The 144,179-nt window shown below is 42.9% G+C and overlaps 1 protein-coding gene across 3 annotated transcripts; it reads right to left on the bottom strand.

Annotated features, from left to right (window-relative positions):
* Positions 1-54,890: 54,890 nt before the first annotated feature.
* LOC121453675 (centrosomal protein of 120 kDa) lies at positions 54,891-113,464 on the bottom strand. 3 transcript variants are annotated; one of them, XM_041660598.1, is made up of 21 exons: positions 113,443-113,464; positions 113,223-113,288; positions 109,056-109,212; positions 107,490-107,604; positions 106,217-106,358; positions 101,231-101,379; positions 96,797-96,994; positions 94,527-94,754; positions 93,340-93,556; positions 91,945-92,122; positions 89,439-89,588; positions 88,661-88,843; positions 85,363-85,459; positions 85,124-85,276; positions 84,296-84,385; positions 79,639-79,731; positions 77,877-78,038; positions 74,809-74,931; positions 68,026-68,124; positions 57,839-57,984; positions 54,891-56,609 (listed from the first exon to the last, which is right to left on the bottom strand). In XM_041660598.1, the coding sequence occupies exons 2-21, from the start codon at positions 113,269-113,271 to the stop codon at positions 56,372-56,374; spliced, it is 2,967 nt and encodes a 988-aa protein (XP_041516532.1). In that variant the 5' UTR covers positions 113,272-113,288; positions 113,443-113,464; the 3' UTR covers positions 54,891-56,371. The 3 variants fall into 3 exon arrangements, with proteins under 3 accessions (XP_041516532.1, XP_041516531.1, XP_041516535.1); XM_041660597.1 differs by lacking the exon at positions 113,443-113,464 and having other exon boundaries at positions 113,223-113,435; XM_041660601.1 differs by lacking the exons at positions 68,026-68,124; positions 113,443-113,464 and having other exon boundaries at positions 113,223-113,436.
* Positions 113,465-144,179: the final 30,715 nt, after the last annotated feature.

The following is a 144,179-nucleotide window of genomic DNA, read 5'->3' as shown; positions in this document are numbered from 1 at the left end:
ATAAACCCTTCATGGTCAGGTGCTGTAGTTCATTTCACTCTCTCCTCCTAATATCTGGCAGAGGTGATGCTAATAGAACACACAAACACAACATATTCAACTAGGCTACGATGCAAATAAGCAATTTCACATGAAAGCCTGTTGCATTGGGGGCTGAGAAGGAGAAAGGGATGCTTGATTCACATGGGCAGCCATTCACCATAAGAGGCATCATTGCATATCACTGTGGCTGTGTAAGCTTACAGATGCCACTTTGTGACTTTTTCTACGAGGGGCCACGTTATGTTTGAGGATCTCAGTTAGGTAATGTTTTATCAAGAAGCTTCCAGTATGTATTGCTGTAACAATGTCGTCCTGTTTCTGGCCTATTTGAATTTGTGCAAGGAGCCAATTAGAGCGGCCAACCATTTGTCCTGCTCTAAGATGGACATCTATACAATAATTGGGGCATGTCTGGGGCTTTTTCTTAAAATATGGGTTTATCAACACCAGCCTAGGCTTATGCCCAAGTGTACTGGGCCGCCATTTTCAGAACAGATGACCATTTATGTCTTTCTTTGACCGATGGTATTTCCCTTTCAATTTTCCAGTTTTGTTCCTGTATCTGATGCTCATTTGAGAAGCTTTCCCAGGGCCCACAGGATCTGTGAAAGTAAATAAGCAGTAAATTTCCTCCACCGATGGCCTCTGAACACCCTTCATTTACATCAAGAATTGAGAACAGAAATGGAGGCGAGAGCAATTGGGCTGCTCTAGTCCGGCAACTTCAGAAGGTGTGTGTCAGGCAACTCTGCTCCCCCTGCAACGTTAAAAAAATGATAATAATAACAGCAAAAATTCACTTGGTGGACACAGTGCTCCTAAAGAGAGGGGACCAGATTCAAATACAATGTCTTTTCAGTGGCCATAACTAACTTATTTTTTAAAAAATGTATGTTAGATGCCAAGGCTTATTGTACCTACAAAAAGTCTCCAGATGAAATATCGTTTCTTATTTTCCAACTTTTTTTCCTATGACTATTTATAGCAGAGTTTGCTGGACCATCACTTGGGATCTTATTAAACACCTGCATTCCAGAGACTCACCCCAGACCTAATTAGGATTTCCAAAGGACTCCTGGAGAAGTCATTCAAATCTACTTTCCAAATGATGCCTGATTGAAGTACTTTCTACTAAGTGTTTATTTCAGAAATATTTTTACGAAGTAAATTAGAAAAAAAAACCCACTCTGTTCTTGTTCATCTATCCCTTCACGATTGTTTTGAGTAGCTCCTGGATCTTGTGCGAACCCTGACAATGAAACCAGGAAGTCTGGGTCTGCAGGGAGACAATGCATAATAAAATGCATGCCTACATCAGCCATGTAGGAACTAGACACAAGTCAAAGGTAGCGTTCATTTGTTTGAAAGAAGTAATAGTCTCGTTCAGGTAACCAAAACAAAATCTTCAGGAATTAGCATGAGTACTATACCACATGAAAGGAAGATTCTGTTTTGTTTTAAGATTATGCCAGAGAGGCTGTAGAAATGGCCCATCAGTTCAGGGCACTTACTGATTTTGCAGAGGACATGAGTTTAGTTCCCAACACCCACACCAAGGAACTACTCGGAACTCAACTCCAGGGGCTCCAGTGCCCCCTTCTGGCCTCCACAGACAACCTACAACTGTGTATGCACATGCATATGCACACGCGCACACACACACACAAAGATAAAAATGAGGGTTGGAGAGATGGCTCAGTGGTTAAGAGCACTAACTGCTCTTTCAGAGGACCCAGGTTCATTTCTCAGCCCCCAGATGGAGGTTCACAACCGTTTGTAACCCCAATTCTAGGAGATCTAATTCCCTCTTCTGATCGCTGAGGGCACAGGCATGTATAAGGTACACAAACATAGTACTCATACACATTAAATAAAGTAAATAAACTTACACACAAAAAATTTAGTAATAATAATTTTTTAAGTGCCAGGAAGAGTTGAGCTGACAAGATGGCTCAACAGATAAAGGCTTCTGTTGCATTAGCTTGGTAACCTGAGTTTGTTCCTAGGGTGAAAGGGGAGTTCACGTTTGTCAGGACTGTCCTCTGACCTCCACTGCCCTACAAGTGCCCGTCCCCCTACAAACACAATAATAATGAATAAAATCAAATAAAAAGTTTGAAAAAAGATAAAAAGACAGGACTAGAACAAGCTGGAAATCTGCACAGCATCCTTTGCGAGGCTAGTGCTGAACGAACGAAAGACTAGGAATGCCCAGAATTAGTTAACAAAAGCAAACATCATGATGCTTCCAGCAGCACCATAAGTGAACAGGGCTGCCGGGCTTCAGAGTGGTCGGTCCGAGGGCTCACAGGAGGGGTCTAACTCCTCCTTCTCGCTCTTGTCCATTTGACACCTTGGTCATCACGGAGTGAAATATCACGCCTTTCCCATGAGTTGCTTTCTTCACCGCCACGAGCACAGTGCTAAGGAGTGCTAAGGAGTTTCTCTCGCCCGCACTTCTGCTTGTCCTGTTTGCTTCCCGCTATCTTTGTTTTCTTCCAAAAACAAACTATTGAATGTGAATGTTATTTTTTCCAAGCAAAGACAAATATCTAACATTGGGTTCCTACCACGGGAATTTACCTTACTAAATACAGTTTAAGGCAATATTGTTTTTAGGCCCAAATTTAATTTTCCTGGAAAGACTTGAAGTCTGCTCTGGAGGGATGGTAGGTTGGAGCCTTCTTGACAAAAATAAACGCATAAATAATAAAATAAATAAATCTAGCACTAGTTTCTCTGCTATGTAATTCCCATATGAAGAACCCCAATTGAGTGGGCATGGGAGCCCAGCACTTGGGAGACAGAGATTAGCTCCCTGTGGCAAGCTGACTAGATAGACTAGCCACTTCTACAAAAATAAGAGGCCCTATTGTATGGGAGAGTGAAGAAGACACCCATTGTCAACCTGTCCCCTCCACATGCACACACACATGTGAACATGCATACATGCAAGCACAATATATGTATACATGTGCAAAAAAAGAGAACCCCAGATGAACCAAAACTGAACATGAACAATATTGTGAACAGACGTCACAGTCTGCCTGTTTTTCTGAATGACTGCATTCTGCATGCTGTCAGTACGAGCAGGGGAGGCATAAAAGGGAACACAGCTGTCTAACATGTTGACATATAAGGGGGGCTGTACACTCATCAATGCCCCCCTGAAACTATGAAGGAATCTTGTTTTGTGACTCAATGAGATTCCTGAAGAAGTATGTAGGAAGCATATAATAGTTATGATCCAGCTGCCAAGGAAACCATGATAAAATTGCTATCCCCAAGTCTCAGCGCTCTGGCAATTGGGGTCCATGCAGCAGCCATTTTGAAATCAAGCTCTTTGCTATTCTTGTGTCTGATAGCTCTGGGACCTGTGAAACCGCTGAGACTTTTGACCTTTTAATTAGTCGTGAAGAAGGATTTTCTTTTCCAGACTATATGGCTATCATACTTGTTTCCATTACTTTTTAACTATCAAAAAAAAAAATAAACAGCATTATAAAAAAGCCTTTGGGGGATACAGTAATGATAGCAACACTGTTTGCAACAGGCATTAGTTCTCTGTGACGTAACACTGAGCCAACTGGAGCGTTTCCGTTGATGTCATAACACTCGTAGATCTGACATCATGAAAAAGAATCAAGACAATCCAGGTGTTGAACTGTGTGTATAAAGTTCTAGAACAGCCAAAGCCAACCTATAGCCCTGAAGTCTTATCTGTCATTGCCTGTGCAGGTGTGAGGCAGGACTGCTGTGTTGGAAGGCAGGGTTTGACCTCAGAACCCATGGAGGTGCCCAGAGGTCTCTGGCCTTTTTCCTCTGAAGTAACTGCTGCTGCTTTCTTTCTCATTAGTCCTCTTCTCGGCCTCGGGGATGATTTTCATTTTTATTTTTTTTAACCTGGGGCAACTGGTTTTTAATTGATTTTTTAATAAAGGTATTTCTTGCTTTCTTTCACTCTGATTAAGAGCTACTGCATGACCTCATCAGGCCGAGAAGAGTATTGATGGCCCGGGGTACCATGGGGCTAATAAAGATTGCTATCCAGTATTTTTTAGTGTCACGTAAAAAACTCCCACATGTAAGATACAGGGGGAAGAGCATAATATAAATGTCATTTTAGGAGCAGCAGTGTTAGGGTGAATATAGGTAGACATTAGTGATTTCATTAACGCTCGAAAACAGGTCTCTCCGAGGGATAAGAGGAGAAGGGTAGGTGCTGGAGGGTCAGAAGGCTAGGAGGGATCTTTTTTGAAACAAAGAGCCCAGCTGGTCTCTGAGTTTCCTTGATTTGAAGCAGAAATCTAATAGAATGCTTCAGATGAGGAGTGGAGGATACTCTCAACTCCCTTGTCCATCTGCTCATTGGTACTTTGTCATCTGAAGTATTTCAGAAGCCAAGCACATTGGAAGAAGCCGGTCACAGAGTGTTTTCTGTTATTCGGAAGATTTTTAAATTCAACATGGCCTATTTGTTCTCAGGGATGGAGGACCCATGTGAGAACAGTTTGGGGCATGCCTGTGAGATTTCTAGAAGATTCCATGCTATTTAATAAGTATTTGGTGAAGAGAAAACAAAACTGGATCAGAGGAACCACAAAGGCCCGATCCATGTCCTGAAATGAGTGGAGAGTCAGGGAGAGTCCAAAAACCCTCACTAGGCCAAAGGAAAGGGAATTTTGAAGATTTTTTTTTCCTTTTTTGTTTTCAATCAAAAGTGTGATTGTTCCTGGAACATGTGCCATGTGCCCAGTGCTATCCTGGCATCTAGAGACTGAGATCGATCACATGTTCTTCCAAAGAGCCTGGCTAAGAACACACGCTAAATGCACATATACCATGGCTCTTTGAGTACCGAGAAGCTAAGCGTACATTCTGACAGGCATATAAGAAGATCGCCATGCTATAAATTAACTGAGGCAAAAATAGTTTAGAAGCAAGAAAATATAATTTCTCTTTTATGTACATCTCTGCTTTCTCCTGAGTCATTGTTTCCCAACATTCAGGAAATTCTCTGTGGAGACTGCAAGGACAAGTGTGTGGGAGCCCACGTGTGACTCGGTTTCCATCTGGAGTCATTTCTCTTTTTTGCTTTTTTTTTTTGAGACAGGGTTTCTCTGTAGCTTTGGGGCCTGCCCTGGAACTAACTCTGGTAGACTAGGCTGGTCTCAAACTCACAGGGATCCACCTGCTTCTGCCTCCCAGGTGCTGGGATTAAAGGCGTGTGCCACCACTGCCCAGCTCTCAAGTCATTTCTGACTTGAGAAGTCATTTGAGTTCAAGCTTGCCTGCTCTGCAGTTGTTTTAGACTGTGAGGCCTATGAGAGACTTCTGATTTAGCCCATGAGAAAAGAGCACTCTATCTAGTGGACAGTAAACTGCTGACGACAACGTCCAAGAACATCAAGATAGAAAGTAAGGCTGCTTCCGAGCAGCAAGCCCCTGCTGGAGAGGAGGCTGCTCACTCAAGGACAGGAATGGTCTTGTGGTTAGACACTGACTGTCTGTGCTGTGCTTTGTTCTGCTTTTGCATATAAGCAAGTTCTGAAATAAATTCTGGGCTGTTTGACTGCTTCAGCATGACCAGAGAGACCTCCTGATTCTGTCCTGTCTTCTGTTTCTTCTGACTTTACTTTGGCCTCAAGGATCCTCTATCCAGGAACCCTAGCTGACCTTGTAGGCCTCCTACAAGGTGGCGCCAATGTGGGGCCTTCTGGGAGGGGTGTCTTTGTAGGGACACAGCAGATTCCAAGGGTGCTCAGAGGTGCGGTAAGTATATCCTGGGAGCATCAGCAGTTGTGCAGTGTAAATACAAAAAAGAGGGTTAGCTGCACAGCGTGAAAAACAAGTAAGAAGTAACTCGAGTATAATTGTAAAACAAGAAGTAACTTGTACATAAGTGTAAAAAAAGTAAATATGGGCCAAGAAAGCAGCAAACAGCTGTTTGTATATTTACTTATAGACATTTTAAAGGTTAGGGGTACTAAGGAAGAACAACAACAATTGCTTCAGTTTTTGAAATGTGTAAAGAAAATATGCCCCTGGTTCCCTGCAGAAGGGAGTATGAACCTAGAGATTTAAAAAGGTGTGGGTGAATGAATGAGCGAGCTTTGTCTTGGTCTGTGTTTTGACTGTTACTATGTTGCTGTTTTATGTGATCATGTCTTTGACAAGTTTAAGTGGTACTGGTACCTGTTTGTCTGTCATTACTGTCCGTTTTCGTCTATTGACCTTCTTTGTTGTCCTGGAAGAGATGAGGCAGGCCAGCTTGAACTCAAATGACTTCTTTAAGTCAGAAATGACTCCAGATGCAAACTGAGTCACACGTGGGCTCCCACACAAGTGCCAGTGAGATTTGAATTATTGTCATGAATGTAACCCCATTTATATCTACAGGGTTGTTAAAACTCAGAGAGAGCGAGAGAGAGAATGGATGGCGCATATGTATGTGTGTGTGTATGTATATGTATGGTGTGTATATGTGTATGGTGTGTGTGGCATGTATGCATGTATATGTGTGTATGACACATATGTATGTGTGTGTATGGTAAATGTGTATGTGTGTGTGGTGTGTGTGTATGTGTGTGTATGATGTGTATGGCATGCGTGTGTGTGTGTGTGTGGTATATGTGTATCTATGTGTCTGTATGGTGTGTGTATGTGTATGGGGTGTGTGTATACATGTTCATGCACATGTGTGCAGGTGCATGTGGTCATAAGTTGATGCCAGGTGTCTTCCATTTCTCTTTACTTACTGAGGCAGGGTCTCTTGGTGAACGCAGAGCTCTCTGACTTGGTTAGTCTAGCCAGCTTTCCCCAGCCCCACCTCCTCTTGAGGCTGGCACCACACTTTCCTGTGTCTGCTGGAAATTGTAACTGTAGTCCTCATGCTTGTGCTGTGAGTGATTTATCCCCATCTGCTCAGCTTCGGACATCTTCTCTTGTAGAGACATGTTCTCCACAGTGCAGTCCTGTGTGGCTCATTTCACAGAGGGGAAAACCAAGAGCGAGAGCATACAACCAAGACCCAGGGAAGTCAAGACTCGGAATCTTGGGACCATAAACATCACCCTCACTGTCCAGATGAGTTCAGATCTGTCAAAGCTGCCAACTGACCACAAGACTCTACCTTCTCAGGCCGTTGGTAGGCAGCTGGACATCACCTGGCATGACCTACTCAGCTTCAGTTACCACACGTGTCTCCCTGGTCCAGCCCGTGCTGTTCCTTCTACTCTACCACATCGCCTCCTGCCATCTCACTTTGTTTTCCCTTTTCAAATCTGTGTGACTTGAGTGTTTGGGGATGTGAAAGATTAATAACCTTAGTCTGGACTAGGCTGACTGTGGGCAGGCCCTGGGAGAACTTTTCCCACACTTTGGTGCCAGCAGGTCTCAAGCCTGAACTGCTTATCCCTGTTATTCTTTCTAGTTCTGGGCCTCCCTGGAGCCACAGACCCCACTGTGAAAAACTGAACCGAAGGTCTGAGAGAAAGGCCCACGGGACTGCTACCCGACATGTCAAGAGAGCCGGCTCTGGATGTCTTTGCCTGTACTCTAAAACTACTGTCAAGCCGGAGCCGCGCTGGACCCATACCAAACTGACACTTTAATCTCTGTAACTAAATCCGTCGGTGAAATACGAATGCTGCCCACGTTATTTTTTCTTTCCTAGTCAGTGATTAGCAGCCAGAAAAAGTTTCTCTCAAGGAATTCCTTTCCCTCAGGACCCTGTTCAAGTCTTAGAGTTCAAATAGAAAGAAGCATGGGTCCATCTCCAGGTCCAGAGCAGGTCCTTTGGGTGTAGTGCCGTGAAGCAGGACATGTGACGTCTGCCCTGGTGCCATCCCTCATCTGTAAATCAAGTGGCTTGGCTTACATGGATGCTGTCTCTTTCAACCTTAAAGTTGCTATGGCCTTTGTCAACTTTTATCACGGAAACGCTAAGCTTGTTTCATTTTAATTTTTACACTTATTCTTTAACTTAAGTATACTTTGAAAATATCTAGTAGTTGCAAACATGCTATCAACTTATGTCTGCCACGGTAAGTGCCACCAAGGAAAAGTAGAAGGAGGTCTAAGAGTATTTGATAGGACGTGACCCTGGCTACAGTTAAGCACGGCCACTGTCATTTCAAGTGGCATTTCAGCTGAGAAATGAAGGATGCATTGGCACCAGCCAGGTGATAGGAGAAAAAACTGAGTTTTCTAAGCAGAGCAAACAGTTTGGGTGACCATGGGCAAGGAAAGTGTCAAACCCTTCAGAGGAGAAGTGAAAGACCTCCATCAAGCCTGGAGTATTTAAAAAAATCAGTAAAGGGAGCATTGTTCCACTGTCCTGAGAGCAAAATCCCCACTCCTTTCTTGCCGGAGGCTGTGGGTCTCTAGCCCTGCCCCCGTTTTCCCCATGCCCTTCTGACTCACTCTCTACCAGGCCTTTTATCTCAACCTCAAGAATTTCCAGGTGCTAAGACAGCTCCCCCCTTTTCTCTTTCAAGGGAGAGTAGATGGTTAAAGCAGAACACCTTCAAATAGCACATGTCAAGACCTGACGTGGTCCTGGCAGGTCAAGGGGTAAGGCCTTCTGGGAATCCCCTGAAAAATCAAGTGCATCAGAGAATTTAGCTAAGGAGAAACTGGGTGGTTTTTCAGACTTGTCATAGGAAAAAGCTGACTCTCGGGGTGCCCTGTTGGGATGGTTCTGAGCTGCCCCATCAGGATATCAGCCTTTGAAAATTTCCTCTGGCTTTGAGATCATCATAGATCCAGGGCAGAGGGCTTTGGGTTAGTTCTGAAATTCATCTCAATCCAATTTTCTCAGTGACCTATTGCAAGATTGAACAGTTGGATTTTTTAAAATTTTTGGTAAAATCAGCTAAGAAGGTTTATATGACCCTTTCATTTTGCTTTGAATTTGGTTTTTCTTTCTTTTTTTTTTTTTTAAAGATTTATTTATTATGTATACAGTGTTCTGGCAGATCAGAAGAGGGCACCAGATTTCATTACAGATGGTTGTGAGCCACCGTGTAGTTGCTGGGAATTGAACTTAGGACCTCTGGAAGAGCAGCCAGTGCTCATAACCTCTGAGCCATCTCTCAGGCCCCTTGTTTTCATATAATAGGCTCTTGCTGTATAGTCAGGTTGCCTGGGAACTTGTGACTGCCCCTTCTGCTTCAGCCAGCTAAGTGCAAGGATTATAATCAGATACCACTGTGTCCAACTCTAACTGTATTAAAACGGTAAGACACCATGTAAGCATGTTGCAGAAACTTTACATGATAGAAAGAGAGAGAAAAATTCCTGGGAGAGCATCACCATGTCACAAGCTGTCATAATCTGGGCGCTCTCTTCTTTGTTGTATGAATTTTGAGTACTTGCCAAATTCAATTTTGTCTCCTATTAGCACTTCGAACATTTCCCATGATCTTACAAAATTTTCACACTGCTCCCTTTGAGATTTTAGACTGCAAAAGTCGTGTGTGCTTGTCTGCATGTATCAGGGTATAGAGTAACACAGAGCCAACACTTGTGCCCGTCTGACTCTCCCCCGCCAGTCTCATCTCTAGACACCCAGTGCCAGCAGCCTGGCCCACATCCTTCCCCATGGGATTGACAAACACAAACGCTTTTCTGCACATGGGGGTTTTCGTGACACAAGAAATCTTAACTTTCCCCCTTACTTACCATACCACTTACACCTGAGAACACAAAGGTGTTTCATTTTTATTAAAGACTCAGTAGTAGGGCTGGTGAGGTGGCTCAGAGGCTAAGAGCACTGACTGCTTTTCCAGAAGTCCTGAGTTAAAAAACCACAACCATCTACAATGAAATCTGGTGTCCTCTTTGGCAATCCAAGCATATATGCAGGCAGAACACTGTATACATAATAAATATTTATTTTTTAAAAAGCTCAATAGTATTTTATTATACAGAGATGGCATGATTTATCTCCAACCAAATTCTAACAAAACCGTTTGCATAACGTTTCTGCAACATGCTTACATAAGTTGGCCCAGGCATTCATTCTTTTGCACACCTACAGGTTTCGCTCTAGAGTGAAGGAAACGGAATATGCACTATTGACTTTCATGGTTACTGTCCTGTTGTGCTCTGTAGGGGCATACCCGCTTAAACCGTCACCAACAGCTCTTCCAGTTTTGTTGCTGTTGTTTTGTGTTCAGACAGCGTTATCACTGTATGTGTAGGCTGAGATAGAACTTAAGACAGTCTCCTATCTTCTCCTGAGTGCTGGGACTGCAGAATGGGTCCCCACACCCACAGACAGCTCCTCTGTCTTCAAAACCGTCCTCATTTTTTGCTGGATAGTGAGAGGCAGCTGCTCATTGCAACTGTGGCAAGCCCTGCTCTCGCTCAGAGCTGCGAGCTCTCGGCGTTGTTCACGTGGGCAGGTAGCATTTCACTGCCTGTCGATCACCTGCGCTCACTCTTCCTTTATCGGCGATGAGATTAATACTATTGTTGTGGGTTCATAATCGTTTGCTGTGTGTTAAGGAAATTAACTCTGTATTGTATATGTGTCGTAAAAACTTTGAATATTTCTACATTCTGATTTTATGTTTCTCAACTCTGACATTTATGTAAGAAGACATTTCATGGTTTTCTCTCATGGGAGGACTGAATCATACCTTTGTTTGTTTGTTTGGTTGGTTGGTTGGTGTGACTTGAGCCAGGTTCTTACTACATAGTCTTACGAACCTAGTGTTCATAGAGCTCTGCCTCCCAGCTGCTGGACTGATTTATTTATTTATTTATTTATTTATTGGTTTTTCAAGACAGGGTTTCTCTGTAGCTTTGGAGCCTGTCCTGGAACTAGCTCTTATTGATCAGGCTGGCCTTGAACTCACAGAGATTCACCCGCCTCTGCTTCCCAAGTGCTGGGATTAAAGGTGTGCACTACCACTGCCTGGCCTGGATATTGGCTCTTAATAAACTATTGGTAAAATAATTTTCCCCAAACAAATGCCAGGAAATTATGGGAATCCCCCAAAAAACTGTGTTTCTATACCTCCTAAACGCCGGCTCCTGGGAACTAGCATCTTTTTTTTTTTAAATATAAAATTCATATGGATGGTGGATGGAGGAGAGCAGGTGGGAAAAGTCAAGATCAGGTGGGGCGGCTAAAGAAATGTATTCACGTTTAGGGGAAACAGGAGCTAAACTGCCCGCTCCTATCTACTGTAATCAGGAGCCCATCCCCCTGCGCACGCCTTTCCCAGGGAGCAGCTTAACTCTCTCCGTTCCTGGAATGTAAACACTTTCCAAGGTTGGAGTGATCTTTTCACATCATAAAATGTATAATCCTTCTGAAGTGGGTCCTTAGAGTTTCAGGTTGTCGGACTTATCAAATAACTGAAAAGAATAAATCAACCTTTTCCGGTTGGGGTCAGTGGCTTGCAGAATCTACGGTGGGTAGGCGTTCCGGCCCACCTGACATTGCTTGCTGAGTTATTAGATGAGCTGACCATATGCCACTTGCCTCTGCAAGCTAACCTCTATTAGTAGTGACTGTTTCACTATGGAAACATTCACGGGTACTCTCATGGCTGAACTGTGCCCCTCCCTGCAAAAATCATGTTGAAGTCTTGGTTCTCCAAGCCTCAGAAGGTGAGTGTATTTAGACATGGGGTTTAAGAAGGCAATTAAGGGTAAATGAAGTTGTTGGGGTGGCTTCTAATCCATGTGACTGGTCTGTTTATAAAAGGAGATTAGGGTCCAGGCGTTCTCAGAGGAAGATGTGGAGAGAGAGGATTGGACATCCTGAAACCAGAGGAGCTCAGCGAGAAACCTGCCACGCCGGCATGGTGCTCTTGGACTTCCAGGACAAGGATGCCGAGGTTAGTGTCTTTTGTTTAATATACACAGCCTACACTCCTTTGCAAGAACCGCCCTAGAGAATTAACACAAGACCCCACGAGGAAAAGAACAGTGTACTGAACCCTATGTCCCCGCCACCTAGCTTCAATAATTTTCTAGGCATGGTCTTTTCTTTTTAGAATATTCTAAATCCCAAACATAAATCATATCATTCACTGATAAACACTGCATCTCTAAGGCTTAAACACAAACCATATCCACCAGATCAATTATTTTACTTGACAAAACCAATTGGTCACTCTCTGGCCATATTTGAATTCTCCGTGTGTTTCAGAGAGGCGGTATTTGTTTACGGAAATCAAAACTCAGTTCGTGTCGGGCGGTTACTGCTTGTAAGGCTCTCTTATCGTAGCAGGGACTGCAGCCTTGGTGTGCAAGTGTGATTTGTTGGGAAATGCCAGCAGCTTCTCTTGGAGAGCGCCCATCCTCTGATTTGGCTGACTCTTCATGGCGTAGCTTAATTTATTCCCCTCTGCCTTATATTTTCTGTATTTAGGAATCCAAGATTTAGAGGCTTGTCCAGATTCTGTTTCAGTGTTTTAAGAAAGGATATTTCATTGAGATTTGAATTTTTAAAATGATAGAATAACCCACTATTTTTTTCCCCGATTGGAAATATGCCTAATAGCACATAAAAAAAAAAATGGCCCTGGGTAACTGGTAAAGACATTCCGATTTCTGTGTGATGCTCAGAGAAAAGAAAATGAGAGAAATGTGGAATATGACAAGGTTCCCCTTTCCAGTAAAAATCTATCTGCAAATGGACCCTCCTTACTGTGAGAATGATTACGTGCTTCTGGGATTAAAGAGGAACGGTGAATTATATTGTTTTAAAATCATGTTGGTTTAGTAGCCACTTAGACTTCAAACAAAAGTGTGGCCAAGCCACCATGCTCAGCCCTCCAGAGGCTCCCTTTGGCTGTGGTAGAAGCAGATTCTTTTTTCCTCAACCGGTGCTCCCCAAGTCCTCCCTGGGAGTAGAGGCTTCATTGAAGCATTGTTTATGCACCAGAAAGCTGAAACAACCTGTGCACTCAAACAGGGGTTTGCCAAGTCTGTTACGGAATCCTAAGCAGTCTCGAAAGCTCCCATAGAACTGTGGACGTGAGCATGAGCCATCGCTGTGATACTGTGTGCAGTGAGAAAGTGTGTGGAGTCGGCTACCAATCATGCAATGCTCATGCTCGTTACAGGCCTGAGATATTATTGCAAGAATACAGCCATAGCAAGGAAGGGGAATTGGAGGAATAGGTAGTCAGCTGGTATAGAAGAATAGACTGGCTTTTATTTGTAGACCCTTTTGTGGTGTTTGAAGTTTTAGCTATGGGTAGAAGTCACACCTTCAACATCGCAATGGAGTTAACTAATGCGTTGGAAATTAGGATGTCCTGCACAGACTGTCAGTGATGTTGAGAGCTGCCCCAGGTGTTGTGGGTCCCTGCCTGTGCTCATCAAACCTGGGATGACAGACAGCTGTGGGGTTCCCTTCGAAACACTTTTCAGCTTGCATCTGACCGCTTTGACACAGCGAAGCAAACAGACTTTTGGAGCCGTTTTCCGAGATCGAATGTGTTCTGTGTTTCAAAAGGATTTTGACTCACAAACAGACCTTTCTCTAGACTGACATCGGCCACTTTGAGAAACTAAAACAAGTAGCTTGTACACCGCTCCCCCCCCATGCATAAATTATTATTACCTCTGAGCTAACATGCAATGTCAGGTCTGGAAGAAAAGAAAAATTTCCAAAATAGAGTCTGTTCGTGTTTTCATTAAAACATGGCATGGTGTGCTATACATTACAGTGACTGGGGAGGAAGTCTATTAATAGACCTGGGCAAACAATAACAAGCCCACAGGGCCTGGACATTTGTAAAGATATGAGAATGAGCTCTAGGCTCTATAACTGTGGAGCCAAGGCAACACCTGCCTGCAGGACTTCTTATTTGTGTAGGTCCCCTCACCCATTATATTGTGTGTGGAAGGACATTTTCAAACAAAGTAAAAATCAGTCAGGAAAACTCAAAGCCCCAGCTCTGAAGTTGGTTGAAGGCAACTTTCAGGAGGCATGAGTCGTGGACAGCAGAGGGAAATGCAACAGTAAGTTTTTGCAGATTTAACCCGTCAGAGTCCTGAGCCTTATGCAGATAATGTGGACAGACACCTACTGATGGGGCGCTGTCCAGACCCTAGGCTTCTGAGATCCATGCTGCTAAGCCCATGTTACCAGAGCTACCAGCTCCTCCTGGTTTGAACCTTTATTCTAACAGCTGAACCTGTTCAAGTTCAGCCTAAGTGTCTGATTACTGGGCTAGCGAGTTCAGAAGATTTCCTGTAATTCTTCGCCCTATTAACTGATCAAATTCCTCATTTATTCTTTTGGGCAAAAGGGTGGATAGTAGATGTGCTAAAACGTCATAAATATTATCATTGTCATCAAAGGTGTGGTTAAGATTAGATCTGAAATAATCCCCAAAGCTCGGGCGTTAAGGATATAGACTCCAGTGGGGCATCGTGCCGAGGTGTGCAGCCCTTGGAAGACGATTCGATCATGTAATTCTGATTGCATTAAGGGGTATTATTAGAAAGTGGTAGAATCCTTAAGAGGTGAGCCTTTTTGGAGGAAGTGGGTCCCTGGTGGAGGAGGGGGCAGGCTCTGGAAGGGTATAGTTAGTTTCTGGCTCCCCTTCCTCCCTCCTTTTCTTCCCTCTCTCTCCCTTCCTCTGTCCTTCCATTCCTACATCTATCCACCCCTCCCTCCCTTTCTCTCTCCCTCTCTCCATGCTGGTGTGAGGGCAGCAGCTTGGTTCTACATTTCTACTGTGGCAATTCTACTCGACCAAAGGCCCAGAAACACCACCACCAAGAGACCATGGGCTGAACCTCTGAAACCCTAACAATAAGTTAATTGGGAGGGAGGCATCAGTGACAGTGTCGGAAGGCTAAAGGATCTCAGCTCTACCTACCATCTGATCACAAGACCTGCCACAGAGTCTGGGGCTTGAGTTAAAAACTATAAACAATACCAAAGGCACTCCCTTCAGGAAAACCTTCTCTCAGGAGCTCCCCAACCCCAAGTCCAGCTGGGAGGACAGCTTATGTACTAGATATTCCATCAGCGTCAGGACCCAAGGGAACTGTGGTCTCAGGGTCTTCTGGGTGGGAAGGTGAATGGACTCTCAGCTAAGGTAGGGAAGGCCTCAATGGAGGAACTATTCTGAGCAAAGTCTTGAAACTAAGTAGCTAATAAGGGACAGCAATCGTGGACAAAGAAGGACTGGGCAGCTGGGAAGTCACAGAATGCACCTAGGCTCTGGCCCACAGTGAGACAGTGACTTATCCATCTTCTGCAAGGCCTTTCTTTTTGAGAGAGTGTCTCTGCTGGGAAACTCAAACCCGACTTGAATTTGCCACATTCCTGCCTTACCCTCGTTCCTGCATGCCAGGGTCACAGGCATGCGTCATACCTTTGCAATGTTGGGGGGACTCAAGTAACTCCATGAGGGTAATGGTGTGTACTATTCATTTCTCCTAGCCAGGGATTACCAACAACATGGACCGGTAGCAGGGCAGAAGGTCTTCAGTGCCCTTCCTCCCTTTTGGGAAACCTCTCTTCTCTGTCTATTGTAGGCCCATATTTCTATATGATATGGCAGCCAGGTTCTAAAGCCATAGTACCTGAAGTAGTCACGGAACCTTCCAGACAGTCTGTCGCTAACCTAACAAAAGGTCAGGATGTTGCTCCGCTCCTTGTCTGTAATTTGGGGGATGCCGGAATAGAGATGGTAATTCAGCCTACGTGACTGAGCTAGCATATGGAGCAGGAAGACGGGGGACGTGACAGAATGGGCATAGAGAGGTGTGGTCAAAGAGGTAGACATGACCAGAGACATTCACCTGGTTACCTAGGAAACAGAATGCTAATGTATTTCTTTCTTGGTTTATGTTTTGATATATAAGGCTGTCTGGAGAATAGATGAGAGAAATTCTTCAGGATGTGAACTCAGGATTTCATGAGGGATCACTGTGAATCTCCCTCCCAATCAAGCCATATGAGTTGTGTCTTTATTCCTGCGCCTCCTTGCCAGTCCAGAGAGAGATAGTTTATGTTGGGGTCTGGTCCAGAAAAATAATTTAGCACTGGACCCCAACAGTCTATCTCTGCTTCATTTCCTCAGAATGGAGAAATAGGAACTTCTGACGCAGGCAGTTTACAGGGTGGAAAGAGCAGAGGGCAGAGAGCCACTGTGTACAAAGATTATATGCCCCTTCTCCTTTTCTAGGTATCCCTGCCCCATTACTATCCTTGCGGGCCCACAGATGTGAGCCTGTTACACCCTGACTGGAGGTCAGAGAGTTTGAGCTTATTCTTGCTCTCTCAAAGTTGCTGACACCAGGTGTGGCCACAAACAAGAGATCCTGGCCTAAGGTGTGGTTAATTAGTATTTTGAGTATAGAGGTGGATCTGATCCCCCTTTTGTTCCTGCTCCTTCAAATGAGATGGGCAGGAGGTTCCAGGGACTAGCTGCCTGCAGGACACTTGATCCATTCTTTATATTATGTTAATGAAGTCTGATAGCCCCAACCGTGTGGAGTCTATGACACCATCCCCAGTTGTCCCAAGTGTTACCCACTTTCCACTGGTTAGGCTGTATGACTAGAACGTTCCTCCTACTTGAGTTATTTCTAAGCTGAGGTATATAACGAGCTCTGGCTCACTGGTGGGATCCTGTGGATGATAACAGGAGGGAACAATTTGCAGGCTAAGAAAAACTCCAGCTTCATAAGGACCGATTGCTTGCATTTGGCGTAATGCCTAATGCAGATACTAATTTTAACACATTTATAATTCCGACAACTGAGTGTTTTCCTGGAAGCCACTCTGAGCATCACAGATTACTAAGAAGGCTACTATCATAGATTTTGCCATGTGGAATAGTTGGATGTTTTGATTTCTATCAAGGAGTCGGTTCTTTCTAGCAATAAAACTACTTGAACACAAACTTGTTCCGAGGTACTTTATAACTCAGAGCATCTGCTCTTCTACAGCCTGGCTGGACATAAATGGACCCAGGGTTTTCCTGGTCCGGGAACAAGGTCTATCATCTACATAGAGGCCCGTGGCCAATGGCAGCTGAGCAACAGTCTGGTTCACAGAGGTGATTGTGGGGACTCTAGTTGCCGAAGCCTTGCGGGTCCCTGTAACCTTCTCTTCCTCCTAGCACACGGACCAATGCTGCGGAGTAGTTGGTGTTCATTCCTGGAAGCTCATGCAAGAAAGAGTCTACCTCTTCAGCCCTCCCAACTACTCCAAGTAAGCACACAGAAGTGTGTGCATTTTATACTATTGTTGGGGGAATTGAGGGGCAGGGAAGAAGCCAGACATGTAAAAGATTCAAATACAAGCTTGGCAGACAGAGCGGAAGTTTAGGGCTTAGACTTGGTCCCTCTGAGCACTGAAATGTCAATTGTTGCTGGATCAGTGCTCTGGGGACATTTGCTGAGCAGGGAGTGACCTCTGCCTCTCTTTCCCTCTGTGCCCTCCTACTCCCCCTCCACCTGGGATTTTCCCAGGCCTTGACTTACCTGCATGTGGGGCTTCCTCCTCAGCTGCTGTAGGTTTCCAAATGACATCTCTAGCTCCTCCCGAGGAACGTCTTTGCAAGAGCAAGGGCTTTTATTCCCCACTACTTTCTCAATGCGTAAAGTAACTATCTCATACCCACTGAGGGCTTTAGAGGCCTTCATCAGTGCTCAGTTTTTGATATGGACTCAGTCTCCAAATCTCCATGCCAATCTCATGCAACAGGTACAATTATTCCTATTTCACAAATGAAAGAGGGGCGGCCGCCAAAAGTTAAAGTCTCTGCAAGAAATCCTATAGGCTAGTCCATGAGAAAATTAATATTTTTTCAGCAAAAATAGAATAAAATAAACAGTGTAGTCCATAATGCTCGAAGAAGGGAAGGAAAGAAAAGTGAAAATAACTATAAAGGAATATAGCCAGAGCCTCTTTCAAAGAAGTGTGTTCTCATTTTATTATTCTAGTAACCTTTTAAAATACATGATTTTTGGGAAATAATTTGAGGTGATCAACTTAGTAGACCCATTGAAAAATAATTTATATTCATTCCATGAAATGTCAATTGTTGCTGGATCAGTGCTCTGGGGACATTTGCTTGGTGTAGTGATAGCTGGGGAAGGCCCTTGCTCTGTGTGTCAAAATGGCTTCCGGCAGCCACACCCTTGGCTGTGACTTGGGTCCTGCTAAAATACATATCTCCTGAAAAACAACCTAGTCTTCTCAAATCTTTTGTGTGATGATTCCAGTGATTCATGAAACATTCCCCCAAGGGAGAAAAAGGGTAGACAGTCCAGGAGGACTCTCCCCCAGAGAATGTGGGGATGGCCCCGGGGGAGAGAAGGAAGATGGATGGACAGGTGTCCCTACTAAACACATCTAAACGAGTCTAGTGAAAAAAAGCTTACATGTTTATCATAAGTTTTTCTTTATTGGTTCTAAAGGGGCAAGAACTCTGCCTACCTTCTCTGCCCTACCCCTGCCTCCTAAATAAGCACAGAACCTGGCATGTGGTATGTTTAGGGTGCTCGGTGCAGCCTTTGTAGTTAACCTCAAGCTCCTGCCCGCTTTCTCTCTGCTTTCCCATCCAGCAAATCCTGTCTTCTATATCCTACCGATTTTCTCCCCTGGAAGTGAACTTCCCTTTTGGGTTTTTCCAGTAACTGTTCCCACAAGGGCTTATATGAACTTGATCATATCCAGATAAAAGTTTTAGGAGTTTTGAAAAGCTTATTATTGTCTTTTATGGTAATAGGCCCCATTTATTTTTAATCCTAACTCACTTGCTAGATTAAAGGTTTCAAAGGCAGAGACTGCTGGCTCTGTCGTCCTTTTTTAAAATAACTCTGTGCATGTGTGTGTGCACATTGCAACATTACACAGGGGCTGAAATAGGAACTCAGGTTCTCATCACTGAGCAGTAAGTACTCTGAACAGATACTGAAAGTGCTGGATTAAACCCAAGTTATCATTAATGATAACTGATCTCAACTGAAGAGGATCATTGGTTTCTTATTATAACTTTAACTTTCAAATAAGATGCACAACACACATACACCATAGACACACACACACACACACACACACACACGCACACGCACACACACACACCACACGATTTTCCCTAAGAGAAAATGAAGGGAAAATGTACCACCATAAGTGCCGGTGGATAGACCTAAAATGCCCTTCCTTCTTTGATTTGGACGGATTATCTGACAGCAGGCCAGCTCACTGAGCACAGTACCATTGATATGTTGACCTGTTTATTAGCCAAGTGTAAGACTTTATATTGAGGTTGTATTATGTGTTTCTCCTATTTTCTTCCCAAGCATTGCTCTCCTCACCACAAAGGAACATTGTTCATTTTTTACAGCTGTTTCCTTTTTCCTCCTTGGGAAGGTGTGAGGACATAGAAGCAATATTGTATGGAATCTTCATGGCAAAATTAACTTTCTGTCACGTATTTAAACAAGAATTTATTCTTATTTTATTTGCATTGATGTTTTGCCTGCATGTAGGTCTGTGTGAGGATGTCAGATCTTGGAGTTACAAACAGTTATTAGCTGCCACATGGGAATTGAACCCAGGTCTTCTAGAAGCGCAGTCAGTGCTCTTAACCACTGAGCCATCTCCCCAGCCTCTCTGTCACTTGCTGTATTGGGTTAAGATGGGGTGGAAATTCCATAAGGTTTTCCTCCCCCTTCTTCCAATCAGACACATAAGCAAAGGCCAACAACCAGCCAGCATGTCAGTAGGCAGCAAGATGCTATGAACGGGTTAACACAGTTTGTGAGCTCTAACTGCAGGCCAGCCTCTGCAGCTCCTGGGTCTAGCTGCTGCTAGCAATGCTGTCTCATTGGCAGTTGGGTTTAATGTGTGGTCTGGTAGGCTGCATTCATGATGGCAGGTGCATAGGAAGAAAGCAAAAAGTGGCAGCTCCAGTTCCATGGTATTCTGATCAAAAGAGAGGATGACAAGTCCCTTCAAAGACAATGCAGCTTCCTAGAATAAGGATCCCCCCCCCCCCGGCTTTATCTTCATTTTGAGGCAATGCAGGAAGAGAATTTCATACATCTTTCCCACCAAAACCTCCTGGGAGGATAATTGGACGCATTCTTTCCAGGAAACCTCATCTCCGGAGTTAAGATCAGGGTGGATGACACTCTTGTTCATCCCAGTCATCAGTGCCTTCTAGGGAAATCATTACTGAGGTTTTTGTCATGTCTCATAAGAGACTTCTTCCTTCAGAAGGCCCACTCTTGCTCAGCAAGTGCCAGGAACTGTTAAGGATGCCACATAGCTCCAATGCTGGCACTTTTGTTATCGCCCTATTAACAGATGAGGAACTGGGGGGACAACGAGTCTTACCCCAGTTAATAGGATACTCACCAGCACCCTAAAGCCGGGGTTTGCCCAACTCTAAATCCTTACAGGTCACCTATCACGCAACCAAACCCCTCCCCACCTCATGCTACTTCTTCCTCCCTCTCTCCTGCTATCCCTCCCTTCCTCTCTTCTTCCTTTCCTTCTTTCTAGTCTCGAATATCTCACGTTGGCTTCAAAGTCACTGTGTAGACAAACAAGGGTATCCTTGAACTTCCCATCCTCCTGACTCCACAAGTGCTGGGATTCCAGGCATAGGCCACCAATTCTGATTTCTTATGTGGTGCTGGGACCCAACCCATGACTTTATGTATACTAGACAAACCCTTTACCAAATGACCTACATTCCTAGTACCTTTGTTTTGTTTTGATTAGAAGCAAACTGAAAATAATATGGACTTAGCTTTCTTTTATTCCAACTCTCTAAAGACAATCTAAGAAACATAATTTTTTAACTCTCTTTAAAACCACTCTGGACTGGGACGATGGCTTAGTGTTTGTAAAGCTCAGATCCCCAGAATCCACACAAGGGCAGATTCAGTGTGGATCTGTAATTCCAGCTTTCTTGCAACAAGATGGAAGGCAACAGAAACCCCAGAAAGCTAGTAGCTCAGGTAGCCTGATGAACCTAACTGTAGACAAGAGAGCCTGTCTCAGGTTGGATGGCAAGGACCAACAACCAAGGTGGTTTTAGGGCTACATTCACGGCCTTGTACATCGATAGCCTCATTCAGGTATGTGCAAACTCACCACATACTCTCCCACTGTGCACAGAGACTCTCTCTCTCTCTCTCTCTCTCTCTCTCTCACACACACACACACACACACACACACACTCACACTTTTTAAATTCAATGGTAATGCCGTATATCTCAGAGGTTTGTGCTGCTGTTTCATTCCCTGTTTGCCTGCTTTTGGTATCCTTGGAACCTTATACCTTTCTCCCCATGAGCTGCGGAGGAGGAGGCAGCATTATGTCATGTCAGCCTACAGTGCTGCTCACCTCCACGCCTCATTATGGCAAGTCACTTTCTGAAGCTGGCCTGTTGCGCTTAGACAAATGATTGTATGAAGTTTTAAATAAACATACAATATTTACATTATGCTGTTTCTTGAAGTGATTTATCATCATCTTCTTTCAGTCCTGTTCTCTGGACATAAAAGACACGAGCTTTTTGCAGTTTATACAAACCAAATCCTCTGTTTGCTCTGATTAAGCATTCATGGGTCTTTAATACTGCACAGGCTTTCGAGTGGGGATTATTCCCTTTGGGGGCGGTGGAATTAAATACATTAGGCAGCAGAGATAAGGGAGGGCAGGGGAGTTTAATTGCCATTAAAATAGATATGGCAGGTAACAAAAATAGAAGGCACAAAACAACAGTCTGGATTCTCATTTTCTACGCTGATGGACGAATCCTGTGATCATGTGACCTTGGAAAGCTTCCAAAGTTGACGGTCTGGAAGATGTAGGAAACAGGCCAATGGTGTGCCAGGGAGCAAGTCAGTAACTGGGTTCCTCAGCTGCCTTGTGCCTCGGGGGCCTTACCCTGAAGAGTGGGAATCAGTCTTCCCCACGAAGAACATTTGGCTCTATTGAACGGACATGATCCTGAATCCATGCCTCACCGCCATGTCACCCAAACCCCCACCCCTCTCTAAAGGCAGTTCAGGAGCATGGTGAGGGGCAGCTGCCTCACTTTGGAGCCCCAGCCGAATACCTGGACTAGAGGAGACTGCCACAGGAGATTCCTGCCAACAGGGTCTCACGTTTTGTTCTCTCATGACTGCCTGATCTGTCAGAGCTTTCTTTCCCGTTCCACTCATGAATGTTATAAATGAACCTTGTCGCCCTCCCCCGGGAGCTGACACTTGCAGTTCACAAGTGAACTTGTCCAGTTAGCGTGTGTGGCGCTGACGCTGGAAATGGCTTTTTGACCATCCTGTGTGAGTCCAACAAGGTAGCAGGCTTTTCCTTTTCTGCCTTTACTTCCAAGCCAGATTAAGAAAGGGGGAACAAAACAAAGTAAATTCTCCACCAATGGGAATAAAGAGCTAAATGAAAGTTAACCAGGATGGGGGAAATCCTGAATTAAAAACTCAGGGCCTGGACAGATGGCTCAGTGGTTAGGATCACACACTGCTCTTTACCCCAGTTCAGGGCCCAACACCCACACTGGGTGACTCACAAGGCCTCCAGAAGGTCCCACCCCCTCTTCTGGCTCTGCAAGTACCTGCACACACACAGGTACAAACACACCCATACATGCATAATTAAAAACAAAATCTGTAAAAATATAGATATTTTATGTATGTATATTAGCAAACTCTGTTTAGACTAAAAAACGAAACCAACCAATGACAGAAATCCGATTGGAGACTGTCTGGGCTGAGGGTGACAAAGAGGAAGTGTGTCAGCAGAGGGGGAAGAGAACAGGGACACAACAGGTACAAAGATTCAAGTTCAACTCAGATACTAACAGTAAGTGGGCTTTACTATTACATTTTGATAAATTTGACTTTTAACTTTTATCAGTTTTTAATCCCAAGGAGCTGCAGGAACCCTTTCTAAATCTTTTACTATAATAATTATTAAATAATTAGAATAATTAAGCTAATACTCCCTGAGTCATTAGTAACGTGGGATATTTTCCCCTCCAAACAAACGCAATAAATATCCATCAGCTTTAAGTGCTGCGGCTGACAGTCTGGGTCGTTAGTGCCAACTTCTATCTGAGGAGTTACAGGATCGGGCGGGCAGAGGAGCTGCAGGCCGCCAAGTCTCCCCTAGGCTGCTCAGTCCTCCAGTATCCCGAGGCTGTTCATTCTCAGCGGAGGAAAGCAAGGTTGTTTAATTGCACAATGTGCCTTATCCTCCCACGTGAACGCGGGAATACATATCCATCAACCTCATTCCCGGCACCGTTTTAATTTCTGTTCTCCAAGTGCCAGCTCGGGCATATTACTCGTGTCGGTTCCGGAGGCTGGGTAGGCGCAGGCACAGGGAAAAAGTGTTTCAACAGTCCCAGCTCCTAAAAGTGAAGATGGAGAACCCGCGGTGCCGGAGTAACCAACTGCAACATATCCCCAGCCCCTGGTAGCGACGGATCCCGACTTCAGGAGACTTGGCGGCTGCAATGCATCCTCTCTTCTAGTGCCAGACATACCCGGCTCTTGTTCTTTGCAGATGCCCAGAGTCGGAGTTCTGTGATTCAACAGTTGATACTGAACATCGCCCACCCCACCCCCAGAGGAAAGGCAGCCAGAACCAAGCCGTTTCTTTCTCTCTCTGTGGTCCTGCAGTCTCTTGGAGTGTTTACACTAAACTCCAGGCCTTGGAAGAGAATTTACAGCCTTATCACTGGAATTAAAGGCGATGTCAGCCAGGGGGTTGTGCGCCTCCTTTTGCGCCTTTTCCAAGCTAGTGAGAGTTGGCTTCGTTTAAGGCGGGTGGTTATTTTATTCTCTCCCCGCCTCTTCCTGAAGTTCCTCTTTGAAGATTTCCTGTCGTGTTAGTCTGGAAAATGAGAATTTATTTGTTGTGTCTATTCCAATATTAATGTCTGGAAACGATTTCTATAGGAAAATATTCTCATAAAAATCAGATTGGGTGAAACCAATGAAAAAAATTGCTTCAGGTCGTGTTTCCTTTAAAAAAAAATTAAATGGCTGCAAAAGAATATTGAAAATAGTTGTAACGTTTGAGAAATAATAGCAGTGAACATGTAGTGTAAGACGCTGTAGCCATCGAAATTCCATAATCCAGTCTGGAGCTTGAGTCTACTTTTAGAATCCCTTGCCTTAGTAGTAGGCAATCATGCATGTGTTTGCATTTGTGAATTCATATTTATTTATTTATTTACTTATTTATTGGATTTTCGAGACAGGGTTTCTCCGTAGCTTTTGGTTCCTGTCCTGGAACTAGCTCTTGTAGACCAGGCTGGCCTCGAACTCACAGAGATCTGCCTGCCTCTGCCTCCCGAGTGCTGGGATTAAAGGCGTGCTCCACCACCGCCCGGCTTGTGAACTCATATTTAAATGTTAAAAATAGATGTGAATATTCATGGCTTATATACAAGGAATCATATGCATATATCTGTCGCTTGCCCCAGTACGGTGTTTCTGAGAGGTCTCTGTTCTGTTAATGTAGCTATGATTCATTCATGTTTGCTGCTTTAATTCTATCCTTTCCTGGTCCACTGTAGCGCCTGCACTACCAGACAGTGCGCAAGCCGGGAACTAAGCAGAAGACTTAAAAACACATGCACACAGACAGACGGGAACACGGGTCCTCCTTGATACAAGAATGCCAAGTTTATTGCGCACCAGGGAGGCTTATAGAGGGAGCCTTAACGGATAGCCACGCCCAGCTCTGGGGATCTTTCAGCTGCAGGCCTCACCAGAACCCACTCCCTTGCCATCAGGGTCTCGTGCTCAGAGCAGCTGCAGGCACAGGTAAACGAGGTGTTTTGCTCAGTTCACTCCAGCAGGCAAAGGGTCCGAGGCAGGCAAAGAAAGCCAAGGGGCCAGGGGTCTGGAGCCCTCAATAGTCCACCATTAGATTCTTTCCCATTTTATGTATGTGGAGTGCTGCAAATGGTTTTATATATGCCTCTTGGCACACACAACGTGTTTCTAGGTCCAGCAAAGAGTGGATTTACTAGGTCTTGAGTGTGCACACTCCCTGTTTTCTACACATGTCCAGGGTAACTCTCTCTCTAGCCGTACTTAAATAAAGAAACTGCCCACACCTTCACCAGTGTTTCCTATTGTCAGATGCTTCTTTTTTTCAAATCTAGTGTCGATAAGACAGACCCTTCTGGGCTGGAGAGATGGCTCAGCAGTTGAGGGCATTGACTGCTCTTCTAGAGGACCCGGGTTCAATTCCCAGCAACCACATGGCAGCTCAAACTGTAACTCCAGCTCCAGGGATCCAATACCTTCACACAGACACACATGCAGGCAAAACACATAATGCCCATAAAATAAAAATAATTAAAAAATGTTTAAAAAAAAACAAACCCTTCTGATTTTAGCTTGCAATGCTAAGTTACAGTACTAGACATATGCCTCAGTTGCTCATTTCTACATATATTACAAATACTTACTCATCTTTCACTATCTGTATAATAAATTTTGAGGAACAGGGTGCTTAGTTTTAACAGTTTAATTTTTCAGTCTTTGTCTATATGGTTTGTTTATTGTCTTATTTAAGAAACATTTTCCTAAGCCCAGTCTGACAATAGGAAACACTGGTGAAGGTGTGGGCAGTTTCTTTATTTAAGTATGGCTAGTGAGTTATTCTGGACGTGTATAGAAAACAGGGAATATGCACACTCAAGATCTAGTAAATCCACTCCCTGGTGGACCTAGAAAACTTGTCTTGAATACTGTCAGAGTTTTATTATTTTCCTTGCACATTTGTTTTTAATCCACTGGAATTCAATTTTATGTGTTGTGGAAGATGCAGACTCAATTTTGTGGGCTATGTAAATATTCTATTTTCTCCCTATCATTTTTTGTTTTTGTTTTTGTTTTATATTTTGAGACAGGGTTTCTCTGTAGCTTTGGTGCCTGTCCTGGAACTAGCACTTGTAGACCAGGATGGCCTCAAACTCACAAAGATCCTCCTGCCTCTGCCTCCCAAGTGCTGGGATTAAAGGCGTGCGCCACCACCGCCCGGCTTCCCTACCGTTTTTTGAGAGTCCTTGAAATGTAGTAGCTTCCATCATGAGCTAAGCAAATGCAGTTTACTGAGTTGTAACTCTCCCCAGTTCTCAGTTGAAGCCATAACCTCCTGGGAAGTAATTAGGATTACATGAGGTCATCAGGGTGGGGCTTTATAGAAAGAAGAAGGGAAAATCTGTCTGTTACAAGAAGACTCAATGGGGAGGCAGTCACCCCTAAACCAGGAAGGGATTCTCCCTCATCACCAAGTTAGTTGCCATCCTGCTGCTGGATTTCCCAGCCTGCTATGAGAATGACTGCTGGTTATCTTCACAACCTGTAACATTTTGTTATAGCAGTTGAAGCAGACAAGCATTGATGTGTCTTTTCTGGGCGCTCTATTCCTTTGTTCGATTTGCCTATCCTTAACCTTGATTGTTATACATTATAAATAGCCATACATGTTAAATCGATTCTCCTTTGGTCCTGTGATTCTCTATGTACGGGTTAGACTCACCCCACCGCTTTGCACAAAATAAAATTGGGGGATTTTTGTAAGAGTCATGCTATCTCTCAATACTGACTTGGACAACTCCACCCTTCGTGACATTGAACTTTCTAATCCAAGAGCATAGTATATGATTTAAGACTTTGCTAATGTACTTAAGTAAATTTTCATAGTTTTGTACATGTCTCTGGAATTTATTCATAGAGCCTTCACATTTTATGATGTATTGATGTTTTCTTTATCCGTTCCTCCACTTCTGCATTGCTGGGGACCAAATCTAGTACCTCCTCTATATTAAGCAAGTATTCTACCAGTCAGCCCACACTCCCCAGCGTCAGTGAAGAAGTGCTATTGAGTTTTAGACATTGATTTTGACATTCGGCAACTTTTCATTTATTATCTACTGGTTATTTTCTTCTAGTCTTGATTTTTCTCTGGGAATAAAGACAGTTTTGTTATTCGACAAATCTTAAACATTCAGAAATTTTAATTATTTCTACCTTGACTATATCGGAGAAGGGTGCCCCATGAGGCTAGGTAGAATTAGTGTCGTGTTTTTTACAAGGAAAGCTCTCAATGTTTAAGTGTGAGGTTTATAGTGGACACCCTTTGTGCAGGAAGTTCTGTTCTTGTTTTAGTAAGAACCTTCCATGACTATATGCTCAGCTTTGGGAGCAAGTTTGCATTATTGATATAATCCTGTGGGGTTTTTTTTTTATTACTATGACGTGTTTAGGCAATCGATTTTCAAATATAAAACTTCACCTCATCATCTAGGCAAAACTCAATTTTGATGTATAACTTTATTTTATATATTTTGCTTGTTTGCTCTTGAACCTGGGTGTCACACTGTAACCCAGGCTTGTTCAATTGCTTGCTATGTGATCCAGGCTGGCCTTGAACTCACAGTGATTCTGTTGATTCAGCTCACAAGTGCTGGGCTTATGGGCAAACAGCACTCTGCTTGGCTCTCCACATCATTATTTCTTTGAAGGAAATAATTTCCCTAGACTTTGCCCAATGATACTGAACCTTAGAAATCTATTAAAACTACATTCCTCTCTGTGACCTTAAAGTACCTGTGACATAAGTCCCCTGGGAGTACCATGGACGTGAGCATTTAACCTCTAACTATCTGCTACAGTCTTTGGATTTTAAACCTTGACCTCATTATTGCATGAACAATACCTACATTTCTTGACAGCATGAATGTGATTTTTATCCTTAAGAGTTACAGCCATCTTCTTTCTGTGCTATGAGGAACCATGTGCTTTGAATCACCATACTTGCTTGGATTTTCCCCAAAAGTGAGCCTTCTCCTTTAAGGACGGGCACTGCAAGCTCCTGCCCTCCATCCTTGCATGTGTCCCTTCTCAACTTTCTGCTTCTCCACAGTCTCTTAATAGATGAAAACTAGAACCTGGATAGATGGCTCAGAGGTTAAGAGCACTCACCGCTCTTGCGGAGGACCTAGCTTCAGTTCCCAGCACTTGCCTGCAACTCCAGTTCCAGGGGATCCAACACCCCATTTTGGCTTCCACAGGCACCAGACAGACATGTGCCACACATGCATACATGCAAGCAAATATTCATAAACATAAAAAAACCCAAATACGTCAAAATATGGCTCAGTCGGTAGAACAGTCACCTTCAAGCACCAAACCCTGAGTTTGAATCCTTATACTGAATGGAACTGGGTTTTGGCACACATCTATAATCCATCACCTGAGAGGCAGAGAGGGAGGATCAGAAATCAAGGTTATCTTCTGCTTAAGCTGAAGGCCAGCCTGGGCTACATAAAACCGAGTGTCAGAACAAAAGGAAGAAAAGGAATGGGGAAAGACTTCTTTTTTTTTTCTATTATTATTATCTTATTCCAACTTTTATTCTAGCTTTAATAATTGTGTTTCTTCAATAAACTTTGCTTGACTTTATAGTCAGACTTCTCACAGGGAGAAAATAAACCCACGTGAAAATGCGTGCCTAGAAAGCAAGGTAAACAGCCAGTCGTACAGGAGCGCACACATTTGCAAACCACCCCGGCCCCCACCCTCAGCATCTGCCTTTCAAACATCCCCGTACTGGGGCAAGGGATTAAGCCTGGGGCCCCACACAGACCAGGTTTTGCCCCAGCCCCTCCCACCGGACTGTTGGAGTGGGATGAAATCCTTCATTTGCGCCATGATCCTAAGGCTCAGAATCCCTTTTATGGCAATCCAGCCGAGACCTTCCATTTTATAAGAAGTGTCACTAGACATGGGTTGTTTAGAAGTGAGCATGATTGAACAGGGTCATTATGTGGAGAATTTTTGAAAAGTGAGGGCATAGCAAAAACAAACACTATTTTAAAACCTGGATCGACTGACCTTGGGAACTACAAAACCTTCATTTTCCGAGCCAGGCTTCACAGCTTCCGGTTGTCCCTCCGTCAGTGGAGCACTGGGCACCCTCGCTGGCTGCTACGGCTCTGGGCCCCCACGTGGAAACCAAGGTCTTACACTGCTTAGTGTCCCGCCTTCAGGTGAGGGACGGGCCTGAACACAGCTCTTTGGGATGCCTGAGAAACTCGGGAAGAGGGGGAAGCTGTATGTTGCTGATACTCAATGTTCTCCACTAGGACCTGGAGAGATAGAGCACTGGGCACCCAGATTCCATTCCCAGCAGCCACACGGTGGTTCACAACCACTCTAACTCCAGTCCCAAGGAATCTGTCACCAGACACATACATGGTACACAAATACTCTTGCAGGCAAAACATCTGTGCACATAAAAGAAATAAATAATTTTAAATATATAATATATATGTGTATGTATAGACACACATGGATATCCTGATAAGCTACATTATGTTGAACTTAATCAACCCCAAGTAATTATTTCAATATTTGAGTTTGCTTTAAGGTATTCGGCAAAGTACAGGGAGGCATATAGGTTGGAAAAACATGAGTCAGGATGATACAAGTCAATCTCAGTTCATTACTGAGACTGGGAGATCAGCAGGTAGACCTTCACTGTCTTTCTACTTTGGCAGAGGTTGGAGATTTTTCTGTACTGTCACTAAGGAGAGCTGAACGTGTAGCTCAGTGGGGGAGGCCTTGCCTAGCCCTGAAAAGCTGGGGGTTTGATCCCCAGGACAGAAGGGAAGGAAAGCAAAAGGGGAGAGGAGAGAAGAGAGGAGAGGAGGGGGGGAGAAAAAGGAGGAAAATGGAGGAAAGGGGGAAGGAGAGATGGAGGAGTAGAAAAAAAGGAAGAAAAGGAAAAGAAACTTAAAACTCCTGTGAGGGGTGGGTGGACTGTTCAGACCCCCATTCAGCAATGACATTCTCGCAGCTTTGGTACCCTTGACAGCTGGGTTTGGTTTGGGCATCATCTCCTTTTATTTGTTTCTTTGTTTATTTTATTAACAAAATGTTGCCTTGCTGAACTAGTTTTTCATTGTGTGACACCGAGTTTGTTCTTTGTTTCTAACAGCTATATACTATTAACTCCAGAGCTTTCTCCTTCTGTATGAAGACATATTTACCCTTAGACACATTTCTCCCTTTCACCCCAACCTCTGACAACTTCCACTCTGTAGTTACATGAGATTAAAGTTTTTAGATTCCACATATAAGCGAGATAACACAGTGTTTTCCCTTCTGTGTCTGGCTCATTTCACTCAGCTTATTGCCCTCTGGGTTCACTTAGCTTGTCAGAGTCGTAGGGCTGAACAACATGTCATATCGCACACACGCACACACACACACAGACACACACACACACATTCACATGACATTTTCTCCCCCGACCATCTGTTGACGGACATTTAGGTATAGCCCACACGTTGGTTATTGTGATTCGTCTAAGACATACTGAGTTCTTTTTGGAAAGGATGTGCTTTATATGAACTAACTGAAATAAAACATTTTGCTGACTTAGGTATTTTTTTTACATTTACAATGAAGATAGCTAGTTTTTTTAAGACTAAAATTGATACTGTGAAAATGGTTCAAGTTGTCTCTAGAAACAAAGTTTTAAGAATCGCTAAGGGAGAAAAAAGAAATACAGGACAGAAGAAGAAGAAAAGTAAATTAAGAGGCATTTTTCTCTCATACCGAAATGATTGGCATGGGGAGGAAGATGCAATTTTGTGTTTTTCCATTTGCTGGACCTCTGATTGGAAATTCTCCTCCCTCTGACACAAGCAAACAGAACTTGTCTCCTCTTCTGTGCTTCTCAGGGGCATCAGGCTGATATTGCATTCCTAACTTTCTTTTTTAAAATTATTTATTTATGATGTATACAATATTCTGTCTGTATGCCTAAAGGCCAGAAGAGGGCACCAGACCCCATTATAGATGGTTGTGAGCCACCATGTGGTTGCCGGGAATTGAACTCAGGACCTTTGGAAGAGCAGGCAATGCTCTTAACCTCTGAGCCATCTCTCCAGCCCCCATTCATAACTTTCTATAAGCATCTTGAATCCATTCATTGTATTATTCAAAATGCCCAGCAGAGTCATTTTTTATCTTAATACATGGTTGATAATTATTTCACAGCAACAAATAGCAAGCCAGTGTTCACTGAAGGATGTTTATAGTGTGTACGGATAGTTATCAATGTCTTAACTGAAACTTGGGAGAGATTTTTCCAAGTTTTTTAAGCCCTCTGTTTCCCAGCCCTGTGCTGGGAATCGAACTCTGGGTCTTGCTCATTTTAGGTGAGTACACTGCCATTGAGCTGTATTTTTTTGGTGCCTTCTATGTTTGTCACTTGCTTGATGCAATCTAGTGTGGGAAATGAGGTAAAATGAAACTTGCAGTTTGAATACATTATATATTATAATCAATAAGCCTGTGTTGAACACCTCTTCTAAGCTAGGTATTTCTTGTACTTGAGAAACAAAGCAAGGCCCTTCTGGAGCTTCAAGGTTGGTAGAGGACACAGATACAGGCAAATAGCCCCTGTACCTGTTTCCCACAGTGTCAGGCCAGGATGTCTTCACCAAGAGAGGACCATGTACCCAACACAGCATAAATGACTTGTATGTTCTGACACTTGTAAATGTCATAATAGTCATGGGAATAGGCATTGTTGTTACCTTTATATTCGAGAGCTGGGGTACTAACAAAAACCTTCTGGTGCCCAAAAAGTCAGAGCTGGTATCAACTGATAGCAGACTCTTGGGCCACACTGACTTTCAGCAATCAGCTATGCATTTATTTATGATATTTTTATTTTTGTTTGTTTTGTTTTTGAGACAGGATTTCATGTGGCCCAATATGCTGATTGGATATATATTTTTTTTTTGTCAACTTGATCCAAATTATGCTCATCTGGAAAGAGGGAACTTCAATTGAGAAAATGCCTCCACCAGATCAGCCTGTAGGCAAGTCTGTGGAAGAATTTTCTTTTTCTTTTTTTTTTCTTTTTTTTTTAATATTTATTTATTTATTATGTATACAATATTCTGTCTGTGCATACGCCTGCAGGCCAGAAGAGGGCACCAGACCCCATTACAGATGGTTGTGAGCCACCATGTGGTTGCTGGGAATTGAACTCAGGACCTTTGGAAGAGCAGGCAATGCTCTTAACCTCTGAGCCATCTCTCCAGCCCGGAAGAATTTTCTTGATTAATGATGAATGTGGAAGGGCCCAGCCCTAACTGCGGAGGTGACACCCCTGGGCAGGTGGTCCTAAGAGGTATGAGGAAGGGAGCTGAACATGAACCTGAGAGCAAATCAGTGGACAACCCTCCTCCATGGCCTCTGCTTCAGTTCCTGTCGCCAGGTCCCTGCCTTGATGTTGGGAGCACAGCACAAAGATCTTTGAGCTCACAGATCTCCAGGGAAACCTGGAATGTTAAGCACACAGGACTGCCCCCCTCAAAGAAATGGATGTAAAAATTTGTTCTTCCTTGTAGAGGGCTGGGAATTGAAGGTAACAGGCTAGTGAAGTGTGTTAGTCGTTGGGACAGGACATACTAAACTTCTACTACCAGGTCTAGAGGTGACTAACGGTCTAAATGACCCTTATAACCAGGGCCTCCCCAAGCTCCTACAACCAGGACTGAAGATACCCTATAGTCTATATGACCCTTATATTATCTGTTTAGCCAGGGACTCCCCCAGACCCCCACAACCGGGTCCAGACGTAGTTAGTATCCCAAATGACTGCTACGCTATCTGGATTATAGGGATCTGATCAGCTCCTTCCTTAGGTCCTTAAACTAGTACAGATAGCCAATCTCCAGAGCCCATCTTCTTAGAAGAAATGACATGTACCCTGAATTGAATTTTGATGTAATTATGCCTTTTTGTGCATCAGGGAATCAGGGAACCAGGAGACTTTTTTCCCCCCCAAATTATACTGTGTTTAAAAATGCTGGAAATAAACTGCCCAGCATCAGACTCCCTGAAGTCTGATCCAGGTTGACGAAGTCAATCTAAACCGAGTTTTTATTCTTACCTCTTCATGGCTCACTTCCCTGCCTGCTGTGACCACTTACAGGATCCCCCTAACTTTGGGTACCTGCCTTGGGTTCCCTCAAGAATAAATTGTAATCTGTAAGTCAGATAAACCCTTCTGTTTCCCAGGTTCATTTTGGTCAGGGTTTTTATCACAGCAACAGAAAGCAAGCTAGCTCACTCAGGCTGGCTTCGAACTCCCTAACTAGCCAAGGAAGACCTTCAGCTCCCCAGTCTTGCTACCTGTAACATCCAAGTACAGGAATGATGATTTTATGCACAGACGATTTTAGCTCTTCCAAGAACTGAGGAGGAGAGATACATGGTGCTCTTAACCTTGTTTGGAAAGGACACCCCTTAGTGAAAAGGTCAGAGTCTCACTATTGGGAACTTTGAGGGTGGTATCTGAAAGACGATGACCAACTAACTGGGACAGGGATGCATGAGGGACATGACACAAAACAAGAAAACGGACCAGAAGTGAGTGTATTTCTTAGTCCAGTGTGGAAAGCTTTTGCTCATTCACACGCAGTCAATAGCTCAAAACCACGTAGTGCAGGCTGGAAGATTTAAACCGGGCATAACCAGAACTCAGAGGATGGGCAAAGTGGGAACTTGATGCCAGGTGTCCTGACTCCAATCCCTCACAGCCATAGGATCTAACCGCAAGGATCCAGCAGCCGATGCAGAGCAAAGGTGGGGCACAAGTGTCTTGAACGTGCAGACAAGTCTGCCCAGAATTCCAGTACCACGGGTGCCTAAGGAAGCGTGTTTTATCTGGATGCAAAAATGGAAATACAGTTCAGAATCTGAGCCAACGCCAAATTACCCTGAGAGCTGACAGAGTTCAAACATCAGCACAAAAAACCCCGGTGTCAGACGGGGCCCCACAGCTTCAGGACCGTGCGGAGAACGAGAAGGCGTTGCTCGTTTCTGCGAGCGATGTTATGGTTAGAAAAGAAAGGGCTCCTAAGGAAAGGGCGAAGGAATTTGGGTTCTTTTGAAGAAAACCATCAAAGTTTGCTTATCAAAAACATTCTGTGAGAGAAACGACCAGCTTAGCCTCCATTGTGTTTATCCTGCGGAAGAAGAAGGCGGGATCTGTGGAAGCCCGAAAGCAGCCACTTCCCCCATGTCGTGGTTGTCAGACCAAAGGCCTGTGAGAGCAGAATGTCATTTACACTTGGCTCTGGCTTCAGCGTGACTCACTCTACTCCAGACTTGTTTATGCATCTCACCTAGGCCAGTCTTTTCATTAAGAATTCTTTTATAGAATGTTTTTACTCTCTCCGTATGTGAGCGTGTGTCCATACGCGCGTGTACGCCCACACCTTAGAGAGTCTTTTATTTTCACTCTGTGGGTCCTGGGGCTTGAACTCACGACTCCAGGTTTGGCCAGAAGCACCTTTACCTGCTGTGCCATTTCCCAGGCCCTAAGCCAGTCTGAAAGTTGTTCTAGAACACTGGCTCTTCACCCTCCCAACGCTGGGACCCTTTAATAGAGTTCCTCGGGCTGTGGTGATGCCCAACCATAAAATTATGTCCCTGCTCCCTCATATCTGTAATTCAGCTACTGTTACAAATGGAAATGTAACTATCTGACGTGTGGGCTATCTGACATGCGACCCTGAAGGGGTGGCAAACCACAGGTTGAGAATCAAAGTTCTAGACCCTCCTAAGTGGTTTTTATGGCCGGGTTAAGGAGAAGTCAGCTATAAACTAAAATGAAACCAAAAGAGAGCCTCCAATAAATAAAACTACAGTTAATGTCTGCGGAGGATAACTTATTGCAGGATAATGGAAAGCAGTCCTTTGTTGTTGTTGTTTTAAACAATGGAAACAGTGTTAATACACAAATATGTGAGCTTTCCACCCCAGCAGTGGGCCATTAGAGGGAAGCTACCAATGAGCAGTTCCTTGTGGAATAAATGCTGACTCCAGAAGGAACCAGAGAGCCAACAGTATATCCCGGGCTTTGGGCTCCGGGCTCTAGGCTCCAGGCTCGAGGCTCCAGGCTCGAGGCTCCAGGCTCAGGATGGAATTAAAACTGCCTTGAGGTCGGGGCTCTTGCCTCAACCCTCACCTCAGGCTGCAGAGCAGAGAGAAGCACAGCAGAGTTTCTCTCCTTTCTTCTTTCTTGTCCTCATCACTCCGCGGTGATTAGCACCTACCTTTTTCTCCTTGGAGGAGACTCACAGGTGCCAATTAACTTGCCAAGGACAACAGTAGAGAGAAGGATTTTACTCTCAGGGATATTAAACCCCAACACAGGTTGATAGGAAAGTGTGTCAAAACATTTCCTCACCAAGTGTTTGAAAATGGGGGGTATCTAGAATGATTCTGAGGATAAAGATTTACCTGAAGACCTGGTAAAATATCTTTAAATGCAAACGCACGCACGCACACACACACACACACACACACACACACACACACGTATATGTACTTATGCTTTTCATGGTGCAGAAAAACTGTATAATCTAAGTCGACCTAAAGAAAATAATCACTATCTATAATTAATTGCACAATCTAAAAAAAGTCACATTTTGGGCTGGAGAGATGGCTCAGTGGTTAAGAGCATTGCTTGCTCTTCCAAAGGTCCTGAGTTCAATTCCCAGCAACCACATGGTGGCTCACAACCATCTGTAATGTGGTCTGGTGCCCTCTTCTGGCCTGCAGACATGCACACAGACAGAATACTGTATACATAGTAAATAAATAAATATTTTAAAAAGTCACATTTTATAATTGGGTGGATTTCCTTCTAAAAGTTTTCTTGTATCTATCTACTCCCCACAGTCATCCAAACAATGACAAATTCTCATTAAATTCCTGGCGATAGTCTATGAGAATTTGCTGTTCTATATGTTTCTTGTACTGTGATAGGCATCTCTTCAGGTTAGGGAAAATTTAACATTTCATTTGACTAAAGTACCCATTTCTTCTATTGTATCTTCAATACCTGAAATTCTCTCTTCCATCTCTTGTATTCTGTGGGTGAGGCTTGGCTCTGAGGTTCATGTTTATGTTCCTAAATTTTTCATTTCCAGATTTCCCTCAGCTTGAATTTTCTTTACTGATTCCATGTTCATGTCTTGAACTGTTTTCTTCATTTTCTACAAACACTGTTTGTCTGTGTTTTCATTGATTTATTTAAGGGATTTATTCATTTCCACTATCACATTCATACAAGCAGTTTTAAGATCTTTTCCTTGTGCTTCAGCTACGCTGAAAACTTCAGGGTTGCTGGGCTCTGGCGTAGATATGATGTCCTGGCTGTGACTGATTGTGTTTACGCTTGTGTCTAGGCATCAGGATTTGGGAAGATTGTAATTCTAGGTGTTGCTATCTGGTCTTGTCTATTTTGGGGGTTGTTGTTGTTGTTCCTTGGTTTCTATTGCCCTCTCTGGTTCTTAGGGGAGTGTGGTAGCTATGTGTTGCTTCCTAAAGAATTCTTATGGGGTCCTGTGAGGTGTGGCCACTGGGGGTTCTGGGTACAATGTGCTTTTAGATATTGGAAGCTGACATTTATGAATGAGGATGGTCTAGGAGAGGGGAGGGGCCCACATGATGGAGGAAAGTAGAATGTGTTCCATCAGGATACACTTATTCTCCTGGGGCAGAGAGTGAGGAGTCTGCTGTAGTAATAGGAGCAGTGGGGCTGCGTCCCCAGCACCCCGGCAGCCTGGCTAGCTTATGCCCCGAAATAACAACACACAAACTGTATTCATTTAAACACTGCATGGCCCATTTCTATCTAGCCTCTTCTAGGCTAATTCTCACATATTAATTTAGCCCATTTCTAATCATCTGCTGTAGCCCATGAGGTGGCTTACCAGGGAGATTCTAGCCTACGTCCATCCTGGGTCAGAGCTTCATCGTGTGTGTCCCAGAGAGCAGAGCTATTGCATCCTCCCAGGAGAGGGGAGCATGGCGTCTCTGCTCCAGAGAGCAGAGCTGTCGAGTCTGAGCTCACTTCCTCTTCCTCCCAGCATTCTGTTCTGTTTACTCCTCCCACCTATGTTTTAACCTATGAGGGCCAAGCAGTTTCTTTATTGCTTAACCAATGAAATCAACAGATTGATATATGACACTCCCACATCAGTCTGCTACCGATTTAGAGATGGGATTGGGCACCGGCTATGAAGAAGAGGAGGGAGATGGAAGATCTGAACCTTGGCTTTACTGACCTGCCTGCTTCTCTGGCAGGCTGGGCTTACCAGGTCTTAGGGAATGCCTGTTGGAGTTGGGGGCTGGGATAACAGTGAGTGGGAAGGAAGGTTGGTGGAAAAGATACACGTGATCCATTGGAGGTGGGGCAGAGAGGAAGTGGAGACCACAGCAGGTGTTCTGTACAGAACTGGGCGTGAGACTGGGGGATTGGATGTGGAAAAGAGGAGGGAGAAGCAAAGATCTGCAGTTGGCACACCTGCTTCCATGGCCATAGCGCGAAGGTTTTTATTCACATTCTTCCTCTAATGATGAGAAAACAGAGGCTTGGAAAGTAGGAAGACATTTTGTGAAGAAGGGATTCCCCAACTTTTTTCTTGGCAAAATTCAGTCAATATAAAAGTGAAAATAAGATTAGGAGGAAAACTCCTAGTCAAAGGTATCATGCTGTCTCCAACTTCTTCGTGGGCATCGGTTAAAACATTCAGCTGGATTAACCTATAGCTGACGAGTAATGATTCCTGAGTATCTGGTAATGGCTTATGCTTTAGGCAGCTACTGTACCTAACACAGTTGGTATTCACAGCGTACTGCTTGAGAGAAGGCCTAGTCTGAGTCACTACCACTAGAAAGGCGAGAAAGCAAGGCTGCTAAGTGGTTAGGTCACAGGGCTTCAAACCCCACCATCCACTCTTCTCTAAGCAGTAAACATTTAGAGATTTCCCTCTGGGAACTGACATCCTGCACCCCCAAGGTCCTTGTCATTGCTACTGCTGTGCTCTGGTCACCTCTGACCTTTTCAGTCAGTCACATACTACATCCCAGACTATTCCTGTAATGACTTCAGCTGCCTGGTACATATTAGACAAGAAATGCTCTCCATGGCCTAAAAACTAATCCAGTTTTGAGCGAATGCTCAACACACAGCTGTAACGTTTTATGATTTGTCTTGAGCGCAAGCATATGATTATTTCTGTTTTATGTCAATGTATCGTTGCAGATATGATTCCTCAACACATCACTGGGATTGCCTTCATTTGTGGAACTGCACACATTTATATAAAAACTGGCTTTACTTGGGGTTCGAGAGATGGTTTGGTGGTTATGGGGTTGGAGAGATGGTTTGGTGGTTATGGGGTTGGAGAGATGGTTCAGCGGTTATGGGGTTGGAGAGATGGTTCAGCGGTTATGGGCTTGGAGAGATGGTTCTCCGGTTATGGGCTTGGAGAGATGGTTCTGCGGTTATGGGGTGGGAGAGATGGTTTGGCAGTTATCGGGTTGGAGAGATGGTTCGGCGGTTATGGGGTGGGAGAGATGGTTTGGCGGTTATCGGGTTGGAGAGATGGTTCGGGGTTATGGGGTGGGAGAGATGGTTCTGCGGTTATGGGGTGGGAGAGATGGTTCGGGGTTATGGGGTGGGAGAGATGGTTCGGCGGTCATGAGTGAGCACTGATCTTGCAGAAGACCCAACTTAGGCTCCCAATGCTCACATCAGTTCTAGAGGATCTGAAACTCTGTCCCGGCCACCTCAGGTACCTGCACGTGTGGCACAAATAAAGTCACATGAATAGGCTCATATACACATAGATAAAAATAAACAAATCTTTAAAATCCCTTCATTCAATTTAGAAAACTACAAAAATTTTATTTAGTACAGTCGGGGACTCTCCTGGAGGAGAAGGCTGTCACTTTTAAACTGCCCCGTTGCTGGCACTCCTGAGTTTTCTGTGGGTGCTTCTCTTCCCTGAGCACCCCATCACAGTCTCTGGTTCCACCGCAGCACTGCTTCCACAGCGTACTGGGGAGCAGCTAATTGCACACACTTCTGTTTAGGTTACAGTCTCCTTTCGAGTAAGATTTGTTTCTTACTCCTCTCGCTATATCTAGTTGATTGCCTGGCACAAATCTTAATGAGAGGTAATCAACAAAGGCCCAGGTATTAAATAACTGGGTATTTCAGAGGACATTAGTGGTTTACATAGTTAGAGCACTCATCCACATAAAATAAATGAACAAATCTTTTAAAAAAGCATTCTTTAAGTTTCATATGTTTTTCTCCATTTATATGATTTCAACATTTTCTGATTCCATGGTCAACATCAAAGACTTCAGTGGGCAGTAACACAATCCACATGCATATTTGGTTGTATTATTGACCAGTAGTGCAGACATAAATGCGATGAAAAGAACAAAGTCATTTACATAATTTACATGGTTCTTTCCATTTGATAACCTCAGTGAAATATCACAACGCAAAGTATGCGTGATCTCAGAATTGTGCCTTTAGAGTCCAGGATGCAATCCTTTCTAGAATGTGTGGTTTTATGAAAAATACCTAAAAGATTATGACATTCAAACTACATAATTTCATTATTTATCTACAAATGACATGGAAGGAAAATATAAATTACAGCTATACAGTATGTTAAGGTTCTTTCCCATCCTGCAGGAAATGTCAATTTGTGAGTGTTTTTTAGACGCTGTCTGTATGTGAAATACACTTTCAGATGAGACCGGGCGCGTTCAGGGTGAAATGGCCGTAGACTGAAATACACTTTCAATCTATTTGAAAATACCCATACAGACAAACCAGGAAACTATGGTGTTCCCTAGAAAACGCTGGAAGTTATTTTATAATGATATCGAGACCCATTACTATCCAGATGTGGCCTTTAAATAATGGTTATTGATAAGCAATCTCTATACCACCCAGATCTGCAAAGGTTAATACTGGACTTTTAGTTTTGTTTTGACTTTGAAGCACTAAAGAGTTGGAGACTCTGGTGGCCCTCTTTAGCCTTCCATCCTCATCCGTTTCCTTCCTGTCCATTTGCCTGGATATTCACATGTCTGTTTCTGTCCGTTTTCCTGGATAACCTGCATGCGTGTGAGACGTGAGACAGCAACCTGCATCACTGTTTTTTTTTTTTTTTTTTTTTTTGGTTTTTCGAGACAGGGTTTCTCTGTGGCTTTGGAGCCTGTCCTGGAACTAGCTCTGTAGACCAGGCTGGTCTCGAACTCACAGAGATCCGCCTGCCTCTGCCTCCCGAGTGCTGGGATTAAAGGCGTGCGCCACCACCGCCCGGCCCTGCATCACTGTTGTATGGATACTGGGTTCCATAATGAGATTGCAACTGGTTTATGAAGTAGTCTCTACTCAGATATAAGCATCAATCCATTTTCTTCTTCTGGAGTGTAGAGCTCATCTGAATGTAACATCACCCCACCAATCACCACGGTCACTTCAGCTCTAGGCTGGGGAGCCAGGCATGACCTCTCTCACTCTCTGCTCCACATGTAACTCCACGTCAACATGGGAGACAGGGCCCTCCCCTGCTGATGAGGACCATTCTTCTGTTCTTCTATCTGAGATGTTGATCTTTGGTAAATACATTCTCTGGGTCCATTTTCCTGGGTTTTTTTTTTCCTTTCCATTACTTCTCGCATTGTGTTCTGTGAAATCTTTCTTATATTCTCTACAACCTGGATAGGTGTCAGAACTGACTAGTCACTTCCAATTATTGAAATTTTCAATCCTATTTAGTTTAAAACTTAAGTGCTATACTTTATGATCCTTTAGAATATAATTTACAGGGCTGTAGAGATGGCTCAGTGGTTAAGAACACTGGCTACTCTTCCAGAGATCCTCAGTTTAATTCCCATCAACCACATGGTGGCTCACAACCATCTGTAATGGGATCTGATGCCCTCTTCTGATGCAGAGAATCAGAAAAAAATATATATATAAATCTTAAAAATAAATAAATGAGGGGCTGGAGAGATGGCTCAGTGGTTAAGAGCATTGCCTGCTCTTCCAAAGGTCATGAGTTCAATTCCTGGCAACCATATGGTGGCTCACAACCATCTGTAATGAGGTCTGCTCTGCTGCCCTCTTCTGGTCTGCAAACACACACAGAATATTGCATACAAAATAAATAAAATAAATATTTAATAAATAAATAAATGAAAGCAAGATAAAGATTCTGAGACTTCAAAAAAGAACATGATTCACACACAGTAAGATCCACAAATATTAGGATGACAGCTCAATTTGTTTGGGCATAGGCAGGCCATTGTGATCAGCGCTGGAATCAAAGCAGAACATTGAGGTCACTTCTAGGAAGTCCCCTTGTTCCTCTCCAGGTATTATTGTGGTCTGCTCTCCCAAAATGTAAACACTGTTCTCGTTTCTGTCATGGATTGCCTTTGCCTGTCCTTGTATTTCATGTAAAGAGAGGTATTGTGTGTTCTGTGTGCACATTTGGCTTATCTCACAGGCTGCCGTGTTGTTGAAATCCACCCGTGTTTCACCTATCAGTAGTTGGCTCTCATTGCTGTTGAGTGAGGATGTCCTTCCACAGATCCCTAGTTCATGTCTGAGCAGTCACAACCTGTCTACCCTTCTGCAGGCAGCGGGTTGTCATTTCTCACTTCCTGCAGTTGTGAATCAAGCGCCCAGGATCTCTGGCACATCTTCCCATGAACATCTGCATCCAATTGTATTGAGAAGGTGAAGCCGAAAAGCCATAGGATAATAAATCTTTTCCTTTGCTGCAAACTGCTAAGCACTCCTAGAAAGTGTTCTCCAATGTCCACTCTCTCCCGGCGGCAGCACGTGAGAACTTCTGTACCACTTTCGTGTCGACACTCCACAGAATCAGTCTTCATCGTTTCGCTCTGCGCAGACGGACGGCAGCAGAACACTTCGGCCACTGTAGCCTTTAACGTGAGAAGAGACAAAGAAGACATGGTTCATGCTGACTGTTGCTTTCACCTGCTCAGAAGATCTCTAGAAGTGTTTTCTAGAATCAAAACATACTCATTTTCCTTTGAAGATTGCAGAGCCCCTATTTAAGTAGGACATGGGTGTGAAAAATACTGTGTTCTCCTGCCCTGGGGTTGTGTCTTCGTGTGTGTGTCGAGGAGGCTTTTGTGATTTCTTTGACGTGGCCACTCTTTGATGTGTTGTCTGTCGCAGATCCCAGGCAACTTTTTTTCTGGATTTTGTGGGGTTTGATGAGGGGCAGTCATGACTGGCTGACTTGTCCGTATGTTCCTGAGAAGGGGAGTAAGAACTGAGGAAAGAGACAAGAGACAGATGATAGTGTTGGGAGGGCACCCAGTGACCACTGTAACAAGCCCCAAGTTTATTACTCACAATCCTTATGTAGCCCAATCAAAAGGGGAGGGCAAAAAACTTCCTTACCATGATACAAGGAGCAAGCAAGATTAACTACCTCATTACATCTCAAAACACCTAGTAACCATGCCCTATCCTGCTGTCTGGCCTTTGAGGAGCAAAGCATCCAGTAGCCACATCTTTGGTCAAACGTCCTGTTGTTTGTCCTTGATGAGCAAGAACAGGTTTGAACTCTCTGGCCTTGAGTCAAGATAGAATGGATTCAAAACTGTAGGTTCCCACAAGGGATGAGGAGTAAGGAACCCATGGAATCTTACTGTCTCTGATGTGCAATACCCACCCCTAACTTGGCTTCCTCAACCTCTGCCATTCATGGACTTGGTGAGTTCTAGAAAGCTGACTGTAGGTCAGCATCCTCCATGGTCTCACTAGGCCCACTGGGTCCCCTTCAGGCTACTCTCTGTCCTAACCCTACCCCCACTCACCACATCTCTCCTGCACTTCTCAGTAAGCTGCAATAGGTCTAAAGCCTTCCAGGATGCTCAGGGTAATGAGATAAGGATCTAAGTATCCTCACAGTACCTCCTATATCCGCATAATCTCCTTAAATGCCTTCACTTCAAGATTCCCGATTGTGAGGGAAGGGAGGAAAAAAGCCTTAGCCAGCAATAGGTCATGTGGGTCATGGCATGGCCACTGGTCCAGGACTCTGGGTAGCTTCTTAAGTACTAATTCAGTCTCAGGAAGCCCCGGGAGTTAGAAAAGGATATTCTTGGTGTCACACAAAAGGACACGTGAACTAAGAGAAAGTAAGCTGATGACAGAAGTTACAAAATAATCCCACATTAGTTCAGAATTATACATAATAAAGGGTTATTTATTTAGGGGAGACTCACAGATCACAGTCCTAGATCACAATCCTCTGCACAAATGGGGAACAGGAACCGAGTCAGACAGAAGCCAGAGCAGGAAGCAAGAGAGCAAGTGCAAGCTTTACAGCTGCATTTATAGTATATATATATATATATATATATATATATATATATATACACACACACACACACACACACACACACACACACACACACCAAGTGGGCTGGTACCTTAAAGGCTATTGGCCAAATCTCCCACAGCAGTAAGTCTTCAATTTCCTGTTTCAAACCAGTCTAGTAAATACTGGTCTGGGCTCACAAGAGAGCTTTTCTAGGCCTCAACTTTTAGAGTCCTTTGGACACAGTCTTTCACTTGAAGCTACATGGTGCCCCTGACCTCTCATCAGCATAGCATGACAGCATTCTGAAGACCCCTCAGGTTGCAGGAGCTGTGTGCCAGTAAAGGGAGAAAGGACAGAGACCTTCTCTGCTTCTGTCATCTCAATAGGGGTGGCCAGTTCACTACAGACTTGATTTGCATTTCCTCTATAACCTGTGATGTTAAACATCCTGTATTTTCAGCCATTCATATAACTACTGCAGAGAGAGATTTCTGTAAGCCTCTTGCCCACTCTAAAATTGGGTAGTTATATTATTGTTGCTAAGTTGTGCGAATTTGTATGTGTTCTGATATATGACTTGCAAACATTTTCTCACCCTGTATTTTACCTGAATCACATCCTCCCTACAAAGGAGTTTCTCTGTGTGGGAGTCTAATTTAGAAACTATTATTTTCCCTGTTGCCTTTTTTTTTATGTCATATTCAAGAAATTATTGCCAAACCCAATGTTGTAAAGATTTCCCATGTATCATCTTCTAGGAGCTTTATAATTTTAGGTGTTTTACTTGGTCTTTGGTGCATTGTAGTTAATTTTTGAGTATATTGAAGGTGAGAGTCCAGTTTTGTTTTTAGGCTTGGGGTTGTTCACCTTCCCCTGCATTGTGTACCAAAAAGACTCCTTTCCCTCATGAAGACACCTGGTCACGTATTTCTGGTTTCCAGATCTACTTCATATACTGTGCTGAGCCCCATGTATGAGGCTTTATTTCTGGATAAAATACAATCCAGACTCTATTTCATATGCTGCACATATTCAGTTTGCAAGAACCAATGTTTTGATCACTGCTTCTTCGTGGTACCTTTGGAAATCAGGAATATGAAAACTCCAGTTAGTTCCCTCTTGCGGATTATTTTCATTCTTCATTGTCTCTTGATGGTTGAGGTTGGGACTTGGTCTTCACCATGATGATGCTGAGAGGCGTGGATTTTGGGAGGCAACTAAACAAGAAAGCAGAGTCTGGACTCTGGGAAGAGCTCCTTATAAAAGGACTCAGCCTGAAGGCAGCCCTTCCCCACTCTATCATCTGAAGGCACAGCATGTGTGCACTCTGAAGGACCATCAGCCAGGCACTGGCTTGAGAGCCTGGAGAAAGCTGCCTTCATTGGACAGCAGATCTACTAGTTCCTCAACTCTGAACCTCCTATGCTCTAGATCTATGAGAGATATGTTTCTGTTCCCTAGGAGTTACCCAGCTTCTGGTATTTTTGTTATGGCAGTATGAGGACTGAAGTAGGGCCCTTTGAAATTCCACATGAATTTTACACATCTTTTCCCAGAAAGCAAAAATAGGTTTTGACAGATATGGCATTAAATTTGTAGATCTCTTCTGACAGCATTAGCCTCTAAACAATATGGAGCATTTCAATCTATAACCATGGAGCTGAGAGCTTGTATCTGATCCAAAAGCCTGAGCAGAAACAGAGAGCTAACTGGGAATGATGTGAGTTTTTGAGACCTCAAAGTCCCCCACACTCCAGTGACACCCCTCTCAACCTCTCCCTAACAGTTCCTCCAACTCAAACATTCAAACATAAAAGCCTGTGGGTGCCATTCTTATCCAGACCACCACACACCAAAGCAAAAAAAAAAATTGTTTAAATTTATTTAGAAAAGAAACGGAAAAGGCTAGAGAGACAGTTCAGATTTAGGACCCACGATGAGCAACTCACAGTGACCAGTAACTCCAGTTCCAGGGGATGCAACACGCTCTTCTGGACTCGGAGGGCGCTGCACTCACATGGTCGCAATGCACACATGCACAAGGGCATTCACACAAGGAAAAGCGCAAATATAAAAATCACTTAGATGTATTTTGTGGTCTAGTATGTATTCTATCCTACATAATGCTTCATGTGCCCTTGAGAAGACCGTCACTTGCTTTTGTTGGCTCAAAAAGGGTGAAAGAAAACCATCTATTTAGTGTGTGTGTGTGTGCGTGTGCGTGCACGTGTGTGTGTGTGTTCAGCAATGCAGTTGCGCAAGTCGGTTTTCTCCTTCCACCACGTGAGTATAGGATCAAATGCAGATTACCAGGCTTGTAACAGGCATTTTTATTTGTTGCGCCATCTTTCCAGTCCTAAATGGAACATTTTTGATATATCTGTTAGGTCTAGTTGTCTACAATGCCTTTCAGATCAGTTATTTCCTTATTGATCCCCCTCCTTATTCACCCATTCATTATCAAAAGTGGGGGTACTGCAGTCTGCTCTCGTTATTGCTGCCTTTCACTCCTCCCTTTAATTCCTCATGTATTTAGTGCCCCTCGTGTTTGGCGCATGTTTATAAATTTGTTCTTCATTTTTTTTGTGTGTGTTGTTTCATTGTATGTGTGTGTGTGTGTGTGTGTGTGTTATTGGAGACAAATCCCAGGACCTAATAGTAATAAGCTATTTTGCCAATGAGCTACATTCTCAGTACCTCCAACCTGTCTATGACCTATCTATGTCTTTAATGGGAGAGTTTATTTAAATCAGAACAATGACAGATACTGAACGTCTCACTGCAGCCGTGCTGTGGTCTGCTCTTCATGTCCTAAGGTTTGCTTCCACCTTTTCCTCCCTTGGGAATTTCTGGGTGCTCATATGTTTTGGTTACATTCTTATTTTTCTGTATGTGTACATGCCTGTGCAGCTCATATTAGGGTGTGTCTTCCCATCCCAGTTAACTCAGCCTGCAGGTCCCTCACAGATGCTCCCAGAAGGCTGTTTTTATGGGGATATTGAAGCCCAACAAGTTGACAACCAAAATTAATATCACAGATGGCATTTAGCTTCTTGGATTTGTATGTTCACATTTTTCTCAGCTTGTAAGTATTTAACCATTGTTCATATACACTCTCTGCTTCTGCCTGTTTCTTCTTTCTCTGGTACTTTCATACTAATACTTTATTGGTCTGCAGAGTGGTGTCCCATAAGACACATTTCTTCCCATACTTAGGCTTGACAATTGTAACTGACTTTCAGTCTATGAATTCTTTCTTCTGCCTGTTTGACACTGACAAACTGCTGGTGAACGCTTCAACGTTATCATTTCTGGCTCTAGAATGTCTGTCTAGGTCTTTTCAATATTTTTACCTCCCTGTTGATATTGTCATTTTGTTCTTTAATGCTTTCCTTTAGTTCCTTGCTCACGCTATTCTTTGGCTCTCATGCATATTTGAGATAGCTGTTAACATCTTGGCCTACAAAGTTTGAAGCCTGTGTTTCTTTACAGAATTGATTCTTGGAATTTTTGTCTTTTTTTTTTTATTTTAGTGGGCTATGCCTAGCTGTTTATTTTCATGATTTACGACTTTCTGTTGATAATTTGGCATTTGAAGGAAGAACCATTTCTCTTAGCTTGCAATGTGGCTCCATCTCAGAGGTTGAAAACCATTGATAATCAAGTTGGCATAAAGACTTATAAGGGTCCTTCAATAGTTTTTAAAAATTTTGTTCTTTTCGCTCATTATTATTATTATTAATGTGTTCTTCCTGGCATGTGAATGCCAGCCCTCTTCCTAGTTACCTTGTAAGTATGGCTGTATCCAAGTGGGTCATTCCAGATTCCTTCCCCTGCTTCTTTTCGAGATCCTAGATGTTCCTTGTGTCCTCATGCCCCTAATCCCATCTCCAGCAGTAACTCCAGTAGCCTCCAATGTGACCAGATCGACATCAGTCCTTCTGAGTTCCTCATACAAACCCTATTCTTTTCCTTCCATCCTGAGGCAAAAGAAATTGAATTGTCCCTTCCTGCCCAGACCACTCTGTATTGGGGGTGGGGTGAAGTACACATAGACAAACTGTCACGTTTCTGAACATTTTGGGTTACAATTTTCCTGATTGTCTGTTCCCTTGGCTGCTTCAGACTCTTGACTGGTTGCCAGAGCAACCACAAAATCATGTCAGTTATCTGTTTACTTGATGTTTTCATGAGAATTTAAGCATTTTGGACTTCCCTGTTCACCGCCTTGCCAATGACACTGTAACGAAGTTTGGCAAATGCCATTTGAAAATTATTTTATTTTGTGGAGATTTATAATTTGTTTTGCCATCTGTTTTTCTCTTTGCATGTGATGAGATCCTTTAGGCACTTTTGATATTTGAAAAGTTATTATGATTGCATTAATTAATTACTTATGTTCACATGTATTCATGTGCATAACTGTGTGCCATGGAGCACCTGTGGATGCCACAGGACAGCACGGAAGCTGAGTTCTCTTCTTCCCCCATGTGGGATTGAACTCAGATTGCCATGCTTAGTGGCAAGCACCTTTACCAGGTAAGCCAGACCACCTGCCTCAGTTAGGTAATCTCTATGTTGAAGGATCTTTTGCTCTTGGAATTCTTAGTTTGTCCAAGTCTGTGTTTTTTTGTTTTGTTTTAGGTATTTTAACACTTTCCCTGGCCTAATATAGGCTCAAGATTTCTGAATACTTAGGCATAGTTTGAAGGTTTGCTATCTGTGTCTGTGTATAGAATCCCTATATCCAATTATAGCAGTTATTGCTGTTTCAGTAATCTCAGGCCACTCAGCTAGTCTTTTCTCCTTGCCATAGGTATTTGATTTGTTTGGTCTTTTGGCTGTTCTGTGAATGGAACCCAGGTCCTCACACATGCTATGCCAACTCCCTGCCATTGCCCTATTCTCTAGCTTTATGTGACATTCCAACAATGTCAGGCTGGACTTCTGTCATGTGACGCAGAAGTTAGGACATTAATCTCGCTCACGAATGTTTCCCTTAAATTTAGTGTTTGTCAGGTGTACTTTCTCTTCTTCCTTCAAAAGCTTAATTTCCTTCCGAATTAAGCATAATTTCACAAACTGCTTCAATTTCCTTGCAACGGGAAGCAGAGTATAAACCCGTAAGTCCTATCAAACAATTTCTACAGACAGTATTTGCCGTGGGGAAGCGTCTCAAGTTTGGTGTGGTCCCTCGTTTGCTGCCTATGCTGTCGGAATGCTGTTCACAAAGCTTCTCCCTGCCTTAAGCTTTTTTTGAGCTGGTTTTTGCCTGGCACTCTCCTTTTAGCTTCCTGCGCCCTGATGCTGTTTACTGCAGAGATTGTTTTGATCCAATGCGTGTTTTGCTCCTTGTATTCATTGCTTGTCTCACCGCTGTGACTAAACAGCTGACGGAAGCCATTTATCAGGGAGGGTTTTACTATGGTTCTCAGTTTGAGGGTTGTGGTGGTTTGGGTGAGAAAGACCCCCAAAGGCTCATGTCTGACCACTTGGTCCCTGAATGACCATGAGGACATAACTGCCCTAGGTAAGGTTGAAGAGACTGGTTTTATGTAGATATGAGAGAGAGAACAGCTAGAGGCATCTGCAAGAGTCCAGACTTACCAGGGTGGCGGGGGGAGGAAGAGTAAGGAGGAAGAGGAGCATAAGCAAGCAGATCAAGAGAGGAGCTGTGGACCAAGAGGCCAAAAGAGGAACCAAAAGAGCCCTAGCCAAAATGGCTGGGTTATATTGGGATCAGAAGCTGGGGTAAGAGAAACCCAACCTGTGGGCTGGTGAGGTTTAGGGTAGGAGACTGTGAAAAGTTCTGGGAGAAGCCACAGGTATTGACTGAGATTTGACCAGATTTCTTTGGAAAACTGACAGCCCCTAGTTGGTGGAACACTATTTAGGAAAGAATAGGAAGCGCGGTTTTGTAGGCGTATGGCCGGGAGTGGGCTCTGAGGTTTCAAAAGCCTATGCCGTTCTCACTTTTCTGCATCAGACTTAGGCCCAGTGCCACGCCTGCCTATTTCTGCCATGCTCCCCACATGATCATGGAATGTTATTCTCTAGAACTGTGAGCCCCCAGATGAAATCCTTCCTAAGTTGCTTGGATCACAGTGTTTTGCCGGAGTGGTGGAAAAGTTAAGGGAGACAAGAATGTAGTCCAGATCGTATGTGCCCGTGTGTGCAGGAGGAGTGTAAGGAGTGTCAGGGAGCAGAGACACAAGGGAGTGCTGTCAGCTTGCCTCTCTTATTCAGTTGAGACTCCAGCCTATCAATGGTGTTCCCACAATTTTGGAGGGTAGGTCTTCTCACTTCCGTTAACCCAGCCTGAAAACTCCCTTGCAGACATGGGATTTGTTTCCATGGTGATCCTAAATTCCATCAACTTGCCAATCAAGTTGAAGCATCATAGTACCTGTTTAAATATTTGTGGATTCTCTATTCTATTGTCTACATGTTGGTTCTTATGCCAGTACCAGGTTGTTTTGTTTACCATAGATTTGTGGTCTAATTGGGAATCGGGTATTTTGATGCCTTCAAGCTTTGTTGGTTTTACTCAAGATCACTCTGGTTACGGGGGGGGGGGGGGGGGGTCTTTTAAGGTTTCATCCGGACTGTATGATTTTTTCCTATTCTTGTACAGAATGTCATTTCCTATTGCTATACACGCTTTAATCCCAGCAGATATTAGATCTCATTGTGGCAGACAATGCAACTTTTACTGAAAAAAAGCGAAAAGCCCATGGGTTAAAATGCTTTTAAAAACTATTCTACACACCTATTTCTTATTCGACACTTTTACTTTCTTTGTGCAAATTTTATACATTTCAGTTAGTTACCTAAACAAACTTCTGCCAGAAGCCAAGAAAGGTCCATTAATCTCATCTGCCAACAAGGAATCTAAATTAGGAATTGAAATGTCCTTCCTCAAAGCAACAATCAGATGGATATAGCAAGCAGTCCACTCAACTATCTCCTCCAATCTAAACTGGGAGAGGCCAGCTATGTGCTGAATACTAATGCCTCAAGGTCTTGCTCTGATGTGCCACATCCAGGACGCTGTATCTTGTGCAACCTCAACTCAAGTTGTGTAAGAATAATATTGTTAGAGCAGTGGTCCCCAACCTTCCTAATGCTGTGACCTGTTAATACAGTTCCTTATGCGGTGGTGACCCCCAACCATGAAATTATTGCCGTTGCTACTTCATAGCTGTAATTTTGCTGTTATTAATCATAGATACGTGTTTTCTGATGGTCTCAGGAAACCCCTAAAAAAAGGGTCGCTCAATCCCCCCACCAAGGCAGCTGCGATCAAGAGGGTGTTAGAGAGTCAGAATTTCACTAGAGAAACTGGATGGGAATTTTACCGAGCAAACCCTTGTCATCTCATTAGATAGCCCTGGAAATGCCTTCAGTCCGGCGTGGTCTGCTAGGGTGAGAACGGGCTGAAGCGTCAGAGTGGACTGCACAGCCTGTGTACTGTGCCAACCCTCCTACAACACTGGCATCGTCACAGCAATGCATGATGCTGCCGCAATGTTTTCTTTGTTCTAGCCAACTTTTAATGTACTTCTCACCAGTCAACAAGTTCCTCGGGAGAGAGCCATGCTGCCCGATTTTTAAAAGTTATTTGAATTTGTGGGTGAAATGCTTCCAGGAAGAAATGACAAATGGGTCTCATTTTAGGTCCCTATTATGAATGACAGGTTAAACAACATTCTTATAATCTTGAGAATATAATGACCACATCTTTAAAAGCCTCCAGGGACTATGGCACATTTACGAATGAGTCCATAAATTATTTATCTATACATTAATCTCTCTAAACCGATCTCCAGCCCTTGCAGTTTGAAAGCTACACTTCTAAGTCTCCGTTTCGGCAACATGGTATCTGAAAGGGCCTACATCTGTACAAACATTTCCAGTGAAAACACCAAGACAACCCCCAGAGAAGCAAATAGAAAGAGGTGTTAAGTTTAGGGTGGCCCTCCCACTGCTACATTCCTGACCATGGTGGATTCCACCTCCCTGCCAAAGGTTATGTAAGAGCAGTGGTTCTCAGCCTTCTTAATGCTGGGACCTTCGCATTGTGGTGACCCCTGGACCATAAAATTATTTAGTTGCTACTTCAAAATTGTAATTTTACTACTAAGTCATGATGCAAACATCTGATATGCAGGATATATATATATATATATCTGATGTGTGACCCCCCCCCAAAGGGATCTTGACCCACAGGTTGAGAACCACTGTGTAAAGAGTATCAATCTTGCTTGCTCTTTAAGGTTCAGTAAAAATGAGGTCCTTAAGCAAATCTTTCTCACTTACCTTAAGATGGATGAGTTCCATCTCTGTCTCCCTAGTCGTGGATGCAGATGGTCCACCAATTAGACACAACTGTTGTGGAGAGGGTGGCGGACAAAATATACACTGTAAAGTGCAGGCTCCAAGGCTATGGTCACCAAGGGACAGACATCAGTGTAAGCTTTTAAATCCTAAGGAAAAGTAATTGCAGATTTTGTCATTCCCACCCAAATCATTCTGACAGTTAAGACCAGCAACCAACAAGATGTAGACAAGAGGTCTACATCTAAGACAGACATCTAAAGTACCACATCTAAGGCTGACTACTGGTAATATATAAGAAAATTCTCTCTCAAATTAATATTAAGGTCTAGACTGCCTGCTATACTTAAAAAGCAGCAGTTTTTGTTTTTTTTTTTTTTTTTGCTTTTTTCTTGTTTCCAGGTCTTTAATGTTATATAGCAGGAAGAATAGAATTCTCAGTTTTAGGCTTTTGTTCACAGAGGTACTGTACGTGTGTGAAGGGCTGGCTGGACAGGTGACACCCGGGCAGAGATCACTCGGCCTGGAAGCAGGATATATGAAGGCAGGCAAAACTCGGCAGGTATTTTCAACTGGTGTAAAACATACACCATGAGCTTGGCATTTCCAGCATTTTACTGTGCTGTCCTGCAGCTAAGGAATACTGAGTTGTACACCTATTTCCGTACCGAGAGCAGCAACTCTGCCCTCGTTAGCAGCAACTCCCAACCCTCTGGAAAGCCCTCTTCTGTTTTCTGTGTCTATAACTTTAAAACTTTGATTTTTACCAATCTGGTAAACAGAATCCCCTGAACTCGCAAGGGCAGTCATTCATGCCACAAATTCAGGAGAACCTGAACCTTAATAGGCAAAACATGCATGATTGTCTCTTTATTCACCCCCATAGGGACTTGGCAATGCAGTCCACTTCTGTATCTAACGACTGTGGATCAGAACCACTGAGAAGCTGCATCTGGACGGAACATCTGGATGCTTCTTTCATTGTTCATTTCATGACACAGCATAACAACAAATTACACAGAGCTTAGTTGTATTAGGGTTATATCTACAGGGGAGTTACACACATGGAAGGCCACGTGACAACTTAGTTGTATTAGGGATATATCTACAGGGGAGTTACACACATGGAAGGCCACGTGACAACTTAGTTGTATTAGGGGACATATCTTCTACAGGGGAGTTACACACATGGAAGGCCACGTGACAACTTAGTTGTATTAGGGATATATCTACAGGGGAGTTACACACATGGAAGGCCACGTGACAACTTAGTTGTATTAGGGGACATATCTTCTACAGGGGAGTTACACACATGGAAGGCCACGTGACAACTTAGTTGTATTAGGGGACATATCTTCTACAGGGGAGTTACACACATGGAAGGCCACGTGACAACTTAGTTGTATTAGGGGACATATCTACAGGGGAGTTACACACATGGAAGGCCACGTGACAACTTAGTTGTATTAGGGGACATATCTTCTACAGGGGAGTTACACACATGGAAGGCCACGTGACAACTTAGTCGTATTAGGGGACATATCTACAGGGGAGTTACACACATGGAAGGCCACATGACAACTGTATGTGAACACTATACCACTTAATACACGGAACTTGAGTCTTCACAGATTCTGGTACTAGCGTGGCTCCTGGAACCAATCTCCCATGGGCAATCGGTAAGTGTCCTGTCTCTCTGAGACCCGACAAATGGCAAGAACTAGTTTAGTGGGGGCAGAAAGTAAGATAACCCGGTCCCTGCCCTCACAGGACTTACGTTCTGACTGAGTGTCCTTCACATAACCCACAGGCTACAACATGGCAAGTTCGCAGTTCTGGTCGATGGCAGTGGCTGCACACGTTTCCTATCTGTAGCCTAGTTCCAGCAGCAGGATGCTCAACCACGCTATCTTCTTTGTAGTAGTGACGGTCGATATTCAGATGATGGATAAAAGAGCAGTTGAGCCTACTCATATGCCAGCCTTCTCGGTGCGTCTAGTAGTTAACATCTGATGTTTTATACTACAGGAACTACTTTTAGCAAATTTACACTTTAGGCTTCTTAGTATCTTTAGCATAACCTTGTAAACATACAAAGCCATGAAATTATACACCTTGATATTATTTTATGTGGAAAATGAACTTTATCAAGTAAATATCATGTTGGAGGGAACTGGCAAGACGGCTCAGGGGACAAGGGTGCTTTCTGTGTAAGCCTGGCAAGCTGAGTTCAACCTCCAGGAGCCATGCAAGGCACAGGGAAAGGAAAGACTCTATGCAGTTGTCCCCACAATGCTCCAGCATCGCAGTATACCACTCCCCACACATCATGCAAACACACACTATTAAATTTCAAAAGCTTTAAAAAATCATGGGAGGTAAGCCAGATGCAGCAGTAGTGAGACCACAATTTAAAAGTCCACAGACAGCTATTAGAGACAGGGAGTCCTGCCCATAAGCTGTAATGACCAGGTCAGTCTAGCCTCGGGTGTCTTCACACACACAATAACACCGGAACAAGCTGGGAACTCCTCTGACCAGTCAGTAGAGAAAATCGTTTGGTCAGATGACTGTCACCTCCTCCATTTGTACAGAGCCCCAGAACATGCTCAGACTGCCCCTACACACCGTATCTGCTCCACTGGGATAGCCCTGTAAAGGAGTTCTCAAAGTGCATACAGGCACAGGGCTAGCTCCACCGAGCAAACACGACGCACTCCCTCAGTATCGTCTGTCCACAGCTACAGACTTTGCAAAGACATACTCCTCAGCTCCCTCAGTATCGTCTGTCCACAGCTAGAGACTTTGCAAAGACATACTCCTCAGCTGCTGCAGTATCATCTGTCCACAGCTAGAGACTTTGCAAAGACATACTCCTCAGCTGCTGCAGTATCATCTGTCCACAGCTACAGACTTTGCAAAGACATACTCCTCAGCTCCCTCAGTATCGTCTGTCCACAGCTAGAGACTTTGCAAAGACATACTCCTCAGCTGCTGTAGTCATGTCCACACACTGACAACTACTTAACCAAATGACCCGAGTGAAGTGGGAAGCCTGCTGACAGTGTCACAGCCACTGCCGCAGGAATGGCATGTGTACCTCTCGGTCTCTCCTCGCGTGAAGACATTTCAAATGTGCAGCAGAAGTACCTGGGAAAATGGAAATGCAGGAAGAAGCCAGCACCGTACCCACTCAATCTAGAAACAGAGACCACAGAACTCAAGGATCACACAGTTAGGATTTTATTTGTCAGATTACAGTGGCTCAGAGATGGCTTTCTAGAAGGCAAAAGCACACACACTTTAGCCAAGTCCTTTCTGTTTACTCTAAGGCACCCTCTAGTGTCTGGAAAGCTCCAGGCTTCTTAAGATCCTGGTGGAGGAGCCAGCGTTGGGCCAGGATCTTCCAAAACAAAAATACTTTTGCTCCATCCATGTGTCAGGAAAAATCAGGAACATGTAACCATAATTCATATTTCAAATCCGTGCTATGATTATCTGTCTCATCACCCTCGCTTCCAGTTACCCTTCTGTTATTTACTCCTGGGTTGCTTTCAGAAGACTAAGACTTCGTTAAAGAAAAGAAGCATATGATGCCTATAGGGGTTTCAATTTCACAAACGAGAAATATACTTAAAGAACACTACCATGTAACCTACTTTGCTTTTGTTGAAGTTACTGGTAATTAGTACATCCTTCCTTAAGTATACGCTTAAATCTGTTATATTTGGGAATCAGAATTTTTGAACTTTACATATTTTAAGACCTGACCTGAACTGGGAGTTTGCTGATTGCCCTGCTCAGTGTCAGGTGGAGATAGTGGTTAAGTGCCGCCACGAGGCTAGAGGTGGCTCTGGAGAAGACGATACAAAGGGACTCTGGAGGCTTACAGGACATGGCTCTGTATAAAGTTACTCTCAGGTGTCTTTGAAAAATGACTGTAGAAAGAATAAAAAATAAGCTCAGCTTCACTTGTCTTTTCAGCTAATGCCTTTAGGTGTCTGTCCCCACATTCTATTTCTGAAGCTGCAACAGCGCAGTGAGGAACAAAGGCAACCTATAACTTTGCTAACGACAACCTCACAGTCGTGAGCAGGAGCCCGTAAGGGAAGGTCGGATCAGCTATTACTACATTCTTAGAGTACGATGAAATCTGGTATTCAATTGTTCTTAAATTTACTCTGCATGAACTGCATTTAAACAAATGACTCATTTGTCACCCAATATGCCATACAGCTTCTCTGCCTGAGACTGCAAATGAGGGAAAAGACTGGTCGTATACAATGACTTTAAAGAATGGCTACATTTAGAATTGGCTTTATCTACAATTGAAGGGAGCAGGGCACAGTATTTTTAAAGTGCAACACATACTCATTTGGCTCAGTATGAAAAATTATATAGCTGGAAATTACTGCAGTCAGTTCTCCCAGAACAAGTTGTGAAAAGCTGTTGGTATAGCCAGACGACAGATTTTAAACTGAAGAACACTGAAAAGTCATTTTAAGTGAGCATGTAAAATACAATTACAAATGAAGTCAGCATAGGAGAGGTAGCGTAAGAAAGATCAAATAAATACTATATACAGTAACATATAAAATTCAGCTTATAAAAATTAAAAAGAACATTCCAAAATAGTCATTTTCCTTGCTTTTGAGGATTTCACAAAAAATTAAAATTCAGACCTAGAGTACCTGCAAAGATTTCCCAAATGTTATGAATTACTGGCAATGCTTTTTGCCAAAACCTCTCTGATCTGCCGGTCCAGTTCACTGATTATCCGGTCTTCGTGGTTATACACACCGGTTCTCATCAGAGTGTCCCTTTCTTCTATCAGCCGAGTCAGATAGTCATCCAGGCCATCGTCTGGGGCGGAGCCCCGCGGGCTGCCCAGCTTCCCACCTGCAATCTCTCTGCAATCCTGGTACTGCTTCTGCTCTTGCTGCCTTAACCTGAGGAGTCAAGAACAAACACCACTCTAGCAGACAAAAAAACTATTTTAGCCTTCCTAATAGCACTATTTAAAAGCAAGGTAGTTCACAGGTTTTACTAGTGTTTTCAGGAAGAAAACAAAAACTAATAATTCCACTTGACTGGTCAGAAGTGATACATTTATAAAAACACAGTTGTGTTTGCACTTAGAGAATGCAGGGAAACCGTAAGGCATAGTGCAACATGCCCAAAGCCCCGCATCTGTCAGGGAGACCACAATTCCAGTCAGCCTGGACTGTAGAGCAAGATGGGTTCAAACATAAAAGCAAGGGGTTGGGACATAGCTCACTGTCATTTAAGTCCCTTGGTTCAGCTCCTGACACTTAAAACAAACAAAACAGAATGTAAACACAGACACCACGAAAACCATAGGAGTTATATACCTGTATAAAGAAGAAAATGATAATGATCTTCAATTTTATCCAGATATTAAAAATGAATATTTTGTTCCCAATTAAGATGCATTTATCTACTTAATTTAAAAATATTTATTTTTAATTATTTGTGACATTTGTGTCTGAGTGTGGGGCATACAGGAGTTCAGTTGCCATCAGAAGGTGTCAGACGGCTGGAGCTGGAGTTACAGGTAGTTGTGGGCCATCTGATGTGGTGCTGGGAGCAAACGCAGGTCCTCTGGAAGGGCAGTGTGCACACTGTAGACCACTGAGCCCTCTCTCTGGCCCCAGACCGTTGCAGTGATACTTTATATGCAGTGCTTCGTCTTATCTTTTCACTTTTACCTCAACTATTGATTTTGCATGGCTGGTCTTCTAAAGCGCTTCTTAGTGCTTGCTCCATCACTGAGATGCATCATCATTTAATCCTTTACTCTGTGTCTTTAGTTGTAACTCAACCTTTGCTATCTGAACACAGCATTTTCTTTAAATTTACTCATCAAATAGCTACTTATGCCAAACAATCTGGGGGCACAAACCTTCAAAACAATTTAAAAAGCGCTATGCTATGTGTGAAACAATATTTTGGTAAATGAGGACTGATATTTTTCTATGAAATTTGTAGATAATACAAAAATGCATCTTACTCTTTAAACATGCTTTATATCACATCAACACAAACATGTGCATGCGTGTATTTGTTCAGTACCCTCCTTAATTCAGGAAGACCAAACTGAACGGCTGTCATATCAGACCCATGTTAGTGACAAAGGAATCCTTGTGACAATGGGTACCTGTTCAGTTCGTTCCGTATGTCCAGCAGCTCCTGTTGCTCAGTTTTCACCGTCTCTTTCTCCTCGGCAGCCAGGTAACGCAGCCGCATCTGCTCCAACTCCTCTTGCTGCTTTTTAAGGCGAGCCATTTGACTTTCTTGCTCCCTCTTAAAAGAAACAGAAAAGCTGGCTTGTATCACTGGGAATGCGCCCATTTCTATGACTTGGACTCGGGATAGGACAATATGCTGCCAATTCTGGGTCACATGATACTTAGAAATGCCCCACTTTTCTCCTGATAATCTTTCTATCCGTCTCTCTTTTTGACATCATAAAGCATGGCCAACGAGGATGGGGGTTTGCTGAAGAGTTACAGTGTCTAAGACTGTGAGGTAGGAGCAGCTGCTTGTCAGCACAACAGATTGCAGAAGGACCTGCATCTGTGAGCATCTAGGATCCGCACCTATGCACCACTGTCTCTTCAGAACTTTGGCAACAGTCTCTGATCATTAAACCCAGGAAATTTGGTTAACAATTTTTTTTTCTCTAGGCTCATATGAAATTCTAAGCTCATATTCTTTTTTCAAACAAAACTGGATCAAATGATATACCTTAATTGCATTTAAAAAATTAACAATGAAAGGAATGTAATACTCTATAGGATGAAGATAGTCCACGATTTATAAGGGAGAATCTACCATAAGAGTGCTTCCATAAGAGCCTGTACAATGTAATATGGAGCTTCTAAGTCCACCCACTTATTTCTCTATAGACGAGTGCTATTCTTTCCTTAGGGTAGTTCACACAGACAGCAGGGGCAACATGGCATCCTTCGCATGTGTGTTGTCTTATTGTTGTTTTGAGAAAGGATATTACTATGTAGCTCTGGCTGACCTGAACCTCAAGAAATACACCTGCCTCTGCCTTCTGAGCACTGAGATTAAAAGTGTGTGCTGCCATGCCCAGTTCATTTTTTTCTAACTAAAATAATTTCTGATTATAGCAAATGGAAAACTGACTAGATGCAAGGGATATTTTGCTGAATTTACAATGTGAATTACACACATAAGGGGTTTCCACAATTCCTGAGTCTGCCCTTCCCCATGACACACCCTCTCCAGTCACTAAACTAATAGTTTCCAAACTAGCTCTAACACCATAAGTAAGTGCTGATCGTTCTGAGTTCTGTGTAGGATTATGAAGTCCAGATTACTCTGTGTTGGGCTTCTGTCATTTGTACTGCCCTGTGCGGCTCATCACTCACAGTAATGCACAATCTTTACTCAGTGGACACACAGTTCCAATTTTATAGTCTAAATATGGCAATGTTAAGATGACGATGCATTTCACCTGGCTCTATACCTGGGTCAGAAAACAACAATTGCAGGATTAGGTAATATTGCCCAACTGTGGACAAGGTGGTCCATTACTCAATAGCCAGTGTGAGAGTTCCTGGGCCATGTATTTTTGACCAACACTTAGAGATCTTTTTTTCTTCTTTTTAACAATTCTTTTAGTGGTTTGTCCTGATTTTATTTTGCATTTTTTTTCAAAGAGTTTCAACACATTTTAATGGCATTTGGATATGCATATCTATAAAGTCCTAACTAAAACCGATAGCTGTTTGTCTTACTGGTGTTATATTTCGAACATTTCCCAGTGCTCTGTTTTGCCTTCTCACCCTTCAGTGGTGTGTTGGGATGAACAGAAGTCCTTCATCTCAACATAACCCACATGGTTCCCTCAATTCCTTCCTAGCAGGCCTTCTCTTTCTTCGCTCTTTGACTTGTGTCAGTCTTGAAGAGATTTTCACATCTACTTATTTGTGGGTGTGGGTACGTACTGTACATGAGTGCAGGTGTCCATGGAGGACAGGCCAACGTGTTGGATCTCCTGAAGCTAGAATTACAGGCTGCTATGAGACACCTGGGATAGGTGCTAGGAACTAAGCTTGGTCCTCTGGAAGAGCAGCAAGTGCTCCTAAAAACTGAGCCATCTCTCCAGCCTGGAGATATTCTTTTACAGTACCTTCTGAAAGCATCATTTAATCAGTATGTACACAACTGGCTTTAGGTACAGTGTGAGTTGAGACTTGTTTTTTTTCCCTAAACAACTTAAGGACAGTGTTGGCATGATCCCCTGCCCCATGTGTGAGGGCACAGACAGTGTTGGTGGGGTCCCCTGCCCATGTGTGAGGACGTCTGTGGATGCACAGACAGTGTTGGTGGGGTCCCCTGCCCATGTGTGAGGACGTCTGTGGATGCACAGACAGTGTTGGTGGGGTCCCCTGCCCATTTGTGAGGATGTCTGTGGATGCACGGACAGTGTTGGTGGGGTCCCTGCCCATGTGTGAGGACGTCTGTGGATGCATTGAACCAACACACTTCCTACCCATGCATTAACACAATACTCGACTCCAGTATCTGACAAAAGTCCATCCTTTAGCCTCTGTCAGGCTAAGTTATACCTTTGGCAGTCTTCAAAATTTAAGACCGCATGAGTAGTTGTAGAAAGAATTCAGGGGTATGATCGTAAGACCACATGAGTAGTTGTAGAAAGAATTCAGGGGTACGGTCATAAGACCACATGAGTAGTTGTAGAAAGAATCCACGACATTCACGATAATACGTAGTAAACTAAGAACAAGGGGTCATTTCCTAAATTAAAAATAAATGTTCGCATTAAATCTACAAAAAGCTTCTTTAATAATTTGAGTCCCCCTACCCCTTCAGAACTCCATTTTCTACTGAGAGCATGTTAGAAGTGTTCCAGTGTCGTAAGAGAGCTAGGGATATAGAAGGGCTGGTGTGTGCCTTACCTAGTATGTACTAATGAGAGAGAAGAGAGAAGGAGAGCACTACAAACTGGAAAGGGAAAGTAAGATTGCTGTTTTCCGTAGAGGACTGTTTCTACAACTACTCATGCGGTCTTGATGTGGGAGTCCCCTCTGTATGCTGTGAATACCATTGGTTAATAAAGGATTGCTTTGGACCTATAGCGGGGCAGAACTTAGCTAGATGGGGAAAACCAAACTGAGTGCTGGGAGAAAGGCGTAAGAGAGGTCATGTAGGCCCACCAGACATAGACATCCTATCCTAACTTTACCCATGGCAATACACAGATTACTATGAGCTAAATTAAGATATAAGAGTTAGACAATAAGAAGACAGAGCTCATGGGCCAAGCAGTGTTTTCATAGTTTCTGTGTGATTATTTCGGGGCTGAGGAGGTGGGAACCAACAAGCGGCCTCCTACAACACTGAACCTCCTGGATTACTTTATACTTTTAGAGACAGAGTCTCTACATAGGCCTGGCTGTCCTGGAACTCCCTATGTAGACCTGACTGGCCTTGAACTCACAGAGATCTGCCTGACTCTGACTTCAGAGTGCCAAGACTAAAGGCATATACCACCATGCCCTCCTGTATTGTTGTTAGGTAGTCAATAACCTCTGTGTTTAGTATGCAATCCAGGGTTTGACTTCCAGGTCTGCAGTATATTAGAGCCTAGAGAGAGATTAACTGTAGCAGGTTACAAAATAAGAGTCTGGTTTTTGGACAGAGCTAGGGAGATAGCTCATTCAGTAAAGTACCCTCCATGCTGACAGCCTTGTGTTTCAACACCATCAGCCATATAGAAAACCTGGCATGGTAGCATGTGCTTGTAATCCAGCACTGGGCAGGAAGGCACAGCTAAGGAAGGCACAACCTAAAAAAAAGAGCAGCTCGGTCTGGAAAGCGCTGATGCCAAGCCAAAGTGTGTGCACTGGCACTACCATCCTCTACATTAAATGCCAGGCATGGCGCTGTGCCACAGTGCTGGGAAGCTGGAGATAGGAGGATCCCAGGGGTTCACCAATAGCCAAGCTAGCCAGCTGGTGAGCCCCAAGGTCACTGAGACACCCTGTTTCAATAGAAATGAAGTGGAGAACAATCAAGGCAGACGTACGTGTGACCTGAGCTTTGACAGGTGCACGCATAAACGCATGTTAGAGAAGTTATTTTAAGAAAGGAAAATGACACGGGCAGACACACGGTAATGATTCTCTCCTACATTACCGAGTGTGGCATCTACACTTGTCTGAGCCAGCATTCTCACTGCATAGTCTCACTAGAGTCCCGTCTCGCCTGGCACTTGTGCTGATTGATTCTATTGCCTCCGCCTCCAGAATGCTTGATTACACATATGTACCACTATAACTGACAAAATCTGCATAACAAGAAAAAGTATGACTAAAAGGAGAAAAAAAAAAACAGAAGTTGACTATTTAACTTCAGGCTCCTGAAGTTGTTCATAAAATGAACTTCTTAACAACACCACCCAACTTGAAACATTTTTATTCTAAAACATACCAAAAATCTTTGAAATGCCTTGAATTTTAAAGCAAGCATGCCATACTGTTAATAATTACATATGCCTGCAAAAACTGCAAAAACAAGGGCCAGGGCAAACGCTTCCCACTGCCAGGTGCTCCGGGTTAAAGGCTCCTCAATCAAGTGAGTATAATCTTTATTTTGCCCTGCCTGCCTATAAATCCAGAAAGGAGATGTAAACATGCATACACTAGACTAAACAGCGGCTACAAAGTGGCCACTACTTACTCTCCCACTCACACATACCATCCAAGTCTGTGGGAAAAACGCAGAACTAAACTAAGGAGCTCAAGTCAAGTTTTCTGAAAATAACCCAGAGCTGACAAGTCAGTAGGAGGGCCTGGATGGTTTCAAGACACAGTTTTTAACCAAGACTTGGACCTCCAACTGTTTTCTTAAACAAAGATTTACATCCCCATCCTTGGCTAAATTACGTATAAATTAATCAAATTAATTACTCTGAGTGGATACGCAGGAGGCTGGACAAGATAGTGCTGATGTCAGCCGATGAAGTCTGCGTTGCTTTAACTAAATATATTGGCTTAGTTTTAAACACATCTACTGTGCACAAATATGGTAAGGGACCCACGTGCTACTAAATAAAGTCTTAGCTCTGTTTCCTGTCCTGGGAACAAACATACAAGAGTTTAAATATGTAACATAGTGAAAATGTTCTATTTTTATGACTAATTCATATTTCATAATAATGATTCACTAATTTTTAAACAATAGCAGCCTTTATTCTACTTACAGATTGACGTTTAGAATATGAAGACCGGTGCAGACAATCTCGGGGATTTGCTACTATTCAAGCATTTAGGTACCAGTTTAAAAACAGCTCTACAGCGTATTTCCACTAAGAGAAAAAAGAAACTAAATTGCCTCTGCAAACCAAACAAGTACTCCTAATGTCCCAAACCCAGAATAAAAGAGTATCATTTCCTTGTTTTTAAATGGGGTCTCATTTCATGTCATATTTATTACAGCTGCCGCCATCAATTACTAAGAAACAAACAAACAAAAAACCTTTAGAAAACTTACAACTTGGATTGAGGCTGAGAATGAGAAGGAAAGTTTTCTTCTAAACAACTGGAGGACTACAATTTTTTAATTCACAAATTGACTATACTAGGTCACTTCTGAGTAATGGAAATGTCTCTTTAAACATTGTTCTGGCAATGGGCACCAAGCATTAGATCTTATTTCCAAGCCTTACCAGCTGGATTTTGTCATTAACATTTATTAACAATCTAAGATATGGCTTTCACCGTCTAATCCGTACTACACGAATGTTTTCTGTGGCCCTCCAGAGGGATTTGATATGACACATTACTGGCAGGGATTACAGCCTCGTGGCTATTCACCAGAGGCAATGTAAAATTAACATGGTACTAATCCAATTTAAACAAAAAAGCTGCACAAACAATTCTCTGAACAAAAGCAGAGAGACACTTCCAATTTTATATTCAACACAAAATAAATGTGTTTTTAATAAAAGAGTTTTATGGAAAAAATTAGAATTTTCACACATATGAAATGTGCCAATTTAATGAAGTTATTAATTTTAATCTCCCAAAACCAGTTAGTGGCATCGCATAATTCACTATGAAGACCCCAAGGGCTATTGCTTTCCTTAAATTACTGCATCTCAGTATGGTCTGCAAAACATCAGAGGTTCCTACCGACCTCAAAAGTTGTTTATAATATTGTTTCTAAAGCAGAAAGTTTACAGGATAAGGGATAAAATTAGTCTAAAATAAGAAAGTACTAAACACACTGCACTCACTCAGGGACTGCTATTTTTAAATTAATATTTATTGTGTATGTATCTGCCGTGTGTGTATGAGATGCATACATGTGAGCAGATACCCATGCCTATGCACGCACATGTGCAGGGCAGAGCAGGGCACCGATTCTCTTCCCCTGGTGTTCTTTGCCTTATACGATGAGACAGGGTATCTCGCAGAACCTGTAGAATTCGCTGGTTTGATTAAGGACTGCTGACCAGCAAGCTCCCAGGAGGGACTTATCTCCTCCCACCAAAGTTGGGTTCCTGGTACACATGCCATGCCACTTTTTATATGAGTGCTGAGAATGTGAACTCAGGTTCTCACAAGTAGGGCGGGTGTGTTTACCTGCTGTGCCCTCTCCCCACCTCAAGGTAGTAGCTTTCAGTTTCTTTAATGGACTAAGTTTTGGAGAAATTCAATAGCTTTCTCTCTTAATAAATTTACAGCAACTCAAGAGAAAGAAACTGAATGTGATATCCTCTCGTATTAGAAACAAATAAAAAATCATTTTGCCAATTTTTTTAAGACAAAGTGAAAATACACAGGAAGAAAGAATGAATAGAAAATAGAGTATATGTGAAGATCTAGAAGATACCAAAATGTGAGGATGCAGGATTAGCAAAGAGGAATTTAGGGGGTGGGAAGATTTCATAATCTTTGGCTTCGTTTCTGTTCCTTTTTTAGGGCGTGTTTTCATGTATGCCTGTGGAGGCCAGAGGTTGACATCAGTGTCTTCCTCAATCATTCTCCATCTTTTTTCTTTGGGATAGAGACTCTCAAAGTGAACCTGGAGTGTGCCAATTTGGCTAGACTAGCTGGCCAGAAGCACCGAGACCTTCCTCTGTGAGCTTCTCCAGGGCTGGGCTAACAGGCGCCCTGCAGCACCTGGCCCTTTTCAGAGGAATGCTGGTGTTAAAGCTCAGGTCCTCATGCTGGCTCAGCAAGCACAGACTAACGGAGCCAACCGCCCTCCCCGACCCTTTTACTTTTGGGACAGGGTCTCTCATAATCCCGGCTGAACTTGGACTAGCTATGACTGCACACATATTCAATAGCCTTTTAAAAGGAGCGACTTCATTCCTTTTTTTTTTTTTTTTTTTTTTTGGTTTTTCGAGACAGGGTTTCTCTGTGGCTTTGGAGCCTGTCCTGGAACTAGCTCTGTAGACCAGGCTGGGCTCGAACTCACAGAGATCCGCCTGCCTCTGCCTCCCGAGTGCTGGGATTAAAGGCGTGCGTCACCATCGCCTGGCGACTTCATTCCTTTTACACTGCATTCCTTTTACACTGGAATATTGAAGAGTCAGGCATTTAGATGTTAAAGCATAACTTACTTATTTTAAAAACAACTTCAGTTAACACACACCGTCGATGCCAGCACTTGGGAGGCAGGTGGATCTCTGACTTTTGAGGCCAGCCTGGTCTACAAGAGCTAGTTCCAGGACAGCCAATGCTACACAGAAAAACCCTGTCTTGAAAAACAAAACAAACAAAAACCTACCTCAGCCTGATGTGGTGGCTTAATACCCATAATCCTTGGGACTTGGGAGGCTGAGGCGGCAGCACTGTAAACTCAGCGCCAACCTGGGGCAGCCTAGGGAGAGCCCTTTCAGAAGGAGCGTGTTACTTTCCGTGCTCCCTGTTCCAGAAGGCCTCCTCCCTACATCTAAATCCACTTAAGTATCTTGGTATCATGACTATAAGGCCAGCTGCTTCTTCCTCAAAGACAGTTTTCATCCCAACTGCTCTCGCTAACAGACGATCACCTTTTGTTCTACTAGTAGGTGCCAACTCATTTCTTCTGCTTTGTGGAAAACCTTGTCAACTATGCACTGAAACTGAAACAAAAGAGTCTGGACTTCAGTCTTAGTTTTCCCATATTGTATCTCCGTGAGCCTACATGACAACAGTAAGCCTCATTTCTTCATCTGTAAAATGGGAATATGATCGGCTACCCAGGGATTTTAGAATTACAATGAAAATAAAACAATCTGAGATTTATTTGGTACAGGGTAGTACTACGCCCTTAGGAAAAAAAAACACCGTCCCATCATCATGTTGCTCCCTAGTCAAGGACTCCCTCGCTTGAGTTCAGATTTTTAAAAAAATGTGTATTTTTGGCTACTTATATACTTCTAAATCTAAAAAACTAAAATGTCCACTCATGTTTGCAAATCTTATGTCCTTCCTCTGCTCCAATTAAGAAAGAGTCTTGTTATGATACCCTGGCTGACCTGGAACTCATTACATAATCCAGACTAGCCTCACACTCATGGCAATCCTCCTGCCTCCACTCCCAGAATGCTAGGAGCATACTTAGCTCCAATCAGCTTCTTTAATTGTATTTCCCAAACCGGAAAACCTTTCCAGAATCTATGGCTGAGCCCTTGGCATCATCTTTCATGAATGATCTTGTTACATTTCTATCACTACAATTAAAGCTCCAAGCGTCCTTACCGGAGATGCCCTGGAAATTGGGTTCTCCTCTATGTTTTAAAATGCTTTCTCACTTCGTGATTCTTTGCAGTAACCACTGCAGTCATTATAGCGACTACTACTTTGCTCTGTCACAACCAATTTTGCTATTAATATCCTAATGACTCATCTCCAGGGGAACTCTACCCTTCTGACACCAGACACCGTCCTAAGTCACAATAAACAATTTTCTCTTCTGTGTGGTGCTCAGGCAATGGTTACAACTGTTTCTTCCTTATTACTAATACTAATTAGCAATAATACTAAATTCTCAGCTCCCTGAGGGTGAGGCCCATGTCTTACTTATGTACATACACTGAGCATGGTGTCTTGATTTAGGAAGACCTTATTACTATGCAAAATGTCTATGCTAAAGTGCCAGCATTAAAATAATATATTGCTAATTTGAAATGCAAAATGTAAAAAGCTCTAAAATCCAAAATTTTTGAGCTCTAGTGTTCATGATGGCACTACACAGGCATAACACTATAAAAAGAAAAAAATTTACCCTTTGGCTATATAATTACTGTAGAACTGAAACACAAACAGATTAAGTTTACACTTAGATATATATCCAAGACATCTCATTACACATATGCAAATATTATAAAATAGGAAAAAAATTCTGAAATCCAAAATATTCCTGGTCCAAACAATTTCAAATAAGACACACAACTTGAGTAAATCCACTCTGTGTACTATCTAATACTTTGATATCTACCTATAATGCATACAATCTGAACACAACGATAAGCTACACTGGCATATGGTCTAGTACTCTTTTAATTCCCATATAGTCTAGTAGTACCCTATAAAAAGATCATAAGCGTTAGCATAATACAACAAAGATATTGAATAGTATTTGATTTAATTTTATGAAAACATACTAAATCTATAAATCCGAAAGACATTATATACCAGGTTTATTCAGAAATAAAGCTGATACATTTTTTTAAAGTTGGAGTAAATTAACTATTCATGATCTTTTAATAGGTTCAATTAATTATATTCAAAGTAAGCTGATTCATATGCTCATGGATCTTAATCATTTGAAAAAACTATAGCCCAAATTAAGATACATTTCTCATGAAAATAACTTTCTTGTCTAAGAAGGGAAAATGCCAACAAGGATTTTCAGAAAACTATTAAGTCTTTTAAACCTAAAATTATGCAAAATTTCTCAATGACAGCTATCACAGTTGGATAATCATGTCTTCCTATAAAAATCATTTTAAAATATGCTCTTAAATGTTAAGAAATGGCAAATTTAGTTTATCCCAAAAGTGTCCCTTTCAGTGAAGCCTAATGAGAATGAGTTCTAAGGGAAATCAGTTGCTTCCAAGTGAAATTAAGTTGCTTATTTCAACAAGACAGCTGACAACTAAGAATAAGAAAGCTTCAGCTTTTAATTGTGAAAAGGGGATTCTGCATATAACACATTAAAATGCAAACCCAAACAGCCCTGATCTTCAACCAGCACTGGAGAGGCCACAGAAGACTTCTAACACATAATGTCAAACATGAAACTTACAAAGTAGCCAGGAGAAGACAGAGTCTGCTCTCAACCACATACCTGCTTGAGTCTGGCAAGTTCTTTCAAAGCTCGTCCCCACTGCTGCTTGTAATGCAGTTTAGACTTGGTTGCAGATTCCAACTTTCTTTCAAGTTCAACCTAACAGTGATTAAAATCATATCAAGTGAAACACTATACCACTGTGTGCAATCACTGAAAGATAATATATACAAAGAGTCGGGCTTAAGAAAAGAGTTTATACAGCATGACATATGACACAGTCTAAAGCTGTTATATAATTTACTATAAATATTATGGCACATGAACATTTTCTTGTTTAAAATATAGTATTATTTTTATTGCCTTGCAGGCTAGACTAAAAAGAACTGAATTAGTCTTAACCTCCAGACAGTTACTATAAATGTATTTAAATGTGTATATTACACAGAGTGAAAATACATTTATTTTTAACAAAAGACAGCTCTGACTGCTAACATTCCTCTTCGGCCTGTGCTCTGATCTCAAAAGGCTGATCTTCCTTTTTGAAGGCCTATGATTAGGTGGGATTCTGTCTTGTAATAAGGAGAGCTGAGATACTTTAACTTTTGGCAAAAAACACAAAACACTGGAAACTGTGCAGTGTTTTATCAGAAAGCAAATTACTAAGAGATGCAAAGTCAAAAATGTAAAAATATTTTAAGAATGTTAAAATAAACCCAAGAGGAAGAAAAATAATGTTCCTTAATAACACACATCTCACTTTTATTTTCTATCTTTCCTGAAATATATAAAGAAAAACACTAAAGTGATTCAATTAAAAATCTGGTTATTTATTTTTGCAGCAGGCAATCTGTTATGCATGAACTAAAGCCAACTTGGCTATGTTCTGGAATGTACTCACTCAGTGCTAAAAACCATGCACCAAACAAATTCATGCAGCCAGCAGACAGTTTTACTATTAAGTGATAATGTAATAACCTGCTTGAATTACAGTAAAATATTGTTACTCTGAACTAGCTGGCTTTTTAAAAATCAAGTTTAGTTTTTCCCATACATACAACTCCTGATGTTTTATGAGAAAAACAAAAATGAAGACACTATAAAAATTCTAATGTTGGAAAATTCAGAGCGAAATAAAATGACAGGAAAAGCAGACTGCCAAGTCGCCGTCACAAAAGACCAGAACATTCTCTGCAGTTATATATGACTACTAGGACTGGAGGTCTTTCTGTTTTACAAATCCCTAGTGCCTGGATTCAGATGTGTTGACATTTCCCAACAGACTCAAGCATCTTGAGCTGAATGATATTGCTGAGATTACTGGAGATAATCCCTCCACTTATGCCCGTGATTCATACACTTCACTTGGTAATATAACAACAAGCCGTACCTCAGAGGAGCAGAGACAGTCTCTGAGAGCATGCACATGGGCCTGGACAAGGTCTGCATCCTGGACCAAACCAAGGATGAGGCCTAAGGACCTGCTCCAACAGTAAAAACTAGGCAGTTCTACCAGTTTTGCATAAATATTAAAAAATTCATAATTTTATAGTTATGTATACTAATTGAAAACACATGTGTTATTCTGCATATAGTATTTTTATTCCTAAAAACTTACTGGCACATCTGGGGCACAAATTCATTCCTATCAATAATCCCTAATTTTTTTTAATATTTATTTATTTACTTATTATGTATACAATATTCTGTCTGTGTGTATGCCTGCAGGCCAGAAGAGGGCACCAGATCGCATTACAGATGGTTGTGAGCCACCATGTGGTTGCTGGGAATTGAACTCAGGACCTTTGGAAGAGCAGGCAATGCTCTTAACCTCTGAGCCATCTCTCCAGCCCTCCCTAATATTTTTTTAAGAGTATAGTGCTTGGGGGCTGGAGAGATGGCTCAGAGGTAAAGAACACTGGCTGTTCTTCCAGAGGTCCTGAGTTCAATTCCCAGCAACCACATGGTGGCTCACAACCATCTGTAGTAAGATCTGGTGTCCTCTTTTGTACTGCAGGATACATGCAGGAAGAACCCTGTATACATAATAAATAAAAATCTAAAAAAAAAAAAGAATATAGTGCTTGTGACTCTAAAGAATTATATGGACCCAAATGCTAGAATAATATATACAGCCCAAAATTTTAGGTTTATATTTAATTTTATTATTTACTAAAACTAAAAAACTAAAATATACTTTCAATACTTCTCTCTCCTCCCTCTGTTCCCATATCCCCTCTACTCCCTCTCATATTCACGACCTCTTTTCTTTTACTGTTTATATGTACATGTGCATGCATGCGTGTAGAAAACAACCAGGTGAATCCATTTGATGTTGCTTGTATGTATATGTCTAGGGCCGACCACTTTGTATTGGATAACCAATCTGGGGACCATCCTTGGGAAAAGTGATCTCTCCCTTTCTTATTAGTCTTTTGGTGCCTACTGTTCTTTGTTTAGGGGTGGGACCCAGCAGGATTCCCCGCTTCCAAGTTAACATGTCTGTTTATGCTGCCTTTGTTCAGGTTAGGTAGCCACAGTGTTGAGGTGCATGTGGTTAGGGAAACACCTATCTCATTTTTAGAACACGTATTTTTAGAAGGATAATATAATTTCAGGGTATTCAGAAGTCAATTAAAAGCCCTTACTGTTAGTGGTTTCTGGAAGTCTTTTTTTTTTTTTTTTTTTTTTTTTTTTTTTTTTTTTGAGGCAGGGTCTTGCCATGTGGCATCAACTGACCTTGAATTCTTGACCTCTTGCACTAATGGTGCTGGCACTACAGGCATGCACTACCATCCCTGGCTTGCACCTGTACTTTTACTTAGGGCTTCACTGTTCCAAGACTGAAGTGACACACCATAAGCTAAGTTAAGTACCCCCAAAATGAGATAGCTCAGGTCCCAAGTCAACCCAGACTGCAGAAAGACAAAGCCGCTAGCAGAGACACAGCATTCCCAGGTCTAACTGCTCAAAAGGAGCACTTTCAGGGTTCCCTTTTCTACTTCGGTTGCTACCTGTGCAGCCCAAGCTCTCCTCGCTCTGACTATAACAGGGTCTCTCTTGTAGCATCCCGGTTTAAATATGCCTGCAAGTCTGCAAACTGCTATCAGCAGCTATTCGCCTAGGATCCATAGTATAATTTCTGTACTTCCTGCTTCCTGCTTAACCTGCTTCTTCAGGACTTCTCACAGACAATCCAGCCATGTTTGTGCCCCTGTGCCCTACGACCCTCCTCACCCAGCTTCCTGGCCTGCCAATCCTTTTTTTCTTTTCTTCTGCTTTCCTAAATCTTAACGTTCATCTCAGATTTTACCTCTATGAGGTTGTCTTGAAATCTATTACGTATGAAACACAAAATGGTTAGATCAGTCATGGCCATTTATGGCTCAGTCATCTCTGAAACCAAGCACTATGATGAAAGGTAAAGAACCCAGTGCAAACTATGCTTTCTGCCTCTTCTACCGCTCCTATTGGCTCCACAGTGTTCTTCAGTACTACACAAATTTTAGCAGGATTAAAAATGCTGACTTTTAATATGTTGATCTTTCAAGCTCTATATGCCCTACTAAAATATACACTTTCCATATTTTAGTTTTTAAAGCTCCAATAATTTATGAACTATGCAAAGAGTATTTTCTTTCTAGTGAAAGAAAACTCACAAACTTGGGTGCAATGGCTTGCATATATACTTTCAGCAACCAGGACGACCACTAAGTTTGGGGTCAGTCTAGGCTGCTAGACCATCTTGAGGTAAAGTATAAGACCCAGTCTCAACACAATGAAAAAGGTGGGTGGGGTGAGGGTGCCGTGAGGTGGCTCTGAGGGCAGAAATGCTTGCAGCCCAAACCTGACGCTGAGACCAACAGCGCCCACAGTGGAGGAGGAACCAACTCCCAGGAGTTGTGCTCTGGCATCCACACACACCCCACAGCATTCAAGTGCCTGCCCTCACACATCACACACACCACAGGAAAAGGAAACTGAAAAAAAAAATCACAAAACTACTTACTTTTGTAATAATAAAAGGAATCATGATTTGGTAAAACTCTATCTTTGTGTTAATTTTAGACTCTTTCGATGAAAATGGATATGCTATGTTAAGAACAGTTAGGCAGGCATGGTGTCACACACCTTTAATCCCAGCATTAATAGGGCAAAGGCAGGCAGATCTCTATGAGTTCAAGGCCAGCCACAGCTATAACAGTGATTCTGTCTTTAAAAAGAAAGAAAAAGAAAAGATTAATAATAAGCTTTTCCTCAGACTGGTAAGTCAGTTGGGACAGATTCCTTGGCTGGCATTTCTATGCTTTTATCTGTTACTATTTCAGAATAAGACGCTGCCCTCTTCTGGTTCCCAAAAGACTTACAAGGAATTTCCAGAAAGGCTAAGAAGTTGTTTTACTGTACACTTGCAGCATGCTGGAAGCAGCTTTGTTCTAACAGAGACAGCTCACGGCACCACTTCTCCCAATCCACTCCCGGTACTCTTAATACTTAATGGTTAATGACTCTTGTCTACCTGGAAGTTTATATTTTAAATGAATAAATATTCTAATAAACTTCTAATTTTGTTTTTCAAGCAACAGGTATCTAATTAATAACACTTTAACTGTGGATAAGAAACATGTTTTTTTTCCAGAAACGTCTGGAAGGGCTGCGAGAGTAGGCCATTTAGAACTGCTCCTCAAAGGCACACAGGACAAACCTTTTGAGTAGGTCACTGTATTAGGGTCTTTCTCCAAAGAAGCAGGTCATAGGCTCCTCTTCTTTAAAACAAAACAAAAGGTCTCTGGCTGTCCTGAAACTCACTTGTAGATCAGGCTGGCCTTGAACTCTCAAGAGATTCCCCTGCCTCTGCCTCCCGAGTGCTGGGATTAGCGTGCACCACCATATCAAGCCTGTTCATATCCTCTTAAAGTTGGATTTCTTTTCGAAATGTAAAGATTCTTTACTCTTCTAATTAAAACCCTTGAATAATATTATCCCATCATTTACTTTTATGCTTTTTGTTTTGAAAATATGATTTACACTTTTTTCATTTTAAATAAAATCATTTCTTCTACTTAACTCACAAATAAAAACACAAAGCCACTTAAGGAAGCCATTCCAGCATCTGCCCAGTCACAGGCTCCATCTCCGCCAACTGCTCTGCAGTTCAAATGGCCACGCGGAAGCCATGCAGCCTCGCTGAGAGCTTCACTCTTTTACCACCACGTCAATTCTCACTCACTTATCAACCACAAGAAAGGAACTACGATGAAAGTCAAGCTAGAAGGAAAAGTTAGCTTTCTACCCTTTCACGGCACACGCACCCTTTGCTTGCACTCCGGCCCTCGTCATTTCAAACTTGTCATAAAACATAAAAAGTGACAGCAATGTTAAAAGACAGATTTTAAATAAATAAGTAGAAAATGCCCAGGTTCTATGCTAAGCACTTTGTTCATTTTATTACCCTGTTTAAAAATATGAAATAAATAGGAGAAGCTATCCACTGTGACACAGCTAAGTAGCTGGGCCAGAATGTGAGACAGTCTTGCAGTTATGTGTCCAAGATGGTGACTGCCATTATGCACGACTTAGAACGAAACCTAACTCCCTTCATGGCTTTAGCAGCCCGTGTTTTAAACCTACCTGGTACACGCTACACTCTAGGCTGGCCGTCTTTCTGAGTTCTAGAGAGTTCTCACCTTAGCGCCTCTGAAGGAGCTCCCTGGACAACTTCTCACAGCTCTCTGCATTGCTGCTTCCTCCTCTTCTCAGATCTCAATGCATATGCCCACCTTTGGATGGCTGTTGGATATTCACTCTTTTAAAAAATATTTTATGGGGCTGGAGAGATGGCTCTGTAGTTAAGAGCTCTTGCGGCTCTTCCAGAGGACCTAAATTCAGTGCCTAGCACCTGTGACTCCAGCTCTGAGGGATAAGATACCCTCTCTGACTTCAGTGGGTACCTGCACATTCACAGTATACACTCAGGCATGCGTGTGTATGTATACACATTAACGCTCAATCTGATAAAATAGTGTATATGTGCACGCATGAATACCAGTACCCACATGCGGAAGCCAAAGGAAAGCTTGCAGTAGTCATTTCTGTCCCTCCTCGAGCTTGAACTCAGGTGATCAGGCACCTTCTTCCACTGTGTCATCCTGGTGTTCTGAATCCATACTTGGTAAAGCCTAGCCACTGCACATTCTGTTTATGGGAGACGGCAGGCACGACTACATCTGAACCACAGAACAAAGTAGGATGAGTGTTCTTCCTTCTAAGCTAAAGGCGTGGGAACGTGAGGATCTGCTCTATGTGAATGGTCCTGTGCAGGACATCGAAGCCAGAAAGCATAGACACAGAGCAGTCACAAAGACCACGACACTCAAGTTCAGCACTAGAGCTCAGACCCTAAACATACCAACAGCAGGGGCAGCTGAGTAGACTGGGACAGGACACTGGCGGGACTGAGCCTCTAAACACACCGACTCACATTTTGGATACGGTTCTTTCACCTTTGACAGGTTTTTTTTTGAGACATTTCTCTATGTAGCCCTGGCTGTTCGGGAACTCTCTATGTAGATCAGACCAGCCTCGAACTCGCAGAGATCACCTGTCTTTGCCTCCCAAAGGCTGGGATTAAAGGAGTGAGCCATCACTGCCCAGCCCTGAGAGTTTTTGAATTCCTTTATCCCTACAGTAGTCAGTTCTGTTCACAATTCAACCCATGTCACACATCTTGCATTCCCTGAAGAGGGCAGCACAGTGTGTACACACGGACCACCAGTGACCACCCAGTGACTTGTTAAGTTGGTCACTGGAGCTAGTTACGCAGACAAGAGTTGACACAGGTACCTTTTCCAAGGTGAGGAGATTTATTTCTGACTGCAGCCGTATTTCTGGTTTGTTGCTTTGTTGATCCTTGAACTGGTGGAACTCTTTTTCCAAAATCTTGTACTTATTTTCAGCATCATTAAGCTGTATGTACAGATAAAGTATATTAGCACCATAATATGTAGCTGTTTGAAGGCAATCATAAGCAAATCTTGACACTGTACAACCTGATTAACAGTGTTATTATTATTCTAAAACATGTTATGGTAGAACATTTGCAAAACTCATGAAAGGAGGAAAAAGAAAATGGTCAGTACTTAAGAATCCAACAAATTAACTAACAGAAAGCTTAAAAATTTAAGGTAAAAAAATTAAGGATCAAGGGGCTAAACACCTGAAGGAATGCCAAAGACCCAAGAATAATCAGGAGCAGAGGCTTCTCATTCTGCAGTACTGGCTCTGATGAAATCTCCCAATACTCTGTAAGTTGGAGAAGGGGGAAGGGAGTGGCGACTTAATTAAGTACTTAGCTGAGAGCAGAAAGATGCCCGTCAGGCTGAGCATGGTGGCTCTGTAAGCTATGAAATACCTGTAATCTTCAGAAGAAGCTGCTGCCCCCGCAACGACAAGTTTCCACCTAACTCAGTCTTCCAAGGTCAGCAGACACCATTCTGAAGTGATCTCACTTTTTACAAGACTTTTGCTCTGTGTGGACGTGTGTGGAGGCCAGAAGTCACCATCAGTATCTCAACTACTCCCCACCATATACTCTGAAAGGAGCTCTCACAGATTGACTAATGGGGTGGGCAGCAAGCTCCAGGGCACCTCCTGTCTCTGCTCCCAGTGCTGATTATAGGTGCATGTTACCATGCCCAGCTTTTTCCATGGGTGCTTGGGACCCCAACTCAGGCGCAGATGCTTGCCTTGGAAAGCACCTTCTCTGACCAAGCCAACTTCCTAGCCCCTACTTTTATATTCTAAACAAGAAATATACTAATAGTATATTTGGTTCTTCACCATTCAGGGACACTGTCATAAGCAATTATGCTGTTACAATCCAGTTGTAAGGTAACAGCTGTTAGGGCATGATGGACTCTGTCCTTGGAAAGGCATCTCTCACTATGAGTTCCAGAGCCTGCTTTTACCTATCGGAATACAGATACTTTTATCTTCATAAGTTCTCTTTATGATTAACTGTCTCTTCTACCAGTCTAAGCAGAACAGCACATTTAATATATGAAACCATGTCAGTGTAATGCCCCGAATTTCTCTTACGCATAAAATGTGGCATGTCAAGGGCTTTGCTCCTTGAGCAAACTGGAAATTCACCAGGCTCCCTCCTGATGAGAACTGTGCATCAAGAATAAAGATGTGCCTTGAGAATTTTCCGGAATTCCTTTCTCGCCAATACTCTTGCTACAGAACTGTGAGTCAGTGACACCACCTTGGGATGGTGTGGGTGTGATGGGGATGGCAGGGTGTGTGCCAAGCACTCCCTTGACTCTGAAGCCTTTGCTCTGGATGACTAAACCTTCTTGAGCAGGAAGAAAAGGCACTATGCTGGTTGAGTCCCATGACAAATACCTACTTTTTGTATGTTAAATGAGACCCACGATAACAACCAAATTCCCATTCACAACCGTGTAAACCGTGGGTGAGAGAACTACTATGGACACTATTCATGACAGATGACCCTGAAGCAGTCAACAGACACATCTAATCTACAATAGAATTTTTCAAGAAAAATACGCTGAATTTTTAACAGCCTGATCTTTCCCTCCCTTTTCTAGAAATATTTGAGTCCCTATCACTGCTGACACCGGGCTGGGCTCCAGGACAGAGCTATAAACCAAACAGTTTTTACGGAGCAACAATCTGAAACTGATTAAATGATCGTTAAATGAAAATAAAAACTGGAACATTCATTGTAAAGAAAAAAGAAAGCGATATTACAGAAATACATGTAACATAAGCTTGACCTGGACTTGGAAATATTTGGGGTAAGTGACATTTTGCTGAAAGTAAATGGACACAGAATTTACAGGGCCCGTGGGAAACTGGACACAGTGAGGTCTTGTGGGGGAAGCACGCAGGGTGTGTTGACAAGAGAACAGCGATTAGAAAGTGCACAGCACACAGCAGAGGTGAGAGTGGGGGATGATGTCAGACAGATGACTAGAAACTACACACAGGCTATGGGCTAATGATACCCATCACCACCTATGCACAGTGAAAAGGCAGTGGAAGGCTCAAGAATAACCTGCTTCCAAAATTTCACAACTACTGGCTGCAACACAAGCTCAGACGGCCCATCATCCACACAAACACTCAGAAAAGCAAGGTAAGTAAGTATATGGTAAGACACTGCTTTAAAATGCCTTGAAAATATCCATGTAAGGGTATCAGAAAAGCAATCTGAAGTGGAGGTCTAGAGTAGAGAGAAGATCTTGACTAGAAATGTGGAAAAGCAGAAGTAAGCCCTGAGCTTGGAGAAAGCTGGAAGCAGAACGGCCAGATAAGGGAGCAGAGGCGACTACAGGACGGCATGGGAGGAGGCCTGGGGGTGGAGGAGAGTATTGTGTGTGTGTGTGTCGGGGGGGGGGGGGGGGTGACAACAGCTAAAATAGAATATTCAACACTGAGAACAACAGTGTTCAGCAAATGTGGGCATAAAGATGCCCATTCCACCTAAGTGACCTGGCTATAGGGGCCTCCAACAACTGCCTGGAAGGATGGGCACATAAAGGGTCTGTAAATCGAGGCAAGGGAGACACTCATCTTACAAAATGTAGGTTCTAGAAAGCACTGGATTATTTTAGTAAACTTCTAGCATTAAGGTCCTAATGAATGTCTATGTTGCTAAAAGGAGATTTACAGAAAAACCTTTTACGTTGCAAGTTACCTGAAATCCTGTAGTTTCACACAAATGGTTCTAAGAGTAAGAAAATTACACTAATACAGTCCTTAGCTTTAACTTAAAAAAACAAATCCCACTTCAATTGGGCTCTCTGCAGTGAATACAACAGTCCCATCCCAGTGGGTGCCATGGCTCTGTGGGGAAGCAGTTCTAGAACCACTAACTCCAGCACCTGCTGCTGAAGCCGGTGCTTGTCCTCTTCCAGCTGCTTCAGCTTCAGCCTCTCCAGCTCCACCTGGTGAACACAGTCATCTCTGGCCCTGCGGACAGAGTCCTGAAGTTCTTGAAGGTTCCGCTCCCGTTCTGATTGTAGCTCTTTTCTCTCTCTTTGAAGCTGAAAAGAAAAGCACCATTGGGAGGCTGGCTGGTCGCTGGCTGCACAAGACTGTTCGTCTCCTAGCCTTAGGTTAGTCAGTGTTCAAACACTTACCAGCTGAGCTGGGGAGATGGTTCAGACCACAAAGGAGTGCCTCCCAAGCACAATGGCCTGAGCAGGACCCCAGAACTCACCTAAGAAAGCACAGTGGTGCACACTGTGCTTCCAGAGCTGGGGAGGAGGAGACTGACAGATCCTGGAGCTCTACAGCAAGCCCAGCCTACTTGGTGAGCTCCCGGCTAACGAGACCCTATCTCAAATAGTCTGTGGGATTCCTCCTAAGAACAACTCCAGGCTGTCCACTGGCCTCTACATGGGATTCCTCCTAAGAACAACTCCAGGCTGTCCTCTGGGCTCTACATGGGATTCCTCCTAAGAACAGCTCCAGGCTGTCCTCTGGGCTCTACATAGGATTCCTCCTAAGAACAGCTCCAGGCTGTCCTCTGGGCTCTACATGGGATTCCTCCTAAGAACAACTCCAGGCTGTCCTCTGGGCTCTACATGGGATTCCTCCTAAGAACAACTCCAGGCTGTCCTCTGGGCTCTACATGGGATTCCTCCTAAGAACAACTCCAGGCTGTCCTCTGGCCTCTACATGCACAACAAAGAATACCTACACTCTTACTTCATGCCCTCTTTAGATATTAGACTTCAATGTTTATATATACTAATTTTTCAATTACTCAATGCTAATAGTATACAAGCCACACACAACTCATATAAATTTAGTTGAAAAGATCCTAACCACTTAAAACTCTCATTTTTATTATATAAAAATGTGACTTGAGTTTCTTTCTTCAACTACATGTTTCTAAATGCCTAACCATTTAGAAGATAGATTTGAGTAGGCCAATACACCTAACTCATTTAAAAACTCCAGCAATGTAAACAATAAAGTCAGAGTATTTACTGATAAAATCTTAAACATTATAGTTAGAGAAGAGACATATAAACAAAATGGAAAGATTATAGTTACTTTTATGTTTTATATGCTTATAATTTATGTATATTACACAGTTATATTTTACAGAAAAGTCCTGGAGTACAAGTCTGTTAAGACCTCATGAACTGCTGACTGTGTTTAATACTACAACATATTCCCATATGTCTTGAGATCCAATTTATTATTATTATTATTACTGTTGTTGTTGTTGGTGGTGGTTAAACAGCCCACGCTGTCCTCCTACCTCTACTTCTTGAATACTAGGATTACAGGTTCATGGGATCGAACCTTTAATGAGGGATATTCTTTTCCCTCTGACACCCATTTGGGTATGTACCCCTCAATAGGCCCCACTTGCTCTTCTCCAAGCAGTGAAAATACTAATTCTTACACACAATGGGAAAGAACATAAACCACTGTTGCAGGGTGAGAAAAGTGGTTGAGTGACAGCCACTCTTCTGCTGAATCTGAGCATCCTAACATGCTTTACCCAGCTCTACAGTGCTGTCTCCATGTCTGACACAGTACTCATCCAACGCCTGCCACATTCTGCAGGGAACAAGTGAGAGTACGGACTCCACAACCCAGGGAACCAAGTTCAGAGAGAAGTGGTACCTCCATTTCCGCACTGACAAGCTGCTGCTCTCGGTTCTCTAGCTCAGTTAGGGCTTTTTGAAGTTTGCCTTCTAGGATACTGTACTCAGCTACCTAAAACACAGAAAAAGAAAAATGATCTTCTTCATGTTCAAGACAACACATCCTTTCAGTAAATAAGGATCTGAGAATGAGAGAGAGACATAAAACATGTACCAATTCAAAGCATAAATTCTTCCATCTCCTGAAAATGGAATCTTCTGCAAGGACATCTGCACTGGGCATTCTCCTACTGAGAAGCCAAGGTGCTGGTGAAGTCCTGTGCACGGGCACTAGCGGCCCAAGACCTGTATTTTCGTTGAGACAGGTCTTGGAACTTGCTATGAACATCAGGCTGGCCATGAACTCTCCGAGTTTCAGTCTCCCAAGTGCTGGAGAGGCGCACACCACCACACCCAGGTCTGGTTTTGAGAATCGAGTTCTATTCAGAATAAAAAGCTACCAGCTCAGCTTACTCAGTGTGGAGGAGTTGCCATTCTCTTAGTTGATCATCTGTCTCTGGGACTTTCCAAAGCCATTTTTCTGCCCTCGTTATCACCCAGCCTCTAGAACCCAGGCATCTCCAGACCCCTCTTCCCCGAGGCAGGTAAGTGCCTGCTGCAGTGCCTCTCAGAAGTGGAAGGATTCTACACTCGGATAGAGAGGAGAACTCTTATCTCCACATATCTGACGCTGTGACAGCCTTCTCTTCCCTTCTGGGCTGTTCTTCAAGATCAACACACACTGCAACTGCTTCACATACTTTGAGTTCTACATTCTTTAACGCCTTGAATCTAATGGAAACAGACTGTAGGTTCTGAACTAAATCTTTTAAAAAAATATAATATCCAGATGCAGCCTTACTGGTTCAGGCACCAATAACTGCACTGCCAAAGCTTAGGGAAGGCTGTGTCTACAGGCTCAGTCTATAATTAATCCCCTTTGCTACTTAAAAATGCTAGTCACCACACTGGTGGCAAGAAAAATTTCCAAAATCTGACACCTCAACACAACAACCAAACTCCCATCTCAATGTTTAGCTTTGACCTATGTAAACTATGGCAAGCACAACCGAACCAAATCATAATCTAAAAATACCGAAATATCTCTGTTCACACCAGCATCATCTCAGGATGCTTGTCCCTCTCATGCAATAACCTCTCAATGGCACCTAGCCCTACTGGCCCATATACCAAGGCCTCCCAAATTTATATCATGAAGTCAAACTTCTTATAATTCCAGATATACAGTTCTACCTTAAACATATCAAACTCAAAATTTGTATGAAAACTTCAAATCACAATCTTTTATTTTAGTTAGGTATATATACCTAACATATACTGGGCAAAATAAAGTCAAGTGGAATCTGTGTTCTGGGGAAGACAGAGTATAAACAAGTGCAGACCTAGTGCTAGTCAGGATCAGGAAGAAGCACAGCCTAGCCAGGAGAGATGTGGTGTCTGTGGCAGGAAAGGGCACTACTGGATATGGCAGTCAGAGAAGGCTTCGCTGAGATTATTCAGAGTAGACAACAAAAGCATCTTCAGGGGAAAATGTTCCCCATATTCCTAGAAAAGGGGGAGACTTATCAAGTGTTGAGTTACAGGATGCCAGTGTGGTGGAGAAAAAAGCAGTAGAAGAGGAAGCCATGGTGCAGATCATATAATACCTCTATGTTCTGCTAAGAGCTCCACTTTAGCCTACGCTGAGTTTTCAACACAGGAGAGTACACAGCTAAAGATGTGCTCTTTGGCTGACAAGAACACGACAAGGTAAAGAAGCCAGGAAGGAAAAAGAGACACTAAAGAAAAGGTAAACTGTAGTCAGGTGATGGTGGTGTGTGTCTTTAATCCCAGTGCTTGGAAGAGGCAGAGGAAGGCAGATCTCTATGAGTTCGAGACCAGCCTACAGAGCGGGGTCCATGACAGGCAGGGATACACAGAGAAGCCCTTTCTCAGGAGAGGGGGGGAGGGGGGGAGGGGAGGAGAGGAGAGGAGAGGAGAGGAGAGGAAGAGAGAGAAGAAAAAAGGTAACCTACAGTCTTAGAAGCAAGACATGATAGCTTTAACCAAGGAAATAGTGAGGGATGGGAGGGAAATTGGTTATTTTCCAAAACATCTTCTGATTGTGAAGCCAAAGGTGTGCTAGTGGACTAGGCTCAAAGGAGAACTAGCGATGACTTGCTTGAAGTCTCAACAACGAAGGAAAAGATAAAGTCATTTATTTTTACATGGGAGTCAGGTGGAGCAAACCCAGAGAGAAGGCTGATGAAACCGTGGCTTTAGATATGTTGGACCTGAGATGCATCCTAGACACTCAGCAGTCAGCGCAGCACAGGCAGCTAAGAGGCCAGGGCAGAGGTCAGCAATGGAAGCAGAAAAGGCAGAGCTTGCACATGTGTGTATAATGTACACATTCTGATACACCAAACAGGCAAGGATAGACAGAACAAAGAACACGCACAAGGATGGGGCCCTGAAACAAGTCAATCAATTCCAGTATCGAGATATTGGAGCTGGCATGAAAATCAGGAACCAGACGAGTCAAGAGTAGCATGTGAGAGACATACAGAGAAGGAAGCCCAGTGTCTCCACAGACAGGAATCGCTCAGACAGGGAGAGGATGAACAGGCTCTGTCTAGTAAGAGAAAAGCCGTGGCCGTAAGGACTGTGGGAGTCAGCGAGTGGACTGAGTAGAGGAAGCACTGAGATTGTAGGGCAGCACGAGGACCCCTTCAGCTCTTAAAAAACTCATTCCTCCTTCTCTTCTCCATAACTCATTTACTTCTCTGGAGGCAGAGGATGCCGTGGGTGAATGTGTAAAGAACGGAGGAAGCCCTGGGATGTGATTGCTGACATGGACACATGTCAAGGACCCCAATGCATTAACTAATGATTGGCCAGTGTATACAAAAACTAGCAATCTCAGCCCCCTCCCCCTGGATGACTACAGCCTGAGACTGCTCTTCTACAACAGAGACCTCTCACCTTTCCTCCTGGGCTACACACAAAAGGACCACGTGGCTTCATCAGAACAAGCACAGCCCACCCAACCTCTGTTTTTGTTTGTAGTTCTGTCATTTCCTCATTCCCATGTCATCCTAGTCTGGTTTCTAGGACCACGCCATTTAGGATGTCATCTATCAGGATAACTATTCCCTTAAATAAAAACTGAATTGCCTATATCTTTATACATATATTTTTTTTTAAAAAAAAAAAAAACTTCATTTATAGAAGGTTTTCTAAAATCCCCTTTTCTCAACTGGGGTCATCATCCAAATGTCAGGAACATAGACAATACAGTTACTGTCTTCTGTTCCAGAATGCAGAATAGCACCTGATGTACACCATTCATTCAGGTAAACTATAAAAGTATTAAAGAAGTTATACACTGTTAAACTTTTTTTTACCTAGAAAAAAAATGACAGAAAAGCCTCAAACATTCAGTACATAAAAATACTATAGTGAACTTCAGTACATAAAAATACTATAGTGAACTTCTCAAAGAAATTAGCTTTAAAGAACCTCATACCAGAGAAAAGATGTTTGCCCCCCCCCCCCACACACACACACTTGATTTTACGGTGGTCAGTACAGTTTTTAAGACCAATCACAAATCTTGGCGCTTCCTAGGTCACAAGATGCTTCCACAATAGAGCACTTTAAGACAAATGAAATCTTTAGTTTCAAAAATGTACTTAGGATGAAAGGACAACCACTCCACATCTGCCTTTAAATGTGAGGAGTACAAGGCAGCACTAAAACCTACTTGCTCTTATTTCCAATTTCATTTCTTTATGTGTGGTGTTAAGAGAAGGAACCCAGGATGCTAAGTCCCTGCTACACAGGTGCTCTAACACAGCCTCTGAGTCGGGGCTTTCTGAAGAGTTACTAAGTAGCCCTGGGTTTATACACTCAAGCTCAGGTGCTAGTCATGGTAGTTTACATGGAAACCAATAAAAACGTCAACTGAAAAGAATCTGTACCACCAACACAAGAGCAAACCAAAACTTCCCAGATGTAGCTTTCTGTCCCGTGTTTTGCAATGCTGAGGACTGAACATGAGGCCATATGCATGCTAGTCATGTCTGCCTACCACCGCACTACGGCCTGGTTGGTACTACTAATTTTCTCATTTTAACTTCATGATATTTAAACCAATTTATTTAAGGAAGGCAAAGGCAGAAGCTGGATTTATTCCATTGTGGCAACTTCATTAATTTCTCAAATTAGTTTGAATTTTGCAAACTTTAATATTTAAAAAATTCAATAGCATAAAAAAAAAAATGGTCCAAGGAAGAACTTAGCTTGTCTTAAAGTAAAACCTACTGTCCAGCACTCTTGAATTAAATAATAGGCAATACATGAGTTCCATCCACAATTCTTATTATATAAAGCTCAAAAATAAAGGAAGACAGTATTTAAGACATGTGCAGGCCCGTTTAGATGAACATTTCTTAGGAAAGTAGACTTTAAAGTGTCTTTTTCTTTTGGCTATGCTCAAGGCTCCTTAGTTACTCATCTGTTGTGTGCTGGGAACTAAAAAGTTTGTTCCTTCCTAAGACTGCAACGCATCTAGAAGCTCCTAACACAAATGCTTCCGTCCCCTCCCTCAGTTTTTACACAAGTTTTTTCTTTACCTTTTTCTTCACTAGTGACTCTCTTTCCCGGTCTCTTTTTTTCCATTCTTCTGCAAGAGCTTGCATGTGAGCCAATTCTTTCTGTTTTAACTGTAATAGGAAGAAAATAGTCACTTGAAAAGGGCAAATATTTCAAATAAGTAAAAGAAGTTTTCAGTTTAGGAACTAATACTGATTATCAATGTCATTTAAAGCATTCTATTTTATTCTTTTTTTTTTTTTTTTTTTAATGTGTGTGGATGTCCTGTCGACAAACTTGTCTGTGTACCACATGCCTGCCTGGTGCTCAATGAGGTCAAAAGAGAGTGCCAGGGCCTCTGGGCTGCATAGTTTTATATCAACTGAAACAGCTGAACTCATTTGAGAAGCAGGAACCGCAGTTAAGAAAATACCTCCGTAAACCTGGGCTGTATGTAAAACTGTAGGACATTTTGTTAATTAGTGAGTGAGGTGGACAAACCCAACCCATTGTGGGTGGTATCATCCCTGGTGTCTTGGGTTCTATAAAACAGCAGGCGAGAAAGTCATGTACAGCAAGCCAGTAAGCAGCTCCCCTCTGTGGTGCTGGAGAGAGAGCACCATTAAGAGCTGAGACTGCAGCTCCAGGGGATCCAATGCCCTCTTCTCGTTTCTGTGGGTACTCGTGTGCACATACCCACACCAACACACATGCGTACATATAAAGAATAAAAATAAATCTTTTAAAAAAAAGGTTTTGTTGATAGTCAAAGAAAGATAGACAAGAACATGGAAAGAAGAACCAGTTGTAAAAGGAAAAAATAAACTCGGTAGATGAAACAGAGATTTTAGAATACAATTTCAATCTACCTGAGTTTCAAAAATGTCTTCCTGCATCTCTTTCCACATCTCTAGCTCAAGTGCAGCCTTGTACTCTAAGGTCTCGCGAGGCTCCTTCTGGATCTCAGAAGGACCGGGAGCTGGGAGGGGGGAAGATGGCTTCTGCTGCACAGCAGACAGACCCTGCAATGTGAAAAAAAAAAAGCGTACGTGACACCTCCATATACACTGAGATCCTGGCTAGAGAAACTGATGACACCTGTGTTTACCTGAGATGAATCGGACACAAAGATCTCACGCATTTTCACTAGTCCATAGTCTTCCAGGGTCATCGTGTAAGAAAGATCTAGTATCCTGTTGTTTGACCTACAAATAAAATGGGAATTTTTCAAGTTCACAGAAACTTATTTTTCTTTCCATTCCCTTAGTCTGTAGCACATGGGAGTAACATTTCTCACATCTCACTTTTGCTGTTCACACTGGGCCAGCCTCCCTGGCCTTCGGACTTCTCAAGCATGCGCTTTTTACTTGATCAACACAATATCTTAATACTTACATTTACGGTTATGTATTTGTTCTGAAAAAATGAAAAGGTGAAGTAAAAACCGGAAGAGTCCACTGATAATTATTGCTAATGGATATTTACTAGCCTTGGCTGGATTGGAGCTTGCTATGTAGGCCAAGCCAGCCCTAGACTCACAGCGATCCACCTGCCTCTGCCTCCTGAGTGCTGGGACTAAAGGCGTGCGCAGCCATGCTGCACCTATTTCCTATCCTCTGTTCCTCTGCAGATGTACATGTATGCTCACTCACAGTTCTACCTTTTTCCTGTTTGAATTAGGAGTGGATTTCTCATGTCATACACATTAAGTAAGATTTTTCCTTAGTTTTGTTTTGTTGGGGAGCGAGGGACTTATGCACACAACATTCTTCCACTGAACTACACCCGGCACAATGATGGGTTTATGCTGCCTCTAACATACACTTACTGGATTTACACAGTGAGATGTACTCAGCAGCCCCACTCTTGCTTATGTAAGTTATTCACAATTTGCCTCCTGTCTGGAACGAATACAAACATCTATTCCTGGATATAAGCAGTGCTTCAAATTAAACCATTTAAGACAATTATATGCTATTTGTCATAATTAGCATCTTCTGTATCACAGAACTATATTATTTATAGCAACTAAAAAAAGTAATATTGTCTAAAAATGAAACTCTGATAAACTTCTCATACAATCAATGGCCCTTTAAGTAACCAAACCCACATTTTGTCTTCCAATTTTACTATTTAAAACAAACAAAAAAAAAGAAATGAATGATGTAAAATGAAGTACTCAGGCCAGCAAAGACAGCCTAGCAGGGTCAGGCACTTGCACCAAGCCCATGACCTGAACTGAATCCCTGGACTCCAGAAGAAAACCAACTCCACAAAGTGGTCTTCTAACCTCTGCATATACGCCATGCCATACACAAAGTAAAAGAAAAAATGTTTAAGCAAAACACTATTATGTTCAAGGAAAAAGCTTCAACACAACTGAACAAGTTCTCAGGTGAATCTACAACTTCTCTCTATACAAGGCAGAGCAATAAAAAACAACTACAGAAGCATTAAGACAGCTTCAACTAATGACTCGATTAAATACTTCTTATGACAGCAGAAGAGAAGGCCGAGCTTTAAGAGAGTTTTTTCTGTAACAAGAATGAAAGTAAAATGAGCTCTCTGTTAACAGATAACTGATTCTCTGGGCGCTGTTCCATATCCACAAAGGGAAGGAAGCTTTCCACAAACCTTCCAGTCTGTGGATATGACTCTGGGTGGAAAAGAATAAAAGGGAAATTTTTAGCGGTACTTTTAGATCTCAAATTTTTGCTCAATCTTATTTTTTCTTTTTATCTTCTCAATAGGTTTTTATCTAAAGGAAATTTTTTTTCTATATTCTCACTAGGTTTTTATTTAAAGGATAAATGGTATATAATATTAACTTGGACCTCAATTTTTATTGTTAATTCAAAAAAAGTAATCTGACAAATTCCAATTAAAATATGAAAACATGTTTTCACTATAGCAATAAAGTTCAAGTAAAAGAAACATTACTCTAGTTTGCTTTCTGCTTCTATGATAAAACAATAACCCAAAGCAACTCGAGAAGGAAAAGGTTTATTGGCTGACAGATAACAGTTCATCTTTGAGGGAAGTCCGGGCAGAAACTGAAGAAAATACCATGCAGAGTGCTGCTCACCAAATCTTTCTCTCATGCTCAGCTAGCTCTCTTATACGCTCTAGGCCCATCATCTTAGAGATGTACCACCCACATGGGCTGGGCTCTCCTATCAGTTAGCAATTATGACAGTGCCACACAGATATGCCCACAGACCTAGCTGACCAGAGTCCTTCCTCCACGATGGCTCTAGGTTGTGTTAAGCTGTCAGAAACTAACCAGAGTATTATTGTTTTTCTTTCCTAGGTTTTGGTGACTGAAGCCAGGGATCTGTGGACGCCAGACAAGTGTTTTATCACTGCTATATCCCAAGCCATTCATGATAATATAATTTAATAACTGTCACTGAAAGCTAGCCTTTATATCAGTCTTTAAACTTCAGGCAAATTTTAAAACATTTTCAAGTGGAAAAAAATCACAGCTGAGGAGTAGATCTGCTGCGTTGTTTTTATCTAGAGGATATTAATAAAACTTAGGTGAAGTTTGACCTTTTCTGTTTCATAGTTGATTTCCTCAAAGTGCAATAAACGTTATATAACAACAAAAAAAGATCACAGCATTTCTAATGAAAAATAACACAAAATATATCATAAACTTACGTTAAAATAAGGAAATCAAAGAGCAGATCTTAATAACTGGTCTAGAGCTCAGGAGCAGAGCTTCAGCTCAATGTATACAAAGCCCTGGACAAGCCCCCAGCATTCTAATAGTGAGAACAGATAACAGGTCCTTTTTAAAATCATCAGGCTAAAAGGCTGGAGAGATGGCTCAACTGTCAAGAGAACTTGCTACTTGCAAGACCCAAGTTTTGTTCCAAGCACCCAGATCAGGCAGCTCACAACAGTCCGCAACTACAGATCCAAGGAATCTGACGCCCTTTTCTGGTCCCCACATGTGGTTTACACATATAATCAGACCCACACACATATATAAAAAAACAAAAAACAACAACAGAAAAACTGCTGGGCTAGGGGCAGTGATGGTTCTGGGAGGTTCTATACACAGGACTGACAATCTGAATTCAATCCCCATATCCCACAAGTGGCAGGAGAGAACAGACTGACCTCTATACACACACACACGTACTCCTTTTCTCTCACAAACAATAAGTAAAATTTACAAACCACTCAGCAGTCTGAATAAGAATCATGATATCATATTTACAAACATTCTTATACTTTTCTAAGTAAATGGGCATCAAAAAACTAATAAGCAAACAATAAACACAGCCCCAGGTAAAAGAAAAGCAGCCAGAAGGAAGATAGGCAGGACCAAGGGTGTGGGTTCTTAGGCAGATGCATGGCGAGCATGAGGAGCACAGTGGGCACCGCTGTCGGCTTACCCCTGGGCCGCGATAACAGGCACGCTCTCACTGTAAGTCTGCCGCCAGCACTGTTCACCATTAGCGCCCAAAAACCGGGTCTTTTCTGCAGACAAGACGTTAGAAAGCTGGATTCTTGCAATCCCAAGGAGTAAGTCTTTACTCATTTTATCCCTGTGCCACAATTCCACCAGCAGTGGGATCCTAGGGAGAGAAACCGTGTCCACAATTACAACTCTGAAGCAGTTCCTTCCCAATGACAGTCTTTGAATGCCTTCATATACTTAGACTTTGCTACCTGGGAAGTTATTTAACACAATGGCTAAAGGTTCAGCTCCCCAGAGAACAAATATTTGTCTTTGTATCTCTAAATAATAAAGAAAACTCTTTGAACATTATTATTATTTTCATAAGTCATTACAGAATCTGAAGCTAACCTTCATTCTTCCTTTAAGAACATGATACTCTGAGAAAAGCAGATTTCATAGACCTAAATTTTCCTTGAAAAATCTATTTCCCATAACTAAAATGAAAATGAAGAAAATACACTATGCTCGGTGGCTCAATGGTCAAACTCAAATATTCTTACTCCGGGCGAGGCTCTCTCGTTCCTCAGATTCCCCCAACACTTCAACACCTAAGCTGGGACTTACAATAAACCATGTTAAGCTCTGCACCAGGATAGATGTTGCTGGCTCAATAAACTAATTCCTGGATTCTCCAGTGCAGCTATGACTGTAGGTTTAAGATTGTACAGATTCACGTAGCAAAGGCATCTCATTTGCGAGGACTATGTTACCGTAGGAAGGTGTCCTGCAGCTGGTGAGGCATAGTTGCAAAATCAAATGCACAGTAAGACTGGGGAAGAAAAACTTCCATGTTTTTCCGAACTTCTACAGGAGGGTTAGTCATAATAGGAGCCGCACTGCCGAAGAAGGGGTAGGAGTACCTAGAATGTAGGAAATGCAAAGTCTTGGTATAGTCTACAGATGACATGGAAGACCAGATGTTTGTAAAAGTATATATTATGAGCCAATATAAATTTTAAAGTAAGATAGAAACACCAGACTGACTGGTTTAAAGCATATCCTTTTTATCTTGACAATCCTAGGAACAAGCAAATTCTGACATATAGTAGGCACTCAAGAAATGCTTGATATACTGAATGATAACATATATTAAAGGCCTACTTTCCTTTATACAATAATGTCCTGTTATGTATGGGCTAAAAAGCCTGTAGGCCAATGGTTCTCAACCTTCCTAATGTTTTGACCCTTTAATACAATACAGTTGCTCATGTTGTGGTGACCCCTCCAACTATAAAATTATTTTTGTTGCTACTTCATAACTATAATTTTGCTACTGTTATAAGTCGTAATGTAAATATCTGATATGCTGGTTATCTGATACAGGACTCCTATGAAAGGGTAGTTCTACCTGCAGAGGGCTGTGACCCACAGCTTGAGAACTGCTGTCCTTAGGCAATGCCAAAAGGACACTTCTTAGTACTCTGTCTTTGAACAGAGAATTAAGACAAACGAGATCAAACCTATTATGTACACACCAAATGAATGACACAGTTTCTTCTTTTCATCATAGAAACCACATGAGATTAAATGTAAGCCTTACTCTGAATTCATACACAAATTTACAGATATTGTAATGCTTGCTTAAACTTCACCCTGCTGCTATTCTTTAGTTCATCTTGTTATTTATATATGAAACTATAATCAAACAAACTCAAATAGTAAAAATCTGATTTCCCTACAAAAACTATATCCTGTATATCACCCTAATCCAATATAATTATTGACCCACTGAAGCAAGTTATCTCAGAGTTATTTATGTCCTGCGATTTCAACTCCTACCATCCCACTATAGAAGAAAAGTATCCCAGCAGACCTGCAGGTTCCACGTATTTTCAAATAGGAGTCTTACCTCCCAAATCCCATTACAGCTGCATATGTAGAGCATAATGATATAGCTGTCAAAGGGAACAAACAAAAGGCCACTACTCTAACGAATCAAACACCAATCCAGCATCCGGTAACTCCATGTCAAGTGCCAAAGAGGTCATGACCAAGTGCTTCCTGTTTGGAATAGTATCTCTCTCTTTCTTTACCAAATGAAATACTATTCTCCTTCATGTACTGGCTCACTTCTAAATGTGCCATCCTACTAAACTGATCAATTTCTCTTATGTACCCTAATACCAGATACATCATTGATATAATGTGGGCAGTTAACCATTAATCAAATGATCCTGACAGCAAAATGCAAAAATTACTATTAGTGCTTTCTAAATGGGACTGTGTAAGGCTCCTTCTCATATATCTAGCCTTGTACCTATGTCTATGCCCTTGGCCAGCATCCTCTCTGGGTGTACTAAAACCATACTCTGCTGCAGCAGCAAAGATCTTAAGACAGCAAAACGAAAAAACAAAAAAGAGAAAACACAAACAGTAAATAAGTAATAATTCTATTTCTAAAATAAAAAAAGCAAACCCTTTGAGAAAAGCTGCCTTTGAGAGACAATCTTTTGCCAGTCTTCTGTGTCTCAATAGGTGCATCTTAGTAATAATCCCAAGCATTCTGTATATCAACTGCAGAACTGAGCAGAGGTGGAAAACTTTCATTCATGAGTTCACGACCACACCCAGTGCTGGGTCTCTGCTTCTGTGCATCGTTCATAGCCAAGGATGGGAGGTGCAGAAGTAACTTGAGTCAAATGAAAAATTGCACTCAAGTGTAAACTGATTTCTGCAGCTGATCTCAGGCATGCCTCCAGTCACAACACTGTATGTTTAACTTCTATCACAGTCTGAAATGCCTATGAATACGCAGCCTTAAAATAGACGGTGGTATAAAGCCATTTAACTGATTATATGCAGTAATTCTTTCTATTGAATGGACATACTTCATTTCAAGTTCAAGCATGGTTTTTATACTCACAGCTATAAGATGCAAGTGTCAGGAAAACAGCATCCACTGTAATACAGTCTTACAGAAAAATCAAATACAAACCACAATTTCCACCTGTAGTGCCTCTTTCCAGAAAATAAGCAACCAAAATTATATCTTAAATGGCAGCATCAATAAATGATTATAAATGCCTATAACTATTACAACAGAATAGGTAAGCCTGGTACCCACTCCCAGAGCCACTCCAGTTCAAACCTAGTCATCGGGATGCTTTACTGCCATTTAGGCCACTGGTTTCACAACAGCTGCACTTTCTTTGGCAACATTTCTTGGCACTGCTTAAAGATGAAAGGCATTTTTCCCAGAATGAAATCAAACCACACCTCAATATGCAGTTGACTGGAAAACTAATCTCTAAGCCATGGATGCTTCTTAAATCTATTGAAAAGCAAAAGTGATGTGATGTTGCTGGAACAGCAATCTTCTGTCCTGATGTCACCACTTCTGACGCGTTGGATGTGGCCACTGGCTGGGCCTGTGAAGCAGGTACAGAACTAATGCCTAAAGGAAACATTAAAACAATTAAAGCTGTCATCTTATATACCATCAGTCACAGAATGTGACAGGTCTGCTTTGTGAACACATGAAATGAGTCTATCACGGGCATTTTAAAAAGTGGTTTGCTCTATACTGCCAAATTCCTATTCTAGAACTACATAAAGAAAAAGTTGGGGTGAGGCATGGTAGAACACTCCTGGAATTCCTTCCTCAAGGGCTGAGGCAGGAGGATCACAAGTTTAAGGTCAACTTGGGTTTCACAGTGGGAGTAAAGCTACTCTCAACACATACTGCAAAACCTCGGAACAACCAGAACAGAAGCAACAATGTCTGCTCAAAGCCTGTCAGGCAAAGACTACATTCAAGAGGAGCCTGTGCATGGACATCCAATCACTAGAAGGGTTAGACAAGATTTACTGCAGATATAATTTTAAGACTTTTTATAAACTAATTGGAGTGATTTGCACATAGAAAATAGGTCAATAAAAGTTATATCTTAGAAAGACAAGAGCTATGTAATCTAATCCTATTGTGGACCAGAGATGCTTAATGCGTGACTAAGTCACACAGTTACTCAGTGATGGAGGTGAGCTTAGACTCCTAGTCCACACTGCCTACTTATACAACTGGTTATAACTATGGAGCCTTAGTAATGGAAACAACATCTTTATGAAAGTAGAAACATATGGTGATGGAGAGATAGCGCAGTGATGGTTAAGAGCACATACTACTTTTGCAGACAAGTTCGATTCCCAGAACCCGCTGACAAGTGCCGGTAACTTGGGGATATGATGCCTCTGATCTCTGTGGGCACCTGCACTCATGTGCAGATACATACACAAACAACTATACATAATTAGAAATCAAATCTAAAAAATAAACTACACAGATTCTCAAACTCTCGTATTACAAAGTTTACTGTGAAGCCATTAATGGCTCTATTCTCTAAAATTTTAGTATAACAAAGCTACTTGAAAGATATATATTCTTTTATTTCTTTTGAACCGACTACTGACAATAAAAAGCAGAGATTTATCAAACCCTTATTTAAAAGTTTAGTAGGCTAAAGTGACATTAAAGTGGAAATTCTGTATCTTCACACATTTGATTCCCAAATAAAGTTCTGCAGTTCTCACTAAGCCAGCCATGAATGTTCTCAGCCATCTATCAAATGACGGCAGAGTCCAATTCTGTCAGTGCGTGCGAAAAGCACGCCTTACCCTTTGCGCTTTGCTTGGGATCCTTATCGTACTGCAGGCTCTCCACTTCACTTTCTGTTGCGTCATCCTTAACTGGAGGAGTCTGGTTTTGAGGTGGCAGAGGGGACACACTTGGTGATTTTGGTCCAGCGAGTGTCTTCTCATTTATGAGGGTTAAAACTCTCTTCTTTGAATGTTCAGGTTCATGTCCATTCTGGGTCTTTAATTCAATTAAAGACTAAAAACAATTTTTAAAAATAGAGTATAATTTGCAAAACACTTTCCTTCATAATTAAACAAAAAACTTGGCGTTGCTTTTTTAGAAAGTACATGCTTCCTTTCCCAGTCTGGACATTCCTAGTCTATTTTTCTTCATAATTTGCAAATTTCCTTAAAGCATCTAGGACCAGAAAAAGGAAGATGAACAGGAAGGAAATATAATATCCAGAGCTGAGTACCAAAATGCATCCTGATGGCTAAGAGGCCTACAATGTGACCCCAGGAACAGTTACTCCTACCTAGACAAGCAATGGCAGCAAACCCAGACATCTGGGGTGACGTTCTCCCACTCTTTTGTCCCTCTCCACCCTTCTTCTCTTTACATGTGCACACTTTTTAAACTCTCATTTCAGTTTTCCTGTCTTTATAGGCAATATAGGTTATATGTAACCTACATATAAATTCTTTGAAAGAACAATATAGTTGTTTATACGGATAGACACAATAAAGTTCATTTGGGTAAATTAAAAAGAAAAGAGAGAGGGGGAGGGAGGGAGGGGGGAGGGAGGGAGGGAGAGAGAGGGGGGAAGAAAGAAAGAAAGAAAGAAAGAAAGAAAGGAGAAAAGAAAAGAGTCAAGGAGAGAACAAAGCTCACACTGTAGCCGAGGCTAGCCCAGCAAAGGAGCACTACTACAGACTCCAGACCACACGCCTTCCCTCACTGGCTGCTGTCTGGCACAGTAAATAGCTCTAAGCTGGGAGCAGAAGACATGATTTCCACTACAGAAGACTGTCCCTATGCACAGTCACAAACTGCCAAGCAGAGTCACCATGCTTTCCGAAAGTTGATGCAGAAAGAAGATACAGTAATATGTGGGCGCCAGTGAAGAATAAAAGACTTGTATGCCAAGGAATTCTACAAAGGTTCAAATGTGTAATCATGAGTGACAGTGGGGAAAGTGACGAACGAAAGCAGAGTCACCACCTGCCTGGGAATCGATGCCTTCTCTCTGCAGAGCCACTGACACACCCACTGTCGGGGCCAGCTCCAGAGGAACAGGCGCAAGCTTCTGCTTGGCTCGGTTCGGAGGGTCAAGGGTAAACGCACCCTCGACTGTGACTGGATGCTGGTTGATTTCTGTACTGCCCTTCTTCAGTAAGCCATTTAAAGGTATTTCTGTGCTTCCAAGTGACTGATCTCCACAGCAGAGATGAATCTATTATGAGGGGGAAAAAAATCAAAACATCACTTTATATTTTCCCCTTTTCCTAAATGCCATAAACTTTAAAACAGGTCACAGAATGAGAGCAGGAAGTGGGCTACCTTACTGACCTTCACAAAATCACTTCAAGTGATGACGATTAACACTGGTCCTCCTGCTTCTGTCTCCTGAGGGTGGTAACACAGATAGGTGCAACCATAACTGGCCTGCATCTCAGTCTTGTGTTAGTGGGTTTAACATCTTTTGTGAAACACTGTTTCTCGTTCTCAGAGTGTGTGGAGGGCCAGCAGTAATAAGCACCCCTTTGTGTGGGTACATGAGTCTTGTGTTAGTGGGTATAACTTCTTTGTGAAACACCGTTTCTCGTTCTGAGTGTGTGGAGGGCCACCCCTTTGTGTGGGTACATGAGTGCAACTGCATCCACCTTCATCAACTTCCACCATGTTCTTTGGAGGCAAGGTCTCTCCTTGAACTTGGAGCTCATGTTTTTGGTGAGGCTAGCAGCCAGCAGGCCATAGCGGTCATCCTGTGCCCACCCCCATGGTAAAATTACAGGGTGTGAAACCACTAATGACCTATCTGGGAGCTGAGACCCAAACATGGGTCTTCATGATTGTGTGGCAAAGCAAATGCTTCTAGCCACAGCTGTCTCTCATCTAGGTTAGCATCTTCTGAAGAGTAGAAATAAAGTCACTACTGGACTATTATGGAGTCAATGTTACTGAATGATTTTTTTTAATTTATTCATTGTTAGTGTGTGTGTGCCCACACACACATGTGTGATATATATGTGGGTATATGAGGGCAGAGGAAAGTTTCATGGAGACACCTCTTGTTCTACCTTTACGTAGGTTCTGGGGATTTAAATCTGGATGCCAGGCTTCAGAGGAGAAACATTTCTCTCTGAGCAACCTCACCGGCCATACGCCAGAAACAAAATATTTTCAAACATGAGTGTGTCTGTGTGTGGGTATGTGCGCACGTGAGTGCATGTGCTGAGTCTAGAAGGCGACATGGGGTATCCCGGAGCTGGAGTTCCAGGCAGCTCACAGCTGAGAAACACACTCTTAACCACTCCAGCTCCCAAACAAAGCATCTTTATAACTTTAATGGTCCTTAGAAGCAGGTAAGTCAAAGGTCTTGGTAAGACTATGATACAGAATAAAACTAAAAGTGCTTTTTCTCAAATTTTAATATGTTATACAGTCTCTAGTCTTCCAGATATCTTGGGTTTAACAGAACCACCTTTAAAGTTTAGTACCCTAACATGTAATGCCTCTTCTCATGAGCCACCCAGAATAGAGTCTAACAGCTGAGGCTTTATAAATGGCTGTGTAACTATGCATGGATCGCATACCCTACTCACCTGTTTGATCAAAAGCCAACAGCCATAAAACAGAGCCGAGTGACTTCTACTACTCTCAAGATCTGTATTTAAACAGGATCCAAATGAAATGTACTTATAAAAAAACACTTGTGGGCAGGTTTTTATAAAAATGTAAATTCTGCCACCAAGAATCAATCTGTGAGGGGTGAAGAAATGGCTCAGAGGTTAAGAGCACTGGTTGCGCTCCCAAAGGGCTCGGGTTCAACTGCCAGCACCCACATGGCAGCTCCAAATGTCTACAACTCCAATCCGGGGGATCCTGCACCCTCACACAAACCTGCATGCAGGCAAAACACCAATGCACATAACAGTAAAAAGAAAAAAGAATCAATCTGTGTACAGACAGCTACCACCTCCACTAATAATATAAACACTCTGCCTACAGGCACAGGCTCAATTAGCTTTAAGTAACTACCTCTTATTATGTAACACTGATAACCGATTTATCTCTTAGTAACTGAGTAGTAATGTGTTAATCCATAAATTGTGAAGCAACTGTGATTTCAATAACTTCATGACTTAATACCTAAAAAATTAAAGCAAAACCATCTCTGCTACTAAAACACAATACAGGTTAGGGCTAAGCTCAACTTTATGTTTAATGCTTTAAAAACATCTCCAGTAGGAAACAATTTGCTGAGGCACTGACCTGCAGTTTCGAATGGAGAGCCAGGTACACACGCAGAACCTCTACATTGCTGCGTATGCGAACAGACGCTCTCTCGGGCTCAAAGTTTGGGTTGATCAAATCGTTGAACGGCTCATTTGTAACATCATTTCCCAGTAAAGAATAGTAAAAGAAAAATTCAGGTTGCCTTTCTGGAAGCTTCATGGTACATGGAATTAACTAAGCATGTAAGGAAAAGAAGAACATTAGAATCTAGGGCACTCCACATGTGTCTGCTGTACTCTAAAAAATCTTTCCAAGAATGTTAATTTCAAGTCTTAAAATTAACCATACAAAATTTCAAAGTCTCTGCCAAATTACCTTTTTTCTCTCTTTCTTTCTGGCTAGTGGTTTCTTTCGATGGTGCTGCTGGGAGCCAAACTAAAAGTCTTAGAGATGCTAGGTAAGTGCTTTACACCTGAGTCACAGCCCCAGTTTTGGTTCTTTGTGAGATATGGTCACAAGCTGCTCTGAAACTCACAATCCTCCAGCCTCAGCCTCCCGAGTGGTGGGTTTTAGGCATGAGTCATACTGCTTACTTCTCTAACTGCTCCCAAATTGATGGAGGTGGGTTTTGTATCTTATCTGTTGCTTTCATTGGTTAACTAGTAAAGAAAATTGCTTGGCCTGATAGGACAAAAAATTAGGTAGGCGGAGTAGACAGAACAAAATGCTGGGAGAAAGAAGCCGAGTCAGGCAGTCGCCATGATTCTCCCACCCGACACAGCCGCAGGTTAAGATCTTCCCTGGTAAGCCACCTCGTGGGCTACAAAGAATATTAAAAATGGGTTAGATCAATATGTAAGAGCTAGCCAATAAGAGGTTATAACTAATGGGCCAAGCAGTGTTTAAAAGAATACAGATGCCATGTAATTATTTCGGGTATAAAGCTAGCCGTGCAGGCGGCCATGTGCCAGAAACACAGTCCACAGCACCTCACAACACCAAATTACTAAGCTGATTAATTTTTAAATGATTTATTTACTTTCACCTTAGGTGTGTGAGTGTTTTACCTACATGTATGTAAATGCACCATTTGTAGTCAATGCCCATGGAGGCCAGAAAATGACAATGGATTCCCTGGATTGGAACCATAGGCAGTTGTGAGTCTTCTCAACAACTGACCCATTTCTCCAGCCCCTAATCTTTTTGGGGGACGGGGCAGAGTCACACTGTGCAGTGCTGGCTGGGCTACAACTTCCTGCGTAGACCAGGCGGCCTTGAACTCGAGAGATGCGCCTGCCTCTGCCTCCCTAATATTGGGATTACAGACATGTGTCACTACACCCAGTTACCCAACTTGATTTTTTTTTAAATGTGCAAATAAGTTGTAAGGCAAGCCTGTAATTCCAATACTTGATGGTGAGGGCAGGAGTGTCAAGAGTTCAAGGACATCCTCAACTGCACACTGAGTTTGAGGCCATCATGGGCTACAAGAGACACTAAATAATCAATTAATTAATTTAACAAAAGAAAAGTCCAAAGAGACAAAAGACTTGTTTTCAGGTTCTCATTTCATTCAACATGAACATGTAGAAGTTATTTTTGAAAGGAGTCAAGTATTTTAAATTAAGCTTTTCTTATTATCATATACTTTATATCTGATTCTTATTCTAGCAAAAGTGGCACTGTATAAATGAGAAAATGTTAAAAGCCTTAATCCAAACTAGTCAATATATTAACATCTTAGTACATGTCCTTTATTTAAAAACAAACAACAAGAAACAGCTTTAAGACCAAACCATTGGTAGCTGCATAATGTAATAGGAATGTCACCTTTTAGCGCTAACTTTTGTGGCTAAAAGATGGTATTTTTGTTTATAAGAGAGAAAACATCATCCTTCTCATCTTTTGTTTCCTGAGATTGAAGGGATCAATATTAGCTCAGGACCCCAAACCACGTTCTCAGCACAAAGGAGATTTGCCCCAGAGGGACAAAGGGAATGAAATAAGACACAAAGATGGGAGATGGAAGACAAGGGAGAAACGGAAGGGAACAGGGAGGGGAGCAGGGTATTTCTCCCAGAGGAACAGAGATGGGACAAAGCACACAGGCAAATGGTGATTTATAAAGGGAAAAGGGAAACCCCACATTAGGATGAGGGGTTTGATTTTAACTGTGCATGTTAATTAGGTCAGCCAGAGGGGGCTTCTGATTGCTGGGCTTCAATACTTTGATAGCTGGACCTTGGTAGTCAGTCTAAGAGGACAAACTGACCAGATAAGGAAACAGACCTTGGTAGGCAGCTTTAGGAATTACTCTAATGGTTTTTAAGAACGCGGGAGGGAACAGAGGAGAAGGGCAAGGCCTGCCACCAGGGCCGTGTTTGCCATGCTTGTGCTGGCTAGAGGCCCTTCAAGGTTCTCACGCAGCCCCAGGCTGGTCTCAACTTTGCCTCAGCCTCCCAAGTGCTACGATTACAAGCACTGATGAGCCAGCACATCAGGCAAGATATAAAACATTTTCTAACAAATTCTTAATATTCATTATGAACATTTCATGTCTCAGTAGGAAATGCCTTAAATACAGTCAGATATCACAGAAAATGGAGGATAAATTACACACTGTCATGAAATGAAACTTAAGTAAAATGTGCTGTTAGGCTAAAAAATTATAATACAGGGTTAGAGAGATGGTTCAGTGGTTTAGAGTAGCCATTGCTTTTCAGAGGACCTGGTTCAATTCTCAGCACCCACATGATTGTTCCCCATTACCCAATCCCAGGGACTCTGACGCCCTCTTCTGGCCTCAGCAAGCACACAAATGGTACATGGACATGCACACAGGAAAAACACTCTTTCGTATCAAATAAATAAATCTAAAAATTATTTTTAATGTTATAATATAGTTCATACTTGAAAAAAATCTAAAAATGACAATTCTTATAATTACAGCACAGCATTGGAATCTAACATTCAATAAAAGTACACTGATTATTTTAACCTACACTTTAATATAATTTGTTTAATCGAGAAGATTTTAGTCACATGAACTGAGATATAGAACTGTAAAGAACATCAATTCTGGAGTCAGACTCCAGCATCCACGTCTCAGGCTAGCTGTGAAGCCTGGAGAAATGGCTTGTTTCGTCTCCGTCTTGCTCTAACAACACTGAAAGGGCAGCGCGCAGGACAGCGCCCATCTGAGCGACGGCTGCCTGTAAGAACAAAACAGTGTCTGGAGGACCTCGCTACTTCTCTTGACAACGATTACCTCAGGGGAGTTTAGTTAAGTGAAGAAGTATTTACTTTCTTTCACTGATGAAAAAAAGATAAAAATGTATTATGGCAGCTTTTATATATTTCATAGTACATTTAACTTCCAAGTAATTTCTACTACAGGCAGAGAATGAGATATTCTTTAACATTCTAGAATTCAGAGACACTGAGGTTTATTCAAAGCTTTCAAGACTTTAAGAAGGAAGGACGATTAGTCATCCAGTCCTGAAGCAGCCGCCCTCTATGATCCTGTGAGCTCTCGGCATAACCTTCCTCAGCGGCTGCTCGGCCTCTGCAAAGGCAAGCTTGTTTGTCTAGATGCGATCTCCCCGCCTTTGAGCAAGTGCTGAGAGAAGACACTCAACACCTTAGAGTCACCCAACTGGAAACAAGGTAGCCAGGGAGCAGGCACAACCACCTTTTCCCTGTTCCTGTGCACAAAAATCACCAATCTGCTTCCTACCAGCAGACCTGGCACTTCCTCTCATGTCCTCCTGCCACGATGGCCTCCTATCCCTCTGGAACTTTAAACCCAAATAAACCCTCTTCTGTAAGGTGCCTTGCTCACGGTTTTATCACAGAATAGAAAAGTAACTAAGGATGGGTAAGAAAGGCTGAAGAGAATAAACCAGATTTTCTGTTGTCCACTCTGCTGAGTGTAAGAAAGTCCTCTGATTCTGACAGAACACCTTATCCTCTACTAGCGCCCCTGACGATAGGCCAACGCTTGCGATGATATAAACAAAGTAAAATGCAATCCCCGACCCAAGTGTTCCTGGCATTGCTAATTTCTTCAAAAAGTCTATTGTTCAACAAAGCAAATGTAGCCAGGTGGTGGTGACACAGGCTTTTGAACCCAGGCAGATCTTCGAGGCCAACCTGGTCTTCAAAATGAGTTCCAGGACAGGGTCCAAAGTTACACAGAGAAAAAAAAGCAAATGTAGAAGTCCCTTTCATCACAAGTACAAACGCTGCCTGATGGTCAGTCTCTGCTGCTGCCAACATATTGAAACATATCAAAATCTATAGCAAAAAATGTTTGCTAGCATGAAACATTTTAAAAGACTTTTGTACTTATTTGAGCATGTGTGAGAAGTGTTTGTCTATGTGGGTTTGCACATGTAAATACAACTGTTTACAGAGGTCAAACCTGATTCCAAACTCCTGATAAAATCATTAATCTGAGGGGTACCGTACCTGCTCCAGCTGGGTGGCAAATGCTATGGTCACTGACAGAATAAAGGGATCAGTACAATACTCTGCTGGTCCGATCTGATGGTAGCCTCCCTCCTCATTCAACACAGCAACAACGTCCTTCGGGTCGACTCCAGACAGGCCAGCAGGAACTTTACAGACAAAAAAACAAAATTATACTAGACTGTAATTCCCCATAACTATTTTGTTTCATTATTTTTAGATAAGATCTTGTGATATAGCCCAGTTTTGTTCAAAATTTACTATGTTACCCAATCTGGCCCAGAGCTTATTATGTAGACTAAAATGGCCTTGAATTCACAATCATTCTGTCTCAACCTCATGTGTGCTAGGATCACAGGTCCGTCTCACAGTGCCTGGCCCATCAGAAACATTTAAAAGCTTATTCTACTTATAATTAAGAAATTGGCCATTTTCATGGACACAGTATTTCAAAAGGATTCCTCTAGGAAGCTTTAATTTTATTTTTCTGTACATAGAAACAGTATTCTGAAGTAAAGTGTTTTTTAAGTCACTTAATGGATCACACAGAGAAGAAATGCACAGCTCATTTCTTTATCAACTGTGCACTGTGGAGTGAAGAGTATGCTAGACTTGGCTGAGGGCTGGGTAAATGAATAGAGACCATAGGACTGGAAGGCATGCTCCACACAGAGGGCAGTATGTAACAGAGCCAGCACGGGCAAGTTAACAAAGCCAGAGAAATGAAGGTTGAGGAAGCCTCGTGAAGTAGCTTAGAATCCCAGATATGGAGGGAGCAAAAGGACTCCATATCCAAGGCCTGCCTGCCTGAGCCACAGGGACAGTTTAAAGCCAGCCTGAGCAACTAAGAAAATGTGTTAAAACAAAAAAATACAAAACCTGGGCTGAGGACACAGCTCGCCAGCAGGACACCTGCCGAGCATGTGCAGTGCCCACTATTAATACAAGAACAAAGAACTGAGGCAGGAGAGACAGACCCCCGAGTGAGGACTGACTACAGAAAGAGCTATGGAGCCATGAGGACAGAGCTTGGCACACTGAGTTTGCTCACATAATTTTTATGGTTTTGTTTTTTAAGAGTATGGGAAAACCATCAAAAACTTTTGAGAAGAGACCATCCCAGTCAAATGCGGGTCAGTGCGAAAAAATTAGATAGTGTTGGGAAACTTGTAAACTGATTAAAGAAGGAAAAGAGCAAGACGGTCACAAACTAAAATTAGGTAATAGTGCTGGGGAACGCAGGAAGTGAGCACTCACAGGGGGAAATGTCTCATGGCCGATGAAAACCTATGTTCTCAGACCATCCGCAAGCAGGCCTCTCCTCTAGGGGCCCACCCCAAAGGAGTGTGTTTACTCAGCACTGGCTGAGAATGGCCCACGATTAAGAGCACAGACACTTAGCCAAACGCTGAAATTCCAATCCCAGGGTCTTTTAGTTGTATCAGAAAACTGTATGTTCTTCAGTCTTTGTTTTTCCCTTCCACAAAGCTTTTTATGTGGTTGTTGAAGATCAAATTAAACGCTGAAAGCAAAGCACTTAGCACGCTACTGGACACATGAAGCACTCTGACATGGGTAGTCATGGTGAGAGAAGCCCACAGAGCTCAGGAGGTAAAACAGAACTGGTAATAGGCTTCTCTGGCTGAGCACAGCGGCTCACGCTCTAACCCCAACACTAGGACGCTGAAGCAGAGCTGTTACAAATCTGTGGCCAGCCTGAGCTACACAGTGCATACCACACTGCAAGACTGTCTCAAAACAGGAGAAAAATAAAAAGAAAGCACAGTCAAAGTGACAACCTGTATGTTTGGAAATAAAGACAAATGAGAATGAATCTTATGACACAGAAAGGAATTAAAAGTTTCAATTTGAATACAAGCTATGCAATATTAAAAACATGAATAAACATATACAAAAAGGTATTATGTAAGTTATAGTTCATGTGTATCTCTTCCAAAATTCAGGAGTTGAAACTTAATGATGACTGTGATAATGGTATTAAGATCACAGTCTCAGTCTCAAGAGAAGCTCACTGGTTAAGAGTATTGGCTGTTCTTGCAGAGGACCTGGATTCAGGCCGTATCACAACCGTCTATAACTCTACTTCTGGGGGATCCGAAGCACTCTTCTGAAAACGAAGAACACTGCACATACATACATGCATGCAAGCTAACATTCACACACATACATGCAGGCAGACACTCACACACAGAAAAATAAACAAATCTTTTTTTAAAAGTAATGAGATGGAGAAGTCAAGACAGTTCCTTCAAGAATGGAACTAGCTGTGTTCATAAAAGGGCTTGGCAGAGGGGGTGCATTTCCTGCCTGCCTGTGACTCTCATATGAAGAACATCAATAATCCCCATCAGATGCTGGTATCTTTGCAGCCTTCCAAGCATTCAGAAATGTGAGAAATTAACCAGTCCATATTCCGTTCCAGCAGCACAGACTAAGACTATTTACGTATTCAAACAAATGCACATGTGTATGTGTATTAAATGCATGTATACACATTACATAACTTAGCCCACAAAATGGGTCTGAGAGCAATAACAAAATAGCAGCTGACATGCCTAATACCTGAGCTTTTACCTCTAAACATTTTCTTAGTAAAAGGAAGTGAAGATCCTTAGAGAAATGGCTGAACTGAGAGCTGAAACACAGGCAGTACAAGATAAAAACCAGCCGGGCGGTGGTGGCGCACGCCTTTAATCCCAGCAATCGGGAGGCAGAGGCAGGCGGATCTCTGTGAGTTCGAGGCCAGCCTGGTCTACAAGAGCTAGTTCCAGGACAGGAACCAAAAAAAAAAAAGCTACGGAGAAACCCTGTCTCGAAGAAAAAAAAAAAAAAAAAGATAAAAACCAGATTATCTTCCTGTGCCAGAAAATATGATTCCAGGGTATGACATGAGAGACAGAGCCACACAGACAGCAAGAAACATCGGAGCTGTCCTAGTACACCTGCTGTTATTGGATCACAGTACTTGAGACTAGAGAAGTTAGAAAAAAAATGCCTGACAATGCTCATGGCAGGAAGACATGAGGAGACTTTTTTTTTTTAAACTAAGACCCTTATTAATGGGGATTCTTCAGGGTCCTTAAGGCAGTGTAGGGCAGAGTACTGGGAAGGAGTTCGTGACAGCAGAAGTGACTTCAAAGACAGCCCCACTCTAAGGCTAACCCACCCCCTTGGTGACACAGGAATCCATTGGTCATGAACAGAATCCGTCGTTCATACAGCAGAGCCCGGCAGCAGTCTGTTCTCAAAGGGCCCAGCTCCAATTTCCTTCAGGTCTTTGGAGATTAAGTATCCATCACATGAGTTTTCTGGATGTACCTAAACATGACCAGGGACCTGAGGGAAAGGAAGGGTGAACAGGCAAAGCTCAAAGGACACCAATAACAGTGAATCTCTTCTGAGTGTGACTTCATGGGATATGTAACATAACCAGAACCAAAACCCACCGACTTAGCATGCAGTTACTAAAACCCAAAGAACAGACACTGCCAAAAGTAAAATCCAGGTCGGAGAGATGGCTCCGCACTTAAGAGCACTGGCTGCTCTTGAAGAGAACCAGGGTTCAGTTCCCAGCACCTAAGTGGCAGCTCATAACTGTAAATCCAGTTCCAGGGGATCCAACACCCTCTAACTTCCACTAGCACCAGGCACACATGGAATACACAAACATACACACACATACACACACACAGACTTCTGGTGAAAATGTACCAATGACGTTTCATCAACTGCACCAACAATCGAGTGCTGAGCTGTTGTGAATGAGTTATCCTAGGGTCCATACACAGGGAACATTCTGCACTTCCCAACTCTGCTATGATGTTAAAAGTGCTCTATAAGGGTGTGCTAGTATATGTCTCTAATCCCAGCCCTCAGGAGGCAAGGGTAGAGGCAAAGACAGACAGATCTCAGTGGGTTCGAGGCCAGCCTGGTCTACATAGCAAGTTCCATCCAGCCAGGGCTACACGGTGAGATTCTGATTCTAAATAAATAAATAAATTTAAATTTAAAACATGTATTAGGCTTTGCTAAACTACAGTTAAATAATAAACATACTATAGTTGAGAGCTTTTCTATGCTCATCCTGGAAAGAAAATGTTTCTAAGTAACAATTTTTAAACGACAAAATTCTCTGTTCAAGTTTAGAAACTAAAGCTTTCCCAGATTCTAAGATTTTTAAATAAGAGCTAACCTCTGTAAACAAGTTTGCATGTTACACGTGTTCGCAAGTGCTGGGGGATAATGCTCTCTTGTACACTGTAAAGATTTGTCACTCATATTGGTTTAATAAAATGTTGATTGGCCAGTAGCCAGGCAGGAAGTATAGGTGGGGTGAACAGACTGGGAGAATTCTGGGAAGAGGAAAGGCAGAGACACTGTTGCAAGCCAGACTCAAAGGAAGCAAGATGAGAATGTTTACTGAGAAAAGATACCAAGCCACATGGCTAAACACAGACATGAATTATGGGTTAATTTAAGTTGTAAGGGCTAGTTAGTAATAAGTCTGAGTAATAGGCCAAACAGTTTATAATGAATATATAGTAATATAATAATTATATTATGTTAATATAATTAATATAATGTGTGTTTCTTTGAAACTGAACGACTGCAGGACCAGGTGGGACAGAAAGTTCTGTCTACACACAAGATCATATTTGCCTATAAACAGGGTAAATCAGCTTATGTTCCTGTACACAGGTCCCATGACATCACCCTTCCTAAAGTGCTAGTGCAGAGGAACTTGTGCAAGAAGGTCTCTAAGGGAAGATGCACATAACTACATGTGCCAGCACACACCTATAACCCAAACAATCGAGAGGAAGAGGGAGGAGGATGGAAGCATAAAGCCAGCCTCAGTTACATGTGAGGTCCAGACCAGCCTGGTCTACTTGAGACCCTGTCTCAAAACAAAATAAAACAAAAACAAATCAACCAAAAACCCACAAGAGACAGAGGAGAACAAACCTTTTCCATCCCGAGGAGGGGCTCCTTTTGCTTTAAAACTCTCCACCTGTGCCTTTGTATCTGTTTCCAAAGTGATACTTATCTGTATCTCAGACTTGAACTTGGTGTATTTGTTACTCAGCAACTGGTACCACTTAGGTGCCTAGATAACAAAATAGAAGGCATGGTGAAACTTAAAGGGAAAGTACTCAGCACGTTACTTAAGGTTTTCACTCTTTTCCTACAGCCTTTTCAGTACCTTTCATCTCTTAAAAAACAAAGGCCAGGCCAGGCATATGGTGGCTCAGCCTTTAATCCCGGCACTCGGGAGGCAGAGAAGGCAAATGTCTGAGTTCTAAGTTAACCTGGTCCACACACTGAGTTCCAGGCCAACCAAGGCTGCAAAGTTAACACCCTGTCTCAGAACACAACAAAATGTCTTTCCATATTTTCTTCAAAACAAATGAACTCCATTTAGGAAGCCAGCAACTAAGTTTCCCTCTGAGAAAAATACTGAAGCCCTCAGACTGTCTTCTTTGCTCTCATTCCAACATTTCACAGGGGAAAAAACAACACACGTCTATCTTCAGTCTCCAATCTCACGACAACCTTTAATAACAACAGCCTAATTAATCATCGGTTTCTTTAACTCCTGATATTAGGTCTCTTCTTGTTCTTCATATCAATTAAGAAAAAAGAAAATGTTACTACTCGTGGTGGTTTGATAAGAGTGGCATCCACAGGCTCATAAGTTTGAATACTCAGTCACCAGGGAGTTGAACTGTTTAAAGGGTTAGGAGGTGTGACACTATTGGAGTGGGTGTGGCCTTGTTGGAGGAAGTGTGTCACTGGGAGTGGGCTTTAAGGTTTCAAAAGCCGACACCAGGCCCCGTTTCTCTCAGTCTGTAGATCAGGAAGTAGCTCTCAATTACACCTCAGAACCATGCCTGCCATGCTTGCTGCCATGCTCCCATCACGGCAATGATGGACTAAGCCTCCGAAACTGAAAGCAAGCCCTCAGGTTAGATATTTCCTTTATAAGAGTTGCCAGTGTCTCTTCACAGCAATAGATCAATGACTAAAATACCACTAAGAAATAGCATAAAATGTCAAGGCAAAGGACCAAAAGTTGTGCTTCATGAGCCATTGACTTGGCAGACGCTGACAACAAAGACCTTCTCAGAGGACACGGTAGGTTAAACTACCTGACCACCCCACAAGACAGCACCCTCAGGAATCCCAGGGACCAGACCAGCCAGAAGACATGGTCAAGCCACAATCAAAAGCACAATACCTGCTTTGTTTCTTGAGCGGTTCTTAAGTCCAAAACAATGTAGCCTATGGTTTCCTTGGCAGAAGACAGAGGGTCCAAGGCAAAGCACTGCAGTTTGATAGGAGTGCGCTGTAACCTACACGAAGATGTGTGTGAGCAATACATGAGTCTTTCTAAAGTTATGTTTCTAGCAGCCTTAAAAAAACTTTATTATCCAGATTACATGTCTGTCGGGCCAAGCATTATCTAGTCTGTATTTTCTAAAAGAGTCTTTAACTAGAAGTCTTTTCCTACACACCTGTGATGTACTTGGCCTTCCGCAAGTCAGAAATTATCATGAATGTTTAAGAAAGACAAAAAAATTATCTTTCTTATACAGTACTATCACATATAAAATCTTGGCAATGCTCTGTGAGCTGACAGTGATGGCAGTGCGGACTCTGTGCAGCAGGGAAGCCCTGTCCAGTCACGCACAGAGCTGAATAGATGCTGCCATCACTTAGCTAATGGAGTCACTGTTTAACACCACGTAGTACTAAATCCACCTAGGAATTCTTAGCCTAAATAACCAAAGTAGTATATCACATGGTACTAAGACAAGTACAAGAACACAGCAAAATCAAATATTCTGAATGCCAGGAAAAAGACAACATTTTAACATTCATTAAGAATTTAATAGTCCTTCAGATAGAATCAACGTATAATCCAGCAATAAAAATAGTAAGAATTCTGTTAATTTTGTCAATTTTCTGTCCTGACTTGATCGGACTGAAATGATTTGTGGGAGTTTGGATGGTGGTGGTTTTCCTTTTTTTTTTTCCTTTGAGACAGAATTCTAAATAACCCAGGCCAGCCCTGAACTCTTTTTGCCCTTACGTCCAGACTATTGGGATTAGAAACAAACCATACTATGCCCTGTTTTTAGAAATATATTTTTAAACCGGGTAGTGGTGGCACTCAGGAGATAGAGGCAGGTAGATCTCTGTGAGTATGAGGTCAGTCTAATCTACAGAGCTAGTTCCAGGACAGCCAGGCTACATAAAGAAACCCTGTCTCAAAAAACAAACAAAATGAAACAAAAAAACTGTTTTAAAAAACATAATTTGTCATTTAACAAATAAAAGTACTTCTGTTCTTGACTATATCTAGTCTTAAAGTTCATTGAAGAAAAGATGATGTTACACTTCAGATCCATCTGAGGTGGGAAGACTCACCCACTGTGGGCAGTACCAGTCCTCAGGCAGTGTATCCTGAACTGTTCAAGAGTGGAGAGGGTGAGCTGAGCACACGCATGCAGACATTAATGCATTGCTGTCTGCTCTTAACTGCTGATGTAACATGACTGCTTCGTGTCCTGCAAGCCTGTCTTCCCTAAAGCGACATCTGTGACCCGCGATTTCCCTTTCTCCCTAAGGGGCATTCACCAGGGTGCTTTATCACAGCAGCATGAAATGAAACAGAGAGAGAGCCTGTCTCAAACACACACACTCAGCAAACACGATGAGCACCATAATCAGGAAGTTATAAGATGTACTTAAAAGTATAAACAAGGACAAAGATGCTGACACAAACTGAGCGGAGCCTCACCTGTGCTGATGAAGAACTTTCCTGTCGATTTCCCAGGCTAACTCGGTAGCAAATTCGGGCTGGTCAGTGTGGTCGACAGGATCGGTAGCCAGCTGCTCCCCATCAAACTTCGCTTCTACCACCAGCATATGTTTTGGACGTTTGGGGAAATGGCGGCCTGAAGAGAGAAGATACGCACATACAGATCACACAGGATCACAAAGCACCTTTTAAATATTGGTGCGTGTCCAGGTAGCTGGCTTGCACACTGCATACACTACTCCCAAATGCACCTGCACTTGCTTCCATAAACTGAAAGCCGTCACTTAGCACTGAGTGCTTCTCCTCCAACACTAATGTGCATATGAATCACCTGGGGACCCTGCACCAGGGCGGAAATCAGCACGGCAGGTCCAGTGGGCCTGAAAGCCTGCATTTCTAACAGGTGATCAGACCCTGCAGCATGCTTGTGGCCCACAAATGAGTACATTAGAAAGAAGAAAAGCAAATGGTAAAGTAAGTGGCTTCAAAAAGAAAACAGGCACTTAGCCAAAAAAGAAAACCAAGGGTCTAGTGGAAAGAAAAATTTCAAAATTGGAAGAAAGTAAATGGCAAATAAGAATCCCTAACAATCTTGTGCCGAGGTGATTACTTTGATTTTTCAGTCTGGTGAGGGGGATCATATGGAGGGAATTTTAACCATTATTAAGTAAGCAGCCACCCCCCTGCTATTCACCCCGATTAAAGCTACTTGGCGAGGAATAAGATGGACAGGAAAGGCTGGATTTGATGAGCTGGTGGCACACATAGATAGCCCCAGCACTGGGGAAGTGGAGGAAGGAAATGGACAGGAAAGGCTGGATTTGATGAGCTGGTGGCACACATAGATAGCCCCAGCACTGGGGAAGTGGAGGCAAAGAGCCTGGATGACATGACAGCCCAAACCAAACCAAAGCAAAGCCTCTCTGGCCCCAGCAGAAGCAAGCTGAACCCTAACTGCAGTGTTTGGAAGCACTGCGGCAGGACACACACTGTGCCATTGCTGTGACCCACGGGCCTTAGGAAGTCAACCTGTGACCAACATGGCCTAACCCCCGGCGGAGGAAGTAAAACTGGAGTAAGAAACAAAACAGTACAGGACTCCATCAGTGAGGTGCCTGAGACTGCCCAGGGATGGATTCCATGAAGAACACGACCCAAACCCAGAGGGAGACTGATCCAGCATCCAGTTCACCTTGACAAGTTCAACTATCGGTCATGAATTAAATGCTCTGGTTTGAAGAAGAAAAAGAGCTGAGTGCAGCTGACTGCAGCTGAGGGACAGGGACAGCGAAGAGCAAGCATACACTCACACAGATACAAATGAAATAAACACGTCTGAAAGTGTCCTTTAAAAACGTCAGCCAGAGGCTCTTATTTAAACTCCATACTGGTTGGTTTCTTGCCAACTTGACAGAAGCTGGAGTCATCTGGGAAGAGGGATCCTCAGTTGAGAGAACGCTTCCATAGATTGGCCTGTGGGTAAGCCCGTGGGATATTTTCCTGACTAATGACAGTTGGGATGTGGGGTGCACCACCCCGGGCAGGTGGTCCTGGATGGTATAAAAGAGAGCACGCTGAGGAAGCCGTGGGGAGCGAGCATCTTTCTCCAGGGACTCTGATTCCCACAATGACGTACTGGGACTGGACTGTGTAAGAAGAGATAAGTCCTTTCCTCCCTCCAGCTGTCCTTCGCCACAGCCTTTTCACAGTAAAGTAAGACAACAGAAGCCTTGTTTTGTTTTGTTTCTTATCTTGGAACCGAGCACACTGTGAGCACACACATTCTAGAAATGTAGCTAGGAAATTCTAAGTAGCTCGATCTAACTGGAGTTCTGGTACACAGGAAACCTAAACGGGCGGGCAGAAGTCGTACCACAAGGGCCCACGCTTGCTACTCTAGGAGTGCAGACATATGGGAACTCTGAAAGGTTTTAAGACAAGATCTGTGGATCAGAAAGATCACTGTCAGGAAGTTCAGGGCAGTAGTTGCTTCTGGAAGAAAAGAAAACCTTTAGGAAACAGAGACTATCACTACAGGCAAGGTGATGAAGGTGTGTAACCAGGCACACCTGAGCGATTGTAGCACCTATAATAAAATCAACAATTGACAATTCTTTGGAGGACACTGATGAATCCCAGGCTCCCGGCTTAACTGTAAGCACTACCAGAGCCGAGGAGAAGACCATATGCCAGTTTTAGGTGTGTTTGTGGTAGCAACCTAACTGACATCCCTGACTCCAGGTCCAAAAGCTAAGACGAGTCAGGCTCCTCCTTTTAGTTAGGACCACAGCCACCAACCCTCTCAGAAGAACAACTCTAACCTCCTTGGCTTCCAGGGTCCTCCAGAGCCGACTCATTCTAGTTCTTTCTGACCGAGGACAATATTCCTAAACACTCACCTTTCTCTACCACAGTTGCCTTCTGGCTTCTCTCCTCCCACCCCGTTCATTCCTGTTACCTTGGCTTACCTAGTCACCCATCCGTCCGTCTGAAGCTCTGGGCGGAAGGCACCTCAATCACTACTTCTATTCTGCTGCCAAAGCTACACTGACGCTCTGTATCAAGTTTTGATCACAGTGCTGCCCAACATACCATGTCTTACAACACCAATCTGTCCATGCCAAATAAACAGACCCCTCTATCATGAACAGCAGGAAAACCACGAGATTTTTTTTTTCATAGAGAAAGCCCTGTTCTAAATTTAAAAGCCTCTAACAACCAATTAGAAAATTATTTCTGGGAGGCAGAGGCAGAGGCGAGACAGAGGCAGGTGGATCTCTGTGAGTTCAAGGTCAGCCTGGTTTGCAAGAGCTAGTTCCTGGACAGGCTCCAAAGCTATAGAGAAACCCTGTCTGGAAGAAAAAGAAAATTATTTCAGTCTTGGGGGAGGGGGGGTTGCTTATTTGTGAGGGCTTGGGTTTTTTTTGTTTGGTTGGTTGGTTGTTTTTGTGGAAGGAAGGAACTCACTAGCAGACCAGGCTGGCCTTGACCTTGCAGAGATCAGCCTGCCTCAGCTGAGTGCTGGGATTAAATGCAGGAGCCAACCACTCCCTGCTTGATCTTGTGTTTTTAAGCAGTGAAAGAACAATTACAATTGTCCCTATTATTTAATAGTTTCTGGTCAATTTTTTTATTCCAAAACTCAGAAACCATTTTTACCCAGTTTTTCTTCCCTCTTCTCAACAGCAGCAGACCTCTCCTGAGGGGATGGGGTCTAGCCAACACCACCTGGGGATAAACTCACACGATGACTTCGTGTACTGACAGCTTACTCCAATTAACCAAACAGCTCCTAGCTCCTCCACTTTGCTGCAATCAGCTAACTACACTGAACAGAAGCAACGTTTGTGGTGTGAGTTTGAGAGCAAAGCAGGCCTCCTTTTCCCACACCTTAAGTGTGCTTTGTAGCCAGACCATCAGCCCAGCCTTTGGTCCTCTGACCCATCCCTTTAAGACCCAAATAAATGTCATCTCCTCAGGAAACATCCCCCAGAAGAGGAGGCTGTGCCAGCGTGACACACTCCCCCCACTTAACTCTCTCAGTATCTAGACTTAGTGCCACCTGCTTTGCCAGCACAGAACCTGACATTCAGTAGGTTCCCGATAAACAAATGTCATTCACTCGACGAACAAGTAAGGGTCATTTAATGCCTTACCGACGGTAGTTCCCTAGGTACGCGATCAAGACGCGTAACGGGAACAGATTCAGCAATACATGGAAATGGTACGAGGCTTGTGCTCAAGTCAATGGCAAAGTTCTTACGAATGGCATTAGCGAGGACCTGCTGCACCGAGCGTGCTTTGCAGGCACTTTTAGCTCGTATATAAAAGCCATCGACAGGCTGCTTCTGATGGAAATCGGTTTTTTTCTACATTCTCTGGGGCTACGGCTAGTCACGCTAAATATCACTTATCCCTAATAGCACTCACGCTCCCCGGAGAGATGTTTAAATCAATTGCCTAACAGCCCTCGCTCCATGCAACTGAACAAGTCCTCGGGGACCACAAAAGCAGAGATGACAAGGTTCGTAAGGTTAACAAAGCCGCAGTCATACACTACACGGCTGAGGTCCGGGAAACAGCAGTTGCAAAAGAAAAAGAGAGAGAGAGAGAAGAAAAAAAAAATAAACACCGGAGGCCGCTCACCTTCTAGGATGGATACAACGATGAGCAGCTGGTCGGATTTGGAGACCATGGTCGCGGCGGCGGGGTCTGCAGGGAAGGGAACCCCCGTGATGCGTGCAGCCGGACCCCGCAGGCCCGGGAGCCTTCGCAGCGCCCGGCCCCGCTCCCCCCGGGCCGCCGACCAGGCCCTAACCCTACCCCGGCTCGGCGACCGCGCCCCACAAGCCCGCAGCCCCGGCACCTTTTGCCGCCTGCTAAGCCGCTTTCAAACGCCCGGGCAGCCGCAGCGGACGCCACCGCGCCCCGCTTCCGCCTAGCAACCAGGCCCGCAGGCCCAGAGCCCGGGGGAGGCTGGAGGACAAAGGGCGATAGAGACCAGGGCAGTCGGGGATAGAACGTCCACCAGCCCGCCTCACCTCCCGCCCTTTGACGCTCTTTCCCGGAGCCCTAGGGAGACACGACTGCGGTCGCCCGCAGCGTCGCCTGCTGGTCACCTGCGGAAATGCAGGAGAGTTGAACCCCCGCAGACTGCGCAGCCGCACCACTGCCCTAAATGCTTCCTGGTCCTGCGTAGCTAAACTCTCTTTAAGGAGTGGGACGGCCGCGTACTGTAAACGGTATGCTCAGTTTTAATCTGAGAAATAAAACGATAGTTTGTTTTTTAATGCTCAGGCACCTGACATCAAGACAACTGACCATGTTAAGTCACAGAAAATTAATGACCCGAGTGTAAACTGTTCTTGCGCATCTCTTTAAATATTTGTCCTATGACCGCAAGTCCTGTCAATACGGTAGTTACTGTAACTGCAGACGCTGACGTAATCACTCCCAGAATAGGCTGTACCTTAGAAATACCTCTTCAAAAGGAAAACAAAATTATCACGTGGGCGAGAATGTTTAAAGGTGTAGGTTCTACCCAGACGTAGGAAATTAGCAAAATCAAGGCTGAAAGTTAACGTCTGAAAAACTGTAAACCCACATTTTCCCTCCCATTTTCAAGATTTGAGTTTTTTTTAAATGCAAGATTAGACATTTTAAAGTTTTCTCTAGCTTAAAACCTGGAAAATTGAGTGGATTGGAGCCTTCGTGGACTCGTTTAGCGTTCAAATTTGTGGTAATTTCTCTTGGAAAATCAAAGGCAAACCACGATATATATAAGAGGGCAAAAAGTAAAACAGCTGAGCCGAGATCTCACGAAGCAGTGGGCCTTGGTGTGCTGACTCTGGCTGTTTTCCTTCTCTGTAAAGCTGGGAGACAGTTGGAGAACAGTTACAACAATCTCTGAGCCCTGCTGCTATTTCTGCTCCTCTGTCTTTCTCTTCTTTGTCCCTTAAAGAAGAGGATGTGGAGGCTAGACCAGATTGTCTCTAATGTCCCTTCAGGACTCCTGAGAGGTTTTTCTGAAATGTGCTCTTTATACAAAACTAAACTTCATGTGCATTGCTGGGCACTGTATTCTTTTCTGAAAGATCTCTAAAAGTAGGCAGGATCATACGGTGGCCAGGTGAGTAGGTTTTTTTCTATCAAAGGTGTGATGTCAAATGCTATATGGTTATCTTTTTACATGAGTAATCTCATCACTTAATAGCTATAAAAACAGTTTTTATGATTTATAACTTTTTATTTGAAAACAATACACTTATTTTCCTTTAGGATACCCAACAAGGCTGAAAACCCAGATTAGATTATCACTAATGCCGGAAAAGTCTCATCTAAAACATCTGTAAAATTAATCAATGAACTAAGATGAGGGAATAGAGAGATGGCTGAATGATTAATATAGTACTTGCTGATCTTCCAGAGGACCTGAGTTCAGTTTTTAGCACCCATGAAGGCAACTCACAGCTATCGCTAATTCCTGCAGGATGGAGACCCAGTGACCTCTTTTGACTTCCTCAGACGCCTGAACATATGGAATACACACACACACACACACATATACACATACATACACACAAACATGCATGCACACACCCACACCCTTTTTCTTGTAGAAAAATTTTTAAAATAACTCTTTCCAAAAAATATTTTATTATGTTTTATTTATGTGTGTGTTGTGTGTTATGGGGGGGGGAGGGTCACACTTAGAGGTCAGAGGACTGCTTCTGCAAGTCAGTCTCTCCTTCCACTGTGTGGGTCCTAGGGATGAAACCTGGGTCACGAGCAGGCAGATGCTTCTGCTCGCTGAGCCGTCATTGTCCCTGTCTGAGGCATCTGGCTTTCTTCCCTGAACAACACGATCATGTGTGAAGTCCCCCACTGGCCTTGCAGAAAGCCTTCAGTAGCATTTGCATGATGCCTTTGTTTTCACAGACTGTACAAAATGGGTGATCTGAAAGTTGCCGTCTAGAAACGGACTGTAATTCCATCATCCTCTAAACCCATGGTCCCGTAATCTAATTCCCGTGCTCTGGTGCTCTGTTAGACGGCAGCAGCTTCAGGTCCAGCGTAAAGCATCACGTGTTAGTTTAAACTCATGAGGGGAAATGTTATTATAAGTTTATGAAGTACCAATTACTGTCTCCAAATACATAAGAAAATGTTTACAGCATATGTAAATTGTATCTATGAGACAATGGAAGATTCATTGCACTAGGAACATGTAAGTATGCAAATTTAAACTGATAGGTACTGAATTCATTAGTTTGCTAATCATATTATGTAGCTTTCTATTTCTATAAATTTCTGCAAACAAAAGGGCATCTTGGCTCAGATCGAACATTTCTTTTCCTATATCTATTTCACATGTTGAATAAACCCTACTTTGTAGTATTTTTATGTTTCATTTTCAACAACTTCTATGGCCCACCTCAAAAGAGATTGTAAATTTTATTATATTTCCCTTCTTTATTTCATCTCCCAATATATCAACAAGCCCAAATATATACTTAATAAAATTAAAACAAGCTCTCAGGACTAATAAAATCAACATGCTTATTGAATAGCTGCTATTGTAAAAACATAGTACCAAAATTTGACCTTCAAAAACTGCTTAGATAAGCAGCCTCCATTTGGAAGATGGAGTGAGCTGGGTGTGGAGGAATATACCCTTTTTTTTTGGATTTTCGAGACAAGGTTTCTCCGTAGCTTTTTTGGTAGGAATATACCGTTTTATTCCTAGTACTCAAGAGACTGAGGCAGGAGGATTTCTATAAATTCTAGGCCAGCCTTCACAGAGTGAGACCCTGACTCAGAATCAGAAAGACAACCTCTCTGCAGCTTAGGGGATGTCACTGGAAAGAAGAGGGAGAAAATGGGAGAGCTGGAGAATAAGGTGGACAATGTTGTCACGTATTGGAACGACATAGCCATGGCAGCCATGAGCTCGCTCCATTATAGCTACCTGCAGCAGACCTGCATAGGGCCAGGAGACAACATTAGCCAGCATTCTGGCAAGCGACATTAGCTAGCCTCCGTGGTTACAGGTAAAAGACAGACAGACAAGAAGGGAGGGGGGGGCAAACGTATCAGAGAGTGTTGGGAGGGGTGAGAGAGGAGAGTTTGGCATACAATCAAATACATCATCTGCATGTATGAGATTATCCAAGAATAACTAAATGATATGCAAGAAAGAAGGAAGGAAAGAGGCAGGAAGATGAAGACTAGGGAGGGGAGGAGGGGAAGGATGAAAGCAGCACTAATTTAGGGCCAAAACAAAAGGCCCTTTAAAACAGGATCTTGTATAAATGAAAGCCGTAATTTCTCTCATCTCACTGTTTCGCCTGTGTATGAGTGTGTGGTGTGTACCAGTGTGTGCGTAGTCATGTGTGTGAAGGGGCGTGTACACAGGTCCAGCCCCACACATGTGTGGTTTACCTTAGACTGTGAACAAGCTCCGTGAATAGGCTTCTTGCTCGCTGGCTGGCTGCCTAATTTACTGAGTCTGGGTCCCTCACTGAACCTGAGCTCACTGGTTCTGGCTAGTCTAGCCTACCTGGTCTTTAGGTGTGCTCTGGGGATCCGAACATCAGTTCTCTTACAGTCGAAGCAAGGGCTTTATCCACAGAACCATTTCCCTCAGCCTCACATGACCACATCCCTTCTGGGAGGAGCCCAGGCAAAATTTAAATCTCTGAATGTGTTAGGCTTTTGTTTTAACGTCAAAAGGTCATCTGTTACAGAGTTATCGTCAGTTTTATCCCTTTTTCTATTAGGGCAAAGATAACCAAACTCTTTATATTTTCTCATGTTGGCTTAGTCCCATATTCTTGGGGTAATGTCCCCCAAACCATGGTTCTCTCTGGCTTTTATTTTTATTTTTTGTTTTTTTAAATATTTATTTATTATGTATACAATATTTTGTCTGTAGGCCTGAAGGCCAGAAGAGGGCGCCAGACCTCTTTACAGATGGTTGTGAGCCACCATGTGGTGGCTGGGAACTCAGGACCTTTGGAAGAGCAGGCAATGCTCTTAACCACTGAGCCATCTCTCCAGCCCTTCTCTCTGGCTTTTATGAAGCCAGAACATCTCCATAGGTCAAAGCTGGAAATGAGGGGTGACCAGGCAGGGCCTGAGCTCAGACGGAACACCATAGCTATGTAGGAGGTGGCAGGGCCTCAGCCCTGGCAAACACCACATCCAGGTAGGAGGTGGCAAGGACACCACAGCTGTGTAGGAAGTGGTTCTACTCCAGCTGGCTGTTGGCGCACAGTTGTTTACCGAGATCTTCAAGTTTTCATGAGAAGCCAGAATTATAGTTTCTGTGGTGAAATCATCCAATTTTTAAATGCTGGGGATGAGTTGCAGTGTAAAACAGCAGCAGTAACAGCAAGGTGTGCTGCATGCAGGCTGGTTACCTCTAGCCCAAACTGACAGAAGTGCTTATTATAATAACCAGGGCCTCCAGGGCGCAAAGAAAACTGTAATCAGGAAGAGGTTACCTCAAACCAGCTAGGAAAGGGCTGAGTGCGTGCGGTGGAGATTAACTCTCAACTTCCAGGCAGACCCCATGAGGGCAGAACAGAAAAGGGGACTAAGACACTGATTTAGTATCTTTGCCTCAATTTACTATTCTGCCTCTGTGGGACAGAATCAACACACCAGACTTCCAAGAACCAAGCGGGTTAAGATGTTTGTGGCCAGCAAAGCAAAACCTGACAAGACTTCCCCTGGTACTTACTCTCAGTGAGAACACAGTATGGGATCGGCATTCTCTTTTTCCAGTGAAAAGCCAGTGATGACAGGGACCAACTTTTGGCTTCAGTGGAGCTGGGGTTGAACCTACACGCATAAATAAAAGCAATGTTTTTTGTATGTTGTCCTTGTGGTATCAGCCTCATGGGTTATGTTAGGTGTGAATGGGCTCTGAGAAATCCTGCCGTGTTTGTCACCATGGTTCTCTCAAGCGCAGGGGTAGAGTGGAAGGTGAGAGATGGCCTCTCATTCTGCAGAAGGAGGCAGATCTAGAGAAACTTCTGGAACTGCGGCAAAGGAATAGAAAATGCAGTCTCGGGGGTTAGGAACGCAGCTCAGTTGGCAGAATGCTTGTTGTAGGGGGTTGAAAGAAAAAAAATGGGCCCCCAAAAGGAATGGCACTGTTGGGAGGTGTGGCTTAGTTAGAGTGGGTGTGGGCACACATGATAAATATCATCAAGTAAATGAGCGAAGAGACTGTGCCACTGGTAGAATAACCACATTCTTTTTTTTTTAAAGATTTATTTATTTATTTATTTATTTATTTATTTATTATGTATTCAATATTCTGTCTGTTGTATGCCTGCAGGCCAGAAGAGGGCACCAGACCCCATTACAGATGGTTGTGAGCCACCATGTGGTTGCTGGGAATTGAACTCAGGACCTTTGGAAGAGCAGGCAATGCTCTTAACCTCTGAGCCATCTCTCCAGCCCCAACCACATTCTTGAGACCGCAGATTTGTTCATTTGCCTGTTACTTTTAAGACAGGATCTCACTGTGTAGCACAGATTGGCCCAGACTTACTACTCTGTAGCCCAGGCTGTCCGCCAACCGAGGCAGATTGCTGAGAAGGTTCCAGAGTGTGGAACTGGCCATGGGTGTCAGAATGAAGGACTCACCACCACCCTGTGACCCTGTGGGGCTTTGATTCTCCAATCAAAGCAAGTTTGATATGATTCCTCTTCGGCAGAGCTTCCTTTTGTCCACATGACAGCAGTAACGGAATGTGGGACCAGCCATGAAAGCTAAGTCTGGGCAGGTCATCCAAAGGAAGTTCCTTACTTCCAACCCTTATCACCTGGGACTCTGGCCATCAATACATTTAAATGGAGTCTGGAGTCTCAATAGTTTACCCTGAGACAATGCCTGGCAAGCTGAGATTACCCAACTCCCACCCACGAGCAGACCATTCAAAGGAAATTCCTGGCATTCCAAGCACTGTAGATGGAAACACCTGTCAGTACTTCACCAGAACACCACTAGACAAATGTCAGCCAATCAGGGGTCCTGAATCTCAGAAACCCTTCACCCCCATTTTTGCTACTATAAAAATCCAATTCTAATTGAGCTCAGGGCTCTCCGGATATTCCAATGTGTTGTACATGCGGGGAGACCGAGTTTGCAAACTTGATTAAAATAAAGGCTCTTTGCTTTTACATAGGGGACTCGGTCTCCTTTGTTGGCTTTTGATTTGGGTATAACACAGAACTCACACCAGCCTGCTCCGCTGTGTGGCAGGGAAGTCTCCAGGCGTGGGCTGAACAGGAGCCGGACTCCACAGAATGGTAATGGGGTCTTCTGGTCGACCAAGGTCATGTCTGCTACAGTCCTGTTTAATGCAGATATTATAAATGGACTCGAAGTGTATGATCCGGGAAAGAATGACTTCAGCAAATAAATGACAAAGGGAAACTAGTCAGTTCAGTTCCAGGTAACGTTCTAAGCATGTTGACCAGGTGTAGAGAGGAGGCGCACCTCCTTCAAGGGCTACAGATGGCTCAGGAGTAGCTCGCTTGCCTAGAGTGCTTGAGGCTCTGGGCTCAATCCTTTCTTTGTCTGTAAAAATGAAGAGTTAGGGGAAGGAGTCTCCCTCAGTTTCTCACACACACCCCTAAGCGACAGCACAGAAGGGTCCTGGCCAGCATCATTTCAGAAAAGATCTAATAACAGGTGTCCTCCAGTGAAGCCATAAACCACAACACTGTCTTCAATTGAGGATGGTCTCACTGTCAACATAAAACTTCATGTAGTCCAAAGTGTGTACATTTTCAAACAGATTTAGCAGATGCTGAGAACTTGAGGGATGTTGAGCGGAAACAGGAGTGTTGGCTTCACTGTTATTGCCACAGATGACCCAATGGAAGCCAAGAATGCCATGCCCGCCTTCTAAAGATAATAAATACATAAGGTGAAAGGGTTTCTTTTCCTTACCCGAAACCAAACGAAAAGAGTAGATTTAAGGGACAGTCTCATAGGGATTAATGGGCTTGGTGGCCATCACCATGTGTACTTGAGAAAAAGAAATGCATGTCTGTCTGTCTGTCTGTCTGTCTGTCTGTCTGTGTGTGTGTCTGTGTGTGTGTGTGTGTGTGTGTGTGTGTGTGAGAGAGAGAGAGAGAGAGAGAGAGAGAGAGAGAGAGAGAGAGAGAGAACTGGTGGACTGAGTCACAACTTGCATCTGCATTTTATACATGAGAGTCCTATGAAAGAAGAGAGCACCCGACCACCTTGACTGAGCCATCTTGGTGTCCAAAAAGATGGGCCAAGGAGTGGAGAGACCGCAGAAGCAAGACACCAAGGACCGGAACGCGAGATGGGAGCTGGGGGGTTTCAGAAGCAGCTCAGTGGGAGGAGACTGCTGTGAGTGAGGTGGTCTCCCAAGACAGAACAGATGGTCTTGGGAAGCCCCTCCTCTAAAGTCATTCCCAGAACAATTCACTCTGGAGTCCTATGGGGACTGCATTTGTCTGGGAGTCACTCAGAAGGCATGGGCGACTAATAGCTCTTGAACAGAGAAAAAGTAACAAACAAGGGAGGCTACTAAGTTAAGGATACTTAGCTTTTCTCCATATCGGATCCCAATTCTTTGGAAGAAAAGGTTACCAAAGAGAAGAAATGGAGTCCATTCGTTCCCCAGCCTGAGCCTTTATGTGGAAACTTTGCCTACACTGGAGGCTGTGAGCAAATTCCAAAGTAAGAGTTAGAATTTGAAACTGGTTTATCTTGGGCTGCTATTAGCAGAAAATGAACAGAAAGCTCAGGCGTCCAGCCAACTATTCTTCAAGGATGAGGGAGTAAGAAACAGATGTGCTCTTAAAAGCAGGAGCAGAAGAAGAGGACCATTTCCACCTGTACCCGACACAAGTTCAGATGCACAAACCCAGTGCATGCATTGATCCTCTTCCTGTCTTTCCAGCCACACCATAGGCGGTGAAGATGGACTTCACCTTTGCACACCTGTGAAAGGCTGAAGCTAGAAGGCTTGGGCCACCTGCTCACATCAGAGTGCTGGGATTCGGGACTACCCTAGTGGCTCTAATTCTGGAGTCAACATGTTGCTCTGAGATCATGGAGCTGGGTTAAGACACTAGAGTAGAAATATACCATGTCATGTTGTTGGGGAAAGCAGGTCATGAAAGCTAGGAGGTTACATGCTGTCTTAAAAGGAATGCAAAGCTAGGTGGATAAAATAAACATTTGCATGGTTTTGGTCTTTGTTTTTGAATTTTTGGGGGTTTCTTTTTGGTTTATGTTTGCTTGCTTGTTTTTGTTTTCAAGACAAGGTTTCTCTGTGTAACAGTCCTAACTGTCCTGGAACTAGCTCTTGTACACCAGGCCTTTGCCTCCTGAGTGCTAGGATTAAAGGCATGAGCTACCACTGCCCGGCAAACATTTGCATGGTTTTAAAAGCAACACAAACTATCCTAAGAAAATTTGTTTGGAACTCATCTTCAGCTTTTAGTCTACTCAAATCCTATCGACATTAACCAAATGGTGGCCCTTTGGGACACTCATCACCTACACCATAGAGCCAAGATCTCACTAAAAACTGTTCGCAATAGGGAAGGGGGGGAAAGGTTATTCCTAGGGGGGAAGTGATGTCCTACTTCTGCATAATGTTCATAGGGTTGGTTAAGATTAAAATGATTGCCCTCATTATCTAACGAGGTCATTGTTTTGTGCATTCTGTAAATGCTGGATTTAGGAGAATTCACTTGGATATCATAGGTTTCCGAGGTGTACTAAGTGGGATGTCGCTGCACAAGACTCTCACCTAAGATAAACTGCCACCATCCTCAGCAGTTACCTGGGCCTGCTCACCAAAGATCATCACAGATGGGTTTGTTGTCTATTTACCTAACTCTTGGGAGGAGGAGACTCAAGGGACCCTCAGCTGAGCATCCAGCTACTCCCCCAACCAGTTGTGTGCAGTTCTGCCCTAATGGCACATGGCCCCGGGGTCTCTAGGGAAGGCTAGAACTAGGCAAGAAAGAATTAGGGGAGGGGGTTCCATCTACACAGCAGTGAGGGAGTCATTATCTATGCTGGCTGCTTCAAGGTCTTTCACACTCCTGCCCATAACCCTCCCCTGACTGCTATACAAGTTAGTCTAATAAACTCAATGGTTCCTCAGAGTGAAGTTCGGTGGATCACATCTTAGCTTGTCTAAAGGAAGAGGGGTAGACATTATTACATCTTTCCAGGGGGTGAAAGTTGTTTCATGTATATGGTGTTTTGTCTGCATGTAGTCTGTGTACCCCATGCATGCCTGATGCCTGATGAGGGGATCAAAAGAGGACATGAGATGCCCTGGAACTGGAGTTATAAACAGCTGGGAGCTGCTATGGGAATGCTGGGGCTTGAACCCAGGTCTTCTTCAAGAACAGCCAGTGCTCTTAACCAATGAGCCACTCCAGCCCTAAGGGAAGGGATTTTAGCAACAGATCTTAACCTGAAAGTTCCCCTTATAATTGTTGCATGTGGTAATAAAATGTTAGTGTTTGTCTTAAATTGCTGTAGATAAGAATTGCTTTTGAAATCATAAAAATGATTAATGTTCCAGATAAGAATTAAGAGTGGTTTTTTTTTTTTTAAAGATTCTGGCTAAGAATCTTTAATGTCAACACTGACTTGCTGATTCTAATACTAGCCAAACATATATAATATTCTAAAAATTGATGCGCATGACTTGCAGTAGGTTATTTTCCTTACTACTGTTGACCTAGTGCATAAAAGTACCTTGAGGATATGTGTAGTTAAATGCTTGGTAAAGCTGGATGTGGTGATGCATACCTATAATTAGGATATGCAGGAAGTTGAACCAGGAGGGTCACTATTTGAGGCCAGCTTAGGTACACAGCAAGTCCTTGCCCCACCCCCCTCTAAAAGAAAGAAGAGTGTAAAAACCTGCCTGGAAAACTGCCAACTACGCAAGCCAGGATCTGGTCTGGAGACTTAAAATCATATGCACGCACGTGCGCGCACACACACACACAGGCACAGGAGTGACAGAGACACAGGTCATCCTTGATTCAAGAATGCCAACTTTATTGAGCTCAGGGGAAACTAATATAGGGCTCTGGCCACGCCCCAGCTCTCGAGATCTTTCAGCTGCAGACCCATCAGAACCCACTCCTCTGCCATCAGGGTCTCGTGCTCAGAGCAGAGGAAAACAAGTTGTTTGCAGGAAATTCAGGGTCTGGGTCTGCAGCCCTCACCAGCTCCCAACAGAAGAGAATACCCAATAAAGTCTTGTTTTAAAGAAGGTTTTAAAAACTAAACTTACAATGCTAGAATTATATCTATACCAGGGATGGACAGTAGCAAAGATATTTTATTTCTTGGTTATGAGACAGTGTTTTGCTATGTAAATCAGGCTGGGGACTCCGGGCATTGCTCCTGCCTCAGCCTCCCAAGTATTGGGATCCCAAGTATGCAGTGCCATGTGCAGCTAGCTACATAATCAGCGCATATATAAAGGAATACATTATTAAGAAACACTGGGTAAAACTGTCTACATGTAAGAAATAACACGATCCAATTTCTGATACACTGAGGAAAAACATTATAATTTATTGACTTCAGAACTTTTTAAAAATAATGTGAAAATAAGTCATTTACTGGTCTAGAAGAGAATGGCCTGCAATGATGCTTTAGGAAAACATTTACAAGGTAAGCTGAATCACAGAAAAGCCCATTGCTGGTGAGGACATGGGTGTGTGTGTGGGGGGGGGGGGTGACCACTGCTCTTTTGCTACATGGACATGGAGCTACACTACCTCCTGTTATGGAATATTACTTTAACTATGTAAAAATGTGTTGCATTTGTTTATGTTGCGTTTGTTTTATGATGTAGAGATGTGTTGCTTTGCCTGCCTAAGGCACCTGATTGGTCTAAGAAAAAGCTGAATGGCCAATAGCTAAGCAGTAGAGAAATAGACAGGACTGATGGCCAGAGAGAATAATAGGAGGAGAAATCTAGGTTTGAGAGGGAAGAGAAAACTAGAGAGGAGAGAATGAACGAGAAAAAGAGAGAGACACCCAGGACCAGCCAGGCAGCTGTCAGCTAGTCAGACCCAAAGCAGGACATACAGAATGAAAGAAAGGTTTAAAAAAAAAACTGAGGCAAAACGTAGATGAAGAGAAACCTGTTAATTTAAGTTATAAGAGCTAGTGGGACAAGAATAAGATATGCTTAGAATTCATAACTAATACTAAGTCTCCAATCATGATTTGGGAGCTGGTTGGTGGCCCAAAAGAAAGCCTGATCCATCCTCCCAAGGACTTGTTGATTGGTGGTACCCACAGCGAAGCTTCTGCTTTCAGTGAGCACGTCCCCCTCCTTGACGGAAACACTCATAACTGGTCCAATGCTGAGAATAAATCACTGTTGAGTGGTCAGACCTAACCGGGACATCTACATCAACTCCTTCAAGACTCTGAGAACACAGAAGAGGGGAGAGAAAGAACGGAAGAGCCAGTGGACGCAGGAGTACTGTGACATGTCGTCTTCTGGACGACACGGCTGGTGCACCCATGAACTCACAGCAGTGATGGTCACCTGCACTAGTACCACACGTGACGGGGACCCTCCATTCCCTGAGGAAGTATCAGTGGTTAGTGACTGTGGGGAGAAAGGGAGTCTCAACAACTACCCTTGCTCAAGTAAACACCCCCACCAGGCAGCAGGTCCATGCAATAAAATGCAGTAGGGCACATGCCCAAGAGACACATGGAAGGTGGAGGGGGACATTGGGGGGAAAGGAAGCTCGGAGGGAGGGGAAGGTGATAATAATGATGAGAATATGATCAGCGTACATTAACATTATTGCGTATGAAATTGCAATAAACAAAACCCCACAAAAACTGACTATAAAGGGATGACTTTGCAGGGATGTCAGAAGTGAGAGCAAACAGATTGATTCAGACAGTGTTAACGTGTCTGTTTTATAAACGCTGAGAAGGCAGAAACTGGCGAGGAGAGATGCTGTTAAGCTTCAGTTACGCTAATATCATCAGCACTGATCGCCAAGGAGGGTGACTTCATTGAGCAGCTACAAGAACAGAAGCAAAGAACCCAGGCCTGAATTGAAACAGCACAGAGTGGTGCACAACTGTGATTCTAGCAATCGAGAGGTGAGGGCGGGAGGATGAGGGGTTCCAGGATTGCCTGGGCTACAGAGCACATCCGAGGTCAGACTAGGCAGCATCCTAAGACCCAGACCTCAAACCAGAAGTCGAAGAAAAAGACTAGGTGGGTAGTTAGCTTAGCGAACTACAAAGGGACAATGTGCAGAGAGTGAGAGACTTTGGAGCACTCAGTCCTAAATGGGGTGTCCTTATCAAACCCCTGCCTCAAGCCTCGGGGATCCATGTGCAAGAGAAGAAGAAAGGTTGTAAAAGCCAGAGCTGGTGGATAACACCAAGGAAATAGCATCTTCCAGACATAAGAGGACATGAACTGAGAGCGTGACAGCATGCACAGGCTGTGCACAGGTTCACCCAGGACCCAATCACAGCACAGAGAAGGCAAAGTTGACGTGAACTCCTTCCTCTAACCAAATCGCTGTTTGGAAATGATGCCTGTTGGGAAAGAGCGAATCAGTTTGTTTTTTGAAAGAAGTAACACTGGGTGTGTCAACCACACTCCAGAATAGACAAGCCCCATGCTCAGGAGGAGTTGGCAACACAAACAGACTCCATAAGATTTTTTGTTTGTTTTCTGGTGTGTGTGTGTGTGTGTGTGTGTGTGTGTGTGTGTGTGTGTGTCCCCTTTTCTTTTCTTTTTGTCTTGTTTGTTTTTTAAAGAAAGAGAAACATAGTCCAGTGGTTGGGAGAGGAGAGGATCTGGGAGTTGGGGAGAAGAAAGAATATGATCAAAATATGTTGTATGAACTTCTCAAAAAAGCAAACACAGATGTCAACAGTATTTTGCAAGTTGTATCTGTAAAGAGGAGTGGGGAATAAATGTCTCAAATGTGAGAACATTTGCCTAGAATATATTGAGCCCTAGATTCAATCCTCAGTACTATATCTTACAAAAGGAAGAAGGAAGGAAGGAAGGAAGGAAGGAAGGAAGGAAGGAAGGAAGGAAGAAAGGAAGAGACATAAAAAAACTGATCTAGGCAGCTATAAAACTTCAACCTATACCTGTGGATACAACAAAAAGAATTTTATAAATTCACTTTTGAAGTACATATCTGTCAGCCATTCCTATGAACGAATCTAGTGCTTATGTAACAGTAGCTCTGAATTAAGATCTGGGTGTGAGATGTTTCTCTGCCACACGGATAGTGCTTAGTTACAAGCTGGCTTTGATTAACGGGATGAAGAAATATGGACACGACAAAATGAGTCCTTGTCAACAGATCAGAGTTAAAAGGCTATTTTATGGCTTGTTATTTTGCTGTAGACATCTTAACACTGTTTACAAACGCTGCATTTCAAAATTTTGGTGAAAACTAACAAGTCATTGAGTTGCTAGCACAAGACAATGAAATGTAATGTTAATAGGATCTGTGATACAGTGATCTTGCTTGCTTTCCTCTCTGTCCCCAAGACCTAGAGAAGTTCTTGGAATGCAGTAGAGGTTTAGTATATTTATTAAATAAATAAAAATAATATACTTGAGAATACAGGTTCCAATCTAACCTGACACAATGTATCTGAACACTCTCCTCTATTGTACATTTATCAAAATCACAAACCATGTCTTAGCCTATTCATTTCTTCAAGACAGAAGATCATGATAACAGTTTGTTACAGGTGAGTAACAGGGTTGTTTTTTTAATTATTATTATTATCTTTTTTTTTCACTTCAATCTTTTCAATTTAGAAAGCAGAAAACTTCCCGAATTTTCTCCTTCCCCTTCACTGAACCACCGGGCACTGTAACATTCCCAACAGTTTCTTCAGATTTCGAATTCTAAGATCCACATAGTTGTCGATCTTGATAAATCAGTCTCTGAACCAACACGAGGGAATTGAATCAACTTGCCATATATCTGTTTCCAGCAGCGTTCGCTGGTAATTTCTGTTTTTAATTAAAGCAAGCTTCTAAGTTTTGGGAAAGCTGCGTGTATTTTTCAGGGCTCGAGCCTGCTCCCACTTAAGAGTATTAAATGCTTTAACAAATGCATCTCAGCGGACCCTGTTATCGCTCCGTCCGATAATGGAGCCCTTCTGGGAGTAGAGCTTAGGGGACACTCGTTTTACACATGTGGTCGAGTTTCTTCTTTCCCTGCCCTTTACCTTGAAGCGTTTCTGCACGGATCAATTAACCCTCCCCCGTCCAACCTTTTCTCAGGAGTGTGGGTCCCTCATGCTATCGTTTTGATAGGAAAGGGTAGAACTGCCGAAGGGTCGGTTCTTTGTTCGCTTCAAATCCAGTGGGGACAAGCACGGCTTAATTTAACACCTGGTATTGAGGTAACTGCGTTCCGCTCAGTATTTCTCTCTCCTCCTAGCCCTAGATAAGTCAACCACGGCCATTTTAAAAGAAAATAACATCCACAGACATTATTTATTTAAGTCAAAATTTTACTCATTGAGATATTTTAATGCACTTTTTTTTCCTGTTCTCAATGGATTTGAGTTTTGGAAGCAGGAATCCCAAATTAACTCATAGGGTTCGTGTAGACCTGATGAGACACTACCTTCCATTCCAAAAGCTCCTCAGTGAGCATCTACATGAGAAGAATGGATTTTAATGAAGTTATCCTTTTTGTTGTTTGTTTGTTTTTTTAAGACAGGGTTTCTCTGTGGCTTTGGAGCCTGTCCTGGAACTAGCTTTTGTAGACCAGGCTGGTCTCAAACTCACAAAGATCCGCCTTCCTCTGCCTCCCAAGTGCTGGGATTAAAGGCATGCGCCACCACCGCCCAGAGTAACGAAGTTATCCTTAACTCAAGAGCTTTCTGTTTTGGCGTAGCTAATTCTTTTTCTCATTTGCTGTGTCAACAAAATAGAAATCAATTTAAATCTTGTTGATAGTCACTCAGTCAGCTTAAATATGTTCTCTCCTCTGCTTTTGCATACTGTCAAATGATGTAAAAACAGATAAGGCTGGAAAATTAAATACAAGTGATAGACAATGGGGGGGAGGGCAAGTGGATAAGGATTTTTCAGGACACAAAATAAACACTGTCCTGTTTATGGAAAGCAAGTGCGCTGGGTGGCGGTGGTGGTGCATGCCTTTAATCCCAGCACTCTGGAGGCAGAGGCAGATGGAGGGAGTTCCAGGACAGCCAGTGCAACACAGAGAAACCCTGTCTTGAAAAACAAAAACAAAACAAAAGGTATGAACGCCACATAAGGGTGTATGAAACTTACAAGATTTTTCTAACGACTATAGCTCAGGTGTCCCGTGGTTATTTTGCCACTAAGCTTTTCCATCGTTACTTTTACACTAAGCTACTTGGATGTAACTTAACAGATAATGAAATAATTTCATTTCAGAAAGAGATCGTTTCACACGTTCCTTGAAAGGAACTGTGGTAGTTTGAATGTAATTGGTCCCCATAAGCTCTCAGAGAGTGGCACTATTAGTATTTGGAGGTATTTGCCCCTATTGTAGGAAGTGTGTCATTGTGGGGACAGGCTTTGAGGTTTCCTGGGCACAGGATACCAACCAGTGTTTAGGTCGACTTCCTCTTGCCTGCAAGATGTAGGACTCTTTGCTACTTCTCCAGCATCTGCCTGCCTGCACGCTGCCATTGCTCCATGCCATGATAATAATTGACTGAGCCCCTGAGAGTGTAAGCAAACCACCCCAGTTAAATGTTTTCCTTTGTAAGAGCTGCTGTGGTCATGGTGTCTCTTCACAGCAGTAGAAAATCTAAGACAGAGTCTCACCTTCGTTTTCTTTCTTCCTTTCTTTGGTAGGGGGAGAGTGAGAGCCGGGTGCAGCCCACTATGCCCTTTTTAATTTCACAGTTTTATTCCCATGCTTGTGTTTTTCTTTTATAGTGTTAACATCAGTTTAGCTTTCTCAATCCATTTAAGAGAACAAATGATCTGACACCAAACTGCCTTCAAAAGCACAAGGATTTTTTTTCCTGTTCCCCTCTGTAATTTATCTTCAATGTACTTCTTCAGCTTGATGATGCAATACATGAATTATTCACCAAGAGATGTATTTTAATCACTTCTTATCAGCACTGATATTAGTGCCAAGGACATACAGGTAAAACAGATGCTAAGCACAAATCCTCACACTGAGATTTGTTTTGAGGTCATTGGCATTTTGTGATGGTTAAAAGCCTTATTCTTTATCTAACCATAGCCTGCTGTATTTAATGGAAACCTTTATAATGAAGAATTAGGGTATCATCAGGAAGGGAGAAGCAGGAATAGACACCGAGAAGCACTATATATTTTGAGTAGTACTATACATTTGTGAAGGGGGCAGGGCTTATTTGGTAGAGTGCTTGCTTAGCATTACTGAGGCTGTGAGTTCGATCCCCAGACCCAATAAATTACACAAAATGGTGCGATTCTGTAATTCAAGCACTTGAGAGGTGGAGGCAGGATGATCTGATCAGGAGTTCAAGGTCAACCACAGATATAAAATTTTTTGTTTACTGTGGTGTTCATCTAAATATCTATCAAAATGCAATCATATACTAAATGTGCTAATACAGCTTTACACTTAAAAACTTTTTTAAGCCGGGCGGTGGTGGCGCACGCCTTTAATCCCAGCACTCGGGAGGCAGAGGCAGGTGGATCTCTCTGAGTTCGAGGCCAGCCTGGTCTACAAGAGCTAGTGCCAGGACAGGCTCCAAAGCTACAGAGAAACCCTGTCTCGGAAAAACTAAAAAAAAAAAAAAAAAAACTTTTTTAAAAAAAGAATATAAAATTAAATCCCTCATTCTTCCACTGAACAACTACTGTTAACTAACATTTAGCACAGTTAGCATAGCCTTCAGATCATGCATGAATCCACTCTGAATATATGTTTTTAAGGTTTAATAGTCTTTCCAGAAATAATATTTTCTTTTTTAAAATTACCATGAGCAGTTTTTCATACACTAATAATTCTGCTAAAAACTGTCCCAGTTTCACAGATAGATCATTTAACCAGTTTTAAGGATAAGCCAAACTCTCCAACACAAACAAATCCTAGTGTCCTAATGGGACTGCCTGGGCTGTACACATAGCATCAAATCAGAAATCCAGAGAAGGAGCTGGGTGGTGGTGGTGCATGCCTTTATTCCCAGCACTTAGGAGGCAGAGGAAAGCGGATCTTTGTGAGTTCGAGGCCAGCCTGGTCTACAGAGCGAGTTCCAGGACAGACTCTAAAGCTACAGAGAAACCCTGCCTCGAAAAACCAAAAAGAAAAGAAAAGAAACCCAGAGAAGGAAGGGATGAAACACCCACCTGTAAAACAAAAACAAACAAGCATAGGAAAAGATATGAATAAGATAGGGGATTTTGTTTTTTGGGATACAAGTAAAAAAAATTATTGCTTGTCTGTATAGTACTGTATCAAACTGCATTCAGTGTTCCTTCATCAGACGAGGGCCTTCCTAATGTTAATGAAACCAGAAATGGAGGTGCTACTTGCTTAGGCAGTGCATGTGGCCGTGTTTGGAGTCACTGAAGCAAGAGGCAGTCCCTCCCTGTTCTGTTCCCCGTAGCCTCAGTGGAGCTGGAAGTCCCTGGAGATGAGTGATGCTTCCCACAGCCCCAGTGGAGATCCAGGTCCCTGGAGATGAAGGATGAATGTAACACTGGAAGGGGAGGAACAACAAGCATCATCACTTTAAAGAATGTCCCTTAAAGAAAGAATCATATAAATAAGACGAGTTCGCCTGTTTGTGTCACACAGTGGGGCAGCTTTCCAAGACTTCAGATCCTCCCAGGCCACCTTCATGATTTTGTGCTATTTCCCTACCAATTTTGTTCTTAAACATTATTGCTTTGTTACACTGTTTCGATCAGAAAGCAGTATCATCCGGCACAGACAGAAATACAAGGGGACTTTGTGAATTCGTTAAGGGTAAGTGCCCAACAGAAAACACACTTAGGGGCTAAGCAGTTAAGAGCACCAGCTACTCTTGCAGAGGAACTGGGTTCAATTTCCAGCACCCACAAGGCAGTTCACAGGCCACTGTTACTCCAGTTTTAAAAGATCCCACGCCCTCTTCTGGCCGCTGTGGGCACTGCATGCACATGGTACATAGACTTAAATGCTGATAAAACAGTCATACATATAAAATAATAAAAATAATTTTGAAAAGGTTTTAATTAGGGCTAGATGCTGTTGCTTCTGAGCCTGAAGACAGATTTCTGCTTGTTTTAAAAAGACAAAGAATTGTCTGAACCTGCTAGGGAAGAATTAACAAGGGTTAAAGCCATTACTGACAAACCCAGACTATCAGTCCAAACACTTCCCCAGAACTACAAAATTAAATCACTTTCACTATGTTGCTCAATGCTATTTATATCACCTAACGTCCTGCCCAGGGGCCCACATCCCTCTCCAGCAAACACTGTCCTAGGTAAAAGGAGAGTCGCCTCTGGTGTCGCCCGAAGCCAGCCTTTCGAGCCTTGGAGGAGTGGAGGCATCACCTTCTATTTTGTAACTGTAGGCCATGCTGGGCGGAGTATGGTCCTCCATTTCTGAGCTCCCCTTCTGTGGACTGGATCAGGTAGTTCAAAGCTGTTTTTGGTTTTGTTTGGTTTCCTCAGGAGGGGGGAAAGGGCATCAAGACAGTCTTGTGAAGTCTTTCTTCACGTGGCCGAGGATGAACTTGAATTCCTGACCTTCCTGCCTTGACTTTCCGGGTGATTTCCAACATGAGTCACCACGCCCAGACAAATCGCTTCTCCTTTCGTTCTAACCTCCAGTAGCCGAGATGGGGGCTATCGAAAGGGACTTTGAAGAGGAGGCATACTTGTTAGGGTGAGCCCCACCTCAGTGTGACGGTGGTCTGAAATCAGGCTGCAGACACACAGAGAGAAGGAAGGCCGTGTGAAGATGTGGGAAGACAGATACAGTCTAGACTGAGAAGAAACTAGGCCAGCTCACAGTTTCACCTTGGTCTCCAGCCTCGAGAATTGTGAGAATATAACCTTTCTGTTTAAGCTGCTCGGTCGGTGCTTCACTGTTAAACCAAGGTACTTCCTGAATGGAACAAATTCAGAAGACATGGTTTTGGTTTTGGTTTTCCTCCATCACTTTAGCTTGTTTCTTGAAATATGACGGAGAAATTGAAATCCAGAACCCATGCAGTCACAATTTGTAGTATGAGGCGCGACGGGCTGCATCAACCTGTAGTATGAGAAGCGACACAAGTTGGGCTCCACGCCGTTGTACGGAGGAGCGGGTTGCACCCCGCCACCCGGCTAGCTTAACCCCCAAAATAACCATAAAGAAATTGTATTAATTAAAACACTGCCTGGCCCATTAGCTCTAGCTTCTTATTGGCTGACTCTCACATCTTGATCTAACCCATTTTTAATAATCTGTGTAGCATCACACTGTAAACCATTTAGAGGTTAAGAATGGAACCATAGCTCTCACAGACAGTGTCCTCAGAGGTGGAACCCTTGTCACAGGAGGCAATTAGAACTTACGCAAAAAAATGATGCAGGGCTAAAGAGACAGCTCAATTGTTAAGTGCTGGGGAATAATCCTTCTGTACACTGTGAAGACACGTTGCTCTCAAAATCAACCTCAAAAGCTGATTGGCCGGTGGCTAGGTGGCTAGACGGGATTTCAGTGCAGAGAGAAGGCTGGGGAGAAGATACACACCAGCAGGATGGGGAGGGCACACGTGAGGCAAACGATCCTCAGGGCAGTACATTGATGACTGGAAACGGGCTGATTTCAATTATAGGAGCTAGCTAAAAGCAAGCTTAAGCTATGTAGTTTCCAATCACGTAGGGCCGTGGAATGAGATCCTATCTTAAAAAGTTAAAAACCGTTGGTGGCGCACGCCTTTAATCCCAGCACTCGGGAGGCAGAGGCAGGCGGATCTCTGTGAGTTCGAGGCCAGCCTGGTCTACAAGAGCTAGTTCCAGGACAGGAACCAAAAGATACGGAGAAACCCTGTCTCGAAAAATCCAAAAAAAAAAAAAAAAGTTAAAAACCAAACAAAAAAAGAAAAGTATTATCTAATAGAGTGATGGACAAAATAGTTAATGAGCAAATGAAAATATGTTACTACTTAAAAACAAAGACACACAACTCATATACTATTTTTTCGCCCAGGTTTGTTGTTGCTGTTGTTTGAAATAGGGGAGGTGTCTAACTTTGTGGCTTACACTGGGCTTGAACTCACAGTGATCTTCCTTCCTCAGCCGCCCACAGGCTGGAGTTACAGGCACGAAGCTTCCGTGCCTCACACAGCCAAGTATGCTTGGTAATGTGTTTATTTATAAAGTGCAAACTCTTCTGTAACACTGGGGGAGTGTAGATTAGCACAGACATTTTGGAGGACAATTTGGCAGAATAAATTCTCCAGAGTATTTTATAGGTATATGAACTTTGCACATCAAATCAAGAAATTAGAATAATCTAATTGTTTCTCATTATAGATTTTTAACAAAAGTTTATTGCATGGTAAATAGAATACTACACAATTGAATACTATGCTGTCATTAAAAGTTATATTCCAAGTTAGTATTTGACATAGAAGTGTGTATAGAATATAGCATAGGTTTTAAAACACAGCTTATGCTAAAACATACATAATACTATAATTCTCTGAACTTATGAATTAGAAGTGCCTGGAAGTATGTTACAAAGTTATTTATAAAACTGTCTCTTTGTGGTAAAATAGGAGTGTAGTTTAAAGATAATATTTGCAATATTCTTTGTCTTTATTTAGAGTGATAGTGAGCATGTTTTCCAGTAAGAATAAAAGGTTGTTGATCAACCCTCAGTTTTAAAGTAAATCTTTTCTTCCTGACAATGGGACTGTTTAAGAGCTGGGGAACACCTGAGCTCTGGGACCGTCTGAGGAAAACATGTGGATTGTAATTACGCAGTATTTTTAGCAGATAGGCCTGAGTGTTTGTACTTGACGCTTTCCTGGAGAGTCACCAGCTGAACAGGTGTGCTGGGTGGGGCGGACCATCTGTTTCTCTTTCTGGAGATATTTTTTTAAGGGACTAGAAAAGGATTTCAAAATCCTATCCTCACTGCCTGAAAAGCAGGGGGAGAAAATTAATGCCCGTCCTATGCTCCAGTACTGCCTTCTTTTGTTATTTTCAGTGGGCTCCTTAGAAAACACCAACCACTGTGCCTAAGGTGCTGGGATTCCACGCTATGACTCAGCCTCATTTCAGTGTCAAGTGTCCTTTTGCCAAGAAAGTTAATTAGTATCTGAGGTTAAGGTGGGAACAGCTGTAAGCCTTCTGTTCAGAAATTCTGACTTTGATTTTAGCTTTGTCTTCTCCAAGGAAGTCTAAGTGCTCTTTTGAGTCTGGAATCAAAGAAACCATTCTTGTTTCTCTCTCCTTTATCTGTTTGCTACCGGGTTTCCTGTAGTAGTCCAGGTTGACCTTGAATTCTGCTGTGCCACCACACCCAGCTCTACGTGATTTATTATTCTCTTCTGCATGAAGGGAAAATTATATCTGAGTGTCTAAGTTGGTAAGACTTTCCAAAACTGTTATTTTTTGCTCTTTAAAATCAGAATAACTCAAAAGAAAGAAAGGAAGGAAGGAAGGAAGGAAAAGGGAAGGGAGGGAGGAGATAAGGAGGTAAGGTTTTGGTGTGGTGTAACCACTTTCAAAGGTACCTTGGCACTTTTTTTTTTTTTACAAAGTTGAATACAGTTCCTACATGATGTACTGGAATCTATCATACTCCTTGGTTTTAAAAATGTGTAATGAAGTGCTGGGCAGTGGTGGCATATGCCTTTAATTCCTGCACTCAGGAGGCAGAGACAGGCAGATCTCTGTGAGTTCAGGGCCAGCCTGGTCTACAGAGCCAGTTCCAGGACAGGAGCCAAAATTACAGAGAAACCTTGTCTCGAAAAACAAAACAAAACAAAAAAAAAAACAACCAAAAAGGTATTGAAAACATATCTTACATATAAACAAAACCTTCCATATGGTGGCAGTAACGGCTTTATCCAGAGTTACGAAAACTTGGAGGCACTAAAGTGTCCCTCAACAGGTGTTCACATAAACCTTTTAGCCTTATAGACTTCTAGTAAGATCAGAAAAAGGTGACACCAACTTTGAAAAGACTTGAGGGAACCTTAAATCTTATCACTTACATTGTATCTTCAGTGCACACTTGAGAAGGCTACCGACTGCATGATATCCGCAGACCACAAAAACTACAGTGAAGATGTCGATGGCTACCAGGGTTCGATCTTCATTATCAACTGCACTGGGTCAAGAATCACCATGGAGCTACATCTCTGGGTATGCCTATACGGGTATTTCTAGAATGAATGGTTTGAACAAAAGGATGGGAAGACCTACTCTGCAAGCCATCAGCATCATCCCAGGGTTAGGGACTCCAGACCCAATAGAAAGCAGAAAATAGCTGAACACCAGACTTCACCTCCGTTTCCTGATTGGGGTCCCAGTGGGACCATCTGCCTCCCACTCCTGCCGTCACGCCTTCCCGTAGCGCACCACGCCCATCTGTACTCTATGTGCTACCAAACAGTTTGTGAGCTGGGCAAGGGGCTGGAGATTGAAACACACAAAGACTCAGACAGAGACACGGGCCATCCTTGAAACAGAAATGCCCCAAGAATGCCCCCTTTACTGTGTTCAGGGGCAGCTTATATAGGGATAGCCACGCCCCAACCAAACCCACCAGAAACCACTCCCCTGCCATCAGGAACTCCCGAGGGTCTCATGCTCAGAGCAGCTTCAGGCTGTCTCAGCAGAGGAAAACAAGTTGTTTCCAAGAAATTCAGGATCTGGGGTTCACTGCTCCCAACACCTTCCCTGTCATGATGGACATTGTGACCTCAGAAATGTCCCTTCTGAAGCTAAACTGAAATAAACCCTCCCTTCCTTAAGCTGTTTTTGCTGCATATTTTGTCATGGCAACAAGAAAAATAACTAACAGGTGGATAAGGGAGGAAGTCCACACTGGCACACTGAATATTTAGGGCAATGAAACCATTCTGTGTGAGACTGTAATAGTGGGCACATGTTATTAGGAATTTGTCAAAACCCATAAATCCTACTTCTGAACAGGAACTCTTGAGTTTTAGCTAGCCCTGCATTGGAACTGACTCATTAAACATACCAGGCTAAGCCAGACATCTAAAATAGGAGAAACTCCAGGAGGTGAAGAGAAAGCAGGAAAAATGGAGTGCCTTTGGTAATTTTTACTCATATTTTCTGTAAACCCCCAAACTATCCTACACGTTTGAGCTGATAAATTATTTTACGTATATGTGTGTTTTGCCTGCATGTATGTCTGTGCAGGACATGCATGCATGGTGTACTGGGATGCCAGAAGTGGGTGATGGATCCTCTGTAACAGTTGTGGTTATCCAGGTTCTCTGAAAGAAGAGTCAGTGCCCTCAACCTGTGAGCCACCTCTCCAGTCCCAAGTCTAGTAATTAAAAACAAACAAGAAAAGTCATTAGCAGCTTCTGTTTTAGCAGCTGTGATTTTCTGCAGAAGACAAGACCAGCAGAGGACTGGGCCACCAACATCCTGCCGAAGGAAAGAGTGGGGTTCCATAGGGACCTGCCTCCCTGAGGATTTGCACACAGTTAAAGACTGATGGAAGAGGGAGGGTCGTTTTCTTGAGCGGTGTAGGCACTGGCAAAGGTACCCATGCTCTGGTGAACATCCCTAATAAAATTTCTTGGGCCCCACTAGAAGGAGGAGGAGGAGGAGGAGGAAGAGGAGGAGGAGGAGGAGGAAGACGACGACAAGAGAGTAGAGGCTCAGCCAGTTGTTAGGAGGAAGAGGAGTACCAGTGGAACATGGGAGGGTGATCAGGATCAGTGAGTAGAGTCAAAACAAATTATACACAAGTATGAAAATATCTTAAGGAAACCCACTATTATGTATAATTAATATGTGCTAATAAAAAATTCAAAAAGTGCTGCTAGACCTGTGACTTTTCTTTCTTTTTCTGTCGTGAAGTACACAGAATGTGAGTGGCCTACTCATGAATTATTAGATGCATGAACGTTGTGATCCGATTTTTACCTTGGGATGCAGTAGTAAATTTTCATCTCCGACTACCCGCTTTCTATTGAGTGATTGTCTTTACCCTTTGAGGTGTGATGCGTCAATGAATGTCTACAGAGTTACACCTGTGCTTTTGTGAATGAGACCCTGAGAGTCGTCAGCTGCCAAACTCTGCTGTGACAGTAGTCGGAGACCCTGTGCAATTTTTCATTTTGGGAATAATGGCTTAATTGTTTGTGACTTGTCATTACCATTCCCAAGTGGACACTGGAACTTTGTAAGAGAGACGGTTCTCGTTTTCCCTCTCCATGGTATGAAGAACAAACACACTACAGGCGTCTCAGTGTAACACCCGCTGCCCAGTCTGCTCTCTGGTTGTTCTTTTAAGTACCGTGAGAACAGCTTAGTCTTCCATACAGAAGTCAATATATTTAATTATGGAAAATCAGACTCTTTTGTACAGGTAGGATTTGGGTGAGGGAGTTGTGCGTGCATCTCTCTGTGTGTGTGTGTGTGTGTGTGTGTGTGTGTGTGTGTGTGTGTGTGATCTGCGTGTGTTGACCGTGTCTCATTGTGCAGCCCCGACTGGCCTGGAACTCTCTGTCTTCTCAGGCTGGCCCTAGACCATAATCCTCGTGCTGCTGCCCCACATTTCCGTGCTCATCACAGGGGTTCACAGACACGCCCAGACGTGGTTTCTTTTTAAAGATAACATTTATCTTGAAATAGTTATTGCTTCACAAGTGACGAAGACAGTACAGAGGCAGCATGTATACCCCATTCAGCTTCCTAGCAATAGCAACAAAGACCAACATAGATTTTTTTTTTCTATAAAGAGAAGTATTTAAGCTCTAGGCATTAGCTGATGTTGGATTTATTCCCAGTTAAGCAAGTCCGATATTTTCTAATATTTTAATGGTCCTTTTGGAATTTACTTTATTCATCTAATGAGATTTGCCTAATGTGATGTCTTTGGAATGCAGGACACGTCAAAACACTTACTAGAGCTCACGCCTTCAATTTCAGATTTAATGGACTTGGCTGGAGCCTTAGGAGTGGCTGAGTGATGGTAATGATGGGTCCTGGGGACATGCTTAAGAACCAAAAGATGAAAGTCACATAGCCTGTGGCTCGTTTCGTGTATTTAACATGCAAGGCAAAAGTAACTCTGAACTCATTTGAAATCAGACGCACATCTGGTAAAAACTAATCATTTTATTATCTCTAAATGTGTGACAGGAAAGACCTGGGCAGAGCCAGTTCTGTCCAAGGTAAAAACAGATTGTGTGCAGAATGAAGTGAAACCGGTAAAAAGCAGTCATGACAAAGGAAAACCTAAAAGTGAAAGCGTTCTGTGCACATCTGTAGAGATTCGGGAAAAGAAACCCTCCAGTGTAAAATTTGTGGTTATTCTTCATTATCGGGGAGAACTTCTTCACCAATTGACGTGAACAGCCAACCTGGAATACATCATAAAGTGGTCTGCCATTCACCTTAGATGACGCCCCTTTCTCATTGCTATGAGGAAATATAAATGCAACTGAAGAAGGAACAGCTCAGTCCCTCAGTCAAGGAGACATAGTCCCTCAGGGGGAAAGCAAAGAAACGTAGTAGCAGAAGTGGGAGGTACTAAATAGGTCTTGGCTCTACTTTTAGGAGGCATCAAGTGAACAGGAAGGGGAACAGAGGCATCAAGTGAACAGGAAGGGGAACAGATCATAAACTCCAAGGACCACACCCAGTGACCCATTTCCTTTGATGAGGCTCCACTTCCTAAAAGTTCTACAGCCTTCCCAAACAGTACCACCAGCTGGGGATCAATTGTTCCAACACCTAATCCTTAAGGGGGTGCATTTTTTAAATTATTTATTTATTTAGCCTGCATTCCTGTGTGCACACCAGAAGAGGGCACCAGACCTCATTACAGATGGTTGTGAGCTACCATGTGGTTGCTGGGAATTGAACTCAGGACCTCTGTAAGGGCAGCCAGTGCTCCTAACCTCTGAGCCATCTCTCCAGCCCAAGGGGGCATATTTTACATTCAAACCACAGCACATGCATCAGACTTGATGATATTAATCATATACTTATCTCTTCAGTTCTAGTTGCTTTGCGTATGTGACATGTTGCTACCTGCCTTTGTAGGCAAATTCTCATCGACTTGGAAGGTATTCTTATGTAAATGAGCACAATTAATATTATGGACTGTGTACCAGTTTCATGTGGGTTTGGTTAGTCCTCTGAACTGTGTCAGCACGGAGACCCAGGAGATGTAGCTCCCATGCGTATGTGGGTCATACTTCAGGTTTATCATCATGCTCAAACAGATCGACCACGTCTCTTCTCCAGAAGAGGAGTGGAGGCTTTCATTATTTCCCAGAACTTCAGAGAAGCGACCATGTTGTTTCCACTAGTCTCAAGAACTCTGAGATTCTGAGATCTTTCTAGATTACAAACTCTGCTCCACAATGTCAGTGAACACTGGAAGAAAAGCCCAGCCCGGGGCTTCTACTGAATAGCCATAGTGGGAACATGGAGTGTTGTTGCCTTTGTGAGTTGCAGTGTTGACTGTCCCAGGACAACACAAGTTCAGTCAGATGAGAGTTGTAATACACTGTTGATCTGTTACAAGAAAAAGAGCCTGAACTTAACAAGCCAGAATATATCTTTTTAAATTTTAAGCACAATTCTTTATTGATTCTTTGGAAACTTTACATCACGCACTCCAATCCTGCTCACCTCCCAGTTCTTCCATATCTGCCCCTCACTCCTGCAGTATACCCTCAAATTAATTAAAAACAAACAACCAAAAAAAAAAACCCACCTCATTCCTCTTTCTCTTCACCACTTCCTCCTTCACCCTAGTGGCATCAGGAGCCGTGGTGTGTCACACAGTGTACCCTTTTATGTCCAATCAGCCCCACCTGGAAAATGTTGCAATGAGTCATTGGTCTGGTTCAAGGCCTCTGGTATACCATCATCACTGGGCAAACCAGAATATTTTATAATGGACAGTGAGCCTGCCTGCCCTTTGCCCTGGAGAATGGTTCTATCCTTGTTGTACCTTGTGCATGCCTGTTCAGTGCTCCGGAGTTTAATATTGTAGCTTCAAAAGCAATAAACCAAACTGTACTTTGTTCTGAAGGACACTTTGTCTATTTTTTCCCACATGTGTTTCCCACACACATGTCCTTGAAAAGGTGCAGAACAAAGAGAAGCTGCAACAGGTGTAGAAATGCTGCCTCCTCTTTCTGCGTATCATGACCATTTTCATACAATCAGCGTTGGTTTAGAAGCCTGCATGGGGAAATTGTGTTCCTTTATGGTCTCATGCGTATAAGTTAGAGCTACGGAAAAGCCTATTGCTCAGACCTGTGGACTTTGAGGTAAAGTCATGTTTGTTTTAAGAAGGTATATGTATATGGATTAGGAGCTGAAGATGTCACTCTGTTAGGATAGAGCTTGCTTAGCACTCTAGAAGCCCTGGCTGGATTTGTGGGGTTTTGTTTTGTTTCATTTCCTTGGCCTCAGGTGACTGTGCAGGTTACTCACATCGAGCTGTTCCTCTCCACCCTTGCATCTCTGGTTCCACCTCTGTCAACAGTGCACAAACCGTTCTGTTTCCTTCTCTATCATCTCTCTATCACATGCCTGTTCATCATATTGATGCCCGCCCCACCCACACTGTGTGGCTGAGGGCTGGGGCCCTTCCATTGTCTCGCACCTTTGTGACCAGAGGCCCTGGGAACCGCAGGGGCAGCCCTTGGTGTCTCCTCACTTCTCGAACAGCACCGGGACCCCACCTTTGCTTGCAAATACTGACACTTTCTCCTCCACATCCTTTTGTACTTTTCATTGTCAAACTTCATAAAAATCACTGTCTTTCTAGTTCCCCTTCTTCAGGATTGTTAGACATAGCCAGATTCTGGTCTTATTTCCACAAACCAGCCAGTTACCAATCTAGATTCACTCTTGAAATGTGAGCATTTTGAAAGAGGACTAAAATGCTATTGTTTCATTATCACGCCAGTGGCTACAATGTCTGTGTCCCCTCTGTAACTTTGCTTATGTCCTGCTACAAAACCCTTTTGATCCTATCTTGCTAAGTGGACCAGACACAATGTCTCCTATGAGATCTAAGACAACAGGGGGAGAGGGAATCTCTATTGTCTGCTGATGCTAATTGGAACATACTGTGCTGTTCTCTTTTGTCAATGAGATGCAGACCAGATAATTTTACTGTGTTTAATTTTTTTTTTTTAAAGAAAGGACTTGGCATTTTATGTAGAATTAGAAAATAGTTGTATTTTAAAAAAATACAACAGGTAATAGTGGAAAAAAAATCCACGTCATATCTGGGTAAACTATAAGGAAAAAAATATAAACATCATTTCTATTTTTTGCAACCATGATTGTTCATGGCGGATTCATTTGATGTGAAAATTAGATTTGTAGATGCTGGTAGCATGCTTCTTGGAGTCAGCTATCATCTTATTACAGGCTGACTGCTCAGTGTAGATATAAAAACTGCTTAGCCTCTTCAGAAGCTCATTATTTTGAGGGGTTGACTTTGGCTCGAGAGCTAGAACAAATTCTGGCTCATGGACAGCTTTGTCTCCTTCCACACAAATATTCGGTGACAGAGGAGGTCGGCAGCTTCAATATACGAAAGATGTGTTAGGGATCGTCCAGTTTCGTTGGCGCTCTCTCTCTCTCTCTCTCTCTCTCCCTCCCTCCCTCCCTCCCCTCCTCCTCCTCCTCCTCCTCCTCCTCCTCCTCCTCCTTCTTCTTCCCTCCCTCCCCAAGGTTGTAGCCCAAGCTGGCATTAAACTCACTGTGTATTAGATAATGCCCTTGAACTCTTGATCCTCCCACCTCTACCTCCAGTATACTGGTATCCTAGGTGTGAGTCTCAGCTCCCATTTTACATGGTACTGGGAATCAAACTCAAAACGTCATGGATAGCAAGCAAACACTTTATCAGCTATGATGTTATGAATTAGCAGTGTCCCCCATAGGTGGATATATTTGGACACTTGGTCCCCTGTTGGTGGTGTTGTGTGTAGAGGCTATGGGAGCTTTAGGAGACAAATCCTTGCTGGAGGAATTACATCACTGGGGTGAACTTTGGGATCTGTTAGCCTTGCCCCACTTCCAGTTCTCTGTTTCATGCTTGCCGTGGAAGGTGTGCTTTTTCTCAGTTTCCTGCTACTGCCACCATCTGCCATAATAGACACTCCTGGAACTGTAAACCAAGTAAACCCTTTCTACTATAGAAAGAAAAGAAATACCTGCTCCTGGTATTTTATTACAGCAACAAAAACTAACATACCGACTGAACCACATCCCGAGCTGATCCATGGATTTTAAATCTCTGAAGTGGTATTGGTCCCCAGGCTCCTGGGGTCCTGATGTGGGATTCCCCTCTGTATGCTATGAATATGTTTTATTACCATTGGTTGATGAATAAAGCTGTTTCAGCCAGGGGCTTAGCAGAGTAAAGTCAGGTGAGAAATCAGAGCAATAGAGAGTAGGCAGAGTCAAGGAGATGTCATGTAGCTGCCCAAGAAACAAGAGGTAACAAACCATGAGCCTCGTGGTAAAATATAAAATAATAGAAATGGGTTAATTTAATATGTAAGTGTTAGCTAATAAAAAGCCCGAGCTCATAGGCTAAATAGTGTTGTAATTAATAGAGTTTCTGTGTGATTATTTGGATCTGGGTGTCTGGAAAATAAACGAGCAGTCTGTGTTTACAGGTTCCCCATAACAGGAAAACCAATAGACAATAATAGCAATAAAACCTCAAACTCAACATTTTCTCTGAGTTTTATACTTTTTTCTATAGTGATATCTCAGCATTTGTTCAGAAGACTCCTGCACGCCTTCCGTGCTAGACCAGTGCTTCCGGTGAACCATGCTTGGGGGCTGCTGCTGGCTTTAACCTGGACTGGCTGAACTGACAGCTCTGGGTGGCAGTAGACAGGATTCTGGGGCACACCTCTTCACTAAGCCACATTCTTCAGCATCTTCTGCTGGCAGGATGAGCAGAGGCCTTGTTTCCCCTGGAATGACCTAAACCCAGCTTCTATTTATAGCTGTGCTCTGGGTGGAACTTTAGTGGAAAAATGAGCTAGCCTCAGGAATATGTCAGACCATTTTTATTGATGTTTAAAGGTCACGAGGGTACAATTTAGTAAGCGTTTCTGTTTTAACTTAAAAAGGACTCTACTAGCCCAGAGGACTTTATATATCTTTAAGCATGTTGAGTAGGACTGAGGAGCCAGTGAAACGATTCATTGGGTAAAGATGCCACCAAGCCTGACAACTTGAGTTTGATAAACACACACACACACACACACACACACACACACGTTCACACACACCCAAATTAAGTAAATGAATGAATAAATATATAAAAATATAAATAAGTAAA

Source organism: Microtus oregoni, unplaced genomic scaffold, assembly GCF_018167655.1.
Source record: "Microtus oregoni isolate MIOR12 unplaced genomic scaffold, Mior012 000011F_ref0000422, whole genome shotgun sequence".
NCBI lineage: Eukaryota > Metazoa > Chordata > Mammalia > Rodentia > Cricetidae > Microtus > Microtus oregoni.
The sequence above is the reverse complement of the archived record's forward strand: the minus strand, read 5'-3'. Positions and strand labels throughout refer to the sequence as shown.

Bases quoted from the DNA above. Each gene is read 5' to 3' on its own strand.
- LOC121453675 (XM_041660598.1), bottom strand. From the start codon at position 113,271: ATGGTCTCCAAATCCGACCAGCTGCTCATCGTTGTATCCATCCTAGAA. The intron at 93,557-94,526 runs GCAGGTGGTGAC...AATTGTTTTTAG, and splicing joins GAGAAGGCATCGATTCCCAG to TCTTTAATTGAATTAAAGAC. The intron at 57,985-68,025 runs GTATGTGGTTGA...GTTTCTTTTAAG, and splicing joins AACTTGCCAGACTCAAGCAG to AGGGAGCAAGAAAGTCAAAT.